This window comes from Neoarius graeffei, chromosome 6 (assembly GCF_027579695.1).
Source record: "Neoarius graeffei isolate fNeoGra1 chromosome 6, fNeoGra1.pri, whole genome shotgun sequence".
Lineage (NCBI taxonomy): Eukaryota > Metazoa > Chordata > Actinopteri > Siluriformes > Ariidae > Neoarius > Neoarius graeffei.
This window is the reverse complement of record NC_083574.1, coordinates 61,321,172-61,455,873: the sequence shown is the minus strand read 5'-3', so window position 1 is coordinate 61,455,873 and position 134,702 is coordinate 61,321,172. Positions and strand designations below refer to the sequence as shown.

General features: G+C 42.2%; 1 protein-coding gene across 2 annotated transcripts; it reads right to left on the bottom strand.

Moving 5' to 3' along the window:
* Positions 1-13,439: 13,439 nt before the first annotated feature.
* Positions 13,440-105,742, bottom strand: fan1 (FANCD2 and FANCI associated nuclease 1). Of its 2 annotated transcripts, none has more exons than XM_060923970.1 (14): positions 105,681-105,742; positions 97,708-98,893; positions 96,882-97,022; positions 96,579-96,786; positions 94,693-94,926; positions 94,436-94,567; positions 94,244-94,352; positions 92,112-92,231; positions 91,608-91,772; positions 85,322-85,490; positions 85,108-85,208; positions 84,717-84,911; positions 81,498-81,626; positions 13,440-13,638 (listed from the first exon to the last, which is right to left on the bottom strand). In XM_060923970.1, exons 2-14 carry the CDS (start codon positions 98,831-98,833, stop codon positions 13,522-13,524), a joined length of 2,946 nt encoding a protein of 981 aa, XP_060779953.1. In that variant the 5' UTR covers positions 98,834-98,893; positions 105,681-105,742; the 3' UTR covers positions 13,440-13,521. The 2 variants fall into 2 exon arrangements, with proteins under 2 accessions (XP_060779953.1, XP_060779952.1); XM_060923969.1 differs by lacking the exon at positions 13,440-13,638 and adding an exon at positions 74,013-76,798.
* Between the last annotated feature and the right edge of the window lie 28,960 nt (positions 105,743-134,702).

Here is a 134,702-nt window from a genome sequence, read left to right as displayed (position 1 = left end):
TTGGGACTGGCCCAGATTCCCATCAGAACTACCTGCTGCCACTAGGATGAGGATATGCTGGGCCCCACAGAGACCCCAGGACCGCACCTCTTCACCCCACGATGTGTGCCTGACCCACTCTTCTGTGTGATGACAAACAGGTGACATGCAAAGGGAACTTTGTGCAGGAACAGAAGAAAGACAAACAGCTGAAAAACTGCTGGGGCCAGGTGTGCTTTATTCAGGGTGAAGACCAACAACTGGGGTATCCAGTCCCTAGCTCCTACTTTCTGGTGCATCATGGCCTGCTGTATCACCACACTGAATAGCAGGGCCAGATCATCGATCTACTGGTGGTTCCATGCTCAAAGGTGGATGTGATGATGCTCCTGGCCCACTCCCACCCCTTGGGCCAGTCAGAGCACCCTGGAGAAGATCAGGGACTGGTTCATGTGGCCAGGGATGAACACAGTGATCAAAAACTTCTGCCAGCAGTGCCTCTCCATGCCAACACACTGCTCCCCAAAGCCCTGCTCCTGCCCCACTTGTGCCACTCCTGATCGTTTAACAACCGTTAGGACACGGTGCAGCCAGTCGCCAGCTACAACCTCGCCCTAGGCCAGTTTGGCTCCTGCCGCCAGCACCGACTGCACACACCTCACCTTTTGCTACTCCAGCGCTTCCCTATTCCTTCATTATCATTAAAATTCTGCACGTTTGTGCACTAAAACCTGGGTTGTGCTCTCTCACCCTTGCAGCAGAAGTCCTACAATGTGCTGTATACGGTAAATAAAATTGAATTGACTTGAATAAAATAAAAGCACCTGATCCCCACTGGTGGTCCAAAGGCTCTTGGAAAGATTGATATCATCATGTATTCAGTACCAGGATATATGGTTGCCTCGGCCAAGAGGTTAAGACTTGACCATAAATGGGTCTTTCCATACAAGAATGATCACAAACAACACAAAAAGGTCAGTGTGAAAAGATGTATTTTGCAAAGGCCATTTCAATCTTCAGATTTGAACCTGACAAAAGGGAAGTCCACATGTGCAAACCTAATAATATAACAGAGTTTGAAATGTGAAAGGATGAGTGTCAACAAGTGATATAACAGGAAGAAACTCAGTGCTGTTGTTCTGTCGAGGAGAGCCTTCAGCAAGTATTACCTGTGGGGTGCCAAGTATTTTGCAGGGGGAAAAAATGCATCAAGTGCATTTTTGTATTTAAAAACCATTGTGTTGAAATAAAACCAGACAGCACCTCTATATATTTAAGGTCAAAATATCACTGACAATCAGAATCAGAATTACTTTCTTAATCTCCAGAGGGAAATTCAAATTTGCTATCAAGCTCCTGAATCATAGAAGTAAACATGTCTAAAAATAGAAGATAAAATCATCTGAAAAAAGAATAAATAGAATAAAATACATTTAAATAAGTTCAATAACTTAAGTAAAAGCAAAATGAAGTGATTCTATATACAATGATTCCTATATACATATATTGCACCGAGCATGTGGTTTTCATTTCATATTTTTGCCCATTTTCCTGAAACATGCCTGAAACTCAGGACTGTGTATAATTTTCTTATAGTCCCTATAATCCACAGCAGTGAAGGTATTGTACTGTTAGTATTGTTCTCTTCCTCCTCAGGCATCAAACAGTTGACCCCACTTTACCTAGGTCCTCATCTCATCTCATTATCTGTAGCCGCTTTATCCTGTTCTAGAGGGTCGCAGGCAAGCTGGAGCCTATCCCAGCTGACTACGGGCAAAAGGCAGGGTACACCCTGGACAAGTCACCAGGTCATCACAGGGCTGACACAGACAACCATTCACATTCACACCTACGGTCAATTTAGAGTCACCAGTTAACCTAACCTGCATGTCTTTGGACTGTGGGGGAAACCGGAGCACCCAGAGGAAACCCACGTGGACATGGAGAGAACATGCAAACTCCACACAGAAAGGCCCTCGTCGGCCACGGGGCTCGAACCCAGACTTTCTTGCTGTGAGGCGACAGCGCTAACCACTACACCACCGTGCCACCTACCTAGGTCTTGTTGCTGTGAATTTCTCATTGGTGATTCTGTAACATCACTGTTTTACAGTATAGGGTTGTTGGCCCTAAGCCAACCTCTTAGAAGAGGAAAGGATAAACCAACATCATATTTGGATTTTTTTTTATCGGGCTTGTCTCCCCTATATCCACAGTGTTCTGTACAAACCAGCGGCGCCACATGGAGGCACAACAGACAGTCTTCAGTATGTGAGAGGCTAGATGTTCAGGCCACTTGCTGTTATACAGACCATATATTATGCATCACATGATACTGTATATGCAGAGACCAGTCTAGGCTGCAAAGTTGTTACGTAGGCCAACTAGAAAGGTGCCACTCATGCAGTGAGCCTTACCCCTTGTCAGACAGTAGCCTTTATGCAAAATCTTTTGTGTGCCGTATGTCACTCCACTGCCCATTCTCCATCACTTGCACATTCATTCACTGCAAAATACACCCCGCACTACAACTTCCATCAAGCTCTGCACAGCTCCCTGTCACCGGAGTATTAATCATGGATACCTGTTCAAAATCACAGCCACTCTATTTAAAGACTCTGCACACACACACTCACTGCAAAGTATTGTTCTGGTTTCACTGTTCATTACCAAGCCAGAGGGTGGCATGGTGGTGTAGTGGTTAGCACTGTCACCTCACAGCAAGAAGGTCCGGGTTCGAGCCCCGTGGCCGGCGAGGGCCTTTCTGTGCGGAGTTTGCATGTTGTCTGTGTGGGTTTCCTCTGGGTGCTCCGGTTTTCCACACAGTCCAAAGACATGCAGGTTAGGTTAACTGGTGACTCTAAATTGACCGTAGGTGTGAATGTGAGTGTGAATGGTTGTCTGTGTCTATGCGTCAGCCCTGTGATGACCTGGCGACTTGTCCAGGGTGTACCCCGCCTTTCGCCCATAGTCAGCTGGGATAGGCTCCAGCTTGCCTGCGACCCTGTAGGACAGGATAAAGCGGCTAGAGATAATGAGATGAGAATATCTTATTAAGGCGGCACAGGCGGTGCGCGGTTTTGGTTATATTGCTTCCGCAGTGTTTGGACTAAAGACTCTGCCCTAAGGGCTATTCTCTCTCTCTCTCTCACTTTGCACCATTACACAATAAATATTCACAGTGAAAATATTTTGTAAGCGCGTTTCATGAACCAAGTTATAGGATTTGTTGACAACTCGCATCGAGTTCGTTACATTTCTACTCGGCGTGAAGCACTCACAGTCATGTGGTTGTGACGTCATCGTAAACAAATCCGTTCTACTCATCCAGACGACTTCGCAACGGCGCCGTTGCCAGATTTTTCCCACTCTGGAACCCGTTCTCAAAAGATTTCGTTTTGGGCACCCAAAATGCCGGTGCCGTGTGGACGCCAGGCCGAAACGATAAACAATTTTATCAGATTCACCTGAATCCATTGCCGTGTGGACAGGGCCTGAGGGTACAGTGGGCACAGAATCAGCGAAACTGGACGGTTGACAATTGGGAAAACATCACTTGGTTTACAGTGGTTGACAGGAGTGATACCATATATGTTCTTCTTCTGTTGTAACCCATCTGCCTTGGTTTAAGGCTGTGCATTCTGAAATGCTTTTCTGCTCACCATGGTTGTAGAGTGGTTATTTGAATTACCATAGCATTCCAGTCAGTTCAAATCCGTCTGACCATTCTACTCTGACCTCTCTCATCAACAGGGCGTTCCCACCCGCAGAACTGTGGCTCACTGGATGTTTTTTGTAAAATACCAGCCTGTCAAACCAGCCTGTCTAGCACCAGCAATGATGTCACTTTCAATGTCACTGAGATAACATTTTCCACATTCTGATGTTTGATGAGTTTTTTTTAACTGAATTTCTTGACGTGCATGGCTGCACGCATAGCACTGCTCACACATACTGTAATTGCTGATCGGATAATTGTATGAATGAGCAGGGGTACAGGTGTTCCTGTGAAAGTGGTTGGTGAGTGTATATAGATATACAATACAAGGGTGTGTCCATACTTCCTGAGAAATTTTGTGGTATTCATCTTGTTCCTTAGAGATTTACAGAAAAGTAGCCATCTTTATGTAAAATAAGAGCTCACTTGAGTCCTCAAAATGAGATCTGGTGGAGGTTCACATTCTTACATTCCATCCAACTTCATCACACACATTTACTGGGTTTTTTTTATTGTTTCACAGTACGAGCCTGTATCATAGAGTCGCAGAGATGCTCACAAGTCATTTTTTGTAAGTCCAAGTGAAGTCTCAAGTCTCTTATGGTTGTAATAAGCACTCTGTCATTTGCAGCATTCCATCCAGTCTGATATAGAGCACTGCATTACTATATCTAAGGAACTCAAAGTATCATTTTCATGCATGTAGAAAACATTAATTTTTTTTTTCACTTTTGATTATATTTGAGGGACAGCACGGTGGTGTAGTGGTTAGTGCTGTTGCCTCACAGCAAGAAGGTCCGGGTTCGAGCCCCGTGGCCGGTGAGGGCCTTTCTGTGCGGAGTTTGCATGTTCTCCCTGTGTCCACGTGGGTTTCCTCCGGGTGCTCCGGTTTCCCCCACAGTCCAAAGACATGCAGGTTAGGTTAACTGGTGACTCTAAATTGACCGTAGGTGTGAGTGTGAATGGTTGTCTGTGTCTATGTGTCGGCCCTGTGATGACCTGGCGACTTGTCCAGGGTGTACCCCGCCTTTCGCCCGTAGTCAGCTGGGATAGGCTCCAGTTTGCCCGCGACCCTATAGAAGGATAAAGCGGCTAGAGATAATGAGATGAGATTATATTTGATGTGGCAATACGAACTGTAATTTCAGTAGACATCTAGTACAACAACTAAACACTGCTGAAATACATTTATTAAACAAGTATTAAATTATGATTAGCAACATGCCCTTCTAAAAATTATTGGCAGTCCTGAATAAAGCTTCCACTCATGAGTTGCCTAGAAAAGAGTTTAATTAGAAACTCTTGGGAACTGAGGGGTTTATTTAAAAAATATGCAGTTTGCTAGAAAGAAAAAACCCTTTCCTTGATATTTCACCAGATGTTAGCCAGCAGATGGTGGGGGCGGAACATGGATGATGAAGTCACCTGACCATTTTTTTATAATCATGCCAAAGCCAGCACTCTATCCAAACAAGTGTGGCAAGCAAACAGACATTCACTCACTCATCTTTTCAAAATACTCAGGGAATGCCAATCTTATCAGGTTAACTTCCCTAAGCTACACAGCTAGTAACTAGCTCACGTTAAATAGCTGATGCTGAGTTAATATGTTTGCTAACCATTACCAACTGGCTGATCCCTCTAGTTGCCTTGTGAAGTGCCTGATAAAATTTGATGTGGTCAACCCAGCATTCTTTATTTGATACTGCACACCTTGCATTTAGCTATTCTTTTGTTTTAGCCTTGTAGGAAGACATTATAGCCAAAGGTTATCACAAATGGCACAGCAGCTGCAGATGAGCTCTCCATGGCTACTGTATTGTTGGAATGCTGCAGTTTATAGTCATCATTGGCCATGTGCATGTATGCTAACGTGTGATATTAAGGGAAGGAAAACATTCATCTCATTAGATATTTCCTTCATATTAATGCACAAAAAAAAATATTTTATATATATATATATATATATATATATATATATATATATATATATATATATACACACACACACACAACCCCGATTCCAAAAAAGTTGGGACAAAGTACAAATTGTAAATAAAAACAGAATGCAATGATGTGGAAGTTTCAAAATTCCATATTTTATTCAGAATAGAACATAGAATGACATATCAAATGTTTAAACTGAGAAAATGTATCATTTAAAGAGAAAAATTAGGTGATTTTAAATTTCATGACAACACATCTCAAAAAAGTTGGGACAAGGCCATGTTTACCACTGTGAGACATCCCCTTTTCTCTTTACAACAGTCTGTAAACGTCTGGGGACTGAGGAGACAAGTTGCTCAAGTTTAGGGATAGGAATGTTAACCCATTCTTGTCTAATGTAGGATTCTAGTTGCTCAACTGTCTCAGGTCTTTTTTGTCGTATCTTCCGTTTTATGATGCGCCAAATGTTTTCTATGGGTGAAAGATCTGGACTGCAGGCTGGCCAGTTCAGTACCCGGACCCTTCTTCTACGCAGCCATGATGCTGTTATTGATGCAGTATTTGGTTTGGCATTGTCATGTTGGAAAATGCAAGGTCTTTCCTGAAAGAGACGTCGTCTGGATGGGAGCATATGTTGCTCTAGAACCTGGATATACCTTTCAGCATTGATGGTGTCTTTCCAGATGTGTAAGCTGGCCATGCCACATGCACTAATGCAACCCCATACCATCAGAGATGCAGGCTTCTGAACTGAGCGCTAAGAACAACTTGGGTCGTCCTTCTTCTCTTTAGTCCGAATGACACGGCGTCCCTGATTTCCATAAAGAACTTCAAATTTTGATTCGTCTGACCACAGAACAGTTTTCCACTTTGCCACAGTCCATTTTAAATGAGCCTTGGCCCAGAGAAGACGTCTGTGCTTCTGGATCATGTTTAGATACGGCTTCTTCTTTGAACTATAGAGTTTTAGCTGGCAACGGCAGATGGCACGGTGAACTGTGTTCACAGATAATGTTCTCTGGAAATATTCCTGAGCCCATTTTGTGATTTTCAATACAGAAGCATGCCTGTATGTGATGCAGTGCCGTCTAAGGGCCCGAAGATCACGGGCACCCAGTATGGTTTTCCGGCCTTGACCCTTATGCACAGAGATTCTTCCAGATTCTCTGAATCTTTTGATATTATGCACTGTAGATGAGGATATGTTCAAACTCTTTGCAATTTTACACTGTCGAACTCCTTTCTGATATTGCTCCACTATTTGTCAGTGCAGAATTAGGGGAATTGGTGATCCTCTTCCCATCTTTACTTCTGAGAGCCGCTGCCACTCCAAGATGCTCTTTTTATACCCAGTCATGTTAATGACCTATTGCCAATTGACCTAATGAGTTGCAATTTGGTCCTCCAGCTGTTCCTTTTTTGTACCTTTAACTTTTCCAGCCCCTTACTGCCCCTGTCCCAACTTTTTTGAGATGTGTTGCTGTCATGAAATTTCAAATGAGCCAATATTTGGCATGAAATTTCAACATGTCTCACTTTCGACATTTGATATGTTGTCTATGTTCTATTGTGAATACAATATCAGTTTTTGAGATTTGTAAATTATTGCATTGCGTTTTTATTTACAATTTGTACTTTGTCCCAACTTTTTTGGAATCGGGGTTGTGTGTGTGTATATATATATATATATATATATATATGGGGCGGCACGGTGGTGTAGTGGTTAGCGCTGTCGCCTCACAGCAAGAAGGTCCTGGGTTTGAGCCCCGGGGCCGGCGAGGGCCTTTCTGTGTGGAGTTTGCATGTTCTCCCCGTGTCCGCGTGGGTTTCCTCCGGGTGCTCCGGTTTCCCCCACAGTCCAAAGACATGCAGGTTAGGTTAACTGGTGACTCTAAATTGAGCGTAGGTGTGAATGTGAGTGTGAATGGTTGTCTGTGTCTATGTGTCAGCCCTGTGATGACCTGGCGACTTGTCCAGGGTGTACCCCGCCTTTCGCCCGTAGTCAGCTGGGATAGGCTCCAGCTTGCCTGCGACCCTGTAGAAGGATAAAGCGGCTAGAGATAATGAGATGAGATGAGATGAGATATATATATATATATATATATATATAATAAAATAAACATTGTTCATGAGTTTCAAATCTCAAATCCGGGTTGAGTCTCAAGGCTTCTGAGAATGAGTCTCAAGTCAAGTCTCAAGTCACTGTATGTACAACTTAAGCTGCTTTTACACGGGCACTTGCACTGGAAAAGTTGTTCCCAGAAGAAGTTGCCCTGGTCCAACTGCCTGTCTAAACACAATTTGTTCCAGAACAATTTGACACCAGTGGGCGCAACTTGCTCCACTTTATGAGGTGGTGCAACTTGTTCCTGGTACATCTTGTTCCAGGCGCAACTTATTCCCGATTACCGTCTGTACAGAATCGGTGGCAAGTAGGACAGCTCATGCATGTGTGGTAGCGTTTATCCAGGTCATTTATCATCCAAACAAGACTGCCTTGTGGCAAATTCCTGTTAGAGGAGAACAGCACAGTCAAGAGATGTGTTCAGTAACGCACACACACAGACACACACACACAAAGCATGTGTTCTTCTTAAGTTCTTTTCCTTGTCAAACTTCTCCGCCTTTAAACGATGGAGTCAAGCGATTCTCAAGCCAATCGCAGTGATAAGTGGACTAAAGAAGTTGTTCTTACCCTCATCCAGTTTGGGGAGATGCAGACACCCGGTTGGATTTGGAGAAATCAGGCCACAATGAGCTGATTTACGACCAAATCACTGAGCGTTTAAACAGAAACAAACAGCAAGAAGACAATAAAGTTAAAAATAAGCTTCTCATCACTGATTTGCACATGCACTCTGTGTTTACCTGTCTAACCTCCGGTTTGCCACCAATAGAGAATGAGCATGTAAACACAAAGGAAAGTGGGTGCAACTTGTTCCAGGCGCAACTTATTCCCACTGCTCATGTAAAAGCAGCTTCAGGTGTGACTCAAGTCCAAGTCACAAACTCAAGTCCCCATCTCTGTAGAGTGGCACTATAGGGGCCTTTCACATGACATCATCGTAACTGTGGATTTGTTTATGCGGCCATATTGCTGGGCAAACTTTGCGTTTGACAATGACCGGCACAAGTGTACGCAAGTGATTGTAAGCCCAATTCAGTAAGCATCTTCAGATAAACTTGTAGAAGTTACAAGTAAAAGAACAATGCGAGACCTGTAGGGTTTTTGGATGTAATAACAGATGTGGAGATAAGCCTGGTTTAACTTTTCACCGCTTCCTGGTGAACCCATAAAGAAAGGAGAAAAAGGCAGAGCTGCAGTTAAACAGGAAGACTGGATGCCAACAAAGCATTCCTGTGTGTGTGTGGAGAACATTTTATATCAGGTTAGTGTGAAAGCTGTGTGTACCTGTTATTTCTCCTAACAGTGTTTCTAGCTCAAGGCCATTCAGTTGTAAAAATCCCATAGATCTAGATCTAGCCTCTCACGGTTACCAAAGGACTAGCCCCCCTACTGTAACCCTAGCTATGTAATAGGCGAGAGGCTGAGGGGTACTGCAACGGAGATCAGTGCCGCCCGACGTGCCTTGTGGCATGGTAAGGGCTTTTACTTTAGATCTAGCTTAGGTGTACTCAAGTTAACATTCAGCAAGTCTGTAAGTTGGTGTAACATGGACAGAACTTTGGTCTAGATAGTAAAGCTTTTAACAGGTTGCATGGTCTGGTACTACTTGGTACAGTCTACTGGTACCTACACAAGTGTGTCACACTTAGCAGCTCTACTGAACTACAAAAAACATCCCAAATGGCAAATGTATGAACGTTAAAATATATACCTGGATGTGGGCTTTGGACACAATATATTTTATTAGACCTTTATTAGGTGTTAGCTTAGTTAGACTAGTAGCATGTTTGTTGTGTTATATATAGTATAGACGAGGCTAACACCATAAAAAATATGCTACATCTAGGTCATGGCTTGTTTATTACTGTTAGAAGTCCATGTTTGAGCTTACCTTTGCCATAATCAGGTATTTTTCTTTATCAAGAATTTCCCATTACATTCCAGCATGCACGGAACTTGCCTCGAAATATTGGTAGGCATCTGTACTTTCGTATGCCTTTAGTATCTCTCCAGTGTATTTAGAAGTCCCAAATACTTCGTACGTATTTCAGGATGTCATAGTATCCCAAATCCGGTAGCTGGTTTGCCATACACTTTTCAAGTGGAATAAATACATTTGTAGGTAAATTAAAAAGAAGCAGCCTTTATTTTTGTCACATGTAAATTCAAGCACAACGAAATTCATCCTCTGCATTTAACCTATCTGAAGCAATGAACACATGCACATAAGTGAGCAATGAGCACATACACATACCCAGAGCTGTGTGCAGAATAAATAATAAATAAATATATTTGTGGGTAAATTATATGGATCTCTGATGCCTGCATGTTTCAGTTTTTGGATGTAATGCAATCTGCTGGTATAATATACATTTTTAATTGTTTCAGAGAGACTGTACTGACTGCAGTCATCTCGATTTTCATTATGAACTGTCGCGGCTGTTTCTTTGTTTGCCCGACAATATGGCGGATGCTGCATGATAAACAAAAATCTGTGACATCAGTGAAAGGCCCCTACAGCATATCCACTCTTGGTGGGCTAACTACAGCTTTGATGCACTGACCAAAGTTTTTGCAGAAGTTTATCAGAATCTCTAAAAAGGTTTGAAATGAAAAGATTAGAAATTCCAACAAAAGTAATTTGTAATGCAAGTCGCATTACAGTAATGCCCAGGTCAGACGGCAGGCTGCAACTAGTTGTCAACTACTTGCGTTGACACACGACAAGGCAGATAATGGCAGAGTGTTGCAGAGGGTCTTTAGTAGATGCAGGTTGACACAAGTGGATCATGATTTGTTCGCATTTCAGCTGCAATTTGCTTCCAAATTGCAGGTTGACGCATGTAGAGGCAGGCGGTCGTGCAACGCTTGAGCGACCAATCGCAGGTTGAAGCAGGTAGTGGCAGCTAGACGCAGGCTGATGCAGGGGAAGACAAGTCTTTAGAGATGGCTGCGAAGCATTGCAGGTACACGCAGACTACACCTGCAAATAGTTTACAACAACCTGCGAGCAGTCTTATGTCAATCCATGTCTAGCTGCATCTGCTTCTGACTGGTTGATTCAGCTTAAAAACTCTGTCTTGCAATACGTCTAACCACAACGAAGGATTTAACGCAAAACGCCTGCGTCCACCTGCGATCAGTCACCACCTAACTGGTTGCAGGTCACAGTATGCGTCTTTCTGCTGTCTGGCCTGGGCATAAACATTACAGTAAGCAGGTTATGCTCATGTTATTTCTAGCAATATGATTTTCACATCATTATTTGGTGACAGCATCGTAGTTGCTCTACCTGAGAACCTGGTACGTTTTGAAAACTTGTAAAAGAATACTGTTCTCTGGGAATATTTACAAGGGGCTTACAAAGGCATTTATTTTTGCCCTAAATGTGGATAAAAGTGAGGATGTAAAAAAGGTGTATTGTATGTAATTAGATGATGAAAATGGAGATTGCAGGGAGGGGAGATAAGAGAAATACTTATCTTTCTTAGTCATTAACATGTCATTTTCTGTTAAGATAGATGAAAAAGGATGGTTGGTATATAACAAGTGCAGCCAAACTAGCACACTGCTCTTGTTTTTACATTTTATTCTGGGGCACTCAATCAAGAGTAACTGATTTACCGTTTTATAACACTGTAATTGTTTGTGACAGTATGTAGAGTGGTGTATGTGTGTATAAGTATACATGACGAAGATGGAAAAGGGAAGGGGAATAAGGAAACACAGGGTCTGCTTTTAGTGTAGACCTGCCATGCTTGGCAACAGTCTTTTCACTCAGCTGTGGCTTCAGCTCTAACTTTGTTTCTTAAGGTGGTGCCTAGTTGCCCCTCACCATCTCTCATGTTTTCAATTGACCAGTCCCATAAATTATTGCCAGTAGTAATGACAGAATGTCTGCTCAGGCTCAGGTGGTGGTCCCTGTTTGTTTCCATGCATTGGCGCACAGTTCCACAGTGCTTCGCTGATACGATTGTGGGGCCAAAACCTAAGCAAGTGCCACAAAGTCATCTCATCTCATTATCTCTAGCCGCTTTATCCTTCTACAGGGTCGCAGGCAAGCTGGAGCCTATCCCAGCTGACTATGGGCGAAAGGCGGGGTACACCCTGGACAAGTCGCCAGGTCATCACAGGGCTGACACACAGACACAGACAACTATTCACACTCACATTCACACCTACGGTCAATTTAGAGTCACCAGTTAACCTAACCTGCATGTCTTTGGACTGTGGGGGAAACCGGAGCACCCGGAGGAAACCCACGCGGATACGGGGAGAACATGCAAACTCCGCACAGAAAGGCCCTCACCGGCCACGGGGCTTGAACCCGGACCTTCTTGCTGTGAGGCGACAGCGCTAACCACTACACCACTGTGCCGCCCCACAAAGTCATTATTAATGAAAATAATTGACCTATCTGCACAGTATGTGATTGCAAAATCAAAGTTCATTACTTCAGAGATTGAAAGTGCGCCATTCTTAGGTGTTTGAAGCAGTTGTCTCACTATGTACTTCAACTAGCCCCATGGCTCAGCTGTTGCTCAGTTGTAACCTCGTATCCTAAAATGATAGGGGTGACTCCAGACTCAATCCAAGTAATCTCAGCATAGCCTTGTGTCATACGGTACTTTGTTATGTACTTTCACTTGTGCTCTATTAACTCCTAGCATAGGTTACACAGCACTGTTCATTCCTCCTCTGGTTACACATCCCTGTTCATCGGGATCAGCACCCGAGCAGCCTTCGCTTTCAATTAGTCCTCATCTTGCCCAGACAGGCACCAGGAGCATCCCGTGCCTGGCAAAGAAGCAGCAATCAGGATCAGGTGATGAGCTTAAGTGCACCAGCTGGAGATGCAACATGGTAAACATAACACAGCTCCATGGAAACCGTAAATGATGAAAAATGGCAACAATGAAGGATGCAATGGTCTGGACAACTGAATCACTTTTTTTGTGTGTGACAGATAACAGGACTGCAGAAATTCAGCACTGCTTAAGAATTTAACCTAAATTCAGGTTTGTACTTTCTGATCAATAATACAAAGTTGGCACAGATTAACACAGATGAATCCCACTGGTAAGATTTGTCTGGAGCTATACATGAGGAGAGCATGAAAAAGCGCCTGAGGAGGCCCATGGAGCAAGATGGGGGAGAAGAGAAGCAGCCCAGAGGCTGTTTACAACTAGCTCTGGAGTCAAGGGGGAATTCAGTACGCTGTACCCCTGATTACATGTACCTCTCTGTGGGCAAGAGTCTGAGGTAGAAACTAGTAAGCATGACCACCACAAAGGGGCCCATTCCCGAAAGACTCCCATCACAAGCTCCAGCCACCATGCGATGAAGGAAACGGGCACCCAGTTTGCGACTGATCGTCTCCGGAGAATGTTTTCTCATTGACATTGAAGGACAAAGTGATAATGCTGATAGAACTGAAGGCAAGTAGCCCTGCTTGAACATGATAGTGTCTATAAAATGTTTTAGACAGTGCAAGAGACAAAGAGTAAGCAAGAGAAATTATTTATTTGATCAAGCCTAGTACAAATGTAGCCAGGGCCTGAGCATAATACAATATACAGAGTACGTGATTCAGCCTTCAAACCTTAACAGTCAGTTCTTCCCTTCCCAGTTCTACACCATATTTGACTAAACGCTGCCAAGTGGTCTGGACAAAACCAGACAGCACAGAGAAAGAAAAAAAAAAAAAGCAGGAACCTTTGCATGCAGTCAGCTGCAATTAGTTTTCATCTCACTTGACTCCAAAAGCAGAGCCTGAGATGCTCCTCCACAATGAGCTCCTTGTGGTTGGCTGGACTACAGAGATCCATTGTATGAGTGCTTTGGCCAAAGTTTCACTTTCTGTCACCTGCAAAAAACATATTGAGGCAACATGTGGTCAAAAAAAAGTTAGCAACAGTGCAGATTCCACTACACACTATTGAGTCCGGGGTGGAGACATCATGACATTAGGAATATTCACTAGACAATTCATACTCTGTGTTGAACTGTGCCAAGCTAAAAACCTATAGTTTTGCTAAACCCACATTCAACGCATTACTGAGCAGTTCCTAGTAGTTACTGAATAATATGCTTTAAGACGAATAACAGAGTAATAAGTTGGATGTTTAAGTGGTTAAATAAACAGTAAGTGCTCTTGTATGAACAGAATAGGACAATTAGATGATGGAGAACTTTCCAGAGCAAAATAATAAAGAACAGAGAACAGAAGACATGGTATAATACTCTGCTGAGTGTGTATCTCATAGCAGATTAAGACACTCTATTGTGAGTAGATAAGGATAAAGACCACAAACATTTCCAGAGGATGTCAGCTCTGGCCAAAATGCTCACTATTCTCTACAGTCCTCTTCTATATGCTTCCTGTTGGATCCATCTGCCATCGATATCATCTCTTTTGCCTTTTGTTCTCTTGCCATTTCAAAGAGCGCATATAACATTCAGGTTTATAATTGGCAGCCTCAACCGGCACAAAATGGAAAACGTAACCACTTTTGGTATTAATATTGAAGATAAGAATAGCTTTAAGCTAGACAGTCTTCTTGAGAACAAGAGTGTATAGATAATAGGTACGTTAGATTAGTCTCCTTGTTTAGTGTCATAATTAGCCATCTGGAACATGGATTGTTGTGAATCCATATTGATCTGAAGAGGAGAGAACATGGATAAAAGCAATGAAAAGAAGAATAAACATGGGGGGGTGGGGGGAAATCTTTGACAAAGAACATATTTGAAAGGCAAAACAAGGAAACGCTACAAAGGACATTGCAGAAGATGAGGTAGAGGCCATCAGCTGCCTCACAGCATTCACATTAGTGCTAGGATGAGATGAGTAGCCTTTCGGGTGAGTGCAGGTTGTCAACAGAGACAAACTGCAGCTCCTGGGAATGCCCCAGATCTGACAAATCTTCCTCCACCATCATTCACCAACTCCGGGCTCAGCGAGTTGCCCTACTCAGGGTCACACTAAGCAGCAGCCACAAGCTGTTCATCTCCAGGTGTTCGGTAATGATGCTACACATACAGCTCCATGCTGGAGCACAGTACCTTACCGTGCTAATTACGAGCGAGAGGACAGTCAGCGTGAAATTCACTAATCCACCACTAAATGTCAAACAGTAAACTGCTGACACTCTAGGCACTCCTCAGATGTTGCAAAGCACTGCAGAAGCATCAAGGGCTTGCATTTGTGGTAGGTAATGCGAATGCAAACTTGAAGAAAACTCATGGAACAACAATTTTGAAATGCAAGGCGAAAGGGATTGTCCTGGAGTGGTGTTAAGAAAATAAGCAAATATGAGCGAAGCAGTTGAGGAAATCACAGAGGAAAACTTCACCTACGGTAGTATTAGCATACAGAGCTCATTAGTGTCCCACTGCAAAGACCCATGAGAAAAGACAAGTGGATGAGAAAAAGACAATGACTTCTGTGTATTACATACGACAGCACTGTATCTGTTATACTAATTGTGGTAAACAATGGAATTAATTTTTAAGCAATCGCTAACCCACTTAAACTCAGTCCCTTACTCTCATTTTCCTCCTTGGATGGCGTGGAGTGGGATAAATCTGGAAAAAGGCATAACAGAGTACTTTGCAGCTACACTTGGGTAACTATCGCCTTCATTTTCCATTAAACCGCTAAGACATATTGTCAATTATGACACCTCACAAAGGCAAAATCTCATACAAGGCCCAGATAATGATACGCTTTATTGGTTGTGCAGTGAGAGGGGAGGGGGAAGCCAGATGATTTTTCATAAGGAAAAGGCGAGGCAATGAGATGCTCCATTGCTACTACTATTATATAAAGACCAGGGAGTGTGGTGCCATAATGGGGGACATTCAGGGATATTCTTATTAAGCTGTCAGCTTTAGTCTCTGCTCTGGCCCTCTTCCACCCAGCTCCCTATGCATCACCATTGCAGGCTAAATCAACGAGATATTTGTAATGCTAACACAAAACATGCAAGCTGCTGTGTAATTACTACTAGGGATGTACCGAATCCTGATTTTTAAGGTTCTGCCGAATACCGAATCCACTGCTTAAGATTCGGCCGAATCCGAAACCGAATACTGAATCCTACTCTGAACATTAGCTAGTACATTATAATGCAGTGAAAAACATTGCACATTTCCTTTTCTTAATAGTAAGATAGAGATACTTTATCCAGAAAGAATATTTTATTATTTTATTGTAAACTGTAAAAACATAGGCAATAACTTCTGCCACTATTTTGTATTTGAATAGTCACACTTAGAGAACACCACTGAAATTTTCAGCTTAAAGTCATTCGGTGTACAGGCTTTAGTATACTGTCCATTATAAAGAACAAAGAAAAAGAGCAAAAAGTGACATTATTGCTAAAAGAATAAGGCCTGTCAGTAACAGTGAGCCATTGCTAAAGTGCTCTTTGTTGAACAAAAAATCTAATCTCATCTCATTATCTCTAGCCGCTTTATCCTGTTCTACAGGGTCGCAGGCAAGCTGGAGCCTATCCCAGCTGACTACGGGCGAGAGGCGGGGTACACCCTGGACAAGTCGCCAGGTCATCACAGGGCTGACACACAACCATTCACGCTCACATTCACACCTACAGTCAATTTAGAGCCACCAGTTAACCTAACCTGCATGTCTTTGGACTGTGGGGGAAACCGGAGCACCCGGAGGAAACCCACGCGGACACGGGGAGAACATGCAAACTCCACACAGAAAGGCCCTCGCCGGCCACGGGGCTCGAACCCGGACCTTCTTGCTGTTAGTGCTGTCGCCTCACCACTACACCACCGTGCTGCCTGAACAAAAAATAAAAAGTAAAAAAAAAAAGAATCTCTGCAGATAGAATGCAGCAAAACATAGCACATTTACATTTTAACTCTTGCATACATGTAAGCCTACTTAATTTTCAAACAAAAAGGTGATATTTAATGCTGAATCTGTTTTCCTCAGAAAAAAAAAAAAAAACTTACTGGGGAGCTTGATCATGTTTAATGCTTACACTCATGGAACATAAATTATAAGCTATTTCACTTCAATTTCAAGCACTTACAACTGTAGGCTTAATTAGATATTAAACAAAGTGTAGCACAAAAAACTCGAACATGTCTCCACGTAGGCCATTTTATTAACAGCCTAATTCTATAGCTAGCGTTGGTAATGGTGGTCTGAGTACCACTTTTTATCTGTGACTGTGCGGTTGCGGTACCTGAAGCCTCACTGACGTTAGATTCGGCCATGCACAACTCATACTCCGTCGGATACTTTGAGCGAAGATGTTTTAACAGCGGAGATGTTGTGTACTGTTTAGCATCTTTCCCACCATGAAACAACTCTGTACTGCAAAGTGTGCATGTTGCTCGACTTGAATCTCCCTCTTTCACTTGAAAGTACTGCCACACAACACTCTTTCGGCTCACTGCTTCCATTTTCGATTTCGACTGCAAGCACAATGGAGGCTACAGTGGTGCCTGAAAGTTTGTGAACCCTTTAGAATTTTCTATATTTCTGCATAAATATGACCTAAAACATCATCAGATTTTCACACAAGTCCTAAAGGTAGATAAAGAGAACCCAGTTAAACAAATGAGGCAAAAAATATTATACTTGGTCATTTATTTATTGAGGAAAATGATCCAATATTACATATCTGTGAGTGGCAAAAGTATGTGAATCTCTAGGATGAGCAGTTAATTTGAAGGTGAAATTAGTCAGGTGTTTTCAATCAATGGGATGACAATCAGGTGCGAGTGGGCACCCTGTTTTATTTAAAGAACAGGGATCTATCAAAGTCTGATCTTCACAACACATGTTTGTGGAAGTGTATCATGGCATGAACAAAGGAGATTTCTGAGGACCTCAGAAAAAGCGTTGTTGATGCTCATCAGGCTGGAAAATGTTACAAAACCATATCTAAAGAGTTTGGACTCCACCAATCCACAGTCAGACAGACTGTGTACAAATGGAGGAAACTCAAGACCATTGTTACCCTCCCCAGGAGTGGGCGACCAACAAAGATCACTCCAAGAGCAAGGCGTGTAATAGTCAGCGAGGTCACAAAGGACCCCAGGGTAACTTCTAAGCAACTGAAGGCCTCTATCACATTGGCTAATGTTAATGTTCATGAGTTCACCATCAGGAAAACACTGAACAACAATGGTGTGCATGGCAGGGTTGCAAGGAGAAAGCCACTGCTCTCCAAAAAGAACATTGCTGCTTGTCTACAGTCTGCTAAAGATCATGTGGACAAGCCAGAAGGCTACTGGACAAATGTTTTGTGGATGGATGAGACCAAAATCGAACTTTTTGGTTTAAATGAGAAGCGTTACATTTGGAGAAAGGAAAACACTGCATTCCAGCATAAGAACCTTATCCCATCTGTGAAACATGGTGGTGGTAGTATCATGGTTTGGGCCTGTTTTGCTGCATCTGGGCCAGGATGGCTTGCCATCATTGATGGAACAATGAATTCTGAATTATACCAGCGAATTCTAAAGGAAAATGTCAGGACATCTGTCCGTGAACACAATCTCAACAATGACCCTAAGCACACAAGTCGTTCTACCAAAGAATGGTTAAAGAAGAATAAAGTTAATGTTTTGGAATGGCCAAGTCAAAGTCCTGACCTTAATCCAATCGAAATGTTGTGGAAGGACCTGAAGCGAGCAGTTCATGTAACGAAACCCACCAACATCCCAGAGTTGAAGCTGTTCTGTATGGGGGAATGGGCTAAAATTCCTCCAAGCTGGTGTGCAGGACTGATCAACAGTTACCGGAAACATTTAGTTGCAGTTATCGCTGCACAAGGGGGTCACACCAGATACTGAAAGCAAAGGTTCACATACTTTTGCCACTCACAGATATATGTAATATTGGATCATTTTCTTCAATAAATAAATGACCAAGTATAATATTTTTGTCTCATTTGTTTAACTGGGTTCTCTTTCTCTACTTTTAGGACTTGTGTGAAAATCTGATGATGTTTTAGGTCATATTTATGCAGAAATATAGAAAATTCTAAAGGGTTCACAAACTTTCAAGCACCACTGTATCTTCTCCTAAACATTGACGACGTAATCGCATGCACGTGCGCCGCACGTAGGATTCGGTTCGGTCGGCGCTCTAGGGTTCGGCCGAAACCGAACCCCTTTAAAAAGGCCAAGATTCGGCCGAATCCGAAACCGAATCTTGGATTCGGTGCAACCCTAATTACTACTATGCCCATGTTGCAGTACATTAACAGCACAAACGCACCTAGTGAGCATTCTATATAGCATAGAAAGAAAAAGTAAATGTTTGAGCAGACATGATATATAAAATCTCAGCATAAAAACAACAGGCATGGCTTACGAAGCAAAATTACAGTAGAATTGCTTTGACATGGAGAAAAGCTTACTCCTGTTTAATTAGACAGGTAACGCTGATCTCTTGTCATTTGAACCTGTAGCCTAATTGCATTTCAACGTTAGGGCTAGTTATGCAAGTTAAAGCAAAGGTTTTTATATACTTTTTAATTTGCAAGACCATTCTGGATTGCTACATCTGGACAGAAGAAGGTTTCATGTTTATTTTAAAGGAGAGGGAAGCTGTCCATCTGCTGAGAACTAAGCGCAAAGCCACAAAGACCCTTTTCATGTGGCTACATTGTCCGCATCTGAAACATTTCCATCCTGTCCTTTTTACTCACACTGCATACACAACCCTCACTTCCAGATCAAAGCCCCCTCCCGCCCTTCCAAATGTCTGGGAAATGACCAACAGCTACTGCGTCCATTCTTGAAACAAATCATCAGTGTTAACTCCTCTGTTTCATACCATTAGCATGTGCCATCCACATGGCTGGCAGTGAACAAAACACACACTGTAGTCGACCTTCACTATTGTTTGAAGCATGTTCAAAGGGAGAGAGGGCTGATTTGACGTGGAAGCATCTATTAAACAAGCGAGTCCACCCAGTTCCCCTGGGAGAAAGGAAGGGAGAAAAACAGTCCTTCTGAGGACTGGTAAAAGCCAACTGTACAAAGGCAGAAGAGAGATGCAGAGAACATAAACGTATAAGAGTGTGCCACTTTTGTAGGATTTGTCTGAATAGACTATTGTGATCAGTCGTGTGCGTAAGTATGGGTGTGTGTATATACATACGCATGTGTGTGAATCGTTATTGTCTCATCAAAAACACGGCACTCATTTTGCTTTCCCTTTTCTCCAAAACTTGCTACGCCATAAAATGGTCTGACAGTTTGCAGAAAGGCTGTCTCATGTCAGTCCAAAATTGTGTGCAAAATGTAACCCAAACCTGAAAGAAGGTGAAACAACACCAACAAGTATGAGCTTTGTGACTATAGATGTTATCATTTCAACATTTTTCCATAATGCTAATGCATTCTGGAATGTGGGTGTTTAAAGAGAGAAACCATGATTCAAATCAATAGGGCACCATCTGAATCAATAGGTCCTCATACGAACTATGGAGATGAAGCTCTTGGTAGAGAACAGCGAACACTTTGTGTGGGGCTGGAGGTGTAAGGAGTCTAGCTCTGAACACAACCTTCCAGAGGTTCAGACTATGGGGGCTGAAGTCACATGTGTTAGCATCTCTGCTCAGTTTATCATAAGCTCCTCTCAGGTTCGATGCCCTGCAGTGGTACTACAACCATGTGTGACTCACAGAGATAGATTAACATGAAGAAAAATATCTCTTGTATAGATATTTTGGTTATGAAGAAACCTTAATGCATTTGTAACTCACTGAGGCAGCACAGAAATTCAGGACACAAAGTTAACAGCACACTTCAGATTACAATTTTAGATCAATACCTGATACGAAGGCATTATTTTGAGCCCATCTTTCAAACCTGTGTTTTATTTTGATGAATAATATCTTATTAAGGCGGCACGGTGGTGTAGTGGTTAGCGCTGTCGCCTCACAGCAAGAAGGTCCGGGTTCGAGCCCTGTGGCCAGCGAGGGCCTTTCTGTGTGGAGTTTGCATGTTCTCCCCGTGTCCGCGTGGGTTTCTTCCGGGTGCTCCGGTTTCCCCCACAGTCCAAAGACATGCAGGTTAGGTTAACTGGTGACTCTAAATTGACCGTAGGTGTGAATGTGAGTGTGAACGGTTGTCTGTGTCTGTGTGTCAGCCCTGTGATGACCTGGCGACTTGTCCAGGGTGTACCCCGCCTTTCGCCCGTAGTCAGCTGGGATAGGCTCCAGCTTGCCTGTGACCCTGTAGGACAGGATAAGCGGCTACAGATAATGGATGGATGGATGGATGGATGGATGGATATCTTATTAATGTACATCTTCAGGGACGTAGCGGGGGGGGTAGGTCCTGGGGTGCCCATGGCCCCCCCTTTGTCGGACTATACATTTTTTCAATAGCCGCATAAGAATATTAGAAAGGCACCCACTGTAATTTTTCTAACATTTTTTTTTAAACTAGATCGTCACCTCAGCCTCATTAGTGTTTCTATAACCTTGTATGGACTTCCTGTGGTTTGGGAGCAAAAACCCAATTTGTCAGAGTGTGTGCGGGAGAGGCAGATGTAAATGCAGATATGTTAAATAATACACAGTGTGATATGAGCATAAAGCGCGTGAAACGCACACAACAGGCAAACAGTCTGAAATAGCAGGCAAAGTCGTAATCGAGGAAACAGGCAGGAGATCAATCGAGGCGTGGACAGAATATCAGAGGCAAAACTATACAAGATCAAGGGATGAGAAACAGGAGTCGAAAAACCAGGAGGTCAACAAGGACAGGGAACAAGGCTCTGTAAGGCACACTAGGCGTGGCGTAATACTTCGCATCATCCTTGCATGGACGCAGTCCTTAAATAGCCCAAACATAGTTCATTGATTAAAGACAGGTGTTCTTTGTTAACGGCGTGCATGCCGGAGCTCGTTAGGTGCATGCGCAGGAGGCGCGCCTTCAGGTGCACGAGCCAAGGACTGACGCAGTTCTGCGCAAGTGCAACACGATCGCACTAGAAAGCCTGGTCAAGCTGCCAGTATAGCTGCAGTCTTTTTAGTTGTGAATTACGAGTATTTCTTCTTGTGTTAAGAATTCGCCATGTCAAAACAAGCGAAACTTTCCTCCTTCTTTCGACGTGAAGAGAGGTCAGCAATTTATTAGATTTTTTTTTTCCATCTCATCTCATCTCATCATCTCTAGCCGCTTTATCCTTCTACAGGGTCACAGGCAAGCTGGAGCCTATCCCAGCTGACTACGGGCGAAAGGCGGGGTACACCCTGGACAAGTCGCCAGGTCATCACAGGGCTGACACATAGACACAGACAACCATTCACACTCACATTCACACCTACGGTCAATTTAGAGTTACCAGTTAACCTAACCTGCATGTCTTTGGACTGTGGGGGAAACCGGAGCACCCGGAGGAAACCCACGCGGACACGGGGAGAACATGCAAACTCCGCACAGAAAGGCCCTCGCCGGCCACGGGGTTCGAACCCGGACCTTCTTGCTGTGAGGCGACACCGCTAACCACTACACCACCGTGCCGCCTTTTTTTTCCATCAAAGTTGCATTTTGTGGCTTCGAAGCTAAGTTTTAGTGCCGTTTCTAGAACACAACATCAAGAAAACGTGGAAGAAACAGCAATAATGGAAGAGCCGGTTTCTAAGCTGCCTAAAACTAGCAATGGTAATTTATTTTTTCGTTACATAATGTACTCAGGCTGCCAGTCAGTGTGTGACACCCCCCCCCCGAAAAATCCTAACTACGCCCCTGATCTTTTTTTTCTTTGTTTTTCCCTCTCTGGCTTTTATTTATTTATTTTAAATAAAAGCTTTTCTAGCCACCACCATCAGTCAGGTTTACCCTTCTGCAAAAACAAGGCCAATTTCTCTTTGTTACAGTCTCAGGCTGGCTCTGCTCATCCTCGCACACATTTTCACACCGATATTCTCGCTTCTTCTTGAACATAATGACTTACAAGTTTCCCACCAGCTTGATAACCCCCCCCACACACACACACTTGCTTCTTCTCTCACTCATTGATTTTTTCAGTTTTGATAGCTGAAGTATAGGCAACGAAAGTCTGGCATGCCATCATTGTAGCAGAGGAACCTGGAGAGGTTATTTAGATCCTCGCATTTCCCTCCAGCAGGCCTCTGCCACAATATTTAGCTGGGAAGGAAAAACAACTGTCTTATCAAAACCCCTATGAAGAAACAAAGGATCAGTTATGTCCCACAGGGGCTTTGTTCATACTAAGAGTAGGTGAGGAGCGTCACTTTCACACACTAATCTCAAAGCTGTGAGAGGTGCTCAGGCATAGACAAAGAAATGTAACGTGACAACTAATATGACAGTACTGATCTCACTATATATGAAGAGATCTTGTTTAAGAACGCAAAATGACGACCTTTAACAAGCCTAACGTATATGGAAAAGAGTTCAGTGTAAATCAGTATCAATAAATAATGTATACAAATTAAGTCATGTGTAGTGAATTATATACTTATACTTTCACTCACAGACTTAATTTGAATATTTGGTAACAGTATACAATAAGGTTCTTTTATTACAATTCAACACGTTTCGGTGGCTAACAGCAGTTCATAAGAAAATGTTAGCATAGTAGCTCTTCATTAATTACTAATCAGTTTAATAATTACTACACTGGCGAATGTGAAATGATTTAGCAACTAATATTAAAGTAATATACTGACAAAACCATCATGACTTCTTATCTACTTTTGAACCACTTTGATATTTACAGGTATGAGTGTCTTACACTGTCCTAACTTTGTCATTACAGAAACAGTAATTACTGATACATGTTATTTATTATTGTGTTCCAACAAGTAAAGGGATTAATCAATACTATTAAATCACTAGTAACTAGAATTTTTTATTAAACGTGACAGTAATAGTTTTGTCAGCATAGGAGGAATGATTTATTTAGTAGCCCAATTAATTTAGTTTCTAAAATTGTTTAAAAGTGAGACGGCCTTTCAATTTCATAAAATCAGTGAAATATAGTTCCCTCTGGAATTTGGTCATTGTGATATGTTTATTATTGTAATATCTTAAAAAAAAAAAAAAAACCAGGCCATTCTGTGGCTGGGAAGTTATTTAATTTGAGGGGATTCCTGAGCAAATAATGTGCATGAAATCGCTCGCTTTGCGCAGTCAAGCAGACAGAGGAAGTCCGTGTGCGCATGCACAGGTTTACCTGCTTCTTCTTCTTCTTCTTTTGGGTTTTACGGCAGCTGGCATCCAGTGTTGCATTACTGCCATCTACAGGTTTACCTTGACCATGCAGTGACAGTTCCATCATTCTGTCGCTAAACGAACAGCTGATCACACTGTGGTTCTCGCTGACCGCCGATATTTATTAGTTTGGTCCTGCATTTCCTTTCCTTCACAACATAACGTCTTTTCTTCTCGCTTTCCGTTACTGTAGTCGGTCTTTCACGTTTCATTCACACACTCACGTCCTCCATTGTTCTCTCCAGTTTCAAATTTGTATCTCACAATGGCTTGCACAAACAGGGAAAGCCCACCACGTGATGCATGACGTAGTATCTTGTACTGCATCACGGTGAAGCAGGAAAAAATAGCGGAGAATTTAGGGCCATGTGGCCCTAAATTCATTAATTGTTCTATTTTAAAAAAACTAATAAAATTGGAAGTCTGTGATTCGAATTTAGTAGCTTTCAGTCCATTAAACAAAAATAATTGGGTTTCGGGGAAAATTCTTTTTATGACCTAAACTTGAAAAATCTAAAAGGCAGTCTATCTTTAAGGTTAGTGAAGAAATTATTATTCATTAATATTATAATTTATTACTGCACATTAAGGAGTAATTAATGTTGAATTGTTATGGAAATACCATTATTAAATAAAGTTATTCGGTACTGTTCATTAATTAAGGCTCTATCAAACAATGCCCTGTAAGAGCAGTTGAATGTATCTGTAATTTCATGTAAACAGCTTGAAGGGAAGAAATTTTTCTTCTCTTCACACAGAACATTTAGTCCACATGGCAAGAAGATACGGCATCGTCAAATATTTAAAATTAAAACAATATCAAAGTCAAATCAAAATAAAATATGAAATTTATTATTTTTAAATATTATATATAATTTTCAAATATAAATAATATTTAATTATTAATATAAATACTTTAATATAATATAAAGTTGCACTTCCTGGATGCAACAGGAAATTAATGTATAAAGCACACAGATTTGTTTATCTGTGTCTTTTTTATGTCCTAGCTGTTTCTGGGTATACGAGGGCATGCATAGAACTTTCGAGTGTAAAAGAAGAAAAAAAGTAAAACTTTACCAGCCCTTAATCTGCAATATTTGCGTGGAATTATCACACACACAATAGGGGTGTAACATTATAACATCTAGCTTGGGCATTTCCCCTCCTGATCACCAGAGGGCACCCTTCCTTGAATGGTTCCTTCTACCATCAAGCAGGTAAGAGGAGCTAAGATATTCACGAAACTTGACCCGTGAAGCGCCTATAATCTAATATGCATCAAGGAGGGAAACAAATAGCATTCTTCACCACCACCAGTCACTATGAATATCTGGTCATGCACTATGGTCTGGTCAATGTAGCATCTGTTTTTCAAGCATTTATTAACAAGGTTCTTCAAGATTTTCTGCACTCCTGCATGATCATTTATATTGACAAAAGAGGGGGCTGAGTGTCAGATGCTGATGGTGGGTTGAACCAGCAGGTAACAAGCGATGATTCTCATCCGTGAGATCGAGTGGCGTAGATGGCGCAGCTTGTAATGCACACACATACACCCATGCACAGAGCGCAAGCTTTACCTTGAACTGGGCGAAAGCCACTAGCTACTCATAGCTCATTTTGGGTTGTACTAGTTTGTTTGTTTTGTTGAGTTTTTGAAAGTCACAATGACATCCTGATATACTCCAAAACCAAATCAGGGCATGTCCACCAGATATGAGCAGTTATAGAAAGACTGTTTAAGAAAAAGAATGAGCTGTATGTGAAATTGGACATTTTTTTACCAGTGTTTATCTGAGGATTCAGCATGGCGGCTGCTCTGCTAACTTAACTACTATGAGGTAAACTGAAGATCTTGAAGTGGAACGCTGAGGCCCAACAAACCCTTGAAACACTCAAAAGAAGATTCACAACTGTCCCAATCCTGTGTTACCCTGACCCTAAGCTGTAGCTTGTGGCATAAGTGCCTCAGAAAGCAGTGTTTGAGCAATTCTGTCACAGCAAGGTAACCTTCTGCTAAACTGTACTCCTGTGCCTAATATTCTAGGAAAAAGACACAAGTTGAAAGAAGTTAGTGTGGGGAGTTAAGAACTCCTGTCAAGTCTGCTGTAGAGGAATGGAGGCACTGGCTCCAAATAGCCCTTCATCATAATGATGGATCACAAGAATACATCAAGACACTGCGTCAAGTCAGCAAAAAGACTGAACCCTTGTTAATCTAGGATGGCCCTGCTTTGTTTTTGTTGTTGTTGTTTACATAATTTAACTTTCCTATCACTTACAGACCACAGCAGACTCACTGTCACATAAAACCCTCACTTCCAGCAAAACCCTGAACCATCATTTCTGAATATTTTTTCCTAACCCTGGTACTCTGGGGACCCCACACCTCCAGAATGCCTCTGGGGAAAGACTTCCCTCAAGCAATGTGGAGTTATCCAGTTAGTGCATACCTCTTTAAGTTCTGGGAAACCAGGCATCTCTAGAACCTAGAGGTTAATAGGAAACAAGTTCTGGTATTGCACTTTAAAATGGTCCATGGAACAGTATGTCAAGGAATGTCAGGTATGCACACAAATAAAACTCTTGCCAACCAGCAAGTGGACTGTTAGAACCACTTCCCATTCCTCATGTTACTGATCACACACTGCACTGGATTTCATCAGCAACCTTCACAGGGCCATCCTACCATTCTCACTATCATAGACTGGTTTTCCAAAGCTTGCTGCCTCATTTCCTAACCCATGGCAATGGAAACAGCTGAAGTCCTGTTTAGAGAGGTTTTTAGATTTTTTTAAATCTCTTACTGAGGATATAGTATCTGATCCTGGAGCCCAATTCATCTTCTGAGTCTTGCATTTTTTGCAAGAGGCTTAACAGTCTATTATTATTAGTCTATCCACTTGTTGATCAACCTATCCACTGGCCCTCACATTTCTAACGCATTGTGGTGTTCCAACCTCCACTTTTTCCTTGGTCTGGAGAACCCTAAAATATTTCTGCAGTGCTGCAGTGGATGGCTGGATGACGCATAGTGAACAAACCTGGGAGATGGCCCATGTCAGGCTGGAAAGGGCAATCTGACACCAGAAGGAGCTAGCAGGCTGCCATCGTCGCCCACATCAACCCTTGCACCCAGGACAGCTGGTGTAGCTATCAACCAGAGACCCCTGTTTGAAACTATTATGAAAGTACCTGATTCATGGGTCCTTTCAAAGTCTTAAAACAAGTAAACCCTGTCTTGAAACAGCTAGAAATCCCACTATAGTAAAAAATATCACCCACTTTCCATCTTTCACTAATTCAAATACTGTCTGTGTCCTGCCTCTTCAAATCTGGGCCACCTGCCCCTTTGGCGATTGAGGGCACACCCACATACACTGTCAGGGATCTCCTTGACTCCAAATGGCAGGGTAATATCATGTACTACTTGGTGGACTGAGAGGGCTACAGACCAGAGGAACACTCTTGGGTGCCAACCAGAGACATATTGGACCCATCATTGATCTCAAAATTCCAAAAAGAACGCCCTGACCATCCAGCACCTAGACCCAGAGGAAGACCCTGCCACAGGGAGAGTTCAGCTTTTGGAGACACCCAATTGGGGTTGCAATTCTGTAAGATCCAGCTGGGACATTCTGAACCCTGATTTATTGGATTGTTATTTCATGATTGACCCCATTGCTTGATCGTGTTTTATGCCTTTTGCATAGACCTTGCTATTCTGACACTATTTTGATAATCTTTTTTTTTGCTCTTTGTTCACAGTTTGTGACTACTCTTTGCCCTATGTATTTTTGAATTTGTCTGCTCTGATCATGTTTGTCCTTTTGGTTATGACCTTGGACTGTTGGTTTTTGACTCTGCCTGTGCCTTAGGCTATAGTCACACTACAGCTTGGGATGCTTTGTGATGGGTTATCAATGAAAATGAGGCAAATGGTGGCGAAGGTTCCCTGAGCTTCAGGAAGTATTCCCAAACCCATCTGTGAGTATTCACCACTTTGTTTGCTAATGAAAACATTGCCACCAAATTTCAATGAAGGCATGATGTTTTTGGCCACTCACGAGGTGGAGACACACCAAAAAAAATAAAAAATAAAAAAACAACTCACGAAGCTCAGAGAACATTTGCTGTGCATCGCACAATTGGTGGCAACACTACCAGTTTTTCATTGCCAAGTATTCGCAAACCCATTGCTGTAGTGTGGCCAAGGCCTTAATAAAGACTGTGCATAACCCCTTTGTTACAAAACAATACCATTATCTGTATTTGTATCTTTATCAGTTTGGTACTCCAAATGTTCATCACTGTTTTTGTATTCACGTTGTGTTGTTGAGCTGTTCCTGGTCCACATTACAGTAAAACCCTCATGCAACTTTTTTTTTTTTTTTCATCTGGCTGGTAAGCTAGGAGGCTCCAAAAACTGAATACTTCACCTACTGTTTGGATCTGTATTAATATTCACTTAGGATGCATTATCTATTCAATCAGAATAATATATTCATATTGTTGCATTCCTAATGTACAATGATAATTTTTTCATTACTGTGCCTCATGTAGTCTATCGTAAAAATAAAACAAATGCTAAAGTAAATACAAAATGAAAGCCAGGTAAAGGATAATGTTTACACTGAACTGGGTTTAAATTCAAAAGAAATGCATTCCTAGACATTTTCATTATCTCAGGTGTACTAAAACAGTAACATGATAGGATTGACATGATCTGAGTAAATATTGACACGAGTCATTTTGGTGTACACAAGATGTTGCTTCATACAAGGGCTAGTTGCAGACAAATATAGCCTGTTGTCTGCATATTAACACAGTGAATGGATACCTCTTAGACACCAGACTGTGAAGGATATCTCCTGTCTGAAATATTCTCCTTATCTGATGGTCAAAAGATCAACCTTGAAATTATAATGATGTGACAAAGGAAAAAAACAACATAACATGTCTTAGTAACGCATTCACCTACCACAAAACTCCAAAACAGCTTTAAAGCTAGACTGCCTTTCAGATTTTTCAAGTTTAGGTCATAAAAAGAATTTTCCCTGACACCCAATTATTTTTCTTTAGTGGACCGAAAGCTACTGAATTTGAATGACAGACTCAATTTTATTAGTTTTTTGTAAATAGAACAATTAATGAATTTAGGGCCATATGGCCCGAAATTCTCCGCTATTTTTTCTTGCTTCACCATGACGCAATACAATATATTACATCATGCATCACGTGGTGGGCTTTCCCCGTTTGTGCAAGGCATTGTGGGATACAAATTTGAAACAGGACAGAAAAATAGAGGATGCGAATGAAACGTGAAAGATTGACTACAGTAACGGAAAGCAAGAAGAAAAGATGTGTTGCGAAGGAAAGGAAACGCAGGACTAAACTAATAAATATCGGCGGTCGGCGAGCACCTTGGTGTGATCAGTTGTTCGTTTAGTGACAGAATGATGTAATTGTCAGTGCACGGTCAAGGTAAACCTGTAGATGGCAGTAATGCAACACTGTGGATGCCAGCTGCCGTAAAACCCAAAAGAAGAAGAAGAAGAAGAAGGTAAACTTGCGCATGCGCACACGGACTTCCTCTGTCTGCTTGACTGCGCGAAGCGAGCAATTTCATGCACATTATTTGCTCAGGAATCCCCTCAAATTAAATAACTTTCCAGCCACAGAATGGCCTGGGTTGTTTTTTTTTTTGAGATATTGCAGAAATAAACAGATATCACAATGACCACATTTCAGAGGCAACCAAATTTCATCGATTTTATGAAATCGAAAGGCCGTCTAGATTTAAAATTTACTTGAAATAGACTCTACACATCTCTCAAACTGTACCAGAAGGATGAACACCATTCTCCCAAAATGTATTCCCTTGGTTGGTTTTTGATGATTGTAGTCGAGAACACTGTCTCACATATCAATCTAAAAATCTCCCACAGGTGCTCAAGTAGGTTGAAATCTGCTGACTGAGAAGGCCGGGACATATGATTTACTTCATTTTCGTACTCATTAAACCACTCAGTGAGCCCTCATGTCCTGTAGATGAGGGCATTGTTCTGGAATACCTCCCAATGGATAACAGAGCCAGCATTTTTTCCTTTACTTTGTCACTCATCTGTATGTATCCTGAGTTAGTAAGTTGGTAGTACATAATTTGACACTGTACACAAATATGATGTTCCCTTGATACAACATAGTGACCTTCCTGAAACAATGGATTGGAACTGTGGTAAGATGAGACAGACATTAATGACTAGTAGGATATCATGATTTAGCCCATCAACTGGATGTGTTGCATGAGACTGCTAATCTTAAAGACAAAAATGTTTCACACACAAGTCACTCATTTCTTTTCTTGCAAATGAAATAATGATGGAAGTGTGATGAGGCAGCATTAACGGGTGCCAGTCACGCTTTTTACAAGTTTTCACACCAACAACCACCACATGCTAATGTAGTGTTTTAATCCAAATGCAGTGCAGTTAGAATTGAGATGATTCACAGCCAGGCCCTTCATCAGAATTATCACATCATCTCTATCACCATCATCGTCATCTCCTCACCTCTCTTTCCGATTCTCTACAGTGTGCCCAGAGGTTACAAAGGAAACTGACTTTAAATGATTTTAAAGATAGACGGCCTTTCGATTTCATAAAATCAGTGAAATTTAGTTCCCTCTGAAATTTGGTCATTGTGATACAAGTTTATTTCTGTAATATCTCAAAAAAAAAAAAAAAAAAGACAGGTCATTATGTGGCTAGAAATTTATTTAATTTGAGGGGATTCCTGAGCAAATAATGTGCATGAAATCGCTCGCTTTGCGCAGTCAAGCAGGCAGAGGAAGTCCGTGTGCGCATGCGCAGGTTTACCTGCTTCTTCTTCTTCTTCTTTTCCTTCTTCTTTTGGGTTTTATGGCAGCTGGCATCCAGTGTTGCATTACTGCCATCTACAGGTTTACCTTTGACCATGCACTGACAGTTCCATCATTCTGTCGCTAAACGATATTTATTAGTTTGGTCCTGTGTTTCCTTTCCTTCGCAACATAACTTTTCTTCTTGCTTTCCATTACTGTAGTCAGTCTTTCACGTTTCATTCACATCCTCCATTTTTCTCTCCTGTTTCAAATTTTTATCCCACAATGCCTTGCGTGAACGGGGAAAGCCCACCATGTGATGCATGACGTAGTATCTTGAATCGGGTCATGGTGAAGCAAGAAACAATAGTGGAGAATTGAAAAAGTCACATGGCCTGAAATTCATGAATTGTTATATATATATATTTTTTTAAATTAACAAAACTGGAAGTCTGTGATTCAAATCACTAGCTTTCGGTCCACTAAACAAAAATAATTGAGTGTCGAGGAAAATTCTTATTATGACCTAAACTTGAAAAATCTGAAAGGCAGTCAACCTTTAAAGGATATTATACCCCTTTTCAATGATGTTATATTATTCCCTGAGATGCTTTGGCGAGGGCGGCACGGTGGTGTAGTGGTTAGCGCTGTTGCCTCACAGCAAGAAGATCCGGGTTTGAGCCCCATGGCCGGCGAGGGCCTTTCTGTGTGGAGTTTGCATGTTGCCCGTGTGGGTTTGCTCCGGTTTCCCCCAAAGACATGCAGGTTAGGTTAACTGGTGGCTCTAAATTGACCGTAGGTGTGAATGTGAGTGTGAATGGTTGTCTGTGTCTGTGTGTCAGCCCTGTGATGACCTGGCGACTTGTCCAGGGTGTACCCCGCCTTTCGCCCGTAGTCAGCTGGGATAGGCTCCGGCTTGCCTGCGACCCTGTAGAACAGGATAAAGCAGCTACAGATAATGAGATGAGATGCTTTGGCGAAGTTTATAGGGTTTTCTTCAAACTGTTGTGGCATGGTATGAAAGCCATACAGAATAAAACAGGCTGATTTGGGGGGCCGTGCCTTTAAATTTAAACATGGCAAAAGCTCCAGTTGCTCCCATTAGCTTGGCAAACAGAATCTGTGAGTGTGGATGACAGAGTTGGATGTTAGCCAATCAGATCAACACAATTTACATATTAAATCTAAAGGCACACCCCAAAATCAGCATACAGGGTTTTTATACCATGCGAATATGGCATGAGAAAAAAGAACCGAGGCATTTTTTTCAATTTTAACAAACAACAACAACAACAACCTCCCAAACTTTACAAAAGCTTCTCAGGGAATAATATAAAATCATTGAAAAGCATACGGAATGTCCACTTTAACAGTCTCAACCAATTTTATAATAAATAATAATCATCACAGTCTCAAAACACACGAGACATTGGTTTTGAACTGCCGATAGGAAGAGTGAATAGGTAAGAGCCTATCCACTCTTGAATAAAAGCTCTGTTTTTGTTGTATGCTTTTCTTCCTTTAGAGAACACCATGTGAAATTACTTTTCTGTGAGTATTTCTCCAAGTGTTAGTGATGTGGGTCGACCCATTCTGTGGGTTGACCCATGTGTCAGGCATGTTTGGGTAGCCTTACGAGAAAAAATATTGCAGGTGGGGTGGGTCAAAAAGTGAGAAAGTAGCATTCCAACTAAGTTATAAATAACTTACAGAAACAATGCAGGCAAAGGCTTTGCGTTATAGGCTATCCAAATTGCATACAATAGGCTAGGCTATGATTACTAGCCCACCTTCCATTCTCTCTCTCACACACACAGATAAGAGGGTAGTGATGTGCAGGCTTCACCTATGAGTTTTTCCCCTCATGGGTATCTGTATGCAAAAACTTTTTTTTTTTTTTTTTGGTCAGAAAGTGGACAACTTCATCTCATCTCATTATCTCTAGCCGCTTTATCCTGTTCTACAGGGTCGCAGGCAAGCTGGAGCCTATCCCAGCTGACTACGGGCGAAAGGCGGGGTACACCCTGGACAAGTCGCCAGGTCATCACAGGGCTGACACATAGACACAACCATTCACACTCACATTCACACCTACGGTCAATTTAGAGTCACCAGTTAACCTAACCTGCATATCTTTGGACTGTGGGGGAAACCGGAGCACCCGGAGGAAACCCACACGGAGAACATGCAAACTCCGCACAGAAAGACCCTCGCTGGCCACGGGGCTCAAACCCAGACCTTCTTGCTGTGATGTGACAGCGCTAACCACTACACCACCGTGCCACCCAGTGGGCAACTTAATCAGAAAAAAAAGTTAAAAATGGGCAGTATAGACGTACACATATAGGCTACTATTTTGTTAAAAATCACCATTAAGGTGTGAAGGATGCATTGTGTGTGTTAATAAGGGTTATTTTTTTCTGCAATTCAACAGTAAAGAACACCATTTATTAGAACAGTTCTGTTTATTTAGTAGCCTTGACCCAGATGCTGTTAGGCTAAGATAAAATAGCTCATGCCTTGCAATCAATGTATTATTAAGAATGCATTGTTTAGAAAATGTTATTGCTTACCCTATGATATGGATGTCATCGCTATACAGGTTAAAGTAGGCGGTTTGTGGGTCGGTGGGGTTCAGGGTCTGTTTAACGCATATTTTTGTCGGTCAGGCAGTATGGATTGACCCTCACATCACTACCAATTATTGTCTCTTGTCTCTCCCTGTGTGTGTGTGTGTGTGTGTGTGTGTGTGTGTGTGTGTGTGTGTGTGATTCACTGACTCGAGTTCTCAGTTCAAGGACTACACAGATTAAATTGGCCAAAGAAACACATAACATATATTTTTTTAAATACTTACATTTCTCTTGCCTGGAGTTTTGCCATAGACAGTTGGTATTGCTCTTTCTTTTATGTACAATTTTGCTGCCAGTCGTGTCTTGTACTGGCCCAGGTTGGTAAAGTTAACACACACAAACAGGTTTTTGCCAACTGTAGCTGGGACAGTGCCATCAAAAACCTCAATCCACTCAACTCTTCTGTCCTCAGACGCTGGGGGTCGATGTAACAATGCTCTGTGCAGCGACAACAGAACAGCTCTTGTGCTTAGCTCACACTGACGTAATACCAGCGGGTCCAACACTTGTGAGGAAAAAAAATGGCATACCCTTCACAAAGGCAGTTCTCAAGATGGAGATACTCAATGAAGGGGTGGAGGAGGGTGGAGATACTCAAATGAAGGGGTGATATAATTCTAATGAGGCCCCTTTGTGATGTAGAAAGGGGAGCCAAATGACTGGCTTGTTGAAGCACATGCTTTCTGAAATAGATAGCCCAAATGAAACTGACTGGGTTGTCTTATTTCTGAGTTTGTGGGTTGGAAGACACTCCAGATACCCAAATGTATGTGCACTGAAAAAGGGAGCTTTTCCATAATATGTCTTCTTTTAAAATGAGCACAGAAACATGCAATCAATAATATGCAATAATATGCAACAGTGGTGCTTGAAAGTTTGTGAACCCTTTAGAATTTTCTATATTTCTGCATAAATATGACCTAAAACAATCAGATTTTCACACAAGTCCTAAAAGGAGGTAAAGAGAACCCAGTTAAACAAATGAGACAAAAATATTATACTTGGTCATATATTTATTGAGAAAAATTATCCAATATTACATATCTGTGAGTGGCAAAAGTACATGAACCTTTGCTTTCAAGTATCTGGTGTGACCCTCTTGTGCAGCAATAACTGCAACTAAACGTTTCCGGTAACTGTTGATCAGCCCTGCACACCGGCTTGGAGGAATTTTAGCCCATTCCTCCGTACAGAACAGCTTCAACTCTGGGATGTTGGTGGGTTTCCTCACATGAACTGCTCGCTTCAGGTCCTTCCACAACATTTCGATTGGATTAAGGTCAGGACTTTGACTTGGCCATTCCAAAACATTAACTTTATTCTTCTTTAACCATTCTTTGGTAGAACAACTTGTGTGCTTAGGGTCGTTGTCTTGCTGCATGACCCACCTTCTCTTGAGATTCAGTTCATGGACAGATGTCCTGACATTTTCCTTTAGAATTCGCTGGTATAATTCAGAATTCATTGTTCCATCAATGATGGCAAGCCGTCCTGGCCCAGATGCAGCAAAACAGGCCCAAACCATGATACTACCACCACCATGTTTCACAGATTGGTTAAGGTTCTTATGCTGGAATGCAGTGTTTTCCTTTCTCCAAACATAACGCTTCTCATTTAAACCAAAAAGTTCTATTTTGGTCTCATCCATCGACAAAGCATTTTTCCAATAGCCTTCTGGCTTGTCCACGTGATCTTTAGCAAACTGCAGACGAGCAGGAATGTTCTTTTTGGAGAGCAGTGGCTTTCTCCTTGCAACCCTGCCATGCACACCATTGTTGTTCAGCGTTCTCCTGATGGTGGACTCATGAACATTAACATTAGCCAATGTGAGAGAGGCCTTCAGTTGCTTAGAAGTTGCCCTGGGGTCCTTTGTGACCTCACTGACTATTACATGCCTTGGAATGATCTTTGCTGGTCGACCACTCCTGGGGAGGGTAACAATGGTCTTGAATTTCTTCCATTTGTACACAATCTGTCTGACTGTGGATTGGTGGAGTCCAAACTCTTTAGAGATGGTTTTGTAACCTTTTCCAGCCTGATGAGCATCAACAACGCTTTTTCTGAGGTCCTCAGAAATCTCCTTTGTCCGTGTCATGATACACTTCCACAAACGTGTTGTGAAGATCAGACTTTGATAGATCCCTGTTCTTTAAATAAAACAGGGTGCCCACTCACACCTGATTGTCATCCCATTGATTGAAAACACCTGACTCTAATTTCACCTTCAAATTAACTAAGAGGTTCACAAACTTTTGCCACTCACAGATATGTAATACTGGATCATTTTCCTCAAAAAATAAATGACCAAGTATAATATTTTTGTCTCATTTGTTTAACTGGGTTCTCTTTACTTTTAGGACGCGTGTGAAAATCTGATGATGTTTTAGGTCATATTTATGCAGAAATATAGAAAATTCTAAAGGGTTCACAAACTTTCAAGCACCACCGTATATAGACATACAACATAACACTAAACATATGACTGTGCAAAATAAAAAGCACATTCGAGCAGATAACAAATGGCATGAGCCAGTAAGATCAAGCACAATCATCTTTTCAGATTTTTTCCCTCCACTTTTGAAGGTTTTTTCTTTGCAAAACAAGGAGAACATGAAGGTCGTTTAAAGAGCACCAGGCTGTGCAGTGCTGGAGGGGGGCCAGGGGAAAGTGAGCATGGAGATCCCGACTGTGAGCTCACTGTGCTAGGGCTGGAGCTCAGGCACTCTCCCTGGCGATCCTCATCAATCTCCCTGTGTCCACAGAGAGCCTTGCCTGACCCATATACCAGCCTTGCAGCAGGGAAGAGGCTCCTTTCTTCCATTATTGATACCGCTGCATCACACGACCCCTGCCAACCTCCAGCAACACGACAGAGGAGCCTCAAAGGTCAGAGAACACCATGCAGACAATCTGGCAGACATGTGACAAATGGGAGACACTATTTTTCTATGATGGTATAACGTGTACTTTTTTTGTTATATTTTAATTATTTTATCAGGCATCTGTGTAGCTTTATTTTTCATGGTGCGTGTATGTATAAAAAAAAAACAATTGCTCTATCTACATAATATTCTGCTTACCTTTTTCGCATGCTTAACGTACAAAAAACAAACCAATTTCTGAGCATAAATTCTAATTCAAAGTCTAGCTAATGTTGATGAAATGGACTGTGCCAATGCCCATATCTGCAACATCCAGTTTTACAAACCCCTCAGCCTGTGACCATCTCACATGACCTGCAGTTCATCCCCATCTATCCATCTTGTCACTCGCCAGATCACTGATTTACCTCACCTCTTCTCAGTTACACATACACCCAAGAAACTAAGGCTACATCCACACGACAACGGCAACGAGATGTTATTTAAAAATATATCGCGTCCAAATGGGCAACGATCAGTAAAATATCAGGTCCATATGGCAACGCAACGCTTGCTGAAAACGATGCAATACACATGCCACACCTCTAGGGGCGCTGTAAGACGGTCCCTTCGGAGACACCAGAACAATAGAAGTAGTAAGGATGCATGCGCATAAACTATTATGCGCGAGACTTCATATTAGCCACAAAGTCAGGAAAATCTGTTCGTAAAATTACATTATAATGACCAAATACAATGAAAAGTATTTTTCCAGTCTCACCTGTGAAAGGTAATCCCATGTGATCTCGTTTGGACGGTAAACCTGTTGGTACAGTTAAACGCAGCTAATCTTTATTCTCCGCTTTGACCTATCCAATATGGCGGCGAGGATGACGTATGATTCTATGCGGAAGGCGGCGTCTTTAATGGTCCGGAATAAATTGAATGCTACACGTTGATGGATTAATTTGCTCTTCTACGCCCTTTTTGAGGAATGTATTGTAGGACTTAAACCATCATCTGAAGAGGTGAGATCGCTCTTTTTTTTCCCAATTTTTGCTGGCGGGATTGACTCTGCCCTAAGGGCAGAGTCTCTCTCTCTCACTTTGCACCATTACACAATAAATATTCACAGTGAAAATATTTTGTAAGCGTGTTTCATGAACCAAGTTATAGGATTTGTTGACAACTCGCATCGAGTTTGTTACACTTCTACCCGGCGTGAAGCACTGACAGTCATGTGGTTGTGACGTCATCGTAAACAAATCCGTTCTACTCATCCAGACGACTTCACAACGGCAACGTTGCCAGATCTTTCCACTCTGGAACCCGTTCTCAAAAAGATTGCGTTTTGGGCACCCAAAACGCCGGTGCCATGTGGACGCCAGGCCGAAACCATAAGCAATTGTATCGGAGTCACCTGAATCCGTTGCCGTGTGGACAGGGCCTAATACAAACTCAATGAAAACATTAACTGTTTAAGAGAGGGCCCTGTTTCTCCTTTCCACAGCAACACACGGTGTCCACCTTGACCAAAGAAGGCCATTCAAATGGACAACGTGGTGAGTATGTCCTGCATTATTTCACCAGAAACAATTCCCTATACCTCTCTGAGTCTAGCATTCAGACACCACCTTCTCTCTTACTGCACACATCGGCACTGGGGCGGTCAGAAATTTCAAAAATGTCATAAATGACATAAGCTTCCCAAGTAGAGTGACACGTGTGTGCCTGGTCCCACATTAACCATAGACTCTATGGCAATCAAAAACCCTAAAGGTAACTCAGTCTATCACTACCCATAATAGCTATCATCATAAGAGCAAAATAGTTTTTCAATCCAGTGCATGCATTCCTACTGCCACATAGATCTTATAACTGTGACACAGACATTACCTACTTCGTGCAGAAGAAGGGATGGGGTCTTCATCTCTGCATTGATTATTATAATCAGAACCAAATTACATTAAGAATGGATATTCACTACCCCGGATGCCTTCAACTTGGATCAATGAAGAACAGCAACTATTTTCACAAAACTCAAACTCTGCAGTGCTTAGAACATGATCTGTGTCTGAGTGCAAAATATCCATCCATTATCCGTAACCGCTTATCCTGTGCAGGGTCGTGGGCAAGCTGGAACCTATCCCAGCTGACTATGGGCGAGAGGCGGGGTACACCCTGGACAAGTCACCAGGTTATCATAGGGCTGACACACATCGAGAAAAACAGCCATTCACACCTACGGTCAATTTAGAGCCACCAATTAACTTCACCTGCATGTCTTTGGACTGTGGGGGAAACCGGAGCACCCAGAGGAAACCCACGCAGACACAGGGAGAACATGCAAACTCCACACAGAAAGGCCCCTGTTGGCCACTGGGCTCAAACCCAGAACCTCCTTGCTGTGAGATGACAGTGCTAACCACTACACTGCTGTGCTGCCCTTGAGTCTAAGTGCAAAATATTCAGCACAAATTCAACCCACCATGAGTACTTTGTAATGCCATATGGACTGGCCACCACACCCTCTGTCTTTCAGGCATTCATTAATGGCATCATCAGGGACATGCTAGGCAAATTTGTTATCATTTACATTGATGCTATTTTAATATACTTAGATTACCTTGAGCAACACACTGATCATGTTATCAGCAGTCCTGCAGAGACGAATGAATACTTGCCAACCTCCAGAGAATTAAAAGCGGTAGATCAGATTGTGCAGCACAGTCGCACCCTTCTAGGGGATGCTGGAGCATGTTCCCCTGGAAATTTAAAAAAAAAAAAGTAAAATGGTGCATTCTCCTGCATTCTGAATGCCATATTTGAAGGAAATTGATCGAGAAATCGGGCCAACATACGTCACAAAACGCATGCTTCTCGCCTAGCCTTGATGCTTTGATGCAGGATGAGCCGATAACCAAGTTGCCTTGAACTTCTTGTTGTAGCGGATATTTTTTTCCTTTGGCGTTTTCTTTGTTTGCGATCACCAGTGTGTGTTGGGTTTTTACACATACAAGCACGACTTGTTATATGTGACCTCATTGCCGATGGGCTAGAACTATAACAAGAAGGAATGGAATGGCGCAATAGAGTGATACAATTTAGATTCATCATCATTATCGTGGGCGGCATGGTGGTGTAGTGGTTAGCGCTGTCACCTCACAGCAAGAAGGTCCTGGGTTCGAGCCCCGTGGCCGGCGAGGGCCTTTCTGTGTGGAGTTTGCATGTTCTCCCCGTGTCTGCGTGGGTTTCCTCCGGGTGCTCCGGTTTCCCCCACAGTCCAAAGACATGCAGGTTAGGTTAACTGGTGACTCTAAATTGACCGTAGGTGTGAATGTGAGTGTGAATGGTTGTCTGTGTCTATGTGTCAGCCCTGTGATGACCTGTCGACTTGTCCAGGGTGTACCCCGCCTTTCGCCCATAGTCAGCTGGGATAGGCTCCAGCTTGCCTGCGACCCTGTAGAAGGATAAAGCGGCTACAGATAATGAGATGAGATCATTATCGTGCTGTTCCATTGGCTCTCGGCTTCACTTAATATGATTATTTAATGCTATATACTTGTATCCCCTGTGCCAAAAACAGCTGAAGTGAGGTCAGAAGAGCGAATCCAAGTGTTCCCTAGAACTAAAAGCGGCAAGCAGTACTCACCTGTCAAAATTGGTAGATTACTGCATGAATTGGTAGAGTTGGCAAGTATGCGAATGCACAATATTGTTTTCATCAAAGCAGAAATATGTTAATTTCATGCATCTTGTATATTTTTTGTGAACACACAACTTTTCTGGGTTATATTATAAGTAAAGAATGATAACACTCAAGTCCATGCAATTACAAATTGGCCAACTATCCAGAGTGTAAAAGACCAACAGTGATTCTTGAGGTTTGCACACTTGTGACAAATCATCTGCAACTTTAGTTCAATTGCTTCACTCACATCGCTCCAAAAGTGAAATTCTAAGAAACTTCCATGGAAAATCCAGGCCAACTAGGTTTTTGAAAAAAGCTTTTGAAACAGCACCTATTCAGAAGCATCCAAGCCCAAATTTACCCTTCATATTTGAGGTGCACAAACTTAACAATTGTTAGGTGGCACTGGAAGGATGGCACCACTGGTTGGAGGGTGCAGAATACCATTCACAGTATACACACCAACCATGAGAACTGTCTATCCATCCATCCATTATTCGTAACCGCTTATCCTGTGCAGGGTTGTGGGCAAGTTGGAGCCTATCCCAGCTGACTATGGGCGAAAGGCGGGGTACACCCTGGACAAGTCACCAGATCATCACAGGGCTGACACATAGAGACACACAACCATTCACACTCACATTCATACTTACGGTCAATTTAGAGCCACCAATGAGCCTAGCCTGCATGTCTTTGGACTGTGGGGGAAACCGGAGCACCCGGAGGAAACCCACACAGACACTGGGAGAACATGCAAACTCCACACAGAAAGGCCCCCATCGGCCACTGGGCTCAAACCCAGAACCTTCTTGCTGTGAGGCGACAATGCTAAGCACTACACCACCATGCCGCTGCCATGAGAACTTTAAATATCTGAAAACATCTAAACTACTCAGACAAAACCAAGTCCGATTGGGCCTGTGCGCCTCCTGATTTAATTTCACAATCTCTTATTGCCCTATTTTCAAGAATGTCAAAGCTTACCCATGAAGCTCCAAGCTGAAAAGCACACAGACCTGCATGAATCCTCCTTTATCATTGCTATTAGCTGGGATGCTGACCAAAAGATAACTCAGGTTTTTCAAGAGATCCCTGCTTTTACACAGTATTCTGTAGACAAAAGCTATGTCCCTTCCTATCTCTGTGATGCTCTTATCTCCTGGGGTCACATCCTACTAATCACAGTACATCCGGGTGTCACCAAATAAATAAATATTGGTAGACATCCTTCCTACAAGACATTCAATGCTTTATGAAATCATGTTCAGTTTGTGCCCAAGTCAAACTCCTACCTCTATCAGTCCATGATTTCACCTCACCACAAACTTCATAATGGTCTTGCCCTATCTCAAGGCCTGACAACCATCTTAGCTGTTGTTGTATCTCAAAACACCTCAGACTCGTGTTTCTCCCCTTGCCTTGACTACTTTCTTTAAAATTAAATGATTCTTATTCCAGCATATTTGTCATTATATCGGCATACCAGAGGACACTGTATCAAACAGAGGGTCAAGTCTGATGGACATTTGTTGAAAACCTGAGAGTTTCAGTAAGTTTGTCATCTGGGTATGATCCTCAAGCAAATGAACAAAGACAAAGCAAGATAGGTTTTTCAATATCTTTTGCATTTAGTACCTTTTGCAAATTTGGTTTCTTAGTACTGAATGAACAAAAAAAAACAAAACATTCTTTCCATGAGCAGTGTATGCCTACCTAACTCTCAAACACAGCTTACACCATTCTGATGTGAATTCTGTTACCAACTGTCCTTCCATTTGTGGTTGACAAATGGTTCCAGAAATGTCAGTGTATGCAACTCTCAGCTCCAAGAACTCCAATTCCCATGATCCTCAGCATGTCAAACATTTATCTCTGTTCTCATAGGTTTAACAGATTACTGATTTCACTCGGCTATCCATCATCACACCAACTCCCAGAAATAACCCGGACTCAACTGCAGACTTTGAAAACTCTCACTCCAGCATTGGACCTGTATTGTCTGTGAAGGTTCTCAATCATCCAGGTCATAGTAAACCATAGGTGCTCAAGAAAGCAACTGGACTTGCTTGAAATCCTTAAAGACGTTTCACCCCTCATCCGAAAAGCTTCTTCAGTTCTGTCTGACTAGTGGGGAGTTCCAGGTATTTATCCTCTAGTGGACCAAAAGCAACCCTAAGGAGAGTCGTTGAGCTCACATGGGTCATTGAGTCATCCTGTAGGTTGGTAGGGTCACTGGAGGATGGGTGTGAACAGTGTTAGCAGCCTAGAGGGTTGTTAGGGTGATCTGTGGGTCATTGGCTCTCTCTGCCATCATGTGAGTCATTGAAGTCAGCTGAGTCTTGGGCCCTGTCCACACGGCAACGGATTCAGGTGACTCCGATACAATTGCTTATCGTTTAGGCCTGGCGTCCACACGGCACCGGCGTTTTGGGTGCCCAAAACGCAATCTTTTTGAGAACGGGTTCCAGAGTGGAAAGATCTGGCAACGTTGCCGTTGTGAAGTCGTCTGGATGAGTAGAACGGATTTGTTTACGATGACGTCACAACCACATGACTGTGAGTGCTTCACGCCGGGTAGAAGTGTAACGAATATCACCAGGAAAAAGCCTTACAGAGCACTAGTGAGAGTGAAACACGAGCTTAGATATTATTATTATTATTATGTTCAGTGTTAGTTCACAGTAGTAATGCAAGAAGCAGAATAGTGACAGTAATAGTGAAGCAAAAACATGCAATTGTACAAACACTGCAGCTCTACAGCAAAATATTCATTTATGAAATGGTCTGATTCTTAACACCAGTAGTGCCAATGATCTTCTCATTGCGATGCGAGTTGTCAACAAATCCTATAACTTGGTTCATGAAACGCACTTACAAAATATTTTCACTGTGAATATTTATTGTGTAATGGTGTAAAGTGAGAGAGAGAGAGTCAATCCCGCCAGCAAAAATAGAGAAAAAAAAGAGCGATCTCACCTCTTCAGATGTGGGTTTAAGTCCTACAATACATTCCTCAAAAAGGGCGTAGAGGAGCAAATTAATCATTATTTAATTAGCATTCAATTTATTCCGGACCATTAAAGACACCGCCTTCCGCGTAGAATCATAGGTCATCCTCGCCGCCATTTTGGAGAGGTCAAAGCGGAGAATAAAGATTAGCTGCGTTTAACTGTACCAACAGGTTTGCCATCCAAACGGGATCACATGGGATTACCTTTCACAGGTGAGACTGGAAAAATACTTTTCATTGTATTTGGTCATTATAATGTAACTTTACAAACAGATTTTCCTGACTTTGTGGCTAATATGCATCCTTACTTCTTCTATTGTTCTGGTGTCTCCGAAGGGACCGTCTTACAGCGCCCCTAGAGGTGTGGCATGTGTATTGCATCGTTTTCAGCAAGCGTTGCGTTGCCATATGGACCTGATATTTTACTGATTGTTGCCCATTTGGACGCGATATATTTTTAAATAACATCTCGTTGCCGTTGTCGTGTGGATGTAGCCTTGGTGTGGATGTGTATTCAGTTTACTGGGAAGTGTGCCAAGGACTGCACTGTAGGTGGCTGATAAGTGGTGTCTCAGACCACCTCCTCTGTTCAGTGATGGTCGGTCCAGGTTGACGAAGATGGCTTCTTTTACTCTTCTTTCAAACCACTGGTCTTCTTTGGCTAAAATACATACATTGCAGTCCTGAAACGAGTGTCCTTTGTTACTGAGATGAAGATAGACTGCAGAGTCCTGGCCTGAGGAACTGGCTCTCCTGCATTGAGCCATGTGCCTGTTAAGCGGTTGTTTCATTTCCCCAATGTACAGGTCTGTACATTTCTCACTGCATTGAATTGCATATACTACGTTGTCCTGTTTGTGTCTGGGTATTCTGTCTTTAGGGTGGACCAATTTCTGCCTTAGAATGTTACTGGGTCTGAAGTGTACAGGGATGTTGTGTTTGTAGAAGATCCTCCTGAGTTTCTCAGACAGTCCAGAAATGTAGGGAATGGCAATGTTCTTGCGTTTGTTGCTGTTTTCGTTATGTTTCTTTTCCTGGTCTTGACGAAAGCCTAGTTGGGATACCCGCACTTCTGAAGTGCTTCCTTGATGTGTTTTTGTTCCTTCTCTTTTCCCTCTACCATTGTAGGAATATTCTGAGCCCTGTGATGTAAGGTCCTAATGACCCCCAATTTGTGTTCCAGTGGGTGGTGAGAGTCAAACAGAAGGTACTGCTCTGTGTGTGGGGGTTTGGGACCTGGACTGTGATGATGATTTTTTGTTCATCGCCCATTTGTTTCATTGTATTGATCTTGGATTTGTTTACCATTCTCCCATTTGCTGTACCTACACTACCGTTCAAAAGTTTGGGGTCACTTTGAAATGTCCTTATTTTTGAAAGAAAAGCACTGTTCTTTTCAATGAAGATCACTTTAAACTAATCAGAAATCCACTCTATACATTGCTAATGTGGTAAATGACTATTCTAGCTGCTGGTTTTTGGTGCAATATCTCCATAGGTGTATAGAGGCCCATTTCCAGCAACTCTCACTCCAGTGTTCTAATGGTACAATGTGTTTGCTCATTGCCTCAGAAGGCTAATGGATGATTAGAAAACCCTTGTACAATCATGTTAGCACAGCTGAAAACAGTTGAGCTCTTTAGAGAAGCTATAAAACTGACCTTCCTTTGAGCAGATTGAGTTTCTGGAGCATCACATTTGTGGGGTCGATTAAATGCTCAAAATGGCCAGAAAAATGTCTTGACTATATTTTCTATTCATTTTACAACTTATGGTGGGAAATAAAAGTGTGACTTTTCATGGAAAACACAAAATTGTCTGGGTGACCCCAAACTTTTGAACGGTAGTGTAGTTTATACCTGCTTGGTTATCCCATTGCCTGTTTATTGTTTTGATTATTGCTTTTCTGCTTTGGTGGTTTTAAAAATCAATACCTGTACTTGTGTCCATCAGTTCATCTTTATGCCAGTCTACATGTCACACTTGCGTTGGGAAAACATGTTCAAGTAAAATATATCCTATTTCCAGAGGTGGAAAAGTATTGATATTATGTCAGAATTTCATTCACGTAAAAGTGGAAATGGCTAGACAATATGGAGTCACAGTAGTGCCATAAAAAAAAGAATAAATCTGTAAAAGAATAAAATAAATGTTGAAAAAGAATGAGAAAATTAATTTAAAAAATAAAAGAATATTTAAAAATACAGAAATAAAAATAAAAGAATAAGGAAATAAATTTAAAAAAGAAATTAAAAATGCTTTTCTTTATTGTTTTTGCTATTCCTTTTTACTTTTTCTCTATTGCTTTTCTTAATTGATTATCAGGTCTTATTCGTTTATAGTTTCAGTCTTTTTTTATGGCTCTCCTATGACACTTCTGTTTCCTCATGTTATTTTTCCATGTAAAATGACTTGAAAATTACTCATTATTTGTGAACATAAATAATATGGTTCTCTGTAAATGGCTGGGTAGCACAGTTGGTAGCATCACAGCTTCAGAGCTCGAGTTCACTGACGTACAATCAATGTACACATTTAAATGAGGTAAATTCAATATGTTTTTTATTTTTATTTATTTATTTTTTAAATCATTGGCTTTATTCATTGCTACCACATTCACATTGCATAAAGCAGGATTCACGTGTGCAGGAACTGACTACTCAGCCTGGGCAGGAAGGCCCGCCCAAAGCCTGGTGATTGACAGCTTGGACACACAAGCAAAGCAATAGGGAATAGCAAAAACAATCAAGAAAAACATATTCATTTTTATTCATTCATTTATTTTCCTATTCTTTTATTTTTAGTCATTTTCTTATTCTTTTTCAATATTTATTTTCTTATTCTTTTACAGATTTATTCTTTTTTATGGCACTACCGTGACTCCATAAGGCAATTATACATGACTGTAAGTTTTCAAAAAGTTTACACATAAATATAAAAAGGTACACATTTTCACTAAAATTAGAAGTCTGGATTTTTTTCCCCACCTGATTTTACATGTGCAAATGCATAACCTCAAAAATAATCTGTCTGAAAAATCTTACAAAAAAGTATAATTCCTTGTTACTTCAGTATCACAACAAGTTACAATTGCTTAAGTACATTCGAGCTCTGCTTATTTCAAATTCCTTTTCTTAAGGCTGCACCAACATCCTTCATGGATAGCATACTGTATTTTACACTTAAACTTTTTATACTTCATTAAGATAATCATAAATGGGTGTTAAATAATCAAGGCTCTTGCATTTAAGGCAAATTCAGTTACATCACACTTAGCTTGTGCAATAGGTAAGTACTTGAAAAAGAGTTATTCACCAGCCGTGAATAAAAACATGAGATTTTCAGAAGTAACAGATTAACCCTACTTTACTGGAATACTCCATTTCCTTGGCAACATCATGCTCAGATTCTCTGACTCAGATTCTTTTACATAAACCAAGTGTGAAACTGGAACAGCTAAATATGGATCACTGGAGGTAGAGAAAATGGAAGACAATTTTTAAAACAGAAAAAAAAAGATAGATAAATAAATAAATAAATAATGGGCGGCACAGTGGTGTAGTGGTTAGCACTGTCGCCTCACAGCAAGAAGGTTCTGGGTTTGGGCCTAGTGGCTGACAGGGGCCTTTTTGTGTGGAGTTTGCATGTTCTCTCCCTATCTGCGTGGGTTTCCACCGGGTGCTCTGGTTTCCCCCGCAGTCCAAAGGCATGCAGGTTAGGCTAATTAGTGTCACTAAATTGACCGTAGGTGTGAATGTGAGTGTGAATGGTTGTTTGTCTCTATTGGCCCTTTTCCACTACCCTTTTTCAGCTCACTTCAGCCCGACACGGCTCGCGTTTCGACTACCTCAGAGCAGCACGACTCAGCTCGCTTCAGCCCTGCTTAGCACCCAAAACTCGCACGGTTTTGGAGTGGGGCTGAAGCGAGCCAAGCCGAGCCAAGTGGGGCTAGGGGCGTGAGGAGACACTCCCCTGTGCACTGATTGGTGAGGAGGAGTGTCCTCACATGCCCACACACGCCCCGCGAGCACGCTGGGATCTGTAAACACCGTAAACCCGGAAGGAGAAGAATTACGAATTACGAGAATTTCTGAAGCCTTATGCGCCTCGCCTCATCTATACGCTCTTGCCAGTATCTGTTGGCGTTGTTGGTGACAACAAGCCACAGCACCAAGACCAGCAACACTAACGACTCCATGTTTATTGTTTACTATCCGGGTCGTGAGACTACCGCTTAAAAGGTCACTGATGTCACTGTTTGCGCCGCCTAACGACATCACGTGACGTCCACCCACTTTCGCTAACTCCACCCAATGTGTCCACCCACTTCCAGCCAGCACGGTTCAGCGCGGTTGTAGTCGAAATGCAACTCCAACAGCCCCACTCAGCTCGACTCACCCGCGTTGGTAGTGGAAAAGCGGCATATGTGTCAGCCCTGCGATGATCTGGCGACTTGTCCAGGGTGTACCCCACCTCTCACCCATAGTCAGCTGGGATAGGCTCCAGCTTGCCCGCGACCCTGCACAGGATAAGCGGTTACGGATAATGGATAGATAATAATAATGGCTGAATTGTTTGTTTCTTTATCCAACCAACTAACCAAACTCACACATGACTGGCACAGGTCCATGACTTTAACAAAACACTGGAGTTTGAATGGCATGGTTATGATATTTTGAGTCATAAACTGAGTGAAAAACTGTTCATTCCTGACCACTGATTTCATGCTCACGTTTGCTGCCTGGGAAAGATTTATTTTCTGGTAAGACTCAGAAGAACAAATAAAAAGATAAAGCCCAGCTCCACTCTTTGTTCAAGATGCATGAAGTCTAGGATCAGCTGCCAGGTTCTCTCAACCAAGGCTTGCTTCAGTAAACAAACAGAATTTGTTGACAGCGTGATCAAATTCACAGCTCATCTGCATTTTGATACATTTTTTTTATTACAATGGTATTTACATACAGAGAGCAAAACCAAAATATGGCATTGTAGGCATGGCATTGTAGAAAGGCCAACAATAACACCTCAAAAGCATGGCATAATCTTCAGTTTTGACACAGAATACATGAGGGAGCGAGCAGCGTTGGTGTTGAAACAATTGGACCTTTGTTCTCTGTTTACATTTCAAAATTAAGGCCATGGTTTTAGGAGATAAACACCACTCTAAGCCATCAAAGTCCTGGGTAAAGTACAATTCACATTTGAATGTGGACGTATTGATGCTGGAATGGCAGCAAGCTTCTGCAGAGTTAAATCCAGTTTATCTTGTTGGAGCTATCACAGTTATTACTTATTCAGCTTCAGCTAGCTTGATTGCCCCTAGCTAAAGCATTGGCTTAGTTTCATGTTCGTAACTGCTCTGTCAGTTGCGCAAGCCACCTTGATTTAACCACTTGGAAACGTTCACACACATTGCCTGTGCATATGCCACTCTTTATCAGAAGTGAGGCAGCTGTGAGTGCATTAGCATACGCACTGTGAGACATACTAATCCATTTCTGTGTTGAAGTGTTAAACCACTTATGCTGTTTTACAGCCAGTATACTGACTTCTCCCAAATTTGGTCTGAGTTTATTATGCATAATCACAAGATTGAGATACAGTTAAAAACTTTTCCACCAGACAGACTTCCAAGATTTATTTTGGGCCTTGCTAAATTCCTAACTGTCTATATTAAACACACACACACACACACTAGACTTAAATCTAAATGACTGCCACTTTAGAGGGGATGGTGTACACACCCAGACCATCTATACAAGCTTTACAAACTTTACATTAGATGCCACAGAATTGAGACTGCTTTGAACTGATCTTACTGATTTTTAAAGGAAAACCCCAGGACTGTTTTGAACCTGGGTCCTATTTTCCCATCTCTTTGGGTCCAAATATTTACTCCAGACAAAAATGATTTAAATCAGTCCAACATCAGAAAACAGCCCCGGTGCGATAATCGACTACAGGCACTGAATGGGGTGCTGCGTCAGAGACCGGAAGAATAGAAAGGTCAAACAATGAGTGTAGAGACAGGTCATTTTTTACAGTTTCTTTACAGTTATTGAGGCCAACAGACACCGGTGTATCTCAGTAGGGATCCTTTCCATGTTGTCAGACACTTATAATAATATTATGAGCCTGTCAGCAGTGAAAACAAGTAGTTTACTCTGATGCAGATGTTTGCCCTGTAGAATTACATTGTACTGCCTTTTTGTGGTTGCCAGTTACAGCACTCTAACTCAATACTGGACTGATTATTATTATTAATATTTGCATCCAAAAGATATGGGAAAATGGGGTCTATCCTGGAGATTTCCTTTAATACTGAAAATACAGTGTCTTGCAAAAGTATTCATCCCCCTTGGTGTTTGTCCTGTTTTGTTGCATTACAAGCTGGAATTAAAATGGATTTTGGGGGCGTTAGCGCCATTTGATTTACACAACATGCCTACAACTTTAAAGGTGAAAATAGTTGTTTTATTGTGACACAAACAATAATTAAGATGAAAAAACAGAAATCTAGAGGGTGCATAGGTATTCACCCCCCCAAAAAAATCAATACTTTGTTGAGCCACCTTTTGCTGCAATTACAGCTGCAAGTCTCTTGGGGTATGTCTCTATTAGCTTAGCACATCTAGCCACTGGGATTTTTGCCCATTCCTCAAGGCAAAACTGCTCCAACTCCTTCAAGTTAGATGGATTGCATTGGTGTACAGCAATCTTCAAGTTATGCCACAGATTCCCAAATGGATTGAGGTCTGGGCTTTGATTAGGCCATTCCAAGACATTTAAATGTTTCCCTCTGGCTGACTCAAACAGGTTTTCCTCCAGAATTGCCCTGTATTTAGTGCCATCCATCTTTCCTTCAGTCCTGACCAGCTTTCCTGTCCCTGCAGATGAAAAACATCCCCACGGCATGATGCTGCCACCACCATGCTTCACTGTAGGAATGGTATTCTCAGGGTGTTGGGTTTGTGCCACACATGGCATTTTCCATGACGGCCAAAAAGATCCATTTTAGTCTCATTTGACCAGAGAATCTTCTTCCATGTGTTTGGGGAGTCTGCCACATGCTGTTGGGCAAACTCCAAACGTGCTTTCTTAAGCAATGGCTTTTTCCTGGCCACTTTTCCATAAAGCCCCGCTCTGTGGAATGTACAGCTTAAAGTGGTCCTATGGACAGATACTCCCATCTTCGCTGTGGATCTTTGCAGCTCCTTCAGTGTTATCTTTGTTGCATCTCTGATTAATGCCCTCTTTGCCCGGTTTGTGAGTTTTGGTGGGCGGCCTTCTCTTGTCAGGTTTGTAGTGGTGACATTCTTTACATTTTGCTATAATGGATTTAATGGCGCTCCCTGGGATATTCAAAATTTGGGATATTTTTTATAACCCAACCCTGATCTATACTTCTCCACAACTTTGTCTCTGACCTGTTTGGAGGCTCCTTGGTTTTCATGTTGCTTGCTTAGTAGTGTATCAGAGTCAGGGTCCTTCCAGAACAGGTTGATTTATACAGACATCATGTGACCGATCATGTGACACTTTGATTGCACACAGGTGGATCTTAATCAACTAATTATGTGAGTTATGAAGTGAATTGGTTGGAGCAGCTCTTATTTAGGGGTTTCATATGAAAGGGGGTGAATACCTATGCACACTCCAGATTTCTGTTTTTTTTCATCTTAATTATTGTTTGTGTCACAATAAAGCAATAATTTTCACCTTTAAAGTTGTAGGCATGTTGTGTAAATCAAATGGTGCTAACTCTCCAAAAATCCATTTTAATTCCAGCTTGTAATGCGACAAAACAAGACAAACACCAAGGGGGATGAATACTTTTGCAAGACGCTGTACATTTTTCATAATGTAAGAGTGACTAAACATAGACATAGGTTTTAGCCTCAGGAAGAGATTGTTTAAAATATCTATTGACACAGAATTCTGCTAATTACACTCAGTGTAAAGTCTACAAACAAAACTATATTCAATTATGTTATGAGTGATACGAGTTGAACATTGTACACAGTATTGGAAATAACTAAAAATGATACAAGTGGTTTCTCACAGAAACAAGCAGAAACATATTTGTACAATATCATTATAATACTTGTTTTTATGGTGCCTACTTTAGCACTTTGTCATCTTTTTCAAATGATTTCCAAGCTTGTTCTCAAACTGATACAAAGATCCAATATATGTCGTATTGTCATATGTTCAACAGTTAAATTCAAACTTGACACCTCTGAAATCATGTGCATGAAGCTGTGATGTGGTATTGCTACATTTAACCACGAGTAGAGTTTCTCACACTGCCTTGACTGAAGCCAGGTTGTGTGATGACAAGGTTTCCTCTACCACTTCTAGGTGCCAACAGCGGTTTAGGTGCAACACGAATCTTGAGGAGTATTCACATTTTGCAGATGACCCATCAACCTTTCGTGAGAACAGCGCTAAAGCAATAATGGTTATAAAGGATGCAATTGTTCATTTGCATGCTTTTTTATTTTGTCAGTAATTGGGTGGCACGGTGGTGCAGTGGTTATCAGTGTCACCTCACAGCAAGAAGGTTCCAAGTTCAAACTTTGTGGCCGACTGGGGTCTTCCTGTGTGGAGTTTGCATGTTATCCCCGTACCTGCATGGGTCTCTGGATGCTCTGGTTTCCTCCCACAACCCCAAAACATGTGGATTAGATCAACTGGCTACTCTAAATTGCCCATAAATGTGAATGAGAGTGTGAATGGTTCTCCATCCCTGTGTTAACCCTGAAATAGATTGGGGACCTTCCCAGGGTGAACCCTGCCTTTCACCTGAAGTCAGCTGGGATAGGCTCCAGCTTGCCTGCGACCCTGTAGAACAGGATAAAGCAGCTAGAGATAATGAGATTATATATATATATATATATATATATATATATATATATATATATATATATATATATATATATATCTCGATGTTGCTGTCCTCGTCGTCATTCTTCTTGTGAACACAGAACTGATAACTTTGTTTATACTCTTGAATAGCTCTTCTTCATGACGACAACCGGAAGTGTACCAACATGATGGGGCGTGTAGCGCCACCTGTGGCTCAGGTGCACAATGTACCTCACACAACAGCTCGATTTCCTTGTGTGCATGTAGGATTGGATTTCTCTGGCACCCCTGCTGGGACCCTTAGCTCGATTACCGACAGTAGCTCAATTTGGATGTGCATGTAAACGCACTGAGTGTGGCCCTTCAGGGTTGCATAATTAGATTAGAAGAAATGACAGCACCACTGTCAACGCCTCAAGATCCCTTCTTCTAGGTGAATCAAGTCAGTGAATTAATTAAGAACCATTCAAAACTCTCACTATTCAAGTCCTGTGTGCGTTATTCCTTTCGGAGGGTTGGCAAGTCTGAGTTTGGCTTTCCCAGTATTCTAAGACACACAGTCCAACATAAGAGACAGCTAAGTCAAGACCTGTATATACAGGTCTATTTTAAACTCTCCCACAGTATAGTGTGCCTGTAGAAATACAGAACAAATAAAAATCACCCATATTCCACTCGAAATATAGTACATGTTTAAAATAAGCACTTCTTTATAACTGGAACATGAGCTTTGTTGTCAGACTGTCTGGATAAGGGTGTCTGCCAATTGAATCAATCCTGGACAGACAAAACTCACACACTGTAGGCTATGTTTATGCTGTGCTAATGCTAGGCTACATTCTTGTGATGGTGGAGCCAGCGATATATCTAAAGCTTTGGAAACATGGACAAGAATAATCAAGTAATTAGTTAGGAGTGACTGAGTTATTTGATGTCTTTACAAATGGCGATGACAGTTATCTAGCTGAGGGAACTTTAAATATCTTATAATAAAAAGTGTGAACGTATGTATTTTGGGCGGAGGAAAAAGGGATAGGCAAAAGTGGAAGCCTTCTATTTCACAAGTTACTCTGAGCACACACGCTTCAATAAAAGCTTTTTTAGGTAAAAGGTATCTCGTGCAAATATAGACATTTCAGCTTGGGTCACAGAAATGGACTGCAAGCTGGTCTAGTGGTTAGCGTGTCCGCCTCTCGACTGGGAGATCATGAATTCTGTTTGCGGTCGGGTCATACCAAAGACCATCATAAAAATGGTACCTACTGCCATTTGGCAAGGCATGCTGCAATACAGATGCGAGTGGGAAGTCAAACTCTCACGGTTACCAGAGGACTAGCCCCCCCCCACTGTAACTCTAGCTATATAATAGGCAAGAGGCCGAGGGCTACGGAAACGGAGATCAGCGCCGCACCCATGCACCTCAAAGAGCTGGGTAGTACTGGGACAGGAGACTGCCTGGGAAGACCAGACCCTGGCATGGAAATAGAATATGAATTACTCAATAACTTTTGTACAACAGTTTTGGTACCGACTGTATGTCTCATCTCATCTCATTATCTGTAGCCGCTTTATCCTGTTCTACAGGGTCGCAGGCAAGCTGGAGCCTATCCCAGCTGACTACGGGCGAAAGGCGGGGTACACCCTGGACAAGTCGCCAGGTCATCACAGGGCTGACACATAGACACAGACAACCATTCACACTCACATTCACACCTACGGTCAATTTAGAGTCACCAGTTAACCTAACCTGCATGTCTTTGGACTGTAGGGGAAACCGGAGCACCCGGAGGAAACCCACGCGGACACGGGGAGAACATGCAAACTCCGCACAGAAAGGCCCTCGCCAGCCACGGGGCTCGAACCCGGACCTTCTTGCTGTGAGGCGACAGCGCTAACCACTACCCCACCATGCCGCCCCCGACTGTATGTTTTGTCTAAAACACAGATTCTGAACCCTGGTCCTGGCATACCCCCGTCTTGTACATTTTAGTGTTTTCCCTGCACTAATGCACTCACCTAAAAGGAAGGAATGTTAATTAGCTGATTAGTTGAATCTCATGTGTTGGGAGCAGGAAAAACACTGAAATATGCAGGAGTGTGGGTACTCCAGGACCAGGGTTGGGAACCTGTGGTCTAAAATATTGAATTAAACATCTAAATGCACATTACAGTTATACATAAATATACATTTATACATAAATGAATACGGCGGCACGGTGGTGTAGTGGTTAGTACTGTCGCCTCACAGCAAGAAGGTTTTGGGTACGAGCCCAGTGGCTGACAAGGGCCTTTCTGTGCGGAGTTTGCATGTTCTCCCCGTGTCCGCGTGGGTTTCCTCCGGGTGCTCCGGTTTCCCCCACAGTCCAAAGACATGCAGGTTAGGTTAACTGGTGACTCTAAATTGACCGTAGGTGTGAATGTGAGTGTGAATGGTTGTCTGTGTCTATGTGTCAGCCCTGTGATGACCTGGCGACTTGTCCAGGGTGTACCCCGCCTTTCACCCGTAGTCAGCTGGGATAGGCTCCAGCTTGCCCGCGACCCTGCACAGGATAAGCGGCTACAGATAATGGATGGATGGACGTAAATGAATACATTTATATAGTGGATATACTCATCATTAACACACTGTTTTGTTCGTATTTTAAAAAAGGGCTGCCCACGAAACCCTCCAGAAAAAAGTGTGTTAATTCTTCCCCCTCGTGACAGATTAGTTTATTGATAATACCTTCAGACCTACACACCCACACCTGAAAGGAACATGGGAGGTCTGGATGCTGAGCATGTTGTCTTAAACACCAGCTGGTAGTCTGTCTGACCACTCAGGAGAGTGTGTGTGAGAGACGCCATGTTAGCTGCTGTTTGTGATCTGCATGATGGCGCTGCACACATGGACTGATGACTCAGAGTTAGGCTCAGGCTGTCAGGGCCAAGGCCTCACACACATACAAATAAACAAAAGACACATATCCGCTCAGGGCTGTGCAAGGCCCAAGCAAAGACATTCACAAGTACATGCACTCAAGTGTAGATTTGTGTGTTCTCACACACACACACACACACACAAAAGTACAATATACACTAAAATTGTGCTAGAAAAGGGGTGGCACGGTGGTGTAGTGGTTAGCACTGCCACCTCACAGCAAGAAGATCCTGGGTTCGAGCCCAGCAGCCAACAAGGGCCTTTCTGTGTGGAGGTTGCATGTTCTTGCCGTGTCTGTGTGGGTTTCCCCGACAGTCCAAAGACATGCAGGTTAAGTTCATTGGTGGCTCTAAATTGACCGTAGGTGTGAATGTGTCTCTGTGTCAGCCCTGCAATGACCTGGCGACTTGTCCAGGGTGTACCCCGCCTCTCACCCATAGTCAGCTGGGATAGGCTCCAGCTTGCCTGCGACCCGGCACAGGATAAGTGGCTACAGATGATGGATGGATGGATGGATGGATGGATGGTGCTAGAGAAGGTTATTTAGTGTGAGAAAAATTAACCGTTTTTGTTGGTGCCACAAACAAAATGGTGTTGTTCTTCCCACCATAAGCATGAGGATTATGTGGAATGGTTCTTTAACCTCTTAAATGGTACCGGTTCAGCAATAGTCGAATAGCCCTAATTATAATAATGCACACAAGTGCAGCCACCTGATTAATTATAATAAGAACTTTAAGTGCTTAAAAGTCCAAAATCACATCGTTTTATTGCACATGGGCAACCAAGACGGCGTCCAGGATGTGACGTCAAGTTGTTGATAGCCAGGTACTGGCTTTCAAGTGTAGACGATGTAAACATACTTGTTAGCCTGGATTTAGTCAGATGAAACAGAGTTCTCTTCAAGTCCGTATGGACAGCGGAGAAACTGGATATCTGTATGAACCTCAGAAAAAGGATTATCTGCATTTGGGAAAAGATTTCACCAGCGAATCATCCGATGATGCTAATGATGAAATCGATGGTGCTTTGTAAGCGCAAAGTCGGGAAGGCAGGAAAAAGGGTACGAAAGCTATCTGATGCTAATGTGGAAAGTGTGCCGGGCGGAAAACTGAGATTGAATGTGTTTGTTGTCAAGAGCACAAACTTTGATGCGATACAATACAGGCACAGTCATTGAATTGTCACGGATCGACCCAGTTTGGAAACGTTTGTCGCACACAAGCCTGCGTTGGAAATGGACGATATACAGACCATGATAACATGGTAGCCTGATGTGAGAAGAGCAGCACCAGATGGAGAACACCCATCCACCTGCTGTTTTATGCAGTTCTCTAATCAGCCAATCCCGTGACAGCAGCACAATGCATAAAATCATGCAGATACAAATCAAGAGCTTCAGGTAATCTTCACTTCAAACATCAGCATGTGAAAAATTGTGATCTCAAAGTGCGACTTTCACTGTGGCATGGGTGTTGGTGCTAACCAGATGGACTGGTCTGAGTGTTTCAGAAACTGCTGATCTCCTGGGGTTTTCACACCCAACAGTCTCTCGAGTTTACACAGAATGGTGTGGGGGAAAAAAAAAAATGAGTGAGTGACAGTTCTGTGGGTGGAAACGGCTTGTTGATGAGAGAGGTCAGAGGACAATGGCCAGATTGGTTTGAGCTGCCAGGAAGGCAACTCCTTACAACCGTGGTGAGCAGAAAAGCATCTCAGCATGCAACAGCAAAAGATCACATTGGGCTCTGCTTCTGCCAGCCAAGAACAGGAATCTTAGAATCAAGAACAAGTTCCTATTAAAGTGGCTGGTGAACGTATAATACCCATATGATATCCTCAGAAAATATATTTCCAGTGTCAGTAACATTGCGACTCTTACTATGCCTGAGTAAACTGTGATAAACCGAAGGAGAAATTTCTCATCTCCTCTCATTATCTCTAGCCACTTTATCTTTCTACAGCAGGGGTCACCAAACTACGGCCCGCGGGCCAGATCCGGCCCGCCACCCCCTTTTGACCGGCCCCCCAGCCCCCCATCACTTGAACCGGCCCTATGAGGCAATCCCCAAAAGTGGTCATGGCCTAATTTTTTTTAAATTGCTTTTTGGCAAATAATAACATGTCTGCATCTTGTATTTTGTTGATTTTATCAATTAAAATTGATATTTAGTTATAAAATGAACTATTCATATTTTCCGAATTTTCGTCATATGCTCGCGATCAAGCAGTGACAGGCCGCGCACGCGCAGAGAACTGTCAGTGTTCAGGACAGCAAAATGGCTAGCGGTCAGCGAAAAGCTGACGGAGAGTGCAGAGTTTTTAAAGAACAGTGGGCCACCGATTATTTTTTCGTTCAGTGTAAGGACCGTGCAGTTTGTCTTGTATGTAAAGAAAGTGTGCCGGTTTTCAAAGAATATAATCTGCGTCATCACTATGAAACCCGCCACAAAGAGTATGCTAGTTTGCCAGGGCAAACAAGAGAAGACAGGATTCGGAGGATGAAATGCGGACTGGCTGCACAACAGAATGTATTCCTTCGCCAAACCCAGATCAACCAGGCTGCCGTCTGAGCTAGCTATAAGGTAGCTCACCTACTCGCTACCCATGGAAAGCCGTTTACTGATGGGGACTTTGTTAAAGTATGCATGCTTGCTGTAGCCGAGGAGGTGTGTCCCGACAAGAAGGATGCGCTCGACGCGGTGAGTCTCTCTGCACCTACTATGACCAGGCGAACCGAAGATTTGGGGGACAACGTGTATGACCAGCTGAATGAGAAAGCATCAGAATTCGAGTTTTTTTGCTTTGGCCATGGATGAGAGCAATGACGTGCAGGACACAGCACAACTGCTGTGATCTATTGATCATATTATAATTTCACTGTTTTTTAAAATGTATTTATTTTATAGGCCTATTTATTTGACCTTTATTAAGTGCTGCACACAATTATTATTAATATTATTAATAATATCAACAGGCCTACCTACAATTTATAATTTTCCACTCACCTTTGCCAGTGTCAATCACCTCAAATAGGCAGATGTTTCTTACCTTGACAGCTTTGATATTATTTTTATTAGAAAATAAATAAATGGAATATCTGTGGTATTTCAAATTAAAACAAAGTGTGAAGACTCGATTACTACTTTTGCAAATCACTAGTAAAGATAAACAAATATGTGCCAGGAATCAAGTGTAGATATAGTAGTATGGATATAGTAGTGGGGATGGCAGTTCCAGGCTAGTAATCTCTACTACACAATGAGGCCTGCTGGTGGTCATATTTGTCTGGGTCATACAATTCTATGTGATATAGCTGACCCGACCCCGGCCCCCATCACAGTCAGGAACGACAATGTGGCCCCCAGAGAAAAAAGTTTGGTGACCCCTGTTCTACAGGGTCGCAGGCAAGCTGGAGCCTATCCCAGCTGACTACGGACGAAAGGCGGGGTACACCCTGGACAAGTCGCCAGGTCATCACAGGGCTGACACATAGACACAGACAACCATTCACACTCACATTCACACCTACGGTCAATTTAGAGTCACCAGTTAACCTAACCTGCATGTCTTTGGACTGTGGGGGAAACCGGAGCACCCGGAGGAAACCCATGCGGACACGGGGAGGACATGCAAACTCCGCACAGAAAGGCCCTCGCCGGCCACGGGGCTCGAACCCGGACCTTCTTGTTGTGAGGCGACAGCGCTAACCACTACACCACCGTGCCGCCCCACCGAAGGAGAAATTTAAATTTTTATTATCCTTGCCTAAAGTTTATTCTAGAGCAGACAGTGGATAAAACCATGACAGCAACGGTCCCATGCACGAAGATGGCACTTTTTTTCCATTTGGCAACTCCTTGACGACAACTACACTAAAAAACTTTGAAATACCACAAAGTACATGGACATTATAAAAGTTTTAGTAAGTACAGAACTCACCAAAACAGCATTTGTTTGAACTTTTTACTGGAAGTCAAATATAGTTGAGTTCTATTGGACCCAATACTGGGTCCACAAAGTTTAGATTAGATTCACTTTATTCTAGAGGTCTGCGCGGGTCGGATTTTTCAGTCCCGCTCCCGCCCGCGCCCGCATTGTGCAGTCCCACTCCCGCCCGCGCCCGCAAAGAATTACGATTTTCAGTCCCACTCCCGCCCGCACCCACAAAAAAATATTACGATTTTCAGTCCCGCTCCCGCCATATTTTGTCCCGCTCCCGCCCGCAAATCCCGCATGATGCAGACGTTCGCGTTATTTCTCAGGAAAGTTCTTGTCTTGACACAACGTGATGGTGCCCCGCCTCTACTTTGAGTGGATTTGAGCATAAATATGTACAGCTCACGTTGCTATTATTTACCTTGTTTCGAAATTCAGTATGTAGCATTTCTAATAATAATAATTAGCGCTGTCAAATGATTAAAATATTTAATCGCGAATCACACATTTATATCATATGAGAAACCATTGTAATTCTCTGATCAGCATAAAAAAGTGAATGGGCTTGTTTTGTACCAACGGTGTGTGGTGTTTTTTTTTTTATTGCAAAGCAGAGCTAGTAAGAGAAGTGAATTGATTTACTGCTTGAGTTAGTCTACAACTTTAATCAGAGAGACATGTTACACAGTGACGGTAGGCTTGACTCAATGCTATCCCAGAAATCCTTCCTGTAATATGCAAATTTGGCCGCCTCTGATTGGACAGCCAAATTTGCATATTACAGGAAGGATTTCTGGGATCGCATTGAGTCACGCCTACCGTCACTGTGTAACATGTCTCTCTGACTAAAGTTGTAGACTAACACAAGCCGTAAATCACTTCACTCATGGTTCTCTTGCTAGCTGGGTGTGAACTGTGAGTCATTAGAGTGATCAAAGGATTTCCCGTTAGGGTGATCAATGGCAAATTTAAGATACCATTCCTCTGGCAATCTAGCTTTCTCTGCAAATTTAAGCATCTTAAAATGTTTTTATTAATGCTAAATAAAATATCCAGCACAAATTATATATGATGGGCATAAATTAATAATTTATACATTTTATTTCAAACACATTTTTAGTTAGCGGGACTGCAGCTTATCACGGCTCCCGCCCGTGCCACATATGTGCACTCCCGCATATGTGCACTTCCGGTCCCGCCCGCGCCCACAATGAGCTTTCAAAATTTGTCCCGCGCCGCACTGCTTTGCGGCGGGTCCCGCGGGACTCCCGCGGGAGTGCAGGGCTCTACTTTATTCATCCCACATCGGGGAAATTCACGTGTTACAGTAGCAAGAAAATGTCAAACAGATAACAAATAAAACAAATAAAAATTAGACAAACGAAGGATTAAATATAGAGGGCTATTTGCATCATCTACCGTGAAAAAGTACAGAAAAATTGCCTTATTGAGAGGCTCAGAAAAATTGCATATTACAGGTAGACTCTGTATATATACACACACACAAATATAAATGTGTGTAAGTCTGCATAAATAGTTTAGGGCCTATATTATTGCACATAATAATTGCATCGATGAGAGATGGCAGAGGTAGTAGTGGTGAAGTAGTGCAAATTAAACGACAAACAGGTTATTGGTGCTACGTTACAAGTTGTGGGTGTTCTACAGTCTGACAGCAGTAGGTATGAATGACCTGCGGTACCGCTCCTCCTTACACAGTGGGTGTAGCAGTCTACTACTAAACGAGCTGCTTAAAGCCCCCACAGCCTCATGCAGCGGGTGAGAGGGGTTCTCCATGATTGAGGTCAGCTTGGCCAACATCCTCCTCTCACCCACCACCTCAATGGAGTCCAGAGGACAGTCCAAGACTGAGCCAGCCCTTCTGACCAGTTTATTGAGTTTCTTCCTGTCCCTCTCTGAACTTCCACAGCCCCAGCAGACCACAGCGCAGAAAATTGCTGATGCTACCACAGAGTCATATAAAGTCCTAAGCAGTGTCCTGCACACACCAAAAGACCTCAGTCTTCTCAAGAGGTGGAGACGACTTTGGCCCTTCTTGTACAGGACATCTGTGTTGTTAGTCCAGTCCAGTCTGTTGTTGAGGTGAACACCCAGGTATTTGTACTCCTCCACGATCTCGATGTCCAAACCCTGGATGTTCACTAGTGCAATTTGGGAAACCGTCCTTCTGAAATTGATCACCACCTCCTTTGTCTTGCTGGCGTTGATGCGCAGGTGGTTTAGTTCGCACCAGGCGACAAAGTTCGTTAAAGGTCCCATGGCATGGTGGTTTGTTGATGCTTTAAACGGGCTCATGGAGGTTTCCAGATGTTATATCCGCAGCCTTTCTCGAAATGAACCCTCGGCACGTAGATATAGCCTCCTGGGAGAAAGCCCCATTTCAGTGCTTTTCCCAGTGCGTCGTTTTGCTAATGAGAAGCAGGAGGCGGGGAAGGGTGGGGGCGGGTCTTATCATTAATATTCATGACATGTAAACGTGTTACCTCTGACTGGCTAACAGCACTGTGACGCTACCTCCAGTGGGTCAGAACAAGCAGATGTGGGTGTCTTACTATGGCGAGAAAGAAGGAACAAACCGCGAAGGGAAAAATACCGCGCGCTGACGTCATTAAGGTGCGACGCGAGGAAATAAAATAAATTCAACAAATGTTTGGGTTTTTACTGAACAAACAAACAAATAAAATGAACGAGTGACTTAAAAAAAAGAAAGAATGTGGGTGTCTTTGTAAAAACTGTTTTGACTGGCTATTATAACAGAGCATGCTGCATGCTTTTTGGTTTTGTAGCGCAGAGTACCTGGCTAACTGCAGGAAGCGGTTAGCTGCACAGCTAATGTAGCCATTGCAAGGCTAACGCACCGATTTTAAAACACGGCAAAACGACTTAACAGTTATACACTTACTTGTTCGGTGTTTGAGGCTGATGCGGCAGGATGCTTGGTACGGACCCAGGCTTCAGTGACAGTTGATGTGCAAAACCTGCCCTGTACTGTCCCAAGTTGTGGAAACATTCCTCAGGAAAATGCTTCCGACAAACATACACCGCCTTAGGTAGACTCGACGGCGTATTATTGAAGTAAATAAAATTAAGCCACTGCGTCTTCAGGGGCTCTCCCGTCGGCAGTAAAAACAGACTCTTTTCTGTGTTGTCACATCCATGTACAGCGCAACTTCCATGTTTCGCTCGCTTAGGTGATGCCATGTTGTTGTGTCCTCTATGGTCTCCTCACTACAACTGGGCGGACAATTCATACAGTGGGTGGGAATCCAGAGGGGGGGCGCGGGGATCATCTCCCTTGCTGACGTAGTAAAGGGAAGAGTTTATCAACGCGCCGTTTTGACGCGCCATTCTCAAATGTTGGGCATAGTTTGGTTTACACATTATGAAATTTCTAGCCACTGGGGTGACTTAAGAAGGTCAGAGGAACTCGTTTTAACGTTAAAAAACCTCAGAAAGTGAAAATTTCATGTCATGGGACCTTTAAGAAATGAAGAAACCCCAAAAATGCTCATCTTTGTTTTCACTGAAGAAACCATTTGTCTGTTATAACAAATAAATTACCATCGTATTAAAATCTCTAATGTTTTAAAAAAAATCACATTCATATTGGTTTGCTATTACAACTTGACAGATATTTCACTGCTCATGTGGTGAGTTAATGGACCCATGTTCTAAATGAGCAGAAACATTTGTGTCGTGGCGAAGCGTATATTACCTTTTCCTGTCATTTATTATACATCAATGACCTGGCAGGAAAGGCAGTTTCTATTTTCATAGTAAATGTTGCTTTCCCTTTGTAATATTCACGTTTATACAGTACATCTTTAACAAATAATATTCTCAACATTTGTATTAGCTATGAACAAGAAATCAGATATTTTTATCACGTTTATATCAGTTATGGTATTACTCCACTACAGTACAACATGAGAGCATGTACTCTTTGTACTTTGTTGTCTCACTGCACTCCCTTCTCTCTCACAAGTGAACCCCCTCTCTCACCCCTCCCTTCCTTTCCCTTCCCTTCCCTTGGACGCCAGCCTGACATACCAGACCCCGTTCGTTAGCACATATTTTTACCCGGCCGTTACTAAATTAGGAAGGCAGCGAGTGTGAGCTGGGGGTGCTTGCCAAAGGAGAATAAGGAGGGTCTGCTGCGGCTTTGGGCTCCGGTGAGAGTACGAAGAGCCACTTAGCTCTCAGAAATAGAAGCCCAGAAGGGCGGTGGGATAAGCACAGCCTAAAAGTCAAGCCAAAAAGTCTCCTGAAAAAAAAAAAAAATATAGTAAATAGACTGTTGTTTATTTAACACCCTGGCAATGACAATCAGGAAACAGGCACCCTGAGGTACTATAACACTGCAAACATGGTGCACAACCACAAGTTTATAAGCAGCACCAAGCCACAGCTCAGGCCTGACTGATTTTAAATAGACCAAACACTGGGCTTCTGATTAATGACAATCAACTGCACACATATGTTCTTGGCGCGTTCATTAATTGGAATTTAAATACGACGATGGATGTTTATATAGATGATCCACAACATTCCAAAGGATAAGAATGCTTAACATAGGCTAGTTCACCAAACAGCTCGGTACACAAACTCTGCAATAATGAGTATGATTGAATTATTAAAACCCTTAGCTTTGTTGAGTGAACAAGTTGGTTCACAGTGACATTCCTGGAAAATACAAACACAGAAAGTACGTAAACCATATATATATATAAACCTAGAAATGCAAAAACAAAGCGCTTGCTTTTAACTGCAACTGTCTCAGTTTGATCTTTTTTATTACCAACGGAGCAGAGCATCATCAAGCCAAAGTGCAAATATGTAGGAGTGGCTTTTGCTATCCTTTATCTCTCACTCTCTCTTTTTCTCTCAGTGTGTGGGAGGCTCTTTGCAGTTAAAATCAATAGCTTCTCTCTCTTAGTACACACTGCCTTGACACAGGTAGCACAGTCTCTGCAAAGCCCCTTTGAGATGATCGTGAGATGATCGAAATCACAAGCAGGGGAAAAAAAAAAAAAAGTGTGGCAGCAGTATTTGGTTAGTTTATGAAGCAACGTTACACTGCAAACTGAATTCAGGTTTTATCTGGTCAAAAAACCAACAAGGCACAAAATAGCTGAGTTTAGACTCCAGTTGTTCAGACAATACAATTATGATCTTATAATAAATGATAATTTAGTCTACGGCACACAGGATTTTAAAAGAGAGAGAAAAAGATTATTGATTTATGAAAAGTGAAATTGTTTCACAATGTGACTCATGGTACAGCAGTGGTGAGAGGATTGGTACTTGCTCAGCTTTTTCATGAAAGCAGCACTTTGTGATCTATTGACACCTAGTGGCCAACCAGAGACTTGCACAGATTAGATCAAATCAAAATAACTGCAATCAAGAGTGAAGCTTTTATATGTTTACTTGACGGAATACTTGCAACGTGATGAATTTATACTCCTTCGAAGGCGTAGAGGAGCGTATGGTTGAAGTCTCGTGTGTACTAGTTTTACTACAGATTAGCAAGAGCAAGATAGATTTAGCAATATGTTCACCTTCTATTTTGAGGAACAACAGTACACCTGCACATTCATGCATCCATCCATCCATTCATTATCTGTAGCCGCTTTATCCTGTTCTACAGGGTCGCAGGCAAGCTGGAGCCTATCCCAGCTGACTACGGGCGAAAGGCAGGGTACACCCTGGACAAGTCGCCAGGTCATCGCAGGGCTGACGCAGAGACAACCAACCATTCACACCTACGGTCAATTTAGAGCCACCAATTAGCCTAAACTGCATGTCTTTGGACTGTCAGGGAAACCAGAGCACCCGGAGGAAACCCACACGGACACGGGGAGAACATGCAAACTCCGCACAGAAAGGCCCTCGCCGGCCGCTCGAACCCAGGACCTTCTTGCTGTGAGGCGACAGCGCTAACCACGACACCACCGTGCCGCCCCACATTCATGCAGTTATCTAATAAACCAATCATGTGACAGAAGCACAATGCAGATACAAGATCAAGAGCTTCAAGTAATGTTCAAATCAAACAGAATGAAGAAAACTGTGATCTCTGTGACTTTAATCATGGTATGGATGTTGGGATGAGATATGCTGGCTTAAGTATTTCAGAAACTGCTGATCTCCTGGGGTTTTCACACACAAACAGTCTCTTGAGTTTACATGGAATGGTGCAAAAAAATAATCAGTGACCAGTGAGTGAGTGGCAGTTCTGTGAGAGGAAATGCCTTGTTGATAAGAGAGGTTAGAGGAAAATGGCCAGAGGTAGGTTTCCCAGAAGCCTCTTAACGCTAAGAGGGTCTTAACTAGGAGAGAGAGTGTGTTCATTGTGCTGCTCGCTCTACCATTTAATGATGATCTTTGTACCGCGATGCTTTTGGAAAACTCGGGCCAGATTGGTTCTACCTGCCAGGAACTGATATAGTAACTCAAATCATCACTCTTTACAACCATACTGGGCAGAAAAACACCTCAGCATGCACAAAACATTGAACCTTGAGGTGGATGGGCTCCAGCAGCAGAAGACCACATTGAGTTCCACTCCTGTCGGCCAAGAACGGATACAACAGGCTATCATGGGCACAGACTCCCCCAAACTGGATTAGTTGAAGATAAAAAAAAAAAAAAAAATCACTTGGCTTTTTTCCAGTCTTCCACTGTCCAGTTTACCGGGAGCTGGCCTAGTGGTTAGTGTGTCCACCTCTTGACTGGGAGCTAGCAAGTTCTACTCACAGTTGGGTCATACCAAAGACCATCATAAAAATGGTACCTACTGCCATCTGGCAAGGCACACCGCAATACAGATATGAGTAGGTAGTCAAACTCTTGCGGTTACCAGAGGACTAGCCCCCCACCGTAACCTTAGCTATATAATAGGCATGAGATTGGCCACCCAATGTGCCTCAAAAGACTGGTTAGTACTGGAGACTGCCTAGGAAGACCAGGTCCTGGTGCGGGAAGGACTTTGACTTGACTGTCTAGTTTCAGTGGGTCTGTTTAGTGAGTGTATACCTGGTTTTCATGCAATTATCTCATCAGTCAATAATGTGACAGCACTGTAGTGCATAAAATCATGCAGATATAGCTCAAGGCTGTAAGCAGAAACCTCTTGTTGATAAGTGAGGTCAGACGAGAATGGCCAGACTGTTATGGTAACAAATAACTACTTTTTACAACTGTGGTGAGCAGAAAAGCATCCCGGAATACACAACATGTAGAACCATGAGTCCGACAGGCTACAACAACAGAAGACTACATAGGGTTTTTCCAATCATTGGAAAGTGGATTTGTAAAGTACATTAGTTTTCCACTCCAGTAATTGGAGGTCAACCATCGTAAAGAACCTATTTTCAATTAAGTTGGTTAGTAGGAGGGGGCGGCACAGTGGTGTAGTGGTTAGCACTGTGACTTCACAGCAAGAAGGTTCTGGGCTCAAACCTTGTGGCTGACTGAGGCCTTTCTGTGTGGAGTTTGCATGTTCTCCTCGTGCCAACATGGGTTTACTCCGGGTGCTCCGGTTTCCCCCACAGTCCAAAGACATGCAGATTAGGTCAACTAGCAACTCTAAATTGCTCATAGGTGTGAATGTCTGTGTTAGCCCTACGAAAGATTGCCAACCTGCCCAGGGTGTACCCCACCTCCCAATTGGCTCCAGCTTCCCCTTTGATCCTGATGGATAAGTCGCATAGATAATGGATGGATGGTTAGTCAAAAGTCAAAGCCCCTCTCACGCCAGAATCTGGTCTTCCCAGGCAGTCTCCTGTGTCAATACTAACCAACTCTTTAAGGCGTATAGGTGTGGCACCAATCTCCGTTTCCATAGCCCTCAGCCTCTCACCTACAGTAGGGTTACAGTGGGGGGCTAGCCCTCTGGTAACCGCAAAAGTTTGACTCCCCACTCATATCTGTATTGCAGCGTGCCTTGCCAGACAGTAGTAGGTACTATTTTTATGATGGTCTTTGGTACGACCTGACCATGAGTAGAACTCACGATCTCCCGGCCACTAGGCCAACTCGCAGTTGGATGGTTAGTAGGAGGACATTAAATAACCAAACCACCACCACTGTGTGTTAGTTTAGTCATGGAAATGATGTGAAGCTTGAACTTGTTCACTTCCACTTATTTTCTTCAGTAATTTGTTAAAACAAAGTAGAAATACCTTTTGCTCTGACTCACGGTTTTTTTTTTTTTTAAATGAAGCCAGTTTCAACTGTTTCATATTTCCTTATTTTATAAGGAAGTTATATTGTTACACCACTAATTTAAGCTCATGGGACTTGAATATTGTGCTACTGCCAGTCTGAAGTTTTGTGAATCATGGGTGTTAAGATTGAAATGAAGCTGTACATGGTGCTAGATCTCCAGCAAACAGCAGGACAGATATGTATTTAGTGTTTTGCTGTATAACCAGGTTCTGACTCTATTGCCAAAAGAAATAACATGGATATAATTGTTTTATTGCCCATGCACTTATACAGGCATCATAATATTGCCACAGAGAGAGCCATTTAGCAAAGGTAATAAGGTTGTAGTCAGGTCTCCTGATAGATAGAGTTTCCTTTAACTGGATTTCCACTTGGCTGGAGAGAACTTTTATTAAGCATCACGGTTCGAAAAATGATGGCTGCTATTGTGAACACTACTGTATGTCTTCGTGTGCTGATCTAACACAGTCCCATCATAAACCTTAGATAGAGAGGAAAGTAAAAGGGTTATAAATCTATATTTTCGCTCTCCCAGCCTCAGAAATACGGGACTTTCAGTCCTTGAGAGAATGGAAAAGGTTTATTCCTATTAGTGGAAGCAAGTGTAAAAGTCATGACAAAGTGATTGCAATTAGTGGCAGAAAAGAAGAAAAGGAAAAAAAATGGATTTCAAACAATAGGTCTGTTGCACTGTTCTGGAAGTAATTAGTATCAACAGATTGTCAGTACAACAAAGTGAGGTGTAAAATAAAATTTGAACACGTACTATAGCCTGTGTGTATTTTTTTTTTTTTTTAACGAATAAAGGTGAGGAGACGTCCACAGTGGTCAAAACATGCTACCACCACCGGATATAGTGTATAGTGCATACATTCCCAATGAATTTATATTAGCTTATATTTCTAATAACACCGAGGTCATAATGTGTCTCAACCACTGTCTTTTGCACTCTTCTTTCAACATTTTGGTTGCTAATTAATTCCACATAGATGGCAAACTCTTTTAATAGCTTGTGTGTGAAAATTAAAATACAAAAAGGTGTTGACAGGATTTTGGAGATACTGCCAAACTTGAGTTTCATACAAAATAAAATATCCAGATTTTTTTTTTTTTAAAGTTTTCTTTTTCAAGAAATGTAATGATTCTCACTTGTGTTTTGTTTAGATATCAGCTTGTCACACATTTCTCCTAATAGAACAGAATGAGATGTTTGAACTGTTTATGGACCGTGGACCACTCGGGATCATATTAACCAGGCTCATCGTACTCGAGTCCGACTCGTGCCCTCATTGTAAGGACTCGTGACGTGACTCGGACTCAGATTCAGACTCGTAAATTGGAGACGAGGACTCTGATCTTTTCTTTATTTTTTGTAACATGCCATAATAATTTGGCATAAGATATTTATATCTACGTTAATTTTTATGTTAATTTCCTGCAAGAGAATGCACATTCACCTGTTCATACAGTGCTGAGCGTAAATGAGTGCACCCCCTTTGAAAAGTAACATTTTAAACAATATCTCAATGAATACAAACAATTTCCAAAATGTTGAAAAGACAAAGTTTAATATAACATCTGTTTAACTAATAACGGGAAAGTAAGGTTAATAATATAACTTAGATTACACATTTTTCAGTTTTACTCAAATTAAGGTGGTGCAAAAATGAGTACACCCCACAACAAAATGACAGCACCAAGTCTTCTAGGCATGGAATGAACAAGTTGGTGACATTTTGCAACATCAATCTTTTTCCATTCTTCAACAATGACCTCTTTTAGTGACTGGATGCTGGATGGAGAGTGATGCTCAACTCGTCTCTTCAGAATTCCCCAAAGAAAATCATTTCTTTCCACCACAAAGGTGAAGGCTACAAGAAGATCAGCAAAGCTTTACTTATCAGTCAGAATACTGTAGCAAAAGTGGTACAAAAATTTAAGAAAGATGGAAGTGCAACCATCTCACAGAGACGTCCAGGACATCCACGGAAGTTAACACCTCGACAGGAGCGTCTTCTGATGAGAAGGGTTGAAGAAAATCGGCATGCAAGTTCACTGCAGTTATCTAAAGTAGAAGAAAGCCAAACCGGGGTGACTATTTCCCATGACACAATATGGCGTACACTGCAGAGGAATGGCATGCATGGATGCCATCCAAGAAAGAAGCCTCTCCTAAAGCCCAGGCACAAAAAAGCCCGCCTACAGTTTGCCAGGGCCCATGCTGACAAAGATGAAGACTACTGGGACTATATACTCTGAAGTGATGAGACCAAGATAAATGTTTTTGGAACTGATGGCTTCAAAACTGTATGGCGTCGCAAAGGTGAGGAATACAAAGAAAACTGCATGGTGCCTACAGTGAAACATGGTGGTGGCAGTGTCCTTATGTGGGGCTGCATGAGTGCTGCTGGTGTCGGGGAGCTGCATTTCACTGATGGCATCATGAATTCACAGATGTATTGCTCTATACTGAAAGAGAAGATGCTACCATCACTCCGTGCCCTTGGTCGTCGTGCACTTTTCCAACATGACTAAACACACATCTAAGGCCACTGTTGGATTTCTGAAGAAGAACAGGGTGAAAGCGATTCAGTGGCCAAGTATGTCTCCTGATCTGAACCCAATCGAACACCTATGGGGAATTCTGAAGAGACAAGTTGAGCATCACTCTCCATCCAGCATCCAGTCACTAAAAGAGGTCATTGTTGAAGAATGGAAAAAGATTGGTGTTGCGAAAATGTCGCCAACTTGTTCATTCCATGCCTAGAAGACTTGGTGCTGTCATTAAAAATCATGGAGGCCATACAAAGTACTAGATGTAGTAGTTTTTGTTGTGGGGTGTACTCATTTTTGCACCACCCTAATTTGAGTAAAACTGAAAAAATGTGTAATCTACCGGTAAGTTATATTATTAACCTTACTTTCCCGTTAAACAGATGTTATATTAAACTTTGTCTTGTCAACATTTGGGAAATTGTGTGTGTTCATTGAGATATTGTTTAAAACATTACTTTTCAAAGGGGGTGCACTCATTTACGCTCAGCACTGTACATTGATCTTGCTCTTGAATTTACCCGTGTATGCACTTTAAGGGATTGGCTGATTAGAGAATTGCATAAAACAGCAGGTGGATGGGTGTTCCTAATAAAGTATATGTACAACATAGCACACCAAATGTTGGTATACCAAAAGCATGATGGAGTTTGATAAGAACGCTAATTTTCCTGAATCTCCATATATGGGTCTTCCCCAAACTGTTCCCAAAATAGTCACGTGAAACGCTTTTCAATGAATTGGTGCGTCTCATTTCATCAGTCATACTGCTACCTGACCCGGGACAAAAACAGAGAAATATCACAGTGTGTTCAGTCATAATAAAAACCACTTTCTTCCGAATCCATTGGAGCTGCTTCTTCTTGCAGGGCTAAAATTTATGAGGCACCTAGAAAACAATTTTACAGCAAAGTTGGATTAACTGCCGTGTCAAGAAACTGTTGAAATGGAAACGAATATCTTAAAAAGTCATCATGAGCCGGTTATCAGTTCCAGCTCAGAACATGCGCTGGCCTGTGTTCGGGTTTGTACATCAATCTGGTCTCGACAAAACGTTAACTCTGGACAACGATATTTATTTGAAAAAATGCTGACCTTTAAACATATCTTGTGCATATTGTTACACTTTCTAACTGGATTTTCATTGAAAAGTAAAGAGCACAATGGTTAGAATAACACACCTTCTTTGTAAGAACTATAACGGCGTGTCCCTAAAGTCCAGACATGGTGACAGATCTGGAGTTCAGTAGCCACTTTATCCTGGTCAGGTTCACAGTGGATCTGGGGACACTGAACACAAGACTGGAATGTACCTTGCACGCACATACAGTGACATGAATGTCATCCTGGATATGAACGTCATGGCAATATTTAGGCTTTCAGTAATTTCTCTGAACTGTTCTTTTTCTGTGGCAGAATGATTGGACAGCATACAGTTATGTGCAAAATAATAGCAGTCTGACATCACAAATGTGTTTAATTACTGATTTTGGCAGAAAAGATAATACAACACGGGGGAAAAAAATAGGTGTAGCCGAGTAATGGGCAACCAACAGAATCAAATCATGACATGCACTCTGCTAATTGGGTGTTATTGACTTATTTAATGAAAGGGGCGTGTTCAAATTAATAGTAGTGTGGAGTTCAATTAGTGAGGTCATTCATTCTCATCTCATTATCTGTAGCCGCTTTATCCTGTTCTACAGGGTCGCAGGCAAGCTGGAGCCTATCCCAGCTGACTACGGGCGAAAGGCGGGGTACACCCTGGACAAGTCGCCAGGTCATCACAGGGCTGACACATAGACACACAACCATTCACACTCACATTCACACCTACGGTCAATTTAGAGTCGCCAGTTAGCCTAACCTGCATGTCTTTGGACTGTGGGGGAAACCGGAGCACCCGGAGGAAACCCACACGGACACGGGGAGAACATGCAAACTCCGCACAGAAAGGCCCTCGCTGGCCACGGGGCTCGAAACCGGACCTTCTTGCTGTGAGGTGACAGTGCTAACCACTACACCACTGTGCCGCCCTTCTGTGAAGATACAGGTGTCAATTATTAGTCTGGCTAACGCGACAAAGCTCTACGAGCTATTGGTCTGGCCAAGATATTAAGCCCAACCGTTTCCCAGAGCCTGTGGTTGACCCGCCTCCCTGAAATGCCTCAGTTTGCTACTGGTCGAAGCCAGAAAAGGCTGTGACGAAGCTTAAACCAATCACATCACTTTTTCCTCTGACGTATGTGACGCGACGGGGCTAACTGGTAGATTAAACTCTTACTGAAGCCGGTCGGGAGCAAGGCGAAAACGTCCTTCCTTTCAATAAATACCTCCAGGGCTGCTCTTTGCTCCATTTTCAATGAGAACTTCCCGTTGAATGCTTTCAATACAGCATGATTCTGTAAACAATCTATGGCTTCCGGTCGCAGTTCTACTACGTCAGTGCCTTGAACACGCCTCTACCCAGGGCCGTTGGAGATGCTCAAAGTTGATTGGTTCCCAATTTTTCGGGAGCTTGGAAGAGCTGTAGATAGCTTGCCTGGCCAGACTAAGCTCGCAACAGGCCCCCGTGTTGTGTCACGCTTAGGATGGGCGGGCCCAGGCTAGTCAATTATGGTCCTTATTTAAAGAAGGAGGGCAGCAAATGTTGTACCTGCTGGTTTTAGCCCTTGCTCAGTGAGTAAAATGGGTCGTTCCAGACATTGTACCGAAGGAGAAAGAACTTTGATCAAGGAGTTGATTGGAGAGGGCAAAACACAAAGAAGTGCAGAAAATAATTGGCTGCTCAGCTAAAATTATCTCAAATGCTTTAAAATGGCAAACAAAACCCGAAACACGTGGCAGGAAAAGAAATACTACCATCCGCATAGATCATAGAATAACAAGAATGGCAAAGAAGCATCCAATGATCAGCTCCAGGGAAATCAAAGAAGATCTTCAGTTACCTGTGAGTATTGCAACAATCAGAAGACGCCTATGTGAAGCCAAACTATTTGCAAGAAACCCTTGTAAAGTACCATTGCTGAAAAAAAGGCGTGTTGAAAAGGTTACAGTTTGCCAAAGAACACATTGACTGGCCTAAAGAGAAGTGGTGCAACATTCTATGGACAGATGAGAGCAAGATTGTTCTTACTGGGTCTAAAGGCCACAGTTAGTTTGTGAGACGACCTGTAAACACTGAATTCAAGCCACAGTACTCTGTGAAGACTGGAAAACATGGAGGTGCAAGCATAATGGTTTGGGGACGTTTCTCATACTTTGGAGTCGGGCCCATTTATCGCATACCAGGCACCATGGACCAGTTTGAATATATCAAAATACTGGAAGAGGTCATGTTGCCTTGTGCTGAAGAAGAAATGCCCTTGAAATGGGTGTTTTAGCAGGACAACGACCCCAAACACCAGCAAGCGGGCAACATCCTGGTTCCAGACCAACAAGATTGACGTCATGGAGTGGCCAGCCCAATCTCCAGACCTCAATCCGATTGAGAATTTGTGGAGTGACATCAAAAATGCTGTTTTTCATGAAAAACCCAAGAATGCAGAAGAACTGTGGAATGTAGTCCAGTCAGCTTAGGCTGGAATATCTCTTCGCAGGTGTCAGATGTTCATTGACTCCATGCCACACAGATGGAAAGCAGTTATCAGAAATAAAGGTTATACAACTATTAGTTCAGTGATTGAGAAAAGCTAAATCTGCAAACAAATTTCAGTTTACACTGTAAATATTCAGGTTTGTAAATGAAAATGCAGACACTGCTTTTTTTTAAACAGCCTATTATACTTTTTTCTTCATTTTCAGTTTAAAATTGATTATTTTGTTCATGTTTTCATTTGGAATTGAATGAGCGGTGCTCCCAGTGCCTTTGTGTATATGGAAATAAATGCTATTATGAGGTTTGAGGGGCGGCACGGTGGTGTAGTGGTTAGCGCTGTCGCCTCACAGCAAGAAGGTCCGGGTTCGAGTCCCGTGGCCGGCGAGGGCCTTTCTGTGTGGAGTTTGCATGTTCTCCCCGTGTCCGCGTGGGTTTCCTCCGGGTGCTCCGGTTTCCCCCACAGTCCAAAGACATGCAGGTTAGGTTAACTGGTGACTCTAAATTGACCGTAGGTGTGAATGTGAGTGTGAATGGTTGTCTGTGTCTCTGTGTCAGCCCTGTGATGACCTGGTGACTTGTCCAGGGTGTACCCCGCCTTTCGCCCGTAGTCAGCTGGGATAGGCTCCAGCTCGCCTGCAACCCTGTACAGGATAAGCGGTTATGGATAATGGAGAGAAGGTTTTCACAAGTTTCAGAAACTTTCCTAGAAAAAAAAAATGGACATCCTAAAATTTACATTTCTTTTTACAAAAAATAGTTAACAGTAATATGAGTCAGGATAGCCTTCCAAACTTACTTTTATTAATTATTCATTATTTTCTCCCAGAATTTCAATACAAGTATAATTTATATTTAAAAAAAAAATGAATGAAACAGCTAAACCAGCAGCCACAGAAATTCAATCATCTCTTCATACTACAGCGCCCTCCACAATTATTGGCACCCCTCGTTAAGATATGTTCTTAGGCTTCTAATAAATTCATTTTTTAAAAAAATAAATAAATAAATATAGGACAACAATGCAAAAAAAGAAAAATCCAACCTTTAATTCAAGTGCATTTATTCAGTGGGGGGGGGGAATCCCACATTAAGAAATAATTCTTTTACATGAAATCATGTGTGCCACAATTACTGGCACCCCTCATGTTAATACTTTGTACAACACCCTTTTGCCAACAAGACAGCACTTAATCTTCTATAACATTTCACAAGATGGGAGAATACAGAGAGAGGGATCTTCGACCATTCCTCTTTGCACAATCTCTCTAAATCGTCCAGAGCACTCTCCTCTTCAGCTCACCCCACAGGTTTTCAATTGGGTTGAGGTCTGGGGACTGAGATGGCCATGGGAGGAGCTTGATTTTATGTCTGGTGAACCATTTTTGTGTAGATTTGGCCACATGTTTAGGGTCATTATCTTGCTGAAAGACCCAGTGACGACCCATCTTCAGCTTTCAGGCAGAGGCCACCAGATTTTGATTTAAAATGTCCTGGTATTTCAAAAAGAGTTCATGATGCCATGCACCCTGACAAGGTTCCCGGGGCCTTTGGAAGAGAAACAGGCCCACAGCATCACCGATCCTCCCCCATACTTCACAGTGGGCATGAGGTGCTTTTCCGCATACTCATCTTTTGTGTTGCGTCAACAGTGTTTGTTGCCAAAAAGCTCTATCTTGGTCTCATCTGACCAAAGCACATGGTCCCAGTACCGCTTAGCAAACTCCAGATGTTTACGTTTATGCTTGTAAGTGAGAAAAGGCTTTTTCCGTGCATGCCTCCCAAACAGCTTGTTGGCACGTAGATAGCACCTGATGGTTGTTATGGAGACTTTGGCCCTGTCCACACGGCAACGGATTCAGGTGAATCTGATAAAATTGTTTATCGTTTCGGCCTGGCGTCCACACGGCACCGGCGTTTTGGGTGCCCCAAAACGATATTTTTTGAGAACGGGTTCCAGAGTGGAAAAATCTGGCAACGGCGCCGTTGCGAAGTCGTCTGGATGAGTAGAACGGATTTGTTTACGATGACGTCACAACCACATGACTAGAACAAGCAGCACTCTCACTGTTTTGTATGAACCACTGCATTGCATTCACTTTTGTATACAGCTTTTCTTTTAAATAAACAAGTAACTGAGCCATTTCTTGAATTTCATTTTTTTTTATTGGATAAGACTGCTTTTCAAAATGTTCACACACAATATAAAAAGTTATATAAATTATATAAAAATGCTTTTCAAAATGTTCACACACAATAAGAAAATTAAGTTATATAAAACTATGCACACTAATAAAACTAATTTGTACACACAGAAGGCACGATTTCCTCGCGTAGTCGCAGCCATCTTCTTCTTGTTGTTGTGTGTTTGTTCCTGAGTGCTTCACGTAGGGTAGAAGAAGGGGTTTATGCGCATGCGTCCTACTTCTTCTATTGTTCTGGTGTCTCCGATGGGACCGTCTTACAGCGCACGCAGAGGTGTGGCATGTGTATTGCATCGTTTTCAGCAAGCGTTGCCATATGTACCTGATATTTTACTGATCCGTTGCCCATGTGGACGCAATATTTTTTTAAATAAAATCTCGTTGTCGTGTGGATGTAGCCTTTGTGACCCTAAGATGCTACTCTTTGATGCAATTCTCAAACAGTGAGCTTTGGAGAACTTTTTACTTCTCTTACCATCCTCCTCACTGTGCGTGGTGGCAAGATAAACTTGCATCCCCGTCCAGGCTTGTTTGCCACTGTTCAAGTTGTTTTAAATTCTTGATGATTCCTCTGACTGTAGATATGGGCAGGTGTAGGCGAGTGGCTATTTTCTTGTAGCCATTGCCTGACTTATGAAGGTCGACACACATCTGCCTTACTTGAATGGTGTGTTCTCTTGTCTCTCCCATGTTGAAGAGTGGATAAGAGAAATAGGCCTCTGTGTCACATCATATTTATACCCCAGGGAAACAGGATGTGATGAATTACTAATTAAAGGTTCCTGGATACTCTGATCAACTTTATAAACTACTGTAGAAATGACAGAAATGCTTCAATTACATTTATTTTCTAGGAATTATGGGTGCCAATAATTGTGTAACAGGTGATTTTATGAAAAATATTTCTTAGTCAGGGATTTTTTTTTTAAATTCACTTGAGTTAAAGGTTGCATTTTTCTACAATTTTCAGTGTGAGATTATGCTCCTGCAATAAAAACAATTTATTTTAAAGCTTTTAACAGATCTTAACCAGGGGTGCCAATAATTGTGGAGGGCGCTGTATGTATTATACTTAATACATGTGGTAGTGTTATAGTTTGAGCAGAGAACAAGTATCAGAAGTACTGTTGCATTAAACCAGCACATCCATACAAGGCCCATCTCAACAGTCTTCAGAGAAAATTTACCAGCATGAGTGAAATGTTCTGTCCATTCGTGCAGCAGTATGCATGGAGGCAATTTTCGTTTCTATTCCAGCCGCGCTCCACGAGCTCCAACAGCAGTGACGTGACACACTTCAACATCAGCACCCAGTTTCTGCAGCTCATCCAGCCAGAGCTGCTGTTTCTGGGACAGACGGTCATTAGGGCCCTTCACCTCCACTAGCTAAAAGAAGAGATCTCGTATCAGGGAAATGCTAAAGCAAGACAGTGGATTTCCCCGTGTTCACATCCCATATATTTTCTGGATCTAAAAACGTATATACGGTAGCAGTCAAAAGTTTGGACGCACCTACTCATTCAGAGTTTTCTGCATTTTGACCATTTTCTACATTGTCGAACAATCCTGAAGACATCAAAACGACAAAACATCTGGAACATATATAGAATGATGCGGTAAACTAAAAAAAGTGGTAAAAACAAAATGCGTTTCATATTTTAGATTCTTCAGAGTGGCCAGCGTTGACGCTTTACACACTAATCGGCATTATCTTAACCGGCTTCATGAGGTAGTCACCTGGAATGCTTTTCAATTAACACGTATGCCGTGTCAAAAGTTAATTAGTGCAATTTATTGCCTTCTTAATGCGTTTGAGATCAAACAGTAAATAATAATAAAGTAAACAGCTCTATTCAACACAACTATAGTAAGGCCAAAAAAAAAAAAAAAAAAATAGTGCGTTTCCGGTAACCCGACTGATCGAGAATTTCCGCGTTGAAATTGCCGACCGTAAAGTTTTTATTACAAATTTCCCTCGATATTTTAGTGTAAGCGGCGTTAGTTTGTCATAATTTTTTGTTTCAACGCATTCAAGTCGTGAAAGAAATGATAAAAAGTAAAACGTTTCGCCACTTCTATCAGCCCTCCTGCATAAACATGGAAGGAGGAAGGGAAAACTGAGCCGAGCCGCCATTTTGAATCCTCATTCAAGGCTGTAATGCAAATTGCTTCCTTTTCAGTATACAAGTGCACTTCCATGGCAGGAAAAACAGTACATTTTGTCGCCTATGTAGTCCCCTATTTATACAAATAGGAGTCATTCAGGATTCAGCCATGTTTGTGCTCGGTGTTTTTGCTCGACCCAAGTTCTACAGTAGGCTAGGCTAGGCCGTCTGCTTTTAATGGAAGTAGCCTAGCCTAGGACGTTATTTTCACGTTATTTCTTGATAAGGTGTTTTCACGTTATTACATGAAAATATCGCTTCCGTAGATCATAATTCGAACTCTCGCGATATTTTTTTTATTTGTTTAAAGATTTAAAACACTTATTTTATTATGATGTGTGGTATAAAGGATTCTGTGCCAAAATACTATTTTGTAAGATGTTTACTTGTGTTAATTTTTTCGAACAAAATAAAAAAAAATTAAGAGAAAAAAAAAAAAAAAAACACTTTCCTACCTACCGACCTTATTTTAGTATTTCATGTTACCGGAAACACACTATTTTTTTTTTTGGCCTAATCCATATTATGTCAAGAACCGCTCAGCTAAGTAATGAGAAACGACATCCATCATTACTTTAATGGGCCTTTTCCACTACCCTTTTTCAGCTCACTCACTTCAGCCCAACATGGCTCGCGTTTTGACTACCTCAGAGCAGCACGACTGAGCTCACTTCGGCCTTACTCAGCACCCAAAACTCGCACGGTTTTGGAGTGGGGCTGAAGTGAGCCCAACCGAGCCGAGTGGGGCTAGGGGCGTGAGGAGACACTCCCCTGTGCACTGATTGGTGAGGAGGAGTGTCCTCACATGCCCACACACGCCCCGCGAGCACGCTGGGATCTGTAAACACTGTAAACCTGGAAGAAGAAGAATTACGAAGCCTTATGCGCCTCGCCTCATCTATACGCTCTTGCCAGTATCTGTTGGCGTTGTCGGTGACAACAAGCCACAGCACCAAGACCAGCAACACTAACGACTCCATGTCCTCCATGTTGACTGTTTACTATTCGGGTCGTGAGACTACCGCTTAAAAGGTCACTGACGTCACTGTTTGCGCCGCCTAACGACATCACATGACGTCCACCCACTTTCGCTAACTCCACCCAATGTGTCCACCCACTTCCAGCCAGCGCGGTTCAGCGCGGTTGTAGTCGAAATGCAACTCCAGCAGCCCCACTCAGCACCACACGGCTCAGCCCAACTCAGCCGCGTTGGTAGTAGAAAAGCCCCTTAAGACATGAAGTGTCTTTTAATTAATAAAAATAAAGAAAAAAAAACATTGAAACAAGTTTATTTATACCTGAAGGTAAACAAGTTTACTTTCAGGTATAAATAAAGTTACTTGACTTGACTTAGAAAGCATGTCCAAACTTTTGACTGGTGCTGCAAGTTAAAAATGAAACGTTAACTATCTGCCTTCCATAGCTGGGAGTCGGGAGAGAAAAATTGGCCATGCTCTCTGGGTGGGAGAGTAGAGCGCTCTAGATTGTATTACTCACTCCCCTGTCAACGAGAGTAATACGACTCAAATCATGGGCATCTACAAACTATGCGTGCAGAATGAGGTAGATAGTGTTTTCCATTGGAGCCCAAGCACATGGTTTCATATGTTCCATGTGCTTACTGAACCCTCCCAAGCTTGTCAGTTGTTGTGCGATAGGTGAGAATAAGCTAATGGGTAGGGAATTGGTAGATGTCCAAAATTTAGGAGGAAAAAGAAAAAAAAAAAAAAAGATCAACTGTGAGCAGTTGATCAGTTACCCCCGCTCTCGGTTAGATCAGAATACGAGCAATCAGAGGAATTGAACACATATTATGAATGTTGACTTCAACAAATAAGGCCATCCTTAAAAAAAAAAAATCAGTTTCTTGTCCACCGGGTGAGCAAAAAAATTCAGTCGGGAGGGAGGGATTTTTTTTTTTTTTTTTAAATGGATGGATAAGAAATCGCAATGCTGTGTTTGCTTTTTCTTTCAGTACTTTATTACAAAAGCAGACACATTTAATAAAATGACAGTTTAATCAACTGAAACTTGTACAAAAACTTTAAGTTAGCATTTTAAATGCTGACTGCAACATTTGCAAAACTTTTACAAAAGGTACTTAAAATGTCCGACACACGGACTTTTTGTAGTTCTAAATCGAGCGTTAGGCCGAGTTCGGATGAAATTACACGATTAAAATGATCACTGAATGATTTGTTTTTCTGAATCTTTACTATTTTGTTGTTTGCTAGAATACCATTTTGCGATTTCACACTTAAGCAAATGTTTGAAAACTCCGGATCTCCTTCCTTCATGGTGGCTGCCATTTTTTTGTGCCGCACGGCGCATGCGCAGAGCTGATTCAGTTCAGAGTGTGCGCGCACTCGGCGGAGGCAGTAGTGTGTCAGAGGGAACAGAAGCGGAGATAACGCTCATTGTGTCTCCGGTAAACCAGTCTCCTCTCGTTCAATTACATGCTGGCATCAAAAGACACCGCTGGTTGTAAATGAAACCAGACTGAGTGGTCGGAGTGTATTTTCATACACAAATGGAGAAATGTTCGCTGAGTGTGTAATTGTGTAGCCCCACTGCAGACCGTTGTCGTTGTTAATTCATAGCATGCTCAGCTGCGTGAATGTGTCATGCACCGAAAATAAGAGATTTACAAGCCAGGAAAGCCTCATGATGCAATACGCAAGAAAAGAAAGAAGATTTACTGCCATTTTACTTTGTATTTGAGTAAAGTGAATAAATAAATGGTCTGTGGAAAATACATTTAATCCTGGGAACTGCGTGCACAGGAGTTTATTTTGTGTTTACTCCCCCCCTGGGCTGGCTACTTATTTGTCATGGCTGGCTAGTATGAGCCTTGGTGGAAAGCCCTGGGAATGCGGAAATGTCGAGTTCGATTTTAGATTTACGAACCTGAAAAAAAATATCGAAAAACCTGGGGGCGTCGTGGCTCAGGTGGATAAGGCGCCACACCATAAATCCGGGGACCCGGGTTCGATTGCGACCCGAGGTCATTTCCCGATCCCTCCCCATCTCTCTCTCTCCTGCTCATTTCCTGTCTCTACACTGTCCTATCCAATAAAGGTGAAAAAAGCCCAAAAAATATCTTTAAAAAAAAAAATTTCAACCGCACAAACAGCACTCACCTGGCCGGTGGACCGGAAACGGAACATTTTTTTAATAATGGCCTAATGAACCCTGAAACAAGGAAGTAAAGAGCAGGGTCTCTCCCCAGGGAATTCAAATAGCATCCTGGTAAACTGTCATTTTCAAAATAGCATTTTGCTTCGTGAAATGGCATAAAAATCCATGCTATATCTTTCGTTAATACGTTCAGTCGGTAAACAGGAAGTCGATGTGCGACAGACCTGAAAACGGTACACACGGTATAGAACCCCAAGCTGAAGCTCAGTACCAAATATCAAGCAGTTGTGATTTACACTTGCTGAGAAAAATGCGATAAATTTTGTAAATCCACGCTATATGTTTCGTAAATACGTTCAGTCGGTAAGCAGGAAGTCGATGTGCGACAGACCTGAAAACGGTATAGAACCCCAAGCTGAAGTTTGGTACCAAGTGGCTATGATTTGCGATTGCTGAGAAAAAAAGGGTCTTTCGGATGGACGGAGATACGGACGGACAGAGGTAAACCAGTATACCCCCCTCCTCCTTTGGAGCGGGGGTATTAAAAAAGATAGAAAAAAAAAAATGTGGTTGAATCAATCCTACAAGAAAGAACCGATTTGAAGAAGGCAGTGTAAGACAGATGTGTCAGAAAGACTGGACAAAGATACACACACCAACATACTCTGGTTCTGTTATTTGTGCTGATGAAACGTTCTCTGATGAAATGATAAAATCACCTTCAAAAACTGTGTGCGCAGTGAAGGTCCTAAAACTAAAAACGTCCTGTTTTCCAAGCTCACCTTATAGCTGTTATTTGAAGCGTTCCACACAACCAGGTCAGGAAGCCCTCCTTTGCTGTGTCTGTAGTCTTTTGCCATTCTAAGAACGACTCCACTTAAAAATCGTCCTCCCAGACATCCTACTAAGCTCTGCAACAGCACATAAAATATATTTAACCATTAATATTAATTAGATATCTTTCTTCTTCTTTTTTTTTATAACAAGCATCAGCCACATCCATTTAGCTGAAGAGAGCTTACACAGACTTGCAGCTTATAATCATTACAAGGCAAGTTGGAATGTAGTTTCTACTGCGTTACAAGATGAATGAATGCAACCTCTTCCAATATCTATGAGCTACAAGAAAATCAAGACAACTGGACTCGGTATATTATTAAAGCTATTTTCCCCCCACTCACGCGCGGTGCTTCATTTTATTGGTTTACGGTTATTTAGCACAAAAGTCTTTTAGCACAAATCCAAAGTCTCTTAGCACAACTCTAAGTTCTTTAGCACAAGATCCAAGAGCACTGATCATGTTTAAAGATGTTTGATGGATTTTTTTTTTTTTACATGAAAGTTGCCAAGATTCCGATCGAAAACGAGCGGATTGTATTTCCCCACTCCACCATCTTGAAACCGCCATGTTTGATGCAGTTAGTCATCAATCCTCCCTCCAAATTATTCACCCTGACGCAGTACACCGCTACAGCCAACTTCCAGGTTTGTTTCATCTTTAATGAAGTGCTAAGCTTAAATGATATCATATTTATTATTTACAATTTGCTAATTTGATAAAGAACGACAAGTCAAGCGAAATTTACAAGAGGTTAAAGAAAGCTTTTTGCTTGCGCTTTATTTTAAATGTTGTACAAAAGAAAAAAGGTCGAAAGAAAAACTATGCAAGGCTGCTTCGATTAATTTATTCATTTTCGATCATTGCTGTGACTTCTAAATGCAAGAAAGTGAAATAATTAAACTTGAAACAAAAAACAACTTGATAATTAAACTGCAGGTGCCACTAAAATGCACACAATTTAAGAAGATGGAAGACATTAATTGCATTTTTAAAGGAGATACGCAGAACCTTTATTTTTAAATACATTTCTGAGTGGATAGTATCTCCATCCTTGACTCTTGTATGCTGCATAAATGGGAATTTAAAAAAATATATTTTTTTGAGAGTTAAAATCGACCGCAAAGTTGGCATTCGAGCTGCGCCGCTGAGCCAGCCAGCCCTGAGCGCGTGACGTCACAGCGAGAACCGGTTTTAAGGCCGAGGCCTTTTACAGCTACAGACCAAAGTCTCATCTCATTATCTCTAGCCGCTTTATCCTTCTACAGGGTCGCAGGCAAGCTGGAGCCTATCCCAGCTGACTACGGGCGAAAGGCGGGGTACACCCTGGACAAGTCGCCAGGTCATCACAGGGCTGACACATAGACACAGACAACCATTCACACTCACATTCACACCTACGGTCAATTTAGAGTCACCAGTTAACCTAACCTGCATGTCTTTGGACTGTGGGGGAAACCGGAGCACCCGGAGGGAACCCACGCGGACACGGGGAGAACATGCAAACTCCACACAGAAAGGCCCTCGCCGGCCCTGGGGCTCGAACCCAGGACCTTCTTGCTGTGAGGCGACAGCGCTAACCACTACACCACCGTGCCACCCACAGACCAAAGTCATATAAATAAAAATTTATGGTGAAAGTAAGAAATAGCGTTACCGACTCGCTCAACTAAGACTGATTTGACTTCATTGATTGTAGGTTGACTCTCATTAAAACAGGATGGGTGCTATAATTTATGCAACATACATGTACATGCATGCATTTTCACTGATAAAGCGTAAAAGGCTAATTAAATAATCAGATGAACTGAGACCATCACATTCTGAAGCAAATTAAATAATCTTATACCGCTAACTTAAACACACAATACAAGTTACATGTATTAATCTAAATGCAGGTAAACAATGTGTTGTTTTTGGTTTTTTTAATCTAAATGAGTCGGAGTTTACCCGTCTGTGTTCTTGCTTCTTGAAGGCCGATCTTGTGGCCGATTGTTTTGAAACAATCTGACTTTCAGTTCTTCGTTCAGTTCTCCGTTCATTCGCTTCTTCCACGCAAGGGCGAGATGGCAGCAATATCCAGTGGAGAAATCAGACGGCTGCTCCACTCATTCTCCAGATGGAGTACTCCGCCATTACTACTCGGCTCAAGCAATTACTAAAACCCGGGATGGAACTTCACAGGTTTTAGCAACAACCGCGGGGAGGTCACTGCCCGAGCGATATGTCCCGTCCCGTTCCATTCCATCCCGGGTTTTACCAACAACCCTCAGCTCACTCCGGGAGAACTGGTGCAACTGAACTTGCCTTCCTTTAAAAAGATAAAAATAAAAACAAAAACACTTTCCTTTTCTTGTAGTTTTCTTTAATTGTTGGTACTGCACCCTCTTTCAATACGGGCTTATAGCCAACGCTCCTCAACAGATCAGAGGTCTCGTACGAGTCTTCAGTAAAATGTGCAGAGCAGAGGAGATGCCACTTCGTAGGTGCCCAATGTGCCCGTGAACTTCTCGCAAAACGCGTCCAAATCTTTGCAGTTTGAACATTCTCGGGCCATGAATGCAACGTAAATCCACCTTCTGTCGTGTTGCTGCACCCACCAGCAACACATCTACATGGCATGGCGATAAATTAGCTCAAAATGGAGGATCGGGGTTGCAGTCAGCTCTGTGTTTTAGTGTAGCGGAAATGGCGATGAGACCGATAGACTTCCTGCTGTGACATCCACGTCATTCACTCAGACCGCTACCTATATGAATCACTTTAATCGTAAAAGTTACTATATTAGATTTATTGTTAACGCTTAAAACTATTCCTGTGCCATTCTTGAGGTCTCAAGGCATTTATAAACGAAAAGTGAGGCCATGGTTCTCTGTAAATGCTTTAAGAATTGGATTTTCAGTCCATGTTTCAGATCCTTATCATGCACAGCAGCAGAAATTCCAGCTTCGGGTCCCTAAGCAATCATAATAAACCCCTTCCTATGTCAAGATGAGTATTTTTTTCGATTATTGTGACCATAATCCAGAGCTGTGCTAAAGAACAGAGAGTTGTGCTAAAATACTTTTGTGCTAAATAACTGGATACCAGTTTACTCCTCCTAACCATAAACAAGCAGAAGAAAAATGTGTTTTGTGCTTTGGGTTTTCCCAACCAGTGTAACCTGGGCTTGCTGAAGACAAGAGAATCGCTCCCAGTTAACAAGTGCACAAACTCTTCCCTCCTGTGAGTTCCACACATCAGCCAGCAGCTGCTGCAGTGTTTCCGTGGACGCCTCGGACAACAGCTCAGCACGGGCCTCGATGACCTCCTTTCGATTCTCGTAGAAACAGTCGGTGTACAAGTCCAGAGGACACGTCTGCAAACGTATTCAGGGAATGACTACATTACACTTCAGTAATAAGGCAGAGGCTGGACAAATTCCAACACAATACATAACGCTCGTTGAGAAACCAGGCGAAGGTCTTTTATTAACTGTACAATGTGCTTCTTTTCCCAACCTTATATTATACACGTATCCTGTGATATATGCGCAGACCTTTTTTAAAATTTACCTGATAGGATGTTCTGAAGACATCCGAGACGTTCATGAAGACAACGTCCCACATCAGAAGGCCAAACAAAGTGGAGAATGTCGAGCCTTCTCCGTGAATGCCTGCAGAAAACGGATCCATCAGCAACACGACTCTACATATTCAACTTTAACACGCAACAGAGATTAGCTTCGCATAAAATTCAGCCTTACAACGACAATGCAAGTTTAAAAACCTTGATCGAAGCCGAGTTCTCTGTAGTGCGCCAAAGCCAGCTCCTCTACAGAGCACATGACCATGGCATCGCCTCCTTCTCCAGAGCCTTCGTGCCCAACAGCAGGCCTGAGGAACACCGATTTGCCCATACCGCCCTCGTGTGGAAAAAGCTGGCCTCGGATTGTAACCTATTAGGAGACACACAAGCGGCGAATATTTTCATCCAGCTCATTCTGAAAATGTCGAGATGGAGTAGAGCTTGAGAACTCTACACATCGTTTTTGTGGCTACTGCCTCAAGCCTTGGTCACAACCGAGCACAACGTATGTGCTCCTACGGCCGGTCTACGTGCAAAAAACGCAAGAAAGGCACGGAGGGCGCGCGTGTCGTGCTGATTTTCGAGCCATAGACTGGCCGCAGAGGTTCTTTGTCCTGTCAAACAAACTCTACGGGCACTTACGTTTTTTTCAGGTTGCAAGACAAACTTACAGCCAACGTGCGTCTTTCTCCACGAACAAAAAAAACGCAACGATTTGGGAAACGCCAAAAATCACACCGCCAAAAAATCGTACGTTCGGTTGTGACCTAGGCTTCATAGAGGCAAAGCGAGGCAGCAGCCATGACGTCATCGTGTTCTAAGAACGTAAACATGAGTGTAACAATAGCGCACTGCACACGCGCGTAAGCATTACAATCACCAGAACGGCAAATCGTGATCTCGCGTTATCAAAAAGGTACACAAGAACGAGTGGCGAAGTCATGATGTCATCGTGTTGGAAGAATGAGTGTAACCATAGCCAAACTTCGTAACCAATCAGCACTTATCCTGATCAAATTTGATTACCCGTTCTACTTCTCGATAAACTTCGGAACCAATCAATCAGAACCTGAAACGAAATAAGAGAAACCTCGTTATAACTTCGCAGTATCGGAAGATAATCAGCAGATAAAAAGATAAACGAAATTCACCTCGCGGTTTGCCAAGGCTACTGATTCGATATCAAGTAAGTGCATACCTGCCAACCTTGAAAAAATTTTATGAGTACAATTTTACAATTTCATGAGTACCCCCCCCCCCCCCACGTCAACCTCACCCCAACCCGGCGCGCATGCGCCCCCACAGACCACAACCAGCAGACCAAAAACACACTTTCAATCCAGTTTTATTGATTGACCTTGGGAACATAGTCCAGTTTTTAAAACATTCCTATTGATAGACTTTGGGAAACTGTTATTGATGGCTCTTGGGAACTTCCTTCCGTTTTGAAAAGCACAACAAACATTAAATACATGTGCAAATGAAATGAAATTAAACCAGAGCCACTCTTTCAAAATAAATAACACATTAAATTAATACAGTATGTAAAAAAGGCACTTTCAACACAAAACATGGTCTGCACAAATTTCCCATGCAATAGGTTTAGACTTTTGCATTTTTTTTTAACATGTTGGAAGTATATTGCATTATACAGTAAAAATATTGCATTATACAGTACACTGCAGTATTTTGTAGTATGCCTTTTTCATGTGCAAACTATTGCATTTGCATTCGAAATATTGCATTTACTGCAGTAATACTGTATAAAAAAAAGCATTTGATACTGCAGTACCACGCAGGTTTTCATAAGAGGGATGACCAATTTTCGACTTCACATCATCTGCAAACATTCTAGGCTACCATTGACAGAAGTTGACCGACTAGTGGCCTAGTGGTAGTGTGTCCGCCTCTCGATCGGGAGATCGTGAGTTCTATTCACGGTCGGGTCATACCAAAGACCATCATAAAAATGGTACCTACTGCCATCTGGCAAGGCACGCTGCAATACAGATGTGCATGGGGAGTTAAACTCTCATGGTTACCAGAGGACTAGCCCCCCACTGTAACCCTAGCTATGTAATAGGCGAGAGGCCGAGGGCTATGGAAACAGAGATCGGCGCCGCCCGATGTGCCACATACAGGTTGGGCCTGGTTAGTACTTGAGTGGGAGACTGCCTAGGAATACCAGGTACTGTAAGGCGTGGGAAGGACTTTGAGGTTTTTTTTGATTGACAGAAGTTACCGACTGCCCTTAAGATATACAACACGCTACGTTTTGTTGAGCACATCAATAAAGTGGTACTTATCATAGTGATTCAATGAGAGTGCGAGAGGAATTGTAATCAGGTTTCGTTGGTTACCGCATCGAATATGCAACCTCGAGTGACGGCTTCGAAGTTAAATGAAGAACTAGCCTGTACTGTTGGTGTTGTAAATGCACAAAACGGCTAGGAAGCTCGAGTACACGTGAAACACAACCGTTTCTGTTACAAATATAAAAACGACGTCTCTAACCGACGTTTCAATCCCCGACTCGCTCTAGCCACCTGGCTGCACTCAAGTCAGAGACGCGAAGGAGGAAGGGGAGGGGCTGAAGAGGGGCGGGGGGATTGGGCAAAGCGTTCCATTCTGGCTTTGAGTTCTCTCACAGATCAGCGGTATCAACTTCAGTGAGAACTTGACTGAAATGCGAGTTCGGACGATATGCGTACTTTTTAATGTGAAAATGTACAGTCGTACAATGAGGTAAAAATTCGTAGCGGCTACACAAGATGCGTACAGGTTGGCAGGTATGTAAGTGGTGTTTGTTTGAAGAAAATTCACCTTTTGATCACCACATCTTTCTGAAAGGTCCAAGGTTTTTTTTTTTTAAAGCTTTTTGGCAGATGTATTGAGAAGCCGATATCAAACTTCTGCTACTCGCTTTCTTTTTTTTTTTTTTAATTCTAAGAGTCTTTACACTACACTTGTGAAACAAAATGTGTTCATTAGTACTAAACAATGCTTCGAAGACAATTCACGAACAAGTGCTTTCTTACTATTTTGAAAACAGATATCGTTCATAGTAGGGCTGGGCGGTATCCAAATTTTGATACCTTTAAACCGTCTCTGTGTTTTCCCGGGGTATATGGTATTACCGAGAAAAAAATAATATTTTGTTTCGGCCTACTGTGTAACGTGCGCCCATGCCTCAAATGTACTATTTAAAAGCAGCATAGCGAATTGTGTGCATTGTGGTATGGATTAAGCAGCAAAGCGAATTTTGTGCATTAAGAGATATTTCAAAGCATCACGCAACTCTTCCTTCATCTTGAAAATAGCATTCAACTGTCGTTTACACATGTCTGCGTTGAAACGCCATTTGCAGCACTATTTCACCTGCTCCATCAAAAAAAAGTACACGATGAGCAGGATCATACCCTTTCAAGCATGGGAAATAAAAAAAAGAAAAAGAATCAACCAACACCCAAGTCTGTTTAGACTGCGTGATAAACCATATTCTTCAGCGCAAATGAGGCGAACCTAATTCAAATGCGCGGTAGCTGCACAAGGCAAAATCATATGGGCCCACGTCATGCCATGGCGGGGAAATTAATAATCAAATGGCCTTACCTTGCTTAAAACGTTGTCTTGATCACATAACTCCTTACAATTATTCCACTTAAATCCATACGGTTTAACACACCCAACAAAGATAGCAAGCGCATTGCTAATTCCCACCAGAAACCAAACAGTTTACGCTACGATGTTTTCTTCCGTTTCTTCAGTAGATGACATTTCAAACGTTTATTACCCACATCCCAAATGTCATACGTTATATTATTTTACCTTGTTGTTACTCATGTAACCTACTCAAAACACAACTCATTGGAGAGATCTCGTGGAAGTGGAGTACCCCAGGCTATGGTGTGCCTTAGGGGACATATTAGATTTTTCGTTTGGTTTGAAACCAAAATACTGCCACACTGCCGATGTTGTATTTTTTTTTGCCACTAACTCGTTATCTTGACTTGCCATCTTTCAACCACGGTCTCAGTCTCTTTTTTTTTTTTTTTTTTTAGATAGGACAGTATAGAGAGACAGGAAATGAGCGGGGGAGAGAGAGACGGGATCGGGAAATAACCTCGGGTCGGAATCGAACCCGGGTCCCCGGATTTATGGTACGGTGCCTTAGCCATCTGAGCCATGACACCCCCGGTCTCAGTCTCTTGCGAAGCTTTCTGTCAGACTCCAAAATGTCACGCAGGGTTGCCATGGTAACGACATAAACAACCCTGCACGCGATGAAAACTTCTTTAGGAAATTGATAGAATTAGTGAAAATACGATCACACAGTTATTCGGGATGATCTTCAATTTATTATTTTATATTATGACCTCATGTACTCCATATTTATTTAGATATTATATATTTTTTTAAAATGACGGTAATGAGACCGATACCATTGGTACTTTTGGATACCTCGGGATACCTTCTTACCGTAATACCGCCCAACCCTAGTTCATAGCACTGTATTTTGAACAAAACACAGTAAACAAAAAATTGGTAACCAAAATACTACAAGCCCTGATGCTGCTCACAGCTTGGTGATGCTTGCAAGAGATGAGGTGAGTATCAGTCATAACATGTACAGTGCTGAGCGTAAATGAGTGCACCCCCTTTGAAAAGTAACATTTTAAACAGTATCTCAATGAACACAAACAATTTCCAAAATGTTGACAAGTTTAATATAACATCTGTTTAACTTATAACAGGAAAGTAAGGTTAATAATATAAACTTAGATTACACATTTTTCAGTTTTACTCAAATTAGGGTGGTGCAAAAATGAGTACACCCCACAACAAAAACAACTACTACATCTAGTACTTTGTATGGCCTCCATGATTTTTAATGACAGCACCAAGTCTTTTAGGCATGAAATGAACAAGTTGGCGACATTTTGCAACATCAATCTTTTTCCATTCTTCAACAATGACCTCTTTTAGTGACTGGATGCTGGATGGAGAGTGATGCTCAACTTGTCTCTTCAGAATTCCCCATAGGTGTTCGATCGGGTTCAGATCAGGAGACATACTCGGTCACTGAATCACTTTCACCCTGTTCTTCTTCAGAAACCCAACAGTGGCCTTAGATGTGTGTTTAGGATCATTGTCATGTTGGAAAAGTGCACGATGACCAAGGGCACGGAGTGATGGTAGCATCTTCTCTTTCAGTATAGAGCAATACATCTGTGAATTCATGATGCCATCAGTGAAATGCAGCTCCCCGACACCAGCAGCACTCATGCAGCCCCACATAAGGACACTGCCACCACCATGTTTCACTGTAGGCACCATGCAGTTTTCTTTGTATTCCTCACCTTTGCGACACCATACAGTTTTGAAGCCATCAGTTCTAAAAACATTTATCTTGGTCTCATCACTCCAGAGTATAGAGTCCCAGTAGTCTTCATCTTTGTCAGCATGGGCCCTGGCAAACTCTAGACGGGCTTTTTTGTGCCTGGGCTTTAGGAGAGGCTTCTTTCGTGGATGGCGTCCATGCATGCCATTCCTCTGCAGTGTACGCCGTATTGTGTCACGGGAAATAGTCACCCCAGTTTGGCTTTCTACTTCTTTAGATAACTGCAGTGAACTTGCATGCCGATTTTCTTCAACCCTTCTCATCAGAAGACGCTCCTGTCGAGGTGTTAACTTCCGTGGACGTCCTGGACGTCTCTGTGAGATGGTTGCAGTTCCATCTTTCTTAAATTTTTGTACCACTTTTGCTACAGTATTCTGACTGATAAGTAAAGCTTTGCTGATCTTCTTGTAGCCTTCACCTTTGTAGTGGAAAGAAATTATTTTCTTTGGGGAATTCTGAAGAGACGAGTTGAGCATCACTCTCCATCCAGCATCCAGCCACTAAAAGAGGTCGTTGTTGAAGAACGGAAAAAGATTGATGTTGCAAAATGTCTCCAACTTGTTCATTCCACGCCTAGAAGACTTGGTGCTGTCATTAAAAATCATGGAGGCCAGACAAAGTACTAGATGTAGTAGTTTTTGTTGTGGGGTGTACTCATTTTTGTAAAACTGAAAAATATGTAATCTAAGTTTATATTATTAACCTTACTTTCCTGTTATTAGTTAAACAGATGTTCTATTAAACTTTGTCTTGTCAACATTTTGGAAATTGTTTGTGTTCATTGAGATATTGTTAAAAAATGTTACTTTTCAAAGGGGGTGCACTCATTTACGCTCAGCACTGTATGCATATGCTATATTTACTGGATGGACATGGTATCAGAAAACTATTTTATTTATAAGCAGGAGCCACATGTACCCATAGGGTACCTATTTTTAAGTACGCTATTAAAAGAACCAGTGAAGCTTCTTAGCTGAGTGGCAGAATGTTTTCAAAATTACACCATAAGTCCAGTCATTTTAATTATCTACTTATACATTAGTTTCTGTTCACAAAGCTTCTTTCTCCAATAAAGTGTTTGCTTACATGAGTAACACTGTGCACACGGACAGAAGGAAGGTCTCGGAGCAGCAGGCGGTACTTCTTACAACTCGCTGACTCCTTCATTCTGGTGGCTCTCTGGTGCAGTGACAAACGGTGACCTGTCCGGACCAGTGGATCATTTAATCCATCCCTGATGGCGTAGATGGCCTTTAATGTAGAAAGCACCATAACAGTTATGAATGTCATACTTGTGCCAGAACACACTGGATATCACAGTAGGCCATTATTCAGAGCTTCAAAATTACTAGGTACATTCGTAACAATTGCTGAATTCCGTAGTATTTTACACAAACAAATTACCTCTGTTTCAAAAAGGTTTAAACGATATAGGGAAGTTGAATAAACAGATGCGATATATGTTTGGTCACCAACAACCAAATCGTCAAAGATAAGTTTTTAGGATGACCAAATTGACCAGGTCCCCTCAAGTTCTTAAGACATGCTCATCTGGAAGTGTTTTCACCGACGCAATCGAGATCGTGTTACCTGCTCATGGCATTTTAGGTGCTGCTGGAGATTGAGTGCAAGTCTGTCCCACCAGCGCCCTCTGCTGTCTGGACAGAACACTGACTGAGACAAAAGAGACCGCAGCTCGTCCACTGCATCCTGCAAGAACAAAAGGAGAGATATACACCGTACAGGAAGTTTGGCAAATATGCCTATATATATATATATATATATATATATATATATATATATATATATATATATATATATCTCATATCATTTTATATACATGTATGCAGTTGCAGACAGAAGTTTACAGACAGTGACATGAGTGTCATGGCAATATTTGGGCTTTCAGTAATTTCTTTGAACTGTTCTTTTTCTGTGGCAGAATGATTGGACAGCACATATCTATAATTAAAAAAAACACTAGAATTTGGTGCACAAGTTTTAATTTTCTTTGGGTTTTCTGAAATCAATACAGGGTCAAAAATGTGCATACGATCACTTAGATTAATAATTCAGAGGTGCTGAAACTTCCAAAATGTCTCTCATCTTGCCAAGGCCGAGGTCTCTTAACTTCCTGTTAGTGATCATGATTGACTACAGCTGGTAGCTTCTCTGTGCCTTCATAAAAAGGGTTTGTTTACAGCACTCATTGGATTGACCAACACACAACAGTCCAAGGAGCTCAGTGCAGATCTGAGAAAGAGGATCGCAGATGTACACAACTCCGGAATGTCTCTTGGAGCCATTTCTAAACAACTGCAAATTCCAAGCTCAGTTCAAACAATTGTATCCAAGTTATTGTGAGGTGTAGTCACTTTGCCAAGCCACTTTGTTCAAGAAAACCCAAGCTGTCACCTTCAGCTGAAAGGAAATTGGTTTGGATGGTCAGGAACAACCTGGGAACCACCATGGCACAGCCCTGCCATGAACTGGAAGCTGATGGATCACTGTCTACAGTTCAGATCACTATGGACTAAGAGGCTGCTATCTAAGAAATAGACCTGACACCTTCAAGCTTAAAGTTTGAAGCTGACCACACGGACAAACAAAAAAGCCTTCTGGAGGAAAGCTGTATGGTCAGATGAGACAAAGATTGAGCTGTTTGGCCACAATGACCACCATGTACAGAGGGACACTGTACCAGCTGGTGGTGGTGGTAGGATCATCATGCTCTGGGGTTGTTTTGCTGCCAGTGGAACCGGTCCATTGCACAAAGTGGATGGAATAATGAAGGAGGAGGACTACCTCAGAATTCTTCAGCATAAACCATCAGAAACTTGAACACGACTTGGGACTTACAACAGGACAACGAACCCAAACACGCATCAGAGCTGGTTGTGGAGGATAAAGCAGGCTAACATGAAGCTTAAAACAAGTCCTGACTTCAACCCTATTGAAAATATATGGACTGTGCTTATAAGTCAAGTCCATGCCAAGAAAAAAAAAATTTAATTGAACTCTACCAATTCTACCATGAGAGTTGTGAAATATCCAACCAGAATTCTGCCAGAAGCTTGTTCACAGTAAACAAAAAATATTTGGTCGAGGTGAATCTTGCGAAGAGACATTTCACCCAAATATTAGAAGTGCTGTATGTATATTTTTTGACTCTGTATTGATTTCAGAAAACCCAAAGAAAATTAAAACTTGTGCACCAAATTCTAGGGTTTTTTTTTTTAAATTAAAGATGTCTGCTGTATATTCTGCCACAGAAAAAGAACAGTTCAAACAAATTATTGAAAGCCCAAATATTGCCATGACGTTCAGATCCAAGACGACATTCATGTCACTGTCTGTAAATTGACCACAACTGTATTACTCCGTCTTATAACTCCATTCCTCACTGTAACAAGCTTTTTACATTTTTTAACCAGTCTGAATCCCTGACTGCTACTGCACTGCTGAACACGGCAAAATAAATATCGTGATAGCAGTGTCAGTGCTCTCAGCACAGAAACGTTATTCTTCCGTTACATTGTTCTCTTCACTGGCACTATTCTACAGACCGAATGGATGGACGCAATAGCTTTCTAAAAACATTTAAAACAAAAAACACCACAATACGGTGTTGTTTGCCAGTAGCCAGTCATGAGTATTTTTAGCGAAAGCACTAAATGTTTCTTTTATTACAGCTTTTATGCCATCTATATACACACACACACCTCATAGCGACGTAGCCTCTGTAGTATCTCGACTCCTCGAGACAATATACGTGTACATGCCCAGCCTACTGTGAAGCACCGCAGGAACACGGGTAACTCCTCCTGCCAACTGCACACAAATACAGGCTCATGAACCTCCTCCGTCAAGCCAAAAACGTGCTGAAAACCGAAGGCAAACTTTGCAGTTCCAACCTTAAGTCATACGTCTGCTTCATGTTTTGCCAGTTAGACTTCGCGGAAGCATAGAGGACGTGAGCGTCCTCCCAGCAACCAGCCTGCATTGCTGTAATCACCTCTTGAAGGGTTCGCATGGCAGCTTCGTATCTGTTCACAAGAATGTCGTTTAATGCTCTGCCCATTTTCACCTGGTTTCAATTCCTCGTTACCATCAAAATGCACCCAGCTAGAAGATCCTAAAAAGAACTGCCAAGACACAAAAGGGTTGCTACCTGATTAAATCTTCCCTGTCCCTAAATATCCGGGCAGACCGCTGAACTGTGTAGGCAGGGAAAGCCAGACGTCCAGAGTTGACCAGGAGAATAGTGTAGAGTTGGCCTTGACCCCCTGATGCCATTTCCTCCTCCTCCAGAGTATCAGTAAGAGAGAAAAGTAGGAGGGCACGAGAGAACATAGCGCGAGGATCCCGACACAGCAACACACAGGAGCCCGCTAGCTGTTTTGCCCTGCAGGAGAGGTGAAAGTCAGGTTTATAAAGACATGGTTTGCCAACGCTGGTGTGTAAGAACTTGAGAACGCCACCAAGAACTTGAGAACAAGTAATGTTCGGGAATCAGACACAGTCTCAGCATTTAAGTCTAGGCTGAAAACATATCTGTTTAGTCAAGCCTTTTGTTAATGGTGTTTATGAGGTAAAGGTGTAGATCTGGAGGGTCCCCAGACATAGTGTGTTTTGGTAAACTGGGATGTATGGATGCTGTCAGTCCCCCACTTGCTTGCTCACTCGAGTTTGTTGACGGTGTAGTGGCTGGCTGCTTTATGTCCCGGGGCTCCCTCATGCCTGTGTTACCTTCTGGCTCTCTCCTTTTAGTTATGCTGTCATAGTTAGTTGCCGGAGTCCCTGCTTGTACTCGGTGCAATATGTATACTGTTCCTACTTATTCAGGTGACATTGGGCATACCTAACAACCTGTGTTTTCTTTCCCTCCCCCACCCCAAATCTGTCCCTCTGAGTTACATGGAGTCAACAGGAAATCTTTTGGTGGAGAGGGTGGAGACCTCGACTGGCTATCGTAGCCTGCAGGGAATCGGCCGTCAGACATTCTGTCGCATGTCCCAGACCCGGTGAAATGTAACTGAATTGTCTTGGCCAGGCCTAAGGGTCCCATCTGCATCTCATCATTGCTGAGGAGTGTGCTCCCATCACCCAATCAAGCATCCAGTCAGAGCAGGTCATGATATATTTTTTACCATATTAACATGCCATTGTGTGTTATGCCTGATGTAAAGACTCTCGTCTCTGCGAGCCTACCACACAGATTTAATACTTGTCATTTTTAGGGCATACCTAACAACATGTTTTCTTTCTCTCTCTCTTCCCCCCCCCCCCATCTGTCCCTCTGAGTTACATGTTGATCCTGGGATTGAGATGCTGGCCTCTTCTGCCCCTCGGACCTGCTTGATCCATCCTGGTGCCCTGTGTCTGGTCGGAGTTTTATTGCACCGCTCCTGTGAAGGACGGCCCCATGAGGACAGTTGAGGGTTATACCTGTTAAAACTGTTAATATTATAGTCAGGCTGTCTGTTGTTGCCCAAATGAGGATGGGTTCCCTTTTGAGTCTGGTTCCTCTCGAGGTTTCTTCCTCATGTCGTCTGAGGGAGTTTTTCCTTGCCACCGTCGCCACAGGCTTGCTCATTGGGGATAGATTAGGGATAAAATTAGCTCATGTTTTAAAGTCGTTCAAATTCTGTAAAGCTGCTTTGCGACAATGTTTACTGTTAAAAGCGCTGTACAAATAAACTTGATTTGATTTGAAACTTGAACATTGATCACTTCAATTTGGAGAGCAACTGGAACACTGACTGCATGCGAGGCCTTCTCAACCAAAATCAGTGCCCCACTTCACTTATGTTCCTGTGGCTGAATGGGCACAAATCCCCACAACCATGCTCCAAAACCAACCAGAGGGGAGGACTAAATCTGGAACAGGTTGCTCATCAAGCAACATGGGTGTGATTGGTCAGTGTCCACATACTTTTTGGTCATAAATGTGTGAGCTAAAAAAAACATTAATGCTCAAAGTGGTTTTGAAATTTGGTAGGACACCAAATTGGTATAAACTATGAATTTGGTAACACCTTGCCACCAAGATCAAACCTTTTGAGAATGACTGCACCAGTGCTGCTTTGGCCAGGGACAAGAGAAAAGAGAGAGCGCTGTTTGGACAAAAGGAGAAGCCCTTCCACCAGCTGCTGTTTCTGGCTACTGTTCCCTGGACCTCCCAGGTGGAAAGTCTTGGCCAGGCTTCGGAGCTCCGGAGCAGGTAGAAGATCTAATACGTCCTGGATCTCGGCAAGTTCAGACTCTATGGCAGAAATTAAAGTTGGAAGTAGTTAAGATCCTTGAACTTTAAAAACATAACTTTTGAAAGCTAACAAAATCCCACTCTTGCTCACCAACCTGTCTGGAGGAAGCCATTGGAGACAAGTTCTTGTACAACAGGACTGAGGTCTGAACTAATCTCAGCATAATCTAGTTTGCTCACTTGCAGCCATTTCAGCTTCCTCTGAAACAGACGCACATACAGCATCTGTCCAGGCGCTAGGATATAACGAGCGAAGTGTTAGTTTTTAATCGGACAATTCACTATCCACATGTATAAAACTGATATATAGCCCGTATATCCTGCATACGTCATACATTAGTCTATCCACATTCACTAGATATGAGCAATCGCATGCTCTGATTGGCTACTCTACTACTAGGATATCAGCTCATATACCGTGAGTAGAGAAAAACAAAATGACCGAGCACGTTGCTGAACCAACCAAGGACGAAATAAAAACACCACTCGAAAACAAAACCCCCAAAAAATGAAGAAAAAGAAAAGCAACAAAATATGAAAAGAAAGTATTTGATGGTAAGAACGCATCTTTTTTTTATTTTTCAAGAATTATTCTAGCATTTTTCACAAATTGCCGGTTTGTTTACCTTCTAAGCGGAAGTGATTTTCTCGGACGTTTTGTATAAAGTTCTTATTTATCGAATTGGCAAAAAATAAAAATGCTCCGTTTATCAAAACCCAGTGACTGTGGATAGAATAAAACAGTTATTCCACTCAATCTCGTCATACATTGCTTCTAGCCAACTCTGCGCTACGCGTCTCGTCGGCTGTCAGTTCAGGTACGACTCGATTTTGTGGAATAATTGTTAATCGTACTACATTTCAGACTCTTCCGCAATATGTGGATGCTTTACTAGTCAGGTTCTGAAGTATATTCTCTACCCGACAGCTGCTTGAATCTCTGGATAGACGAGAGTTCCTCGTCACTGAAGAGCACTCGGTCATCCTTATTCTCCAGCACGGTTTCCAGAACAGTCAGGAAGTTCTGAAGGTAGTATGGCCGTCTGGGTGAACCATGTTCCACAGAGGAGGTACCATCATCCTGTGGAAGATCACTGCCTCCATCTGGAGCCATAATCTGGTCCCTTTCTACATCCTTGCTTTTGGATTTACTGACTTCAACCTCTGGTAATGGATCAGTGCTCCCAGATTTGGCAGTTCTTTTCCCCGAATATCGCGTTTTCTTCTGCATGTTTGGGGTGACACCTGCACCAGGAGACTCTTCTTTCTTCCTCTTCATTAATCTCAATGAAGCAGTGGCTTCTGTTGTTTGAGAAACATCAGGACCCAGTGATTTTACTTTTGGCGTGGCCTGTTCAACTTTTTCAACACGAGGTAGATTTTCAGTTGGCGCCCGAGTAGTTAACGTTGAATTCGTCTCTTGGTGTTCGGATTTAACGTTTACATTCTCGTCAAAGTTTTCTTTTTGTGAACTACTTGGCTCACTTGAGATTGGCTCTTCTTTGATTGACATTTGGGTGCTATGAACTTCGGAGTCCTCTGAAACAAACAGTACTTTTTTGGAGAGTTTTGAAGACAAACGCCCAAGACTGACTATCTTGACCTCTCTAGCATTGGAACTTGTCTTCGGTGACTCTTGTCTCATTATGCCACACTTGTTAAAATACGGGCTTGTTTTCGTCTCCTGATCATTTTCAGGCACGCTTGCGTTTTTCTCCTTATTTGGACTCTGAGGGGCGTTATTTGAAAAGGGCCAAGATATTTTCCCTTGTTCATTGTCCTGGGCTGCTGCTGCCTGTACGTCATTTGCCTCAAGAAAGTCTCGACACTGAGAGTCCATGTGTTCATTGATTTTGAAACGAGGTACAAATTTGCCACACAGTGGGCAGGCCAGTTTGGAAGGTGGTGTGTTCTTGAAAAAAGAAGTAATAGAAGGGCCCTTCTGCAGTTTCGCATTGCCCTTCTGGTCATCTTTTTTTGCTACAGAAAGTCTTCTTAGAGGCCTGACATGGGCTTTGGACTTGCTTCTACCAGGCTTGAGATCCATGCTCTTCTGATATATGAAGTAGTTCAGGGGAAACCTAGCTCTAAAGCTAGGCCTCTGAACCTATGAAACCAAATATACAAAGTCAATACATTACATAATTAGGGTAATAATAGCTATAGCTATTTGTATATCTGTTTTCAGGCACTTAAAGGTAGACTGCCTTTCAGATTTTTCAAGTGTAGGCCATAAAAAGAATTTTCCCCGACACCCAATTATTTTCGTTTCGTGGACCGAAAGCTACTGAATTTGAATCACAGACTTCCAATTTTATTAGTCTTTTTTTTTTTTTTTAAACAGAACAATTAATGAATTTACGGCCACGTGGCCCTAAATTCTCCGCTATTTTTTCTTGCTTCACCATGACGCGATACAAGATACTACGTCATGCATCACGTGGTGGGCTTTCCCCGTTCGCGCAAGGCATTGCGGGATACAAATTTGAAACAGGAGAGAAAAATGGAGGACACGAATGAAACGTGAAAGACCGACAGAAAGCAAGAAAAGACGTTATGTTGCGAGGGAAAGGAAACGCAGGACCAAACTAATAAATATCAGCGGTCGGCGAGCACCTCGGTGTGATCAGCTGTTCGTTTAGTGACAGAATGATGGAACTGTCAGTGCACGGTCAAAAGTAAACCTGTAGATGGCAATAATGCAATACCCGATGCCAGCTGCCATGAAACCATATAGATGAAGACGACGACGACTAAGGTATACGTGCGTATGCGCACACGGACTTCCTCTGTTTGCGCGATGCGAGCGATTTCATGCACATTATTTGCTCGGGAATGCCCTCAAATTAAATAACTTCCCAGCCACAGAATGACCCTTTTTTTTTTTTTTTTAAAGATATTACAAAAATAAACAAACATCGATTTTATGAAATCAAAAGGCCATCTACTTTTCAATAACCCTAAACCAATAGCTATTTTAATAGCTATTTTGTCACTGCTCTAGCAAGTGATGAGTGTTTGAAATGCTATGTAATACATCAGTCCATGTGTCAAAGCAATGGCCGGAAACGAGATTTGTTGAGACCTGTGCGAGACATCGTAGGACGGAAGTAAAACGTACAGCGGAAATCAAAGTGAACAACCCTGTGTCCGAAATCGCTCACTCGTTCACTACTCCCTATATAGGGAATTACTATATAGAGGACTACATAGTGAGCTCACTGGTAAAATGAAAAAAATGCTTTCGGACACTAGTCCGTCACGCTGGTATTTACGTCATTACTGTCGCACAATTAAAACGTGCCATATCAGTCGGCTGGTGGGTTTTCAAAAGAATAAAAACACGTGCATGTATTTTTGTGATAAATCCATATTATACTGAGCGTATTTCCCACATTAATAAATACAAAGTCCCTGCATCTTCCAGTTCTTTCTAAATCAAGGCTGAATACTTTCTTCTTTGCCGCTGCCTTTTATTAAATCAAATTTGAGACTTTTAATTTGATTTCTTTCAGTGTGACCGCAATGCATGATGGGATAATATATTGCTTTGATTAGTGACTATCGTTGTACACTACTTTTTGTGATGCATTGTGGGATACTTTGAGTGCACTATATAGGGTGTAAATAATCCTCACTAAGGTTTCGGACAGCACTACAAAATGGCGCTCCCACTATATGGTGCCCTATATAGTGAGTAGGGAGCGATTTCGGACACAGGACAACATCTGCCAACGTTGTCAAACGACGCATGCGCCCTCTTTCAAATGCTGACGTAATCAAGCCGGAAGTTTTGTTTGTTTTGAGAGCAATCAAGAAAGTTTGAAAAAAGTCGGCAGTAATCGTCATTTAAACTTGTTTTTGTGCAATATTTCGTTTGGAAAACAGTTTTCAAAATGGCGGCACTGACACCTGGCTGACACTTCACGTTTTGAAGTCTCGCACAAGTCTTGTGAAGATCGCGCGGATAAGCGACACCTGCCGTGGACCAAACGAACTACATTCAACACGGCTAAAAAGCGAATAGGCCGATAAGGATAATATTTAATTGCAATTAGTTGCCAATATGAGTCACGATATAAGGTTACTAAAACTGAAAACATAATTGAATAACACGTTAATTAAGAAATAAAGCAAGTTTAAAAATGACTTCAGTTCTCCTTTAATTTAAAGTTGTTGCATAGTGACTCGAGAAGACGACAACGACCATTAAGTCGGTCAGTAAAACTATTTACAATCTTTTCTTTGTTCTTTTGCCAGTTAAATAAAGTTCATGTGAATTAACAAAATCCAAGATTTTACTTTTTATTGCATTTTGGAAAAAATATTCCAACGTTTCTGTTAATGGGGTTAGTGATAAAGGGGGAAAAAAAAAAAACCTACTGAATTAGGTGGTGTGTCCAAACTTGACTGGTACTGTATGCAGGGGTTAAATTGGGCCGGGGCTGTCCGGGGCTGAGCCCCGGCACATAAGCTCGGAGCGGATGGCATATGATCACGCACACATCAAAAGCAACAAACCCTTTTCACGATTTTCAGTTCTGAATAATTAAATATCGTTTTATTAATCAATAAACCCATGACTTATGAGATAGATCATAGTTTTCCTGATAACAAGACGACCTGTCAAAGCTATTTAGAACAGAACTTGCGATCAGAGATTCTGGTTTCTGGAACACTGCGTGGGTTGCCAATTCCGCTTTTTATAAGCGACTTTGGGGTTTCTTTTTTTGTGAGCTCGCTTTAAAAAAAAATCAGAAGTCGTGGTTTGCGGGTTTTTGGGCTTGTGTTTCAGCGTTGTGACTTGTTTATAATTTTCTCCGTACACCGTCTCCCCTTTTACCTGCATACGAACATAATCATTATCATATTTTTTATTATTAAAAACAAAATATCAAATAATACTGAAGAGGGGAAAAAATAATACTGATCTAAATATGTTGTGTTTTTATTTTTAGACAGTATGTGTTTTGCTAAACACATACTGTCTAAAAATAAAAACACAACATATTTAGATCAGTATTATTTTTTCCCCTCTTCAGTATTATTTGATATTTTGTTTTTAATAATAAAAAATATGATAATGATTATGTTCACTGTATTGTTAATATTTAGTGTTTTATTATTTATTGTTAATATTTAATTTAATGTTAATTTATTATTATTTATTGTTATTATTAGTGTATTATTAGTGTAATTATTATTGTTGTTATTATTATGTATTCAATTATTTATTTGGCATGTGGTGCTTTTTGTATTGTCTAGAACATACATAAGATGAGCATATTATAGCAGCAAAATAGAAGCACAATCATTTGAATGCAGCAAAAGTTTTGCTGCATTCAAATGATTGTGCTTCTATTTTGCTGCTATAATATGCTCATCTTATGTATGTTCTAGAGAATACAAAAAGCACCACATGCCAAATAAATAATTGAATACATAATAATAACAACAATAATAATAAATGCTTCCAATGTTATAGTGTTGTTTGTATTTGGTTGCATTCACTGCATGAATATATTTGACTGACAGTGTTTTGGCATATTTAACATTTATCCTCCAAAATAAATCAACTGTTTTGGTTTAAGATTGTGCAAGCCTTCAAATTTTCTCACTGAACATTTCTCCTTCACATTTTTCACCTGTAGGCATGTGACAAGATTTAACATGATATTGCTCAACCTACCTCTGTAAAGTCAGCTAACAACTTATTAAAATGCACCAGAATTCAGCAAATAACATGTATGATAATAAAAAACTTCTGGGGGAGGACCCCCAGACCCCCCACTAATCATTTCCTTCAAACCAATGTACAACAACCTGTACAATCTGTTACATTGGCCAACCAATCTACATTCAAACTGCCATAATGTGTAGGGGGGCACTACAAGACACACATAGGCCTACAACACACAGATAAGGTGTATATCTCTGTGCAATATGATATGGTTATCAAATTAGAGGGTTATTTTCCAAAAAGTATATTGGGGCAGGGCGGCGGGGGCAGGGGCGGGTACGAGGCAGAGCCCCCCCACATAACCAATCCCAATTTAACCCCTGACTGTATGTACTAAAATTATATTAATCTAATTACAGGGATCCCAGCAGTAATTGAAAAAAATAGAGGAATGTAAGAAACTATCAGCAGGGGTCAAGGGGGCTGCAAGCCCCCTGAAGCTGTTGAGATTTTAACATTTAAAAGATGCTATAGACCCCTTCGCAATAAACGTTATTCATACGTAAGCGGAAATTGCGCGCGCAGCCTGGACCCCAAAAAAGACTCAGAAATGCCTAGTTGTTGTGTTGTCGGGTGTCAGAATCGTAGCAGTGATGGGGTTAAAATGTTCAGAATTCCAGCAGGATCTCACCCATTCCAAAAAAATCGCCGACGTCTATGGCTACAAGCCATCAAACGTGTAGACTGGGATGAAAGCACCATCAAAAATGCGCGGGTTTGCAGCGCCCACTTCATCACAGGTAAGATCAGGCTATTTATTAAATCTTTCTTTTTTATTCTTTCTAGTCTTCGTTTATTGATGTAGCAAAATACTTTGGTAACGTTTGTCTGATTAGCTGGGTCATAGTTACACAATGTAATGAATATTGTTAGCATGTTAACTTAGCTTTGCATGCAATTTTGTTTGTAGGAGAGGTCTCGCTTGACTCAAGCAGTCCAGATTTTGTGCCGTCATTATTTGCGTATGCCGAAAATCACAATTTTAAAGCAAGGATGGAAAGGTAAAATTGTGCCCTCACTCTAAATGCCAACTTGCGTTGACCGCTCTAACCTAGCTCCCGCCCCGTTCAGTTTCATTTCTGCTCTCTGCCTCTCGCTTTTTACGCAGCTCTGATTTCTCTTAGCTGCACTCTTTACACTATCATTCCTTTCATGCCATTACCTCCTGCTAATTGCTGTTTAGTGTTGGGATTTGCTGTTGTAGCTAAAGCCACATTGCTATCACATCACTGGCATCATTTGATTAAAACAAAATGAATATGAATGTCCCATTGTTAATCAAGTTGTACATGCCCGCACATAATCCTATGCGTCTAAAGACTTGTAGGCACGAAGTTTTTCGTGGGTATACACTGAAGTCTTGTCTATAAGGTACGAGTATATATCTGGCCATTGTATACCAGGGAACTTACTAACATCGTCCGTCCACTCTTTGATTAAATACGGATCCGGTAGGCGATGTCCACTTGTTAGAGTTAACTTATTTATGTAGCATTCTCGATCTTGTAACGACAATTGTTTTGCATAATCTGACAGCTCATAATGCCGGTCTATGGGCAGCGCCATTGTTTCTGGGTCCAGGCTGCGCGCGCATCCTGGCAACGGTTGGTTTGTTTACAAACATGCGAAGGGGTCTATTGAACACATTTTTTACATAGATTTAACAGAGAAAAGCAACAGAATTTAACAATAATGTGTATCTATTTGATGCCATATTTTGTAATCAATGACATAAGTGGCAAAAAAAAAAAAAATTGTTATTTATAAAAATTAGATGAAAATATAGCTTTGAAGAAGAATATACTTCTTCTAACCCAGACACTGTTCCACTATCTCTTTTATGGACAATATCTTTTTTCCACGACATATTGAATTAAGTTCAACGCATTAGAAACAAAAGCACGAACGGAGTGAAAACACATTTTCTAGCAAATGGGCGCAGCCTAGGGGTGGGCGATATATCGAGATTTGCGATATATCGTTATGTTTTATGAACACGAAAAAGATTTTGGCATATCGTATATATCGAGATAATGCTCTAAATTAATATGATTTCGCCACTGTGCTTAATTTCCTTCACTGTGCTATGGTGCTGCCCACCCCGCCTCCTTCGTGTGTTTGTACCCCCTCCCCTCGCGTGTAGGCGGCGTGTTAACTCATTCAACATGGCGGCGCCCACCGAAAGCCCGGAGGCGGCAGAACTCGTACCAAAAAAAAGGACAAATGGCTCCATTATATGGAGATATTTTGGTTTTAAACCGTCGGACGAACAACAGAAAGAGGTCTACTGCCGGAAATGCAAGAAATTGGCGGCAACCAAAGCGTCGAGCACCACGAACCTGTTCAACCATTTACAGGTACGCCACAAACTTTTGTACGAGGAGTGTGTCAGGCTGAGAGTTAATGCGGTGAGATGAGTTTGAGTTTTGTTTTTAAGGAAAAGGAAGGCAATATGTATTATTTCTATAAGTCAAATTATTATTTATGAAATGAGGTTTTTTTTTTTTTTGTTATCTTAAATGTTTAAGACGCACTTTATAAGAACTGCCTACCCTCAGGTTTTATGTTTGTAATTAAAATAAGACAATATACTACTTCCTTGGTTTGATAATTCATGTTAAAAATGGTGCACAAGCACTTTGTTACTAGTACCTGTCTACCTCTAGGCACTTGGCTGCCTACCTGTTTGCACTTCAATAAAAAAAAACACCTTGCTGAATTGTGTGTCTGTTTTTTGGGGGTTGTTTTTCCTGCATAGATATCGAGATATATATCGTATATCGAGATATTTTTTTTCTCCATATCGCCCAGCCCTAGCGCAACCATATTGTTTTCTCGTTCTATCGCGTACAGTCTCGCGGTGTTTACATCAATTTAACTTCCGAGTGTTCCCGAATGTCAACGAGAACAAACGAAGCTGACAAAAACATCGCTAAACAAGCAAACCAAATCAGAACGTATTCTGCTGGTCATTTTACTTAAACAAACGGATATACAAGAAATTTAAAAAAAAAAAAAAAAAAAAAAAAACGCCACCACTTTGGCTAGAAAAATAGCGGAATTCCGCTAAATAGCGGCCGTCTGGGATCCCTGTAATTAAATCAGAAACTGTTCTGGCATTTGACAGATTGGTCATGAATGTTATTTACATTACCTTCTCCTGGAATCAACATGCATTTGTACATTCGCCGTCATCTACAGCCGGGGAAATCTGTTGCCATGTAAACCTAATAAATACAAGATGTACCTTACATTTTTTAAATGTCTCAAGAGAATGCTTATTAAACATAATTTATAACAAACAGCAATGTTTTTCATTAAATTATACAAGTTATGCTCTTCTAAATATTTATGCTTTTAAGTGTTGGCAGCAGCAAGAGAAAAAAATAAAAATAAAAAACATGCACCCTTTGTGTGTGCCAGTGCATTGTTATGCGTAACTGGCGCATGCCTGCCCAATTAGGAAGGAATGCGATCATGTTCATGCTCGTCCTGCAGCAAATCATTCTCACCAAAAGCAATATCTCGCGTTTTTCTAAACGTTTCCATTCTAGTTCAGTTCAGCTGGTCGGGTTCAATGCCCGAACTGATAACTGCATCATCAGTTTTTCTTTGGCTAAAGCCTCGGTCACAACCGACCATAGGTCGCGTTAACCGACAATTGTCCGTCATTGACGGATTTTTTTTTAGCTATGACGGAAAAATCTGAAGGCCGTCGGTCATTTTGACGGATGTTTACCGTTACCATTACCAATAACAATAATAGCCTAATAATAACAATAATAAAACATAATGAAACACACAATTGAAATGACTGGCAAGTTGTGGCAGAGTTTTCTTACATACAGTATACATAGTCTTCACTGCCATCACTTTCAATCTGAGCCGACGTTGCGGCAGTCTTGATGTTCAGTGCATAGGCTACTCATGTATACACTGCGTTCCAAATTATTATGCAAATGACATTTTTCACTGGTTTTCCTAAATAAATAACTAAATGACAAGTCATCATAATTTTCAAGTCATCAACCGTTCGAGTACAAAGCAAATGTTTTTGAACGAACCTTCCAATGATGACGGTATTTTTTAAAAAATTGAAAAACTGAAAATGCACTGTTCCAAATTATTATGCAAAGCAGAGTTTCAAAAGATGTTGTTCTTGTAAAGAACTGAAAATGGCCATTTATGAAATTTGAAGCATTAGCAGGTGATAATTACTGGAATCAAAACCTAGTTCAATCAAAAAATCTTACAGTTCAAGTTGCATTACTGGATGTGTAGCTGATTCAGAGCACACACGGGTTTGTGCAGATAAAGGCACATTAAGAAAGGTTCTTCCAGATAAATACATCAGAACAAGAGAGTAAATGATAAAATACTATTACAAAGCAACAAACAATGCCGCTTTTCCACTACAAACGCGGCTGAGCCGTGCCGTGGTGAGTCGAGCTGAGTCGAGCTGAGCGGGGCTGTTGGAGTTGCATTTCGACTACAACCGCGCTGAACCGTGCTGGCTGGAAGTGGGTGGACACATTGGGTGGAGTTAGTGAAAGTGGGTGGACGTCACGTGATGTCGTTAAGCAGCGCAAACAGTGACATCAGTGACAGTGGCGGAACAAGTCAGAGCCGGGCCAGGGGCAGGGCAAATGACCGGGCACTTTATTAAAGCTTATCATAACATCATTTTAGGCTACAAAATGTCCGCAACTGCGGTGTTTACCAATTTCAACACTACCGGGTGCAACTATGTTATTTAGTACATCAAGTCCTTCAAACGAACATGTAACTCAGAAACAAAAAACATTAGGATACTGTACATGGCTCATAATAAAACATCAATAGCCTATACTGCGCACATTATTTGAAGGGCATACGAATGAGCGCTCAGAGGTTGCAACGGTGACAGGAAGAGTCAGAAATAAAAGGAGGGCGGTGCAAACCTCACTGAATGCACTGTGTTTACCAATTTCAACACTACGGGGTGCAACTATGCTATTTTGTACATTAAGTCCTTCAAACGAACATGTAACTCAGAAACAAAAAAACATTAGGTGACATACTGTACATGGCTCATAATAAAACATCAATAGCCTACTGCGCGCATTATTTGAAGGGCATACGACGAGCCTTGCGCTCCGCGAACTCGTCCACGATGCTCTGTGTGTCACTGATTCAGTGAGCTTTTCAGCGGTAGTCTCACCACCCGAATAGTAAACAATAAACATGGAGGACATGGAGTCGTTAGTGTTGCTGGTCTTGGTGCTGTGGCTTGTTGTCACCGACAACGCCAACAGATACTGGCAAGAGCGTATAGATGAGGCGAGGCGCATAAGGCTTCAGAAATTCTCGTAATTCTTCTTCTTCCGGGTTTGCGGTGTTTACAGATCCCAGCGCGCTCGCGGGGCGTGTGTGGGCATGTGAGGACACTCCTCCTCACCAATCAGTGCACAGGGGAGTGTCTGCTCACGCCCCCAGCCTCACTCGGCACGGCTGGGCTCGCTTCAGCCCCACTCCAAAACGGTGCGAGTTTTAGGGGCTAAGCAGGGCTGAAGCGAGCTGAGTCGTGCTGGTTTTTGGTAGTCGAAACGCGAGCCGTGTCGGGCTGAAGTGAGCTGAAGCGAGCTGAAGTGAGCTGAAAAAGGGTAGTGGAAAAGGGCCTCAAGTCACTTTTGAAGCTGCTGGTAGCTCTGGAGTCTAAGAAACACCAAGGTGTAGATATGCAGTTATGTATAAACCTTCTATTTGGTCATCCTTAACCAATGCTCACAAGCAGAAACGACTCCAGTAGGCCTAGAAATACATAAAGACTACTTTTCAAACAGTCTTGTTCACTGTTGAGTGCCCTGGATGCTCCAGGTGGATGGTTGGTGAATGACCACCATGTCCTAATAAGGCTACTACATCGGCAAAGAGGAGACAGAGTCATGATTTGGGCTGGAATCATGGGGAGACACCTGGATGCCTCCTTTAGGGTACCCAAATGTGTGAAAATGATGTTTGGGAAGTATGTTGAGTTTAAGACTGACTACTGACCACTTTATATCGTCTTCATGTATGGGCATGGCAGTGCACCATCTCATGCTGTTAAGAATACCTATGCACTCGTGCATGTGGTTTTCTTGTATTTCTAGGTTGTTTCTGCTTGTGAGCATTAGTTAAGGTGGGCCAAATAGAACGTTTCTTCATAACATCTTGGTGTTTGTGGGACTCCAGAGCTACCAGCAGCTTCAAATTTGAACTGTTTCACCTTTTTCCTGCTTCGTAATATATTTTAGCATATATTCTCTTAATCGAATGTATTTATCGGACAGAAACCTTTCTTAATGCGCCTTAATCTGCACAATTATGTGTGTGCTGTGAATCAGCTACAAATCCAGTAATGGAACTAGAACTGTAAGATGTTTTTGAGTAATTATCACCTGCTGATGCTTCCAATTTCACAAATGGCCATTTTTAGTTCTTTACAAGAACAAAATCTTTTAAAACTCTGCTTTGCATAATAATTTGGAACAGTGCATTTTCAATTTTTTCAGTTTTTCAATTTTTAAAAAAAATACCGTCATCATTGGAAGGTTCGTTCAAAAACATTTGCTTTGTACTCGAACGGTTGATGACTTGAAAATTATGATGACTTGTCATTTAGTTATTTATTTTGGAAAACCAGTGAAAAATGTCATTTGCATAATAATTTGGAACGCAGTGTACACTGTAGCCACTGCGCAAGGCTGTTCCCCCCATCGCGCTCCTGACCGCGCTCTGACTTTTCTAACCACTAGCACAGTGAGATGGATTAATGTTTCCCTTCTCTGCAGAAGACACGTCATTTTTGCTATTAAAAAAAGAGATGCATTGGGTTGTGTCGTTTCCCTGCCTGTACAATAGCGCTCATTTAGGCTAGTTGTTTTCTTGTTTTTAAAATGAAACAAATGTCGATTTATTGTATTCTTCCCCAGCAAGCTTAGGAACATCACTGCTCGAATATCTGCTAAACTATCATTTTAATGAGAGCACGGGTAGACAAACTAACATTTAAACATAACTTCGTTTTATTTAAGACCTTCCATGTCAGCCCACTACGGGTCACCGTGGGGTGCAGCTGCACCACAAGACCGCATGCTGCAGGATTTCCTCCCTATGAAGAGAGTACTAGCAGGGTCGGGAAATCCAACTTTCAGAGGCTCTTGCCGACTTCTGATCACTTCCCTGGGAGAAATGTTTCCCGACTTCAGAACTTTGGCTGAAGTGGCGCTGGTTATTCCAGTCTCCAGTGTCGCAGCAGAGCGCGGGTTCAGCCTTCAGAATAAAATTAAAACGTCAACGAGAAGTCGTCTGTCCGAGGCAAAGACGCAAAATTTAATGACAATTGCCTCGGCAGCAGTCTCCGTTGACGACTTTGATTATGCACAAGCGAGCTCCCAATTTAAATCCATGCGGGCCAGAAGGAAGGTTTGAGCTCACGCAAACAGGTAAAATTAGATTGTCACTTAAATCGTTGTAGTGGACTGTTCATATTTTAACTGCAATTGTCTTGCTACGTTGTAAAATAACATTGTTCATATGCCCGTTAAGGCACAACAGCCGCAATGTTTTTAGCGGAGGGAAAATGGGTTCACAAGTGACCGAACGTCAGAATCTCTGTTCATCTTTTTGCATCATAAATACATAAATAAATGATTAAATAATACAAGCTTGTTCTGTGAATTAATTTTTAAATGAAAATGAGTCCATGAAAACAAGTTATTAAATATATAGCATTTATAGCCTATATACATTGTCATTTAAAAGTTAAAATAAAATGACATAATAATGGACAATGACGGAATTTTTACGACCCTGTCCGTCAAAATGAAGGACAATGAAAAAGTCTAACGTAACCACTGCAACCGACCGTACGTGCTCCTACGGCTGGTCTACGTGCAAAAAATGCAAGAAACGCACGGAGGGCGCGCGTGACGTGCTGATTTTCGAGCCGTAGACTGGCCGCAGAGGTTCTTTGTCATGCCAAACAAACTCTACGGGAGCTTACGTTTTTTTCAGGTGGCAGGACAAACTTACGGCCTCGTGTGTCTTCCGTACGGCCGACGTGCGTCTTTCGTACGATTTGCTGGTGTCAGGTTTGCACAAAATGTCAAATTTTTTTCCGTACGTCGCACTTGCGGTCTCCGTATGTGTCGTGCGCCCCACATACGTAATTAGTGCGGCCAACGCACGTTCAGATATTTCGTACGTCATCCACGCATATCGAGTAAGTCGGCCGTGCATTGGCCGTACGGCGAGAGGGCGTCAAACTCACAAAGACTCGGGTATATAAAGCTGCAGGGGTGGCTACGGCCATTTGTACACATAGGCTTTGAGAGAAAATCCAATTTCATTTCATTGCTTCAATATGCCGAAGGCAAAAGGGAAGAGGAGGATAGAAAAGGTATCGGAGACAGAGGGGGTGACAGAGAGGGAGGAGAGAGAGAGGACAAGGAGCAGTGAGGAGGAGGATGAAGACCACGACAGTGGCCAGCAGGCCAGGAGTTTGCCGTACTCTTTCGTCGTAGCAGACCAGGAGAGGTTGGTAGATTTTTTCCGTGCCAACCCTTGTTTCTACGACAAGACTTTGGACCTGTACAGCAACGCCATCCACAAACGGAAATTGACACAGGGCATTGCTACTGAACTACACACAACTGGTGAGTACTGACCTGCTAAATACCAATTATGGTGCTGTTTTGGCATTTTCTTAGTAAAAATCGAACGGCGTTGGTACGCACAACGCACAGATCGTGCGCAGTTCTTGCAACCTTCATACGGAGCCTGCATGGAACGCACGGGCAGTACGATTAGTGCACGTTTGAAGGACAGTGGTCTTACAACTACGTGCGTTGGCTGTACGAATGAAGCGACAGCCGTACGTCCGAGCAGCCTCAGATTTCGTGCGTGGTACGCACGTTCAACTTCCAGGTTGTACGTTGGGTGCGCAGTGATCTTACTCCTTCATGGTCACCACAACTACATTCTCCACGAACAAAAAAAAAAAAAAAAAAAAAAAAACGCAGCGATTTGGGAAACGCCAAAAATCGCACGGCCAAAAAAAAAAAATCGTACGTCCGGTTGTGGCCGAGGCTTAATCAGACACAAGATATACCACCACTCTTGCTGGAGCAGTTGGGGGTTAGGCACCTTGCTCAAGGGCACTTAAGCCAGGCCTGCTGGTCCAGGTAATCGAACCAGCAACCTTTTGGTCCCAAAGCTGTTTCTCTAACCCAGCCTCTCTCAACTGGGGTGTCTGGCTTCGTTAGGGGTGCCGTCAAAAAATTATATATTCTAACATTGAAATAAATAAAATGAATTAAAATTCCAAAAAATAATAGTTACACTAATGCAGATCATCACCGCCTCACACATCAAAATTTGTCTCACGGCCCCCTTTCCCATGTCACAACGTCACTGCCGGGGTCAGCGTGACTGCGTGTATTTTATATGGGGGTGCCTTGAGAATTTGGATACTTCTGAAGAGTGCCGTGACTGGAAAAAAAGGTTGAGAAACGCTGCTCTAACCATTAGCCCCGGATTCCAAGTGTGTCACAAATGATTCTTACATAAATTAGTTATACAAGTATTACTCTAGAATCAATTAAATGATCATTTGTCATTTTTCAGCTCAAAAATAACCGAGTTACTGGCATTTGACAGCCAATCAATAAAGAGTGTTAATTTTCATTTGTTCCCCAAAGACAAAATTCTCCGTTATTATTTTTTGTACATTTTGGATCCTTCAACAGCTCTCCCGACTCCTTATCCTCACAGAACAGCACGTTTCTCTCAGGACGCTATGACTGTACACAGCAGGTTTAACTTGGCGTTTAATTACACTAAGAAATGAACCAGCATATTCCTGCTTCGGTTTGGCAAAGCACTGTTTTCAACGAAGACATTAGCTCATATTGGTGTGCACCATTCTTTTCCCTTCGCTTAGCATGCCGCTAACTAACTTCGACCTGCCAGCGACACCATTCATTTTCACTGGCTGGTTTGTTTCTGAAGATCCATGACTAGTGGGAGGTCTTAAGGCCTCTGCATGCTCTTGCGACAAGGCTTTCGCAGATAGCTTTTCGCAGACAGTTGTAATTTATTGTTGAGCAGGGAGTAATAGGCGTGTGCAATGTTATTCACCGGCACAACGCAAGGGGGCGCGAAATCGCTAGGAGTAGTTGGTGGGTGTGGTTAGTGGAGTGTTTATCCTCCGGTTACTTATAATGACTAGAACTTTTTTTTTTATAATGACTAGAACTGGAGTCGAATAGATGTACGTACTTCCTCAATCAACCGCTCTTCGTGCTGCTCCATCTTCGCTCGTGTTTTTAAAAATGCCGGTCGTGAAAACAAAACAAACCGGGAAAGTAGGGAAGCGGAAGTGCGTGTACAGCGGATGTAGAGTGGACCAATCAGAGCCCTCTTGTCTGCGAGGCTTCTGCGGTGGTCACAATTTTTGGGAGGTGCGCGCAGAGCGTCTGCGAAGGTGGGGGGGCTACGCAGATGCTATCTGCGACACCGTCTGCGAGGACTGGGTTGTCAGCATAAATTGGCCTTGGCACTACGTTCAGACTGCATCCTAAAACGACCCATATCCGATTTTTTTGCCCGTATGCGACCTGCATCCGATTTGTTATTGACAATCTGAACGACACAGATCCGATTTTTTCACATGCGACCCAGGCCGCTTGGATATGTGGTCCTAATTCCGATGCATATCCGATATTTTCACATGCGACTGCAGTCTGACCGGACAGGTCGCATTCATGCGACCTACTGTACACGTCATCAACAAGAGACAAACGTCACGATTCTGCGTTGGCTAATCCCGCCTCTTTGGTGGAAAACAACATTTGTACAGTTTTCAGAATTTAAATAAACTTTTATAGAATTGATCAAGCATCAGGGCTTAATTTGAGGGGGAGCAAGCCGGAGCGCGCTCCGGAACCTCGGACGTTGGCTCCGGCAGCTATTTACACTGGATCCGGTGATCCGCCACCTCTCTTGACTATGTAACAAAATAAAAAAAAATAATAATAATAATTAAATAAATAAATGCAAGTTTATTTAGTGTTAATGTCTGATTTTGATATCTGTCTTGTTGGTGATTTCTCTCATGAAACGACATCCACAAAATATCTGTTTGTATATTACGGAAAAGGAGGGTGCACACTTCCGTGGCCGCGGGAGGAAGACGTGCTGTTCGGGGAAAAAGAAGTGGAAGCGCTCTGCCAGCAGTTTTGCATCAATGACCCACGACATGTCATCAGGGCATTCAGGGAATTCAGGGAAAGTAATAGAGAATTCATCCCAGATGAACTGAAGGGCCTCTTGGCCGCGATCAACACTGTCCCTATCTCAAGTGCAGAGTGTGAGCGGGGTTTTTCGCAGATGAACTTAATTTGCAGTGTTATTACAATACATGCCCAGAAGCGCCCCCCCCCTTCTTTTTTTTTTTTTTAATCGCACCGGAGCCACTCATCCTCTGCGCTCCGGGACCTCCCACTTTACAAATTAAGCACTGAAGCTAATGGTGGATTTGGTAGGGACCTGGATGTTAAACCATCCTGGATTACAAGATAAGATTGTTCTGGAAATTTCCAGTAATTTGACACCTTCGGTCTCATTAGTCTGCTGCCCACATTAATCAGATTATTGTGCGAGTTCCGCCGCCGCCACAAAAACCACATCGCCAGGTCTCGCCTCATCTCCATGCTTTACTTGCAAACTTGAAGAGTGCGCTTTTTTTTGTTTACATATTATGTAGATGTGCTTATATTATGTGTCAATTTGCGCATGCGGGACACTTTTGGGTCGTTTTCCGTTCATATTGGAGATCGCATACAAGTCTCATATAATTGGTAATGTGAACGGCCTAACAAAAAAATCGGATTTCACAACAAATCGGATATGGGTCGTTTCAGGTTGCAGTCTGAACGTAGTGTTAGGCTACGAGCTGGAGAAGCACTCCACAAAACGCCTTAAGTATCCAACATCATGATTCAGGGGTTCCCATACATACACCATTGTGTGGCGCAGCGCCACACAATGGATTCCTATCGCCACACAATCAGACTCGCGATTTTGAAAAAAAAAAAAAAAAAATTCCGTTGCGTATCGTTCCGTTCATTTATAGTGCTCTTTTTTCTTGTTCACGCGCGCACGCACACCGAGAGACAGAGACGGAGAGGCGTGTCCACAGGCCTGCCGGTGCGCATATACCCGGACTGCAAGTAGGCCTGTTAGGCTAATTAAAAATAACGCAGCCTTCACGATTCGCCTTCCGACCCCTTATTTTAAAAAGGTAGCCTACGTCGTGCGCATGATGAGCTTTATCATAGCCTTCTTAGCTTACAGGAAACGGACGTCCCTGAGTCAGGCTATAAACCAATTTTGATGCATACAGCAGCAGCTTGACGCGAGGAACCGGCCTTATTGCATTATCCCGTTTATCCCGCTTCAGCAATGACTTCCCTTACGATAGGGCACTGGAGTTTTTTTTCAGGAAGCCACGCAGAATTAAATGTTCTGATAGGGCATGCAGGCTTTGCACCAATTAGGGTAATGCTTTTTCGTTATTGTTAGTTGCCTTGGTGTTACCTTAAATGGCTTTTTACATCTAATTTTATTTTATTATTATTTTGTTACATTATACTATTTATTTCATTTTAGTATTAGTTGAGGTAAGTGTTGAGTTCAATATTTAAAATAAAAACCTCCAGCTTGTTTTCTGCAATTTATTCCTTGAATGTCAACTAAAGAATGATTGAAAGATTGCCACCAAAAAGGCAAAAAACTAAACTTTAACTTCAATTTTGGTGAGTAATTTTCATAAATTTAAAAGACAGGTTTTCCACCAACATCAAGCCCAGCAAACTAATGGCCTGCCCTGTAATGTAAAGTTGGGTCGAGGAATGAAACCAGGCAGGGTTCTGGGAAAAATTGTTTTAGCTGTCTTCTCTTAAAGAACTTAAAAGAATTTAGATTGAACTGAATGATCTCAAATGCTTCTTGTAGCTTTAAAATAGTCCCAGCAGGCGACTCTGAAGAAAAATACTGTGTGTTTGAACACCGCCCGCTGTAAACACTTTGCAGACACCCCAATGACCAACTCCACCGACCGCCACAACATCTGGAGCTGGAGCCTATCCCAGCTGACTACAGGCGAAAGGCGGGGTACACCCTGGACAAGTCGTCAGGTCATCACAGGGCTGACACATAGGCCAAGTTTACATTAGACCGTATCTGTCTTGTTTTCTTCGCGGATGCACTGTCCGTTTACATTAAACCGCCTGGAAACGCCGGGAAACGGGAATCCGCCCGCGTCCACGTATTCAATCCAGATCGTGTCTGGTCCGGTGCTGTGTAAACATTGAGAATACGCGGATACGCTGTGCTGAGCTCTAGCTGGCGTCGTCATTGGACAACGTCACTGTGACATCCACCTTCCTGATTCGCTGGCGTTGGTCATGTGACGCGACTGCTGAAAAACGGCACGGACTTCCGCCTTGTATCACCTTTCATTAAAGAGTATAAAAGTATGAAAATACTGCAAATACTGATGCAAATACTGCCCATTGTGTAGTTATGATTGTCTTTAGGCTTGCCATCCTTCCACTTGCAAGTGGTAAGTGATGTGCGCTGAGATCACACACACAGCGGCTCAGTCCCGAATCACAGCTTGTGCACTTCACTCGCGCGCTCTGTGAGCTGCGCAGGGCCGGAGTACGCACCCTCCAGAGGGCACTCGCTGTTCAGGGCGGAGTGATTTGGAGTGCAGGATGCCTGTGGAGCCGAGCGTATCCACATATTGGTGTTGCTATGTGCACACGAATCGTGTATTGGCGTTGCTGTGTGCACGCTAATCGTTTTAAAAACGTTAATCTGATGATCCGCTGATACGGTCTAATGTAAACCCCACCATAGACACAGACAACCATTCACACTCACATTCACACCTACGGTCAATTTAGAGTCACCAGTTAACCTAACCTGCATGTCTTTGGACTGTGGGGGAAACCGGAGCACCCGGAGGAAACCCACGCGGACACGGGGAGAACATGCAAACTCCGCACAGAAAGGTCCTCGCCGGCCACGGGGCTCGAACCCAGGACCTTCTTGCTGTGAGGCGACAGCGCTAACCACTACACCACCGTGCCGCCTCAATATGTGTCATATTTAGCAAAATTACTCGTGTCATTTAGATAAAGTGCTTTTTTGACCACAGGTAGCTCCAAAAGGGATGCACTTAAATCATTCTTTATACCATAAAACAAATATTTGGTTCCATATCATTGGAAACATAGTTAAGTTTTAATGTTGAATGCCAGTAAGTTTTCAGACTATTTTGATCAAATTAGTATGTAATTGTGTGTAAAAAAAAAAAAAAAAAGTCCTCTCCGAGACAGCTAATTTTTCAATATAAAATAACATATCTAAAATGATTATTTTCATCCTAAAATGTGGTCAAGATATTGGGACATAAATATTAGAGACAACTAACACAAAGCTTACAGCCTTATATTTAAAAGCACTATGGAAGTAGTGGATTCTGAATTGTCAAAAAAAAAAAAAAAAAACCTCCTCTCCGAGAATCACTTCATTTGTTTCTCCCAGCCCTGCTTAAAGCTACACTTAATCTTCTTTATCTTATAGCAGATTACACAAAACTACCATACGCATGTCAAAAAATTACCTGAAATCTGTTCTTTAACTTGTCCTTCACTTAAAAACTGGTACAAGAACCAGTTTGAATCAATTTGAATTTTGGACCCCGTGACACAAACTTTGTACCCTGATTGTAAAACAACCCTTAATTAAATCATTGAACTCAAGCTGGCGTAGCGTGTGAAGACATGGTGGACAGTGATCATATTGACAATGACAGGTGATTTATGCAACGGGACATGGTGGGCTTCCTTACGGGTGGCGAAATGCATCAAAAATGTTATCAATATGATCAAAACTTCTGAAAATATCGTTTCATATTTTCCGATCTCGCTACCTCAGAGGCCCCCTAGTGGCCTAAGTGTGACGCAACATCCTAAGTGTGACGCAACACGAGGGCCTGTTGCGAGCTTAGTCTGGCAAGGCAAGCTATCTACAGCTCTTCCAAGCTCCCGAAAAATTGGGAGCCAATCAACTTTGAGCATCTCCAACGGCCCTGGGTAGAGGCGTGTTCAAGGCAGTGACGTAGTAGAACTGCGACCGGAAGCCATAGATTGTTTACAGAATCTATGCCAGAAGCGCTTCATTCACTAGAAACATTACGAACATGGAGCAGCGGCAAGCCTTTAACACAGCGGTAGATGCTGTATTGAAAGCATTCAACGGGAAGTTCTCATTGAAAACGGAGCAAAGAGCAGCCCTGGAGGTATTTATTGAAAGGAAGGACGTTTTCGCCTTGCTCCCGACCGGCTTCGGTAAGAGTTTAATCTACCAGTTAGCCCCGTCGCGTCACATACGTCAGAGGAAAGAGTGATGTGATTGGTTTAAGCTTCGTCACAGCCTTTTCTGGCTTCAACCAGTAGCAAACTGAGGCATTTCAGGGAGGCGGGTCAACCACGCACTTTGGGAAACGGTTGGGCTTACAGTAATATCTTTGCCAGACCAAATGCTTGCAGAGCTTTGAAGTCGCGTTAGCCAGACTACTGAGCAGCTGCCCATGAAGCCCATTAGGATAACGCGTCCTTGCCCGTCTGCCCGGCGCAAGTGAAACATGCATTCGGGCGAGTGGGATATGTCCCTGACATGCCCGACCGGGCAAGTTGGAATGAGCATATATTACGAACAAGCGCCACAAAAATTAGGCTTTTTGAGCTTTTATTTCAGTTCCTAAAAGCGTCCCTCACTACGTATCCGCCATTATGTCTCGGCTGTTTTCTTAGTCTCGGTTTCATTTGCTGCTTTGCGAGTTATTTTATATACCCCCGCTGCTGTAGTATGGTCCACGTACTGTTTATAGACCCCTTGTGCATGACATCACGCATCATGTGATAATTACAGCTGGGATCAGACCGACACCGTCTTTCATGCAAGCAGCTTAATCTGTCTTCAATATGGTTAATTGTTGCGCTGTTTTTGCTTGTTCAAACAGAGAAATGGATAAAAGGCATTACCGTCTCCCCGCTATCAAGAAAAATGTTAACAAATAGACGCAAATGCTTCAAGAACAACGAGGAAATGAGTGGTTGAAGAATACGAGGAGAGGAGCTCAGCCTGAAAACTCCAGAGAAATTTAAAATGGATTTTACAAAACAAAGTTGGAAGTGAGGATGGAAGAGCTTGCTTATTTTCTGCTCGCATTCGAGTTAGCTCCGTCATGAAAATGTTTGATTTTCTTACAGGTGAAGCCGCTTCCTTATTCGACACAGAAAACCCAGACTGGTTTCAAACAACTCGGGCATAAAAAACTCAACAAGGCATGACATGCACGATAAATCCTGAAACAGAACAGAACAGATTAAGAGCAGAGAGAGCTGGAGCTTTGTTCCTGTTATCAGAGGAACACAGTCCTGTGCAAAATATTTATATATCGTGTTTTTTCTTTGTTCTGTTTTATCGTCCACCTCTAGGTTAAAATTAAAAAAAAAAAAAAAAAAAAAAAATCACTGCGTCATGACAGACTAGCTGCACTGATTCTGTTACAGGTTGCCAGGTCTGTATTAAACACCCACAACCTACACACTAAATTTTAAACTTAAACATTATCCTGTCAGTCATGACGCAGCACGGGGTTTGTTTGTTTGTTTGTTAACCTAGAGATGGATGATAAAAAATAAACCCCGATATATAAATATTCTCAAACACAGTACTGTTCAAAATTCTTGGCACCCTATTGAGTTCTTTATGCAAACTGTTATAGATTCCTATTTTATGATTTCTACATTGTGTGTGTATATACGAATGAGTGTTTAGTCTAGATAAGAACTAGACAGAGTGTTTATACTGTTTATTTCAATTATTCTGTTTTTATTTATTGCATTGCCTGTTTGCACCGTGGGTCAGAGAGGTCTGAAATTTCATCTGTGCTGTATGTTGAGCATGTATAGCATATTTGACAATAAAGTTGACTTGAATTGATTATTGAGTAATGAACCTACAGTCTGAGAGAGTTCTACACAAACACACTGAACTTTACAGCAGCTGCATGCATGTGAAATGGAAATAAATCGACTAAGGCAGGAAAAACTATTTTGGATAAAATTGTTATTGTCCGTTACAAGTAAAAAGTAACCAATAACCAAACTTAATAATAAACTTAAATCAATAACCAAACTTCAACTCTACATGTGATCTTCATTTTATGTTGCAATTCACAAATCTCATCATCTCATCTCATTATCTCTAGCCGCTTTATCCTGTTCTACAGGGTCGCAGGCAAGCTGGAGCCTATCCCAGCTGACTACGGGCGAAAGGCGGGGTACACCCTGGACAAGTCGCCAGGTCATCACAGGGCTGACACATAGGCCCAATCCCAATTCTAATTTCTACCCCTACCCCTCCCCCTCCGTCTTCCCCTTGGCCCTTCCCCTTGAAACTGAGCTACAAGGGATAGGGCTTGAAATTCAACCCTTACGTATTGGGATAGCCCTTCAACGATCGCATACGTCATCGCGTACCTCCGTCAGCGTTTACGTTAGCAAAACGCGACCAAATGCGTCATTGGCTGCGACCAGCCGCTACAGTCAGAGCCAGAACCAGAAATCTCTGCTGGCAGGGTGTGATTTGTTAACTAACACCACTGAATGGGATATCTTTGGCGCTTCGTGCACCACATCCGACAGAATGAGGTGTCAGAACACTCATGTAAACAATAAAAGCGAGAATAACAGAACAAAACGTACGCAGTCAAGCAACCGAAAACAATACTCACTCCCAAAGCTTTTTAGCAGCAGCTTGGATTTCAGAAATCGCTGCTCATTCTCAGCTCGAAAGCGAATCAAGCGGCGTGTTTCCTCTGGATAACAACTTAAAACACGTAAATAATGGAGAAAATACATTTATGACAATCTTTCGCCGCGGGAACCGCCATCTTTCTGAAATCCGCATGAAATCTCACTGAAATCCGCATGGCATTGTGGGAAATCACTCAAACCCCTTCGTTCGGAGTCAGCTCCAGGAAAATCTCCGTTTGGAGGGGTACAGAAGCCCTACCCCTTCCCCTACCCCTCCGCGTTAACTGGGATTGGGATACCCCTACCCCTTCACGTGAACGCACAAAATGGAGGGGAAGGGCCAAGGGGTTGGTCCAAGGGGTGAAATGGGATTCGGCCATAGACACAGACAACCATTCACACTCACATTCACACCTACGGTCAATTTAGAGTCACCAGTTAACCTAACCTGCATGTCTTTGGACTGTGGGGGAAACCGGAGCACCCGGAGGAAACCCACGCGGACACGGGGAGAACATGCAAACTCTGCACAGAAAGGCCCTCGCCGGCCACGGGGCTCGAACCCAGGACCTTCTTGCTGTGAGGCGACAGCGCTAACCACTACACCACCGTGCCGCCCGCAATTCACAAATATTCTATGGTTTTCCTTTAAAGGGGAACAGAGGGCAATATATAGAGTAAATATAACAATAAAAGGGACTCCCTAAAGTGAATGACGCATGAAATGGAATGACAGCTAGTGATTTGAACAATAAATGGTCCCTTGTCATTCAGATTCTTATAAATGGAATAACGATTGAAATGTAGGTGGAATGACATGCTTTCAGCTCATGAAATGGAATGACATTGTTTCTAAGTGGAATGACATACTTTTAGGTTATCAGTGATGTCACCTTTTACAAATGGAATGACAGCGTTTCCAGGTGGAATGACATACTTTAAGCTAATGTTATCAGTGATATCCCCTTTTACAAATGGAATGACAGTGTTTTAGGTGGAATGACCTACTTTGAGGCAATGTTATCAGTGATATCACCTATAACCTAACCCTAACCCTAGAAACAATGTCATTCCATTTGTTAATTTGATATCACTGATAACATTGCCTCAAAGTATGTCATTCCACCTAGAAACCTTATCATTCCATTTGTAAAAGGTGATATCACTGACATTAGCTCAAAGTAAGTCAATACATATAGAAACCCTGTCATTCCATTTGTAAAAGCTGATATCCCACCAAGCACCCACTTATCTTATCCTAGGGAGGTCTAAAACTAAAGATTTCAATCGTTATTCCATTTGTCAGAATCTGAATGACAAGGGACCATTTATTGTTCAAATTTACTACCTGTCATTCATCATTCCATTTCATGCGTCATTCACTTTAGGGAGTCCTCAATAAAACACATTAACGAGCCTTATTCAAGACTTACAAAAGTTTTTTGTTCTAAGGTTGGAAAGTTATAGTGTTTTGAAAGTAGCTCGAGCAAACTATTTCCGCAGTTTGAACAGCCCGCCATGATATTAATTTTATCCAATCAGCATGCACGTTCATTTTCTCTGCGTAACACTCATGACGTATGTATGTGCCCAGTTGTGTTGGCTCATTGAGGTTGGGAATAGCACGTGTGAATCGGAAAGCAGGATGAATTGTAAGTGATCGGCTACACAATGCCACAGTGTGTTGCTTTCGGGTGTAATAACAGGACCGATGGAAAGCAAAACGATCCTCCAGACGTGTCTTTTCACTCGTTTCCGCTGAAAAACACCAAGCGAGTTCGAGCTTTCTTCTCTTCTTTCGTCATCACCGGAGTCGAGAGTACCTCTCCTAGGTTCAAACTGGTACCCTTCTAAGCCATAGCCTGCTTGCAGTGTGTCTTGCGGGATCTCTTTGTATGATTCGACAGAGCTGTTGCTTTCACTTGATGCGCCCGACGCCATGATTACACGCTTCTCTCCAAGTGCAGTGGGTAGGGCTGACGTCACGGTCTTTTAAAAATGGCGACTCTTGTGCCGTTTAGCGTACCGACTATTATATTTACAATTACCAAGATATTTCGTTGTTTTCTAGTATATAAATTTGATAGAATACTTAAGAATACATCAGCAACTGTATATATTATATTTGGTACCCCTTTAAAAAAAAAAAAAAAATAGGACTCACAAAATAGGGGTCAAGTGGAAATTAACCCCCACTTGCCCCCCAGGGCAAGTGGGTTTAAAAGTTAATGTCGAGCCCCTGTCATGGTAGTCTTTAAAAACACAAACATGCTTGGGTTGTATCCTTTCAAAGACGAGCCATTCTGACTCACTGACTACGTTTACATGCACATCCAAATCGAGCTGCTGTCGGTAATCGAGCTGAAGGTCCCAGCAGGGTGCCAGAGAAATCCAATCCTACATGCACACTATTGTGTGAGGTGCATTGTGCACCCGAGCCACAGGTGGCGCAACACGCCCCATCGTGTTGGTACACTTCCGGTTGTCGTCATGAAGAAGAGCTATTCAAGAGTGTAAACAAAGTTATCAGTTCCGTGTTCTCCATTGCGCGTTTTTCTCCCGTCCATGAATTTTAATATATTCAACTCCTTAAGCTGAATGAGCATGAACTCTGTCTCCTCATTGCTCCAGAAGTGCACGTTTCTGCTCGCCTGTGGCAGTGGGGGCGTGGTCAAGCGCCGGTCTGTGACAGGAGGGCGGAGCCAGGGAAGGTGAGTGGCAGAATCACTACACCTGACAGTAATTAACCTGTGTTTGTGTGTCTTCCCAGTAACCGCGCCCTATTTAAGGAGGCAGAGGGAGAGCAGAGGGGAAAGCTCATCCTGGGACAAGAACACAGCGCGCGCGCTTCTCTCAAGAATAAAAGTAGGCTGTTAAACTGAAAAGTCTGACAATAAAAAGCCTATTAGTACCAAAAGCTTTGTCCTGCCGTCCTCTGTGCTCCACCCACACTTCAGAGAGCTCTACATCGCCATTTTCTCTTCTTCGTTTGTTCCTCCTGACCTCTTCTGCTGCTCGCTACTACTGTTGTCATGCCGACCGAGGCTGTTGTGTTTCCCGCTTGTGGTCTCGTCACTTCCGGAAGTAGCTCGACAACTAGCTCGATAGGGTATACATGCACAAAGTAGCTCGGCAGAAATCGCATAAACCAGGTCGTGTAGCTCGATTCCGAGAAATCAAGTTCGGTTCAATTTCAGCCGAATTAAGGTGTATACATGGCATTTTGAACTTCGATTTCAGTCGAGCAACGGCAGAAATTCGATTCTCTCTATGTGCATGTAAACGTAGTGAGTGCATAGAGAGTAGTTAGGAGACAAGTCCTTACCGTTCGAGCTCTGGACACTACGGATGGAAAACTGCCTTGAAGCACTTTTTCATCCCAATTCCATACAAACCAGAACTGATTCATGGTTCTCAAACCACCATCTCACCACAGCAGGTTTTAAACACTTTGCCCGATATCGGATAGGGTTTCTGTCTTTCCAAAACTGAAACGTTACATTCTCTTTGGGATGCCCTCAAACCTTTCCCTTTAACAGATTTGAAAAGCCACTAGAGTTGTTTACTTTGGGAAATGGAAAGCCACGTTTGAACCTCATGAGAAAGACACTCATTGCCAAGCACCTTGGTTTGCCTCTTTCAAAAATAATAGAGATTTGCCCAATGGCATGTTTATGCTCCTTCACCTTTCTGTTCTCTCACTAAATGTTGCAGGATCTCTTCACCTTCCATGCACTTTCTATACTGAGTGGGTCCCCTTTCAGGTTTCCTGAAACTTTAACCATAAATTTCATTCTTATGTTCTTGACTAGAGCGGCGGCTACAATTATCGACGCCTTAACGATCTTTTGGCTATTGAAAAAATAGAAAAGACTTCCAGTATGTAAATTGTGCATGAATAATTACTCAAACTTCCACTGGAAGGAAAAAAAAAAAGTTGATTCCCAATTACTTAGCGTATCAGATCACGTGACACCGGTCCACAATTATTGACACATTTGTCCACAGTTATCGACACCCAGATGATTATTTATAAAATAAAAACACAAATCGGTATGTCGTATTAAGTTAACAAAACGTAGTTTTTATTTAAAATTTGACATAGACTTCTATTTAGTACAAAATATCTTTTATATAAATATATGGATGTCGGTGTTGACGTAAATGAGGAAGTAATTCTAATGTTTGTAAACAAATGAACTGATAATGTTTAACCTGTGCCAGAAAATCTTTTTGTTCCACTTTCTAAGCCCCCCCCCCAAGTTACGAAGGGAGTCCTTTGACTATTTACAAGGAAGAAAAGGAGAGAGTTGGGTGGCACGGTGGTGTAGTGGTTCGCACGGTCGCCTCGCAGCAAGAAGGTTCTGGGTTCGAGCCCAGCGGCCGGCGAAGGCCTTTTTGTGTGGAGTTTGCGTGTTCTCCTTGTGTCTGCGTGGGTTTCCTCCGGGTGCTCCGGTTTCCCCCACAGTCCAAAGACATGCAGTTAGGTTAACGTGGGGCGGCCTTGGGCTGAAGTGCCCTTGAGCAAGGTACCTAACCCCTGGGCGCTCTAGTGTGGTGCGCCTTTGTTTTCCCTTATTAAATCCCGCTGCGTCCCTTCATCCCGGCGGCATCCACAACATCTGAAAGAGCTTTCTCCACCTTGAAAAGGGTGTTGACATACCTTCGGTCTTTGATTTAACAACTGTACACTGCTACAGGTACATAAAGATATCGTGGACACCATGGACTTGACCCCTATTGCTGCTGCCTTCTCGTCTTTCAATGATGAGAGAATGCGCTATTTTGGTTCCTTCAATTAAGCAAGGTACATTTGAACGTTGTATGTGTATTTACTCACATGTAAACATAGTAGAACGTACCAAACCCATGGTAAGAGGGTGTTATCCTCTCAACGATACCAAGTAGACGTAATTATGTTATAGTATCATTGGTTCTGTTTCATATAGAAAAAAAAAAAAATACATGGACAAAATGTACTCTAAAAGAGACATTAAACTTAGTTTTACGCCACCAAAATTTGCCTATCAAAATGCAGGAAATAGTGTTTTAGAGGGTTAAAAATTTCAAAATTTCCCGGGGGAGACATGCCCCTGGACCCCTCTAGATTTGGCGCGCCTTTGGCGCATGACACGCCGCCTCTGTAGAAACATTCCATTCTGTTATGGATCAGAAAAAAAATTATTATAAAAATCACTTTTATTTATTTATTTTTAAGTACTTCATCTACTTCAACAAATGTTACACAAAGACCGATGTAACAGCTGTAAACGTCCCTTAATTCCACAAAGTGTCGATAATGGTGGACGCCGGTGAAAGTGATCACTATTATTGACACCTCACGTGACTCTCAAACGCACATTTAGATACAAAACGGCGACTGTCAAACGAAAGAGTAAGAAACAAAGTAGGTTTCGACAAGGAGATCATGAAATATCGGTGAAATCGAGAAGTCAAAACATGTCCATGATCTTTCCACCATGCGATAATAACGTCCAGGTTTTTTCTCAAACTGCTGATCTTGATTTAAAAAAAAAAAAAAAATTATATATATATATATATATATATATATATATATATATATATATATATATATATATATATATAAAAAAATTTCATTCCATCTCGGTTAACAAGAAGATCAAAGGGTGAGGGCGGTCTCCTGGTTGATTAATTAAGCAATAATGACTGTTGTAACTGGGCGGCACGGTGGTGTAGTGGTTAGCGCTGTCGCCTCACAGCAAGAAGGTCCGGGTTCAAGCCCCGTGGCTGGCAAGGGCCTTTCTGTGCGGAGTTTGCATGTTCTCCCCGTGTCTGCGTGGGTTTCCTCCGGGTGCTCCGGTTTCCCCCACAGTCCAAAGACATGGTTAGGTTAACTGGTGGCTCTATTGGCCCTTTTCCACTACCCTTTTTCAGCTCACTCACTTCAGCCCGACACGGCTCGCGTTTCGACTACCTCAGAGCAGCACGACTCAGCTCGCTTCAGCCCCACTCAGCCCCCAAAACTCACACGGTTTTGGAGTGGGGCTGAAGCAAGCACAACCGAGCCGAGTGGGGCTAGGGGCGTGAGCAGACACTCCCCTGTGCACTGATTGGTGAGGAGGAGTGTCCTCACACACCCACACACGCCCCGCGAGCATGCTGGGATCTGTAAACACCGTAAACCCGGAAGAATTACGAATTACGAGAATTTCTGAAGCCTTATGCGCCTCGCCTCATCTATACGCTCTTGCCAGTATCTGTTGGCGTTGGTGACAACAAGCCACAGCACCAAGACCAGCAACACTAACGACTCCATGTTTATTGTTTACTATCCGGGTTGTGAAACTACCGCTTAAAAGTCACTGATGTCACTGTTTGCGCCGCCTAACGACATCATGTGACGTCCACCCACTTTCGCTAACTCCACCCAATGTGTCCACCCACTTCCAGCCAGCACGGTTCAGCGCGGTTGTAGTCGAAACGCAACTCCAACAGCCCCGCTCAGCTCGACTCAGCACGGCACGGCTCAGCCCAACTCAGCCGCGTTGGTAGTGGAAAAGCGGCATAAATTGAGCGTAGGTGTGAATGTGAGTGTGAATGGTTGTCTGTGTCTATGTGTCAGCCCTGTGATGACCTGGCGACTTGTCCAGGGTGTACCCCGCCTTTCGCCCGTAGTCAGCTGGGATAGGCTCCAGCTTGCCTGTGACCCTGTAGAACAGGATAAAGCGGCTAGAGATAATGAGATGAGAGGAGACTGTTGTAACTGAAACTCAGCTTTGTTTTTTACTGGCAAATCTGAAAAGGTGGTGTCGATAATTATGGACTGTCGATAATTGTAGCCGCCACTCTACTCTTCTTCTCTTCCAGTGCACGTAATTACGTAATTGAGATGCTGGCCTCTTCTGCCCCTCGGACCTGCTTGGTCCATCCTGGTGCCCTGTGTCTGGTCGGAGTTTTATCGCCCCGCTCCTGTGAAGGACGGCCCCATGAGGACAGTTGAGGGTTATACCTGTTAAAACTGTTAATATTATAGTCAGGCTGTCTGTTGTTGCCCAAATGAGGATGGGTTCCCTTTTGAGTCTGGTTCCTCTCGAGGTTTCTTCCTCATGTCGTCTGAGGGAGTTTTTCCTTGCCACCGTCGCCACAGGCTTGCTCATTGGGGATAGATTAGGGATAAAATTAGCTCATGTTTTAAGTCGTTCAAATTCTGTAAAGCTGCTTTGCGACAATGTTTATTGTTAAAAGCGCTGTACAAATAAACTTGATTGATTGATTGATTGAATTACAAACAAATACACTTTTACAGATGAGGTATTATTGAGAAAGACAGCTCACTATAGATTAGATATGGTCCTTCAGTTGTGCAAATGCAAAAATACCTACATTAATAATAATAATAATAATAATAATAATAATAATAATAATAATAAAGTATAGGTAATCGTATGGGGCCGAGTAAAATTAAGGATTAATTTCACGAGTGATTTTGAAGTTTTGAAAATTGCCTGAGTCGCAAAGTGACGATATAATTTATACTTTTTATAAATCAAAAAATTGATGATTTTTACTCGCTCACGCTCTTCTACTGAGTATACTGTTTTAACACTAGATGGCACCCTCTTACAAATATCTTGGAATCTGGCTTGATGACAAGTTATCACTTGGAGTCCATATAGAAAGTATATTGAAAAAGCTTCGTCCTAAATTAGGTTTTTACTACCGTTTGAAAAAACGCTTTCCTTTCACTGCCAGAAAACGATTCATACTGAGCACTTTCCTTTCAGATTATGGTGATATACATGCATGCATCTTCATCCTATCTGAAAAAGCTGGACATTGTTTATCATTCTGCTCTGAGGTTTGTAGCTGGTGCTGCAGCAAGAACACATCACTGTAATCGATATGACATGGGGCAATGGACATCACGACAGCTTAGAAGGAAATCTCACAGCCTAGTATTTACTGCAAAGGCTTTAATGGGTAAACTACCTCAGTGCATATGCAATCTACTGACCTTCTGCGCCAACACTTACACTTTAGGACTGCAGTTGACTTGCTGACTTTGGGACTGCGGGTGTCATGAACGGTTTTGCGCTCGGGTTTCCGTCGGTGGGGGGTTTGGGCCATTATTAAAAAAAATGTTCTGTTTCCGGTCCACCGGCCAGGTGAGTGCCGTTTGTGCGCCATTTGTGCGGTTGAATTTTTTTTTTTTTAACGCCGGTTTTTCGACATTTTTTTCGGGTTCGTAAATCTAAAATCGAACTTGACATTTCCGCATTCCCAGGGCTTTCCACTAAGGCTCATACTAGCCAGCCATGACAAATAAGTAGCCAGCCGGGGGGAGTAAACACAAAATAAACTCCTGTGCACGCAGTTCCCAGGATTAAATCCATTTTCCACAGACCATTTATTTATTCACTTTACTCAAATACAAAGTAAAATGGCAGTAAATCTTCTTTCTTTTCTTGCGTATTGCATCATGAGGCGTTCCTGGCTTGTAAATCTCTTATTTTCGGTGCATGACACATTCGCGCAGCTGAGCATGCTATGAATTAACAACGACAACGGTCTGCAGTGGGGCTACACAATTACACACTCAGCCAACATTTCTCCATTTGTGTATGAAAATACACTCCAACCACTCAGTTTGGGTTCATTTACAACCAACGGTGTCTTTTGATGCCAGCATGTAATTGAATGAGAGAAGACTGGTTTACCGGAGACAAAATAAGCGTTATCTCTGCTTCTGTTCCCTCCGACACACTACTGCCTCCGCCGAGTGCGCGCACACACTGCATGTCGGGGCCGCGGATGAGTTACTCTCCCTTGATCAACGAAGTCGGCGGAGAATTTGTGGTTATTATCGGTACAAACCGCGAATCACAACTTAAATGAGTGCGGTTCAGTTTGACATTATTGTCAGTCCGTTAGATAAACATTTAATTTTATTAAAATCGAAAATTAATATTTAGAGCCTGTGGGCTACAAAAATAATAGTCATTAAAGTAGCCGGCTGGACTTAATTGTGTAGTCGGCAGTATGGCTGGCAGCCGGCGCTTGTGGAAAGCCCTGCATTCCGCGCAGAATATAGAACTGAATCAGCTCTGCGCATGCGCCACAAAAAAATGTCAGCCACCATGAAGGAAGGAGATCCGGAGTTTTCAAACATTTGCTTAAGTGTAAAATCGCAAAATGGTATTCTAGCGAACAACAAAATAGTAAAGATTCAGAAAAACAAATCATTCAGTGATCATTTTAATAGTGTAATTTCATCCGAACTCGGCCTAACGCTCGATTTAGAACTACAAAACGTCCGCGTGTCGGACATTTTAAGTACCTTTGTAAAAGTTTTGCAAATGTTGCAGTCAGCATTTAAAATGCTTAGTTTTTGTACAAGTTTCAGTTGATTAAACTGTGTCATATTTTATTAAATGTGTCTGCTTTTGTAATAAAAAAGTACTGAAAGAAAAAGCAAACAGCATTGCGATTTCTTATCCATCCATATTTTTATATATATATATATATATATATATATATATATATATATATATATATATATAAAAAGGCGGCACGGTGGTGTAGTGGTTAGCGCTGTCGCCTCACAGCAAGAAGGTTCTGGGTTCGAGCCCCGTGGCCAGCGAGGGCCTTTCTGTGCGGAGTTTGCATGTTCTCCCCGTGTCCGCGTGGGTTTCCTCCGGGTGCTCCGGTTTCCCCCACAGTCCAAAGACATGCAGGTTAGGTTAACTGGTGACTCTAAATTGAGCGTAGGTGTGAATGTGAGTGTGAATGGTTGTCTGTGTCTATGTGTCAGCCCTGTGATGACCTGGCGACTTGTCCAGGGTGTACCCCGCCTCTCGCCCGTAGTCAGCTGGGATAGGCTCCAGCTTGCCTGCGACCCTGTAGAACAGGATAAAGCGGCTACAGATAATGAGATGAGATATATAAAAAAAAAAAAAAAAATCCCTCCCTCCCTACTGAATACTGAAAATTTTTTTGCTCACCCGGTGGACAGGAAACGGATTTTTTTTTAAGGATGGCCTTGATTTGCTGACTTTGGGACTGGGGTTGTCGTGAACGGTTTTGCGCTTGGGTTTCCGTCGGGGGGGGGTTATCGCATCAATGAAGCTGACTTTATGTTAGGACTGTTAATGTTATAGTCATGTTGTCTGTTGTTGCCCAAATGAGGATGGGTTCCCTTTTGAGTCTGGTTCCTCTCGAGGTTTCTTCCTCATGTCGTCTGAGGGAGTTTTTCCTTGCCATCGTCGCCACAGGCTTGCTCATTGGCGATAGATTAGGGATAAAATTAGCTCATATTTTAAGTCGTTCTAATTCTGTAAAGCTGCTTTGCGACAATGTTTATTGTTAAAAGCGCGATACAAATAAACTTGACTTAACACTTACAGTACACATTCATCAGTACTGTACTCCACCTACATGGACAGAACTGGGCAAATTTGCCTTTAGTTCATATGCAGCACATGAGTGGAATACATTACAAAATACTTTAAATTTGGACTAGCTACCCTCCCTAAATGTCTTTAAAAATCTTTTAAACTCAGTTCTCACACAACAGTGCCATTGTTTTTCATAATTTTTAATCCGTATATGGGTCCGTCTCAGAAACTGGTCTCTCATTTGGGACATTATGGTCAAAAAAATTAATTTTCCGATTTTACTTTTTTTTTGCATTTCCCTAACACTCAATGTTTCTTTTGTCATGTTTAATAAGAATAAAGATAGCATCTTGCTTTATCTGGCCTCCACTGTGGAAAACTTTGATTGCAATTTAAATGCTTTTGTAAAATTGATTGACATATAAAATAACTCCATCATGAAGAATTAAAGCCCCTCCTTCACAGATGAGTGAAAATATTGAATAAATTTCCTCTTTTTGATTGCTTGGGTTAAAAATGCCAAGTTATGATGACTGAATTGATTATTCACTTAAATATGAACAATATGATACAGTTTGGGTATTTGATATGGCGAAATAGGACACAATGGAAAAATCAAGAACACACCGGAAAGATGAGAATAACGGCGGTGGTAAAAGAACAGCGACTGTACCGGCTGAAGGTCGCGCGGGTCTCTGCTGCGGCGCGCGAGCAACGGGACATCACTACCGCACCGGATGGAGCGCGAGGCGGGGGCGGGGCAAAATGACTGGCCGTAGATTCTATCAAAAGTTCGATCTAAATTGACCATGGTCGCAAAATATTGGCCAAAAATACGCAAACACTACGAAATATGAAAGTAAGATGAAAAAGAAAAACATTCTATTGCCTTATACTGCAAGGCTAAAACAAAATAAAACTGTCAAAACTCATCTTTTCAGTGATGACGTCCGAACAGATCACCCGCGTAACAGAGAGACCGCAAATGGAAGCACGATCAACTTCTAACTGTTGGAGTGGAAAATTCCATTCTACACATGCAGATTGTTAATGTGTGTCCTTCCCCACACACAAATAACACGCTACGGTAAAAAATAGACCACAACTCATTTTATAGCTCAGAAATTCATACGAGACCAGCTACCATCGGAACATATTCTGTAAGAAATGTATTCTATTCCTAACTTTCAGCTTTCGTTTTAAAAAACAAAATCGCAGATTTATAACTAAATTTTTATATGGCGTAGTGATTTTAAGTTGCTACTTTTGGTGAGGTAGTGACCTCGACCCTGAGGCTTTCTGTTTAGATCAAAACACACGATCGTATTGGTTTTGGGTCTGCGGAAAATGGAGTTACGACGGTGATCAAATATTTTGCATGATGTTTTATTACGGTTATGATTATTCTGCGAGCGCACCAATCCTTAGGTGTATAAAGTTACAAATTAAAATACAATTAGTGATAACTGTAGACTTTTCAGTGGACTACAGCCTTTTTAAGGGAATGCGATGTAGTCGACCGTTTATCATGTCCCAGATCAAGCCGCAATTTTTCCACAAATTTGCAGAATTGTTGCCAAATTCTGAATAGAGTATTCACATAAAAGATTTAGTTTTATCTGTATTATTTCTTTCATCATTTTATTTCAAATTAAAACCAACGTCACCATTCAAAACCGTACAGTTTATTGACTGAGTATATTTAGTGGCGTATCCCCACAGTACCCAGTTTCTGAGACAGACTCATATCTTTAATTCATTTTTTCTTGTCCATAACATCTGGAATGTTGACATCTGGAATGTCTATGTGCTTAGTCTGTTAGTCTGTGTTTATTTTATTTTAATTTTTTTGGAATGCCTGTGTGCTTGTGTGTGTTAATATTGCATGTTATGTGTATGTTGTCTATGTATATTGAAACTTTTTATTTGCTGCCACCTTGGCCAGGACTCTCCGGAAGAAGAGATGATGTATCTCAATGGGACATTCCTGGTAAAATAAAGGATTTATTGTTATTAAATCACGAGTGAAATTGATCCTTAAATTTTACGAGGAACTAGTAAAATTAAGGGTTGCCAGTGTCCTGTTTTACACCATGGTGTGCTGGGGGGGCAGCACATCCAAGCTGGACAAACTGATCAGGCGGGCCGGCTCTGTGGTCGGCATGAAGCTGGACTCTCTGGTAACGGTGGCAGAGAAGAGGACTATGGACAAACTATAGATAGTTTTCACTGACGTCACGGCATTCCGGGGAACGCCCCCCCCCAGCCGCCATCTTGGAGGGCAAACAAAACGGACCATCACCACTACTGGCTACGTTATCTCGGACGAATTTATGAAGTTATATAGTCAGTTTTCTAAAATAAAGATCAATGTCGGCAAAATCAAGCAAACAGAAGTATATAGATACACATCTCACGGTATGCAGCCAAACTGGCCTTGATTGGGGGAATTGACCCCTACGAAGTAGACAAAGATGCATTTTCAAGTGACTATGCAGGGCTGCCAAAGCCTGAAACTGCCAAAGCCTGAAACTGACTTCATCAAACTTTCAAGGCTGTCTGATATATACAACTTTATATATTCACAGCGCGCCTTTTGGCGGATGCCGCCTTTTTCACAGCTGAATTGTGCACATCCGATTTTTTTTTTAGGGGGGGGCGTTGGAGTGTCTGATTATAATTTCAAAGTAAATTCTGTATTAAAATTACTAAATAAGCAAATCCATTACAGTCCATGAAACAGGAAGTATAAGGATGAGAAAAAAAAAAACAGTTTAAATCAGGAAGCTGCGCACATTTGCGCACTCCTGCACACCGCTCGGGCTGTACAAATGTGCGCAGCTTTCCGATTTAAACTGTTTTTTTCTCATCCTTATACTTCCTGTTTCATGGACTGTAACGGATTTGCTTATTTAGTAATTTTAATACAGAATTTACTTTGAAATTATAATCAGACACTCCAACGCCCCCCCTAAAAAAAAAAATCGGATCTGCGCGATTCAGGCGGCATCCGCCAAAAGGCGTGCTGTTTGCATCCCAAACACAAATCAAATCATACAGAATAGACCTAAAATGTTTTTCAAAAATGACCCTTCCGTGAGTGAAGTGACAAGTTTGAAATAGAAACGAGACAAACGAGCGATATTAAGTGTACATTACAATGTAAACGTACGCTCAGCGGTTCCAGTTAGGCATTCTCCAGAGATTGTTCACATGATGTTTTGGTTTCCAAAAACAAACTTAAACACAATTGATTGTTTATTTAAACAACTTACCACTTATAAAATGATCGGAGCAGACTTTGCTGTGTTTGGAAGGCTGATAATCCTTGCGGTTGATTCTCGCAAGCCATAGATTTCTCCTTTGTATGCCGAGTTTGTTTGCTCGCCTTCGTGCTCCCATACAGTGGGAATTCCATAAAAGCTCCGTTTGACTTCATCATCTGACCTATTACGACAGCCATGAATACAACAGGTGTGCACCATTGCTAGCTTTAAATAGTAGTAATGTAACTATAAATGTAAATATATAAATGAATGTAACTCGCGCGCTACAATGTGTGCTCAGGGACCCGTACGGTAAGCTAGCCCTCCAAGATGGCCGCCACCAGGGAATCCCCGACTCTGTGACGTCATGTGAAAACTATCTATTGAACATCATGGACAATGCCAGTCACCCTCTGCACACCGTCATCAGCAACCAGAGGAGCCTGTTCAGTGACAGAATGCTCCTTCCCAAGTGCAGGACGAACAGACTTAAAAACAACTTTGTCCTTCACGCCATCAGACTGTACAGCTCCTCTCTTGGGGGGGGCAGGAGGACAGAGGACGGGAAGGAGCAGTAGCCTCGCCTAACAATAAGTAATACCGGACAATGTGCAAT

What these genes read in the sequence shown, in the direction of transcription:
- fan1 (XM_060923969.1), bottom strand. Translation starts at nt 98,833, where the DNA reads ATGGATCTCAAGCCTGGTAGAAGCAAGTCCAAAGCCCATGTCAGGCCT. An exon ending in GAGATTCAAGCAGCTGTCGG is followed by an intron (nt 97,023 to 97,707) that starts GTAGAGAATATA and finishes GTTATATCCTAG; the next exon opens with CGCCTGGACAGATGCTGTAT. An exon ending in AGAGGCTACGTCGCTATGAG is followed by an intron (nt 92,232 to 94,243) that starts GTGTGTGTGTGT and finishes TTGTTCTTGCAG; the next exon opens with GATGCAGTGGACGAGCTGCG.